This window comes from Eptesicus fuscus, chromosome 3, assembly GCF_027574615.1.
Source record: "Eptesicus fuscus isolate TK198812 chromosome 3, DD_ASM_mEF_20220401, whole genome shotgun sequence".
Classification (NCBI taxonomy): Eukaryota; Metazoa; Chordata; class Mammalia; order Chiroptera; family Vespertilionidae; genus Eptesicus; species Eptesicus fuscus.
Window position 1 is genome coordinate 65,816,678 of NC_072475.1, and position 112,526 is coordinate 65,929,203.

Genomic DNA, 112,526 nt, shown 5'->3' on the forward strand with positions numbered 1-112,526 from the left:
ATAATTTGGCTTGCAAAATTTGAATTACAAGCTTTAGTTCATTTACCAAAAACAGAAATAAGTACCACTATCTCCTTTAATTTATAAGTGTATTTTATAAACCATTTACTTCTTCAATTTAAAACAATATTCAGAATGGCATGGGATTTTGTGTACTACATTGACAAATCATAGTGTATATAATTATAGGACTTTTTGCAGTCTATAGTAAGAGCACCAATTCAATTTCATTATCTTAAGTAACAATCTATAAAAATAGGGAGAAATAAAAAATTTAAAAATTATACTGAAAACATCATCAAAATACAAGGTGGCATGTTTTCTAGCAGTTCTTGCCACACACACACACACAGAAAAAAAATGTTAATTTAATTTCACTTTTATTCATAGATTTTAACAATTATGCACAACTTTTCACATAAAGAGAGGGAAATCTCAAGGATGAGAAGGCAATATATATATATATGGTCTCTTCTATTCATTCTTTAGAATGGAAGGAAATTTCCAAAGGGTACAATGTGTGAGATTTAACACTGGAAAAATACGTAAGAAACTTGTTTAACTGGCTCCAGTTAGGACCAGGCACAGCACAATAAATACAGAACTGCATCATTTTTAAAAGATTGTTGCAATTTTAACACATTCTTACTAAAGAAATATGATCAGTGACCAATCTGAATTCTACAACTTATAGGTGAAGGGACACTTAAAGTGAATATCTGAGCGTAGTTTCTCTAGCATTTTCAAACCCACACATCAACATTCTTAAAAAGTAGTAAGAATGTACACTGCAAATTCAGAACTAAAAAAAAAAAAACAAAAAAAAAACCCCCACAAAACGAAAAACTAGGCCAAACTTTCTTCATTATATCATTCATTCCCATGACAATCCTAGTTTGCTGGTAAGTTTAAGGTAGAAAAGAAAGTTTTTGAAATTATTTTAATTTCCACTGGTCTTAGGGCTTCTGGGTAGGAGGCCACATTGGAAGCCAACTGATTAAGCAGCACCATTAGGTTCACACCTCAACAAACCATTGCAAAATTTTTATCTTCCAGTATTCTGAAAGGTTACAAAAAGTTGTACGGAAAAACACCTGTCCTGAACTGTAAAAACATGCAATTTGCAAGGATTTAAACAAACTACAGCTGAATTCTCTACTGCCTGCATCTTTCCTTACCAGACCAAAAGAACTACATTACCTAAAAATTTAAATAACAACATATTAAGGCATAAAATAAATACTTTATTTATGCTATTACATTGGGGTATTTGAGATTGTTAGACACGTTCACATGCCCTTTCCTCTCCTAAAGAGGAAGGAATGAGCCAGCACTGTTGGTCAGAGGAGTTACTGTTGCTCTCAGCTGTTCTGTGGTGTGCCTTATTGTACAAACACAGAAACCTTATTTTAGAACAAATACTTAAAAGACAGACAGAAATGACCTTTTTTCACTTGACTCAGATTCTGCTATCAGCAGATATGAGAAGCAATTTCATCCCTATTAAACCAAATGGAAACTGTTATGCTGCTAGCGCTACAGATATTCTGAGAACTCTTGTGAGCAAATGAATCAAACCCCATATGAAAGAAAGTATTAATTTCTATAATTAATAAACTGGTTGTTCAAAAATGCAATAAGCAAACAAACATGCAAACATGTGACACACACCATTATCTAGAAAAAACATAATGCCACTCTGGTCCCAAGGATGACGATAGCCCAGCTGGTCTTTAAATGTGCAAACAGCCTTTAACTACTACTAAATATCTTCTTTGTGACATTTTAGTGTCCTCACACTGTCACATGATTCTTAGAAGCTCAGGCTTCTAAGATGTTTGAGGAAAAGAAAAAGGGTGTAATGGGGATCACGTTCTTGGTGATCGTTCTAAATGTAATTTTAAAAAGACTTTGCCAGTAATGCAGAATAGTCCTTGATACTGAATTTTTCCTAGTGAAACAAAATAAGCTTTAACAAAATGATGTTAATCTAAATTTGACCATTTGGCTCCTTTTTCACTTTTTTAGAGGGTACTGATCCATACATTATGCTGAGCCCCCAAAATGCCCGTTTTAAAAACAACATAGTTCCTAACAGTTCTCCATAAATATTCCTGATTTATGCTGGGGAAGCAATGCAAAATTGAAACATTAATCATTTATTTAAAAAGCAAATATGCCCTGCAAAGCAGTTACTTAGCAAAATGCTAAGCTGCAAATAACCTTGCCATGTAGATAGATACCAAATCATTTCACAAAGTACCTGTCACAATGTAAAGAAATCTGACCTTTCATCCTCAATTCACTGCAGAGACAGTACATGCAGTAGTCTTGGTTAAATTTAGTGGCGATGAGGAAAGGGCAAACCTAGGATAAGGAGGGACGTCAGCCTACATACAAATTTACAGTAGTGTAGCCATTGTATATAATATTTTCTACATTCACCACTTCAGAGAAAGGAACACTGGAACAAAGGAATGTTTTGTATAAGACCTACAAAATAAACAGGAAAACAAATGATAACAGGCATAAAGCTGCACTAGTCTCAAAGTTGCACAATAAAGCAGCAAAAGGTTTGAGATGGGGAATTTAGGAAAATATACACATATGAGAGCTTGCTGAGGAAAAGGAGGGAAGAAATCACAGTTCTAATCTTCAAGGCTACGGAATGCATTCTGCATGTCTTCAAGAAGCTGTGCATAGTCGGCCTTGATCTTTGCCTCACCATCTTTCACTGGATCCTGAAAAAAAAAAAAATGAGAGAATTCAATTTACATTTGGGAAATAACTTTCAGAACATGTAGTAAGTTACTTATATTTAATATGTTGTGAGTACTAGGTTAATTGCGGTATCCTGGTAAACAACAGGCAGGAGTGAAAATTATCCTTATTTCCCTTTTTTCTTTTAAGGGTAGAAATGTATAAATGGTGTAATATACCAACCAAACAGAAATAGGACAAAATTTCAATACTGTATTTTGCCTACTAACTGTACTCAATGACCAATGAATTTATCCTCAACATGCAAAATATTGGAAAATTATGCATCACATATTAAATGCATTTTACTGCATATATGACAGTTGAAATTAATTTAGTCAAACTAGAAATGTACTATTCAACGTCTGATAGAATTACATTGAGACAGGAAAGTAAGATTTCTAAAATAATCTTAAAATGCACCACAGTTACAATCCTTATGGAAAGCAACTTAATTGAGTAACATGTATACAAAGACTTTAAAATGTTTAAGCTCTCTGACACAATCATTCCACTTCAATCATTCCACTTCTGGGAATCTATACTAGGAAAATTCACAAAGCTAACTGCATGAACAAAGTTGCTATACCAACAACTGGAAATTTCCTAAGTGCCTAAAAATAGGAGAATATTACTCTCCAGCAACAAAATAATGCTACAGAAGAAATTCAATGACATTAAAAAGCAACTGTGATGTTGCCCTGGCCAGTGTGGCTTAGTTGGTTGAGCATCATCCCATAAACCAAAAGGTCACCGGTTCAATTCCCGATCAGGGCACATGCCCAGGTTGCGGGTTTGGTCCTGATAGGGGTGTGTACAAGAGGCAACCGATCAATGTTTCTCTCCCTCTCCCTCCTCTCTTTCTAAAAATCAATAAAAAATATTTTAAAAAAGGCAACTGTGATGTTAATTTGATACAATGTGCATGTAAATTTAAAAAAGATATTATCTTTAATCACACTACCAGAAATCATTGCTATTATTATATACATATTTTTATCTTGTTCCTATAAATATTTAATTTTTGAAAAAAAAATTTGACTCAAATTATATATAGAATTTCTTTGCAACCTGATTTCCCCCTTCATTAACCCATAAGCATTTCCCCATGTCTTTGAATATTCTTTCAAAAGAAACATGTAATGACTTGAAAATATTCTTTTTTTTTTTTTTAATTTTTTTACAGAGAGGAAGGGAGAGGGATAGAGAGCTAGAAACATCGATGAGAGAGAAACATCGATCAGCTGCCTCCTGCACACCCCCTACTGGGGATGTGCCCGCAACCAAGGTACATGCCCTTGACCGGAATCGAACCTGGGACCTTTCAGTCCGCAGGCCGACGCTCTATCCGCTGAGCCAAACCAGCCAGGGCATGACTTGAAAATATTCTTATAATGCACATGCCGTGTTGACTTATCCACTCTTGGATGACACTTAAGAAGTTTAATAAACAACCTTGGACATAAATCCATATGAAAATCTGATTATTTCCTTTGGTTATATGCTTTGAAGTAGAATGACAGGACTCAAGGGTATGAATATTTTAAAATTCTTGGTACAGTGAGTATCTATTGTACACATTTACTTTCAACCTTTCGTGCAAACAACACTATATATATTCATATATATATATATATATACACATACATATATATATATATCACATCACATTCAGAGAGTCATTCTCAATTTCTCAATAGTGATTAGTAAATATACTTGGATATTGTAACTCAGAAATAAATATAATCCAATTGATAAAATAATTATAAACAATTTTATACATTTGAGTTTCTACTAATAATTTCATTTAATTATCTATTTATATCTGTATACTTCCAAAAAAATTATAGTCCACTTAAAAGTTAAAAATAGCCTTGACCATTTTGGCTCAGTGGATAGAGTGTCGGCCTGTAGACTGAAGGATCCCAGGTTCGATTCCAGTCAAGGGCATGTACCTTGGTTGAGGGCACATCCCCAGTGGGGGGTGTGCGGGAAGCAGCTGATCAATGTTTCTCTCTCATCGATGTTTCTAAACCTCTATTCCTCTCCCTTCCTCTCTGTAAAAATCAATAAAAAATATATATATTTTTTTAAAAAGTTAAAAATATTATGTAATTTTTAACTACATTACATTTAGTTATTTGAATGCACATAGGATTGGATGTGAATAGGCAGATAAGGTAATGTAATTGCTGCTCAGCAATGACTTTAGCACTAAATTGCCTGAAAGTTAAAACAAAAGATGTATCCGCATTTATTTTAGACATGACATACTTTAATTTTTAGCACTAGAATTCCTATTTGAAAATAACTTTGAGGTCTGTCCTGGTTTTCCATAACCCGAGCATGCGTGAAAATGATAAATGTAAGTTTTATACACCAGGTTCGGGACTCAAATAGTTTAAAAAATAAAAAGAAACATTTCCTACTAAAAAAAAGTTACAGCAGACACTAAATATACCTTAAATTTCATGGAGGAAAGTTTATAGAGGATCTCCCCCATATGCTCACGGATAATGGACCATGTGATTTTACTGTCACTCTGGGCAGTGGTTTCAACAGCTCTACGGGCCATATCATAAAATGCGATCATGTTGGACAGCATCCCGACTGTCTTGTAGAAGGGGCAGAACCTAAGGTGAAAACAGCCAAAATAATTAACAAAACAAAATTCAAAGCAGGTTTATTCTTTATGTAAAACTTTATAAAATATGAGAGCATTAGTTTCTTTACTTAAATATGCAGATTACTTATAATAATTGGATGATATATAATGAATGAAAAATAATAGTGGAAAAGACCAGTTTTTGAACAAAGATGTCTCAGAATAGGGAATGAATAGTAAATGGAGAAATACATTTTTTTTAATGTAAAAAGTGATGTTTATTTTTTAAGAACAGTAACAGTACTACTACAATCTAACCTCTTTGAGGATTTGTTTTTGTACAATGCCATTAAAGGAATACCCCAAATGGTAAAATAACTGAGTTTGTAAAGATTCCCTTGTGATAAGCAGGTTAAGGTATAATGAATAAGAAACAGGGAACGGCAATTTACTGAAGTTAATAGTAAGCCCTCTTCCACATTAAGGAGTTCATTTAACCATATCTTTTAATAATGAAGACATGCAAGCAAATATTCAACTGTATTCACACACACTCTTATCAACTTTCTAACGCATTTAAACACATTTGCATACATAATTTCATGAATACTTTCTATCACTCTCTTTCCAAAGAACTGTCCCCTTATTGAGTTATGTTTGTGTAGGTAGTTGCTAGAGCTTCTTAAGTTTCTGTGATAGATTTTTGAGCCTTACTGATTATATTGTCATATTTTCTGCTGGTCCTACATTTTGAAAACCCTATTTGTTAAGTTCCCTCTTCAGTCTTACATAAGGCCAAATATGATTTGAGGAGGGAAAAGCCAGCCTGTGGTGAATGGGTCAAATTACCAAAGTTTAAAGGAAATAAGAACTTAAATGAGCCATGTTATAGCAGACACAAAAGTAAAAAAAAAACAAAAAAAAAAAACAAGCACTGAGCAGGAGCTGGCAGGGCACCTATTTGGAACTTTGGTAGGAAAAAAAAGAATAGACACTTGTGAAATAAGGCAGGGAAGCAGAAATTATTTAGGGAAAGAGTAGAGGAGGCACGGGCAGTGGAAAGATATAGTGGGAAACGTTTCTGAAAGAGGTAATGCTCTGCACATTAAGTCACAATTTAATCTAATTAAAGGTGGTTTTGCTTATCTCTCTATATAAACCCTAATATGCAAATAGACCGAACAACTGTGCGCTGACCACCAAGGGGCGCATGCAGAACATGGTGGGCGTCAGCCGCAGCGGGACAGTGGAGCAGGTGAGCAGGGGCGCCAGACTAAGGCGGGGTGCCAGTCGCTGTCATCAGGGCGAGCCTCTGGAGGTTACTGAAAATTCTTTGCTCCCACAAGTTGGGGTCCTGGCTGGCGCTTGCACCTGCTACCGGCACCCGGCACTGGCCCCAATGACTCGGTGCCATCAGTGGTGTGAGTGGCGGCTGATGGCCCGATCGCCCCTCAGAGCTTCTCCACCTCCCCCTGATCCTGAGGGGTGATTGGGGCCGGCAGCCGCCTCTTGCACTCTCTGATGGTGCCAACCTCGCTCACACCCGCTGCTGGCACTGGCCCCAATAGCTCCACGCCGAAAGTGGGTGTGAGCAGAGCTGGCGCTGTCAGCATGTGGGAGCAGCGGCAGTGGGAGCGGAGCTACCAGCAGACAGGGGACCAGGGGCTGCGGCGGGAGGGGCTGGGCAGGGGTGCAGAGGATGGGCCGAGACAACCCCCCCCCCCCCCCCCCCCCCCCCCCCGGGCCCACCGCAGCCTTGCAGCCCACAGTTCCTTTCAAGGTGCACGAATTTGTGCACTGGGCCCCTAGTTTGTCATAATTGGACAAATGAGCAAAATCAAGACAAGGGGACTTATTAGGTTGTTAGATGTCTGCCATGAAAATAAAAGTGGATTTTAATGTAGGCAGCTTCTTCTTCAAAACTCAATAGAGCCCTGGCTCAGTTGGTTAGAGTGTTGTCCCAATATGCTAAGGTTGCAAGTCTGACCTCTGATCAAGAATCAACCAATGAATACATAAATAAGTGGAACAAATTGATATATATCTCTCTCAAATCAATCAATAAAATTTTTTTAAAAATCTAAAAAAAACAAAAAAACCTCGATAGAAAATCCTCAAATAAAAAAGGAATAGTGGTGCTTCCAATCAATTTGACAGTGTAGGTAAATGTGGCACACACATCCAACTACTTGAAATCTAGCTGAACAGAAGTCCTATATTCTTTATAAGGATATAAAGAAGCCATGTGGACTGGTGGGAGTGATGGAGACTCCAAACAACCTGGTCCCGCACCCATGTGTCAGATGAAAGTCAGAGTTATTTCTGTTGCTTAGGTCCTCCCAGAGGAGCAAGGGGTCCCATCCCCATACTAGGCCCTCCCAGCCCAGGGATCCAGTGCTGGGAAGAATAGTCCCCATAACTTTTGGCTATAAAAACCAGCAAGGATTGTGACTGAGTGAGACAGAGGATTCTGGAGTCCCAGGCAGTTCCTTACTCAGACTGACCCACACTGAGCTCCAGCACTGGGGCTGCATCATGAAAGGTGCCTAGGACATACAGGGAGGCACTGAATTCTCTGTATTCACAGTGAGAGTGGGAGGGGCAGCTTTCTCCCAGACATAAGTGCTGGCAAGAGGCCACTGTGCCTTTGCTGAGCCCTTTCTCCACACAGAGTGGGCAGGTGGGAGCCATATTTGAGTCTTCATCAACCTGGTTAACACTGTTCGGCCAACTTGATAATTCCCTGAGATGCTGCCCCACCCCAACTTGCCATTTCCAGTGACTTTTACATATAAATGGCCTGGCTGGGCTCATAAAGCAAACTTAGCAAAATGGCTCAAAGGTTCACAAATCCCAAAACAAGCAGTCTCTAGTTTCAGCATGCTTGTACCTTTAGCTAAGTGGGCCTAGGCCTGACACAAGCAGCAGTTCCTAGTTTAGCCTATCCCAAGCACCTTCAAGCTTAGCACAAATAGCAGCCATCTGCAAATCACTTTGTAGCTCCTGCCAGGTGGCCCCAGGCAGGGCACAGGCAATAGCTAACCTTAGTCTGCACCTCCTGGAAGGCCCTAGAGCCAACACACCCAGTGGACAGCTTCAGACCACACTGAGCACCACCAAACCACCTCCACGAGCTACACACTCAAGTGGCAAAGTCATTGAGGGCCAGATCCCCGCTGAAGCAATTCCTGCAACATGGGGTAGGCCCCTGCATAGCAGCTCCTCCACTATAATCATAGCCATTCCTTGCAGCCAACAGGCCTGGGCGTAAATCTCTCCCAGTGATGTGTCAACAGCAATCAAGGCTCAACTGCAACAGAAGGATGCCCATAGCCCACAAGTGGGCAGGGGGCACCGGAAGTGCACAGCTCGGGTTACTAAAGACGCTATGCCACTGGGCCCTACAAGTCACCTACTACATAGGGTCACTCTACCAGGACCAGGAGATGTAGCCGCTCTACCTAATACAGAAAAACAAATACAGGGAAAGAGCCAAAGTGAGACAAAGAAATATGTCCCAAGTAAAAGAACAGAACAAAACTCTAGTAAAAGAACTAAACAAAATGGAGACAAGCAATCTACCAGATACAGAGTTTAAAACACTGGTTATATGCATATGAGCATAACAATGAACACAGATGGGGGTAGGGTGGGGGGTGAGGGCATGTGCTGAGGGGTGGGGGCAGCTGGGGAGAGATCAATGGGGATAAAAGGAGACTTATGTAAAAATTAAATAATAAAGAATTTAAATTTAAAAAAAAGCAACACTGGTTATAAGGATGCTCAATGAACTTAGTGAGAACTTCAACAAAGAGATAGAAAACATAAAAATGAAGATAGGAAAAATAAAAAAGAACCAGTCAGAAATGAAGGCTACACTAACTGAAATGAAGAATACATTACAGGATACGTGATGCAGAAGATCAAATCAGAGATTTGGAAGATAAGGAAGCAGAAAACACTGAATTAGAACGCAAAAAGAAAAAATAATCCAGAAAAATGAGGATAGTTTAAGGAAACTGAGAGGCAACTTCAAGCATACTAACATTTGCATGCATCATGGGGGTACCAGAAGGAAGAGAGGAAGGAATTGAAAAGGTATTTGAAAAAATAATGACAAAAATATTTCCTCACTTGGTGAATAAATAGACATACAAGTCCAGGAAGCACAGAGAGTCCCACACCAAGATACATCATAATTAAAATGCCAAACGTTAAAGACAGAAAAAAATCTTAAAAGCAGCAGGAAAAAAGCAGTTAGTTTCTCCACTAGAAAGCTCCCATAAGACTGTCAACTGATTTCTCAACAGAAACTTTGCAGACTAGAAGGGATTGGCCTAAAATATTCAGTCATAAAAAGCAAAGACCTACAAGCAACATTACACTACTCAGCAAGTTATCATTAAGAAATGAAGGAGAGCCCTAACCAGTTTGGCTCAGTGGATAGAGCGCTGGCCTGCAGACTGAAGGTTCCGGGTTCGATTCCGGTCAAGGGCACATGCCTAGGTTGCAGGCTCAATCCCCAGTAGGGGGCGTGCAGGAGGCAGCCGATCAATGGTTCTCTTTCATCATTGATGTTTCTATATCTCTCTCCCTTCCTTTATGATATCAATAAAAATATATTTTAAAAAAAAGAACTAAAAGAGAAATAAAAAGTTTTCCAGACAAGAAAAAGCTAAAGGAGTTCATTACCACCAAATCAGTATTATGGCAATAAATATGTATCTATCAGCAAATACTTTAAATGCAAATTGATCAAATGTTCCAATCAAAAGGCATATGGAGGCTGAGTGGATAACAAAACGAGACCCCTATATATGCTGTCTATAAGATATTTATTTCAGATTGAAAGACACACACACACTGAAAGGAAATGGATGGAAAAAGGTATTTCATAAAAATAAGAAAAAAAAATCTGGGGCAGCAATATTTATATGAATCAAAATACTTAAAAACAAAGGCTATAATAAGAGACTACAAAGGACCCAGCAATTCCACTTCTACATATTTATTAGAAGACATCCAAAACACTAAATCAAAAAGATATATACATCCATATATTCACTGTAGCATTATTTACAATAGCCATGATAAGAAGCAACCTAAGTGTCCATCGAGAGATGAATGGATAAATTAGTGGTGTATACCAACAATGGAATATGACTCAGTTATAAAAAGAATGGAATCTTGCCATCTGGAAAAACATGGTTCAACACAGAGGGTATCGTGCTGAGTGAAATAAGTCAGAGAAAGACAAATGTTGTATAACTTCACTCAGATGGGGAATCTAAAATAATAAATAAGCCGACCAGAAAAAGACTCATAAATACAGAAAACATTTTGAAAGTTATCAGATGGGGCGGGGGGTTAAGGGTTGTGGGTTGGGGGAAAAAGGTGAAGGAATTAAGAAGTACAAATTGGTAGTTACAGAATAGTCATGGGGACGTAATATACGGCCTAAGAAATATAGTCAATAGTACTGTAATAACTATGTATGGTGTCAGATGGGTACTAGAATTACCAAGGTGATCACTTTGTAAGCCATATAAACATCTAATCACTAGTTGTACACTTGAAGCTAATATAATATTGTACATCAACTGTAATTAAAAAATAAAAATTATATATAAAAAAAGAAGAAATAGCAGGATAGGTTACCTGTCATAAGGAGTATATCCATTTTGTTGTAGGAAATCATCTTTGATAAGTTTGGCTACCTCCAGAGTGATTTTATCTGTTTCTGCTAGAGAAGCCTAGAAGAGGAAAATACTTCATTTTAGAAATTTACTTCCATAATGTGGGACCATGGTTGTAATCAATGAGCAAGCAGAAACTATCTGAGCACACACAATCACCTACCATTTATAAATTCACTTCATAACTATTTTTTATTGATGTTCTTTTTTATTGTGGTAAAAAACATAATGCAAAATTATCATCTTTACCATTTTTAAGTGTTGTTCGGTAGTGTACAATATATTTACACTATTGTGAAACAGATTTTCAAAACATTTTTTTAAATACGTTTTTTATTTATTTCAGAGAGGAAGGAGAGTGAGAGATAGAAACATCAATGATGAGAGAGAATCACTGATCAGCTGCCTCCTGCACGCCCCTTTCTAGGGGTTGAGCTCGCAACCTGGGCCTGTGCCCTTGACTGGAATTGAACCCGGGACCCTTTAGTCCACTGAGCCAAACTAGCTAGGGCAGATTTTCGTAACTTCATTTTGCAAATCTGAAACTATACCCATTAGAGTTTACATAACAACTCTCTTTTTCCTCTTACCCCCACCCCCTCCCCCTCAGTCTCTGGTAAACACCATTCTACTTTCTTTTTTCTACAAATTTCACTACTTTAGATACCTTATATAAGTGGAATCATATAGTATTTGTATTTTTGTGACAAATACGTGTGGATAAAAAAGGGGGTATATACATGTTCAGTGATCAAAAGTAACCTCACAGGGTGATCTGATAATAGATTTCTTTTTTTTTCTTTCTTTCTTTCTTTCTTTCTTTCTTTCTTTCTTTCTTTCTTTCTTTCTTTCTTTTTTAAATATATTTTATTGATTTTTTTACAGAGAGGAAGGGAGAGAGATAGAGAGTTAGAACCACTGATGAGAGAGAAACATCGATCAACTGCCTCCTGCACACCCCCTACTGGGGATGTGCCCGAAACCAAGGTACATGCCCTTGACTGGAATCGAACCTGGGACCCTTCAGTCCACAGGCCGACACTCTATCCACTAAGCCAAACCGGTCAGGGCTTTCTTTTTTTTATATAACCACACATCAGAGCCTTGAGCTTTTTTTTTTAATACAGAGAAGCCTGAATTTACTTTAAAAAATGTATACAAGGACAATGAAAGTTGAAAGATACTGAAACATTTTAAATGAGCTTAAAAATGCAAAAACAATTAAAAATTTACATTGAAGTAATAAAGAACAGTTCTGATATTGGTTAAATTCAACCAGTGATATGTAGGTAACTTTTTTTTTAATCCAACAACTTTCATTGTTTAAAGTATTACATATCTTCTTTTTTACCCCAATTAACACCCCACCTGAACTTTTTCTTTTTTAAAAAAAATGTATTTTTATAGATTTCAGAGAGAGAAAGAGAGAGAGAGAGAGAGAGAGAGAGAGAGAGAGAGAGAGAGAGAAACATCAATGATTAGAGAGAATCATTGATTGGCTGCTGCCTACACGCCTCTACAGGGATGGCACCTGCAACCTGGGCATGTGCCCTGACCAGAATCACACTGTGACCTCCTGGTTCATAGGTTGATGCTCAACCACCAAGCCACACTGTCCAGGCAAGATTTCTAACTGGGCAGGTCATGGTGGGTCAAATCCAATCTTTCTTAGTCATAGTGCTCCTGAAAAAATGTATTTTAATAGATCCTACTTCTACCCCCTCTAATTTGGTTGGTGATAGGTACAGGCTATTTCAAGAAATAAAAGTAAATCAAGCCCTGGTTGGGTAACTCTGATGCTTGGAGCATCATCCCATATACCAAAAGGTCAGGGCACATACCTAGGTTGCGGGTTCAGGTTGGGGCGCAACCAACCGATGTTTCTTCTTTCCCTCTCTCTCCTCCTCCTCTCTCTATATAATCAATAAACATCTCCTCGGATGAAGAATAAAAAATAAAAGTAAATCAAGAGTTTTTTCTCACCTACAATAAAACCAGGACCATGTTAAGTGCTATAAATGACTGAAAAGAATATAAAGGTTCTAACAATTTAGTTACTTCTCTGATCACTCTGAAGTGAGAGCCCCTCCCCTTGCATGTGGGCAAGCTCTATAAACTGCTTTGACCAAATTAATAAGACAGAAATCACATTATATTAGTTTTGGGGCCCTGGCTTAAGAGGCTGGTGGCTTCTACTTCCTTTCTTTTTTTATACTCACTTTGAGAGCCCTGAACATACTACATAGAGACAGAAATGCCCAGGCAACCCTTAATTATCCCAGCCATCCCAGCCCCAGCACAAGACATGTGAAGGAAGAAACTTTCAAATAACTCCAGCCTGAGCCATCATATGACCACAACTGTATGTGGATCCCAAGCAAGAACACCCAACTGAAGCCATCAAACCCAAAACCATGAGTAATAAAACACTTTTAAGTCACTAAGTGTGAGAGTGATTTGCTACTCATCAACAGAAAATCAAAGCAATAATCACTATTTTACCTTTCACAACACAAGTAGGTCTCTCAAATATCTGCCAAAATAAAGAAATAATCTATAAATGCTATTAGTTTAAAAATATTTCATAAGTACTCATTTTGCTAAGCAGAATCTGCATATCCAATGTTCTAGCTGCCTTACAACACTCCAGTGGGATTTTATAACTCACCTTTCCCACAAGCTGTACAATTTCTGCTAGATCTTCTTCTTCCTGCAGAATCTCCTTAGCTTTGGTCCTCAGAGGAACAAACTCTGTGAAGTGCTTGTCATAGTACTCATCCAAGGCACGCATATACTTGCTGTAGCTGATTAGCCAGTTGACAGAGGGGAAATGCTTACGTTGAGCTAGTTTCTTATCTAAGCCCCAGAACACCTGATTTAAAAACAAAACAAACTTTCAATCATTTTAAGAATGATTTTTCTTAAAAAATAAAAATTTAAAAAAATGTATTGAGGTATATTTTGCCTTAATATGTAATTACATATATTTTGGAGGAGCGGGGGCAAATAATGTATCTTTTTAGTATTAACAAGTATAATTGAAATAGAATGAAACTTGCAATTAAAAAATATATTCCTTTCAATTTCAGGATGGATAGTACATATAAATCAAAATTTATCTGAAGTTCCTTAACCTTTTGCACTCGGATGTCGAGTGTGACTTGACACGGTTAGCATTAGAATAAAGGAATCGAGAAAAAAGCAAGCGAGTGCAAAATCGAGAAAAAAGCAAGGTTAATAGTGTGTCAAATCAAGTAGAAAAAAGAATAATTTATTGTTTTGAAGATTATTATCGTGTAATATAAACAGATGAACCAGAAAATGCCCAAGAATACACACTCCTTTTGATTAAAAAAACCTCTAAATGTTCTGGTTAAATTTAGTTCCCTATCATGAAGGGCCAGTCCAGTAAGACCTAACAGTTATTTTTCTGAGGCCAAACATTCACGTGTATTTTATACATCCCTAACTTGTTCCCCCTTTCCCTACAATTTAAAACTCAAACTTTTAGCAAAAGTTAAGGTCCTTGAGAGTTGTAAATTTAGCCTCTGCCATTTCCTTTAATATAATGCTACAAAAAACATAAGCAAATATTTTATTTTTCCCACATGAATAATACATATACTTACGAGTACATCAACTTTTTTTTCCACCATAGCCCTATTTGTACACATCTTTCATTTAGGCTTCTTTTAATGGCTATGTTGGCTAGTTACCCACTAACATTTAAGCCTTGTCACTGGGAAGCATCTGCCTAGGCAGAAGCTACATTTTTCCAGCTTTGCTTTTGTCTGGTTTGGCTAACAGAATGAGTGGAGTACCAGGTCTAAGCCAAAGGTTCAGAAAATAGATGTGCCTTCTCTAGGTTCCCTTTGTGCCGGCCAGATGCAGACAATTATCAGGCTAGGACACTGGTCGGCAAACCGCGGCTCGCGAGCCACATGCGGCTTGAGAGCCGCGGTTTGCTGCTCTGTTGACTAATGAGTTTGCCGACCACTGGACTAGACTAAATGTTACCGTGAGGTTGGAAGCTGTGAGGATTAGGCAATTGTGGCATATTGTGTGCAAAGAGGTAAAGGGTAGTATATGACAGTGTTCGGCAAACTCATTAGTCAACAGAACGGCAAACCATGGCTCGCGAGGTGGCTCAAGAGCCGCGGTTTGCCGACCACTGGGCTAGGAGATAGTAGAGCCACAGGATGGAAGGAGCCCTGAATTACTACCAGTAGAAGAAAAAAACTGCCACAGAGTTTTTATCATTACACATTTTGGGGCTCATTTGTTTCCACATCTAAACTTATTCTAACTCGCCCTGGTCAGTGTGGCTCAGTTGGTTGGAGCATCCTCATGTACACCAAAAGGTGTCGGGTTTGATTCTCAATCAGGGCAACCGATTAATCCTTATCTCTCACATCAATGTTTCTCTCTCCCTTCCTCTCTCTAAAATCAACTAAAATATACTTTAAAATTGCTTTAAAATACTTTAAAATTACGCTAACTTAAAGGTTAGTATTACTCTAACACTAATAAAACTTTGCTACCTTGGAAATATTTCCCACTTATAGATATTATAAACCCTAGGTAAAGAGCTAAGAAGGAACAGACAGCATTAACCCTTTGCACTCGCTTGCTTTTTTCTCGATTCCTTTATTTTAATGCTAACCGTATCAAGTCACATTCGACATCTGAGTGCAAAAGGTTAAAGGCTTTCAGTGATAAGAATGTTCATAAAACACTAAAACAGACTTTACCATCACGTATTCTTTAGTGATTAAATTAAATACTTCATGATGATTTGGAAAACATTAGAACAGCCCATGGGGATAGGGGGGAGGGGGCTGTGCCCAGCTCGGAAGTTGACTACACTAGAAAAGATATACCTGAACAATACCAAGAGTAGCAGATGTAACTGGGTCAGAAAAATCACCACCAGGTGGAGAAACTCTAAATTTAAAAGAAAAAATATAGTCATTAGGAATGCTTATGAAAAATAACTTGTATATGCAAGTCAATTTTAACGTAAATGGCTTTTTAATATAAATAACTTTAGTAATGACCTTTGGAAAGAAAATTCTACATAAAAATCTTAAATAGAAACCAGAACAAATAAGAATAATTAAATACCTTTCTAGTATGAGAAATGAGACAGATATTACAAGCAGTTGCATTATTCTAATCACACAGATGAAGCAGGAAGAAAAGACAAGCTCTAAAAACAAAGTGTGCTTTAAATAGTGATCGTGAATCTGCCCTTTGTTTTTATCATAATACTAGTGGCCCAGTGTACAGATTCGTGCACACTGAAAGGAAATTAATTAGGAGAAAGATTCGTGTGGTGATTACGTTACTGAAAAAACTTACATGTCAAAATAATATATATAATATCCTATCTAATAAAATGGTAATATGCAAATTGACCATCACTCCAACACACAAGATGGCTGCCACCATGTGGTCAAAGATGGCTGTCCCCATGTGGACATAAGATGTCCACCACAAGATGGCCAGCAGGGAGGGCAGTTGTGGGTGATCAGGCCAGCAGGAGAGGGCAGTTAGGGGTGACCGGGCTGACATAGGAGGGCAGTTGGGTGTGACCAGGCTTCTGGGGAGGACAGTTGGGGGGAACCAGGCCTGCAGGGGAGGGCAGTTGGGGGCGAACCAGGCCTGCAGAGGAGGGCAGTTAGGGGTGACCAGGCCGGAAAGGGAGGGCAGTTGGGAGGCACAAGGCCTGCAGGGAAGGGCAGTTGGGGGGGACCAGGCCAGCAGGGGAGGGTAGTTAGGGGCAATTGGGCTGGCAGGGGAGCAGTTAGGTGTCAATCAGGCTGGCAGAGGAGTGGTAAGGGGGTGATCAGGCTGACAGGCAGAAGCAGTTAGGAGCAATCAGGCAGGAAGCCAGGACTGTTGGGAGCCAGCAGTCCTGGATTGTGAGAGGGATCCCAGATTGGAGAGGGTGCAGGCTGGCCTGAGGGACACACACCCCGCCCCGTGCACGAATTTTGTGCACCAGGCCTCTAGTAGTATCTATCATAAAACTAAAACACACACGTGATTGGTGCCAGTGAGAGCTTTATATGTAGTGCATATGCGCGAGCCAACGTTTATTTTTCAATTGCCAGTGCGCATCCTATGTACCGGTCAGCCAGTTGGTTGGATGGTCGATGACTAAATCGTGCTATGGTTCACATTGAATGTCAACAAAAACAACCAAATTCACAGTTGACAATGACAGATCGAAACACATGTGTGCGATTGGTGCCAGTTAGAGCTTTACATGTATTGTGCAAGTGCTAATCAACATTTATTTTTAAATTGCCAGTGCATGTCATATGTACCGGCCGGTTGGTCGGTTGGATGGGCAGTCGGTCACTTCGCCTTTTATATATATAATCTTACCTTAACATGTCTAAAATTTTCTAAGTTGTTCCTAGGATATTGTGACTTAAATGTAATAATCAGCCAAGTAACATTTGTGGAACCAGAACATAAAGAAATGACCTAGAGAGCTTGTTGGGTGACTTTGATGTGCAACCTGGGTAAGAATCACTGCTCCCCGAGTGGCTAAGTATTTTCTCTTCAAAATAAATGACCCTTTTTCTCCTTTGAAAAGTAAATAGTTTAGGTGCTTACGCTCCTACAATGCTGACACTCCCTTCTCTTTCAGGGTTTCCAAGACATTTCACCCTGCCTGCTCGCTCATAGAAAGAGGCCAGACGGGCACCAAGATATGCAGGATATCCACTATCTGAAAAATGAAAAAAAAATTTTTTTAAAGAGGTACTAGGGCAGTCCCCCGAAACCTATCTGTTTTGCTTACATAATAAGTGATACACAGACTTACCTGCAGGCATTTCAGCTAAGCGGCCAGAGATTTCTCTAAGGGCCTCAGCCCATCTAGAGGTGGAGTCAGCCATCATACTGACGTTATAGCCCATGTCACGGAAATATTCTGACAATGTAATTCCTAAATTGGGAAGAATACTGTAAGTTATAACGCTATAATGTATAATCCTGACTTTTTCACCCTTGAGAACACTTTAAAGCAAGAAGTACATGAGACAATCTTCTGTTTCACCAAAATTGATTCTTCTTCTTTTGGACACACAGACGAATTGTATTTCCTATAACCTCCTTTGCATTTAGATATGGCCGTGTAAACTGACTTCTAGCTAATCAAATTAATGTGTTTCACTGCCAGGCAAGCCACATCTTCCTTCTGGCTTACTCAGAGGAAGGGAGCTTCAGGAGCTCTGGAGGGCCTGGGTTGAAATGAGAGTTCTTTTCAGTCTGGGTCCCAACCCAGAATGCCAGAGTAAAGAGTCCCCTAACCACCTTAAATAAACATCTATTATATTGAGAAATTGTATTAAGGTATATTTGTTGCCACAGCCTAGTCTACCTTAATATGATATACACTAGAGGCCCAGTGCACGAAATTCGTGCACGGGGCGGGGGGGAGGGTGGTCCCTTAGGCCAGCCTGCACCCTCTCCAATCTGAGACCCCTCGAGGGATGTCCGACTGCCCGTTTAGGCCCGATGGGATCAGGCCTAAACGGGCAGTCGGACATCCCTCTCACAATCCAGGACTGCTGGCTCCCAACTGCTCGCCTGCCTGCCTTCCTAATTGCCCCTAACTGCTTCTGCCTGCCAGCCTGATCACACCCTAACCACTCCTCTGCCAGCCTGATTGATGCCTAACTGCTCCCCTACCAGCATGTTTGCCCCTAACTGCCCTCCCCTTTAGGCCTGGTCACCCCTAACTGCCCTCCCCTTTAGGCCTGGTCACCCCTAACTGCCCTCCCCTGCAGACCCGGTCACCCCCAACTTCCCTCCTCTGCTGGCCTGGTCACCCCTAACTGCCCTCCCCTGCAGGCTTGATTGCCCTCAACTGCCCTCCCTTACAGGCCTGGTCCCTCCCAACAGCCCTCCCCTGCTGGCCATCTTGTGCAGGCCATCTTGTGTCCACATGGGGGCAGGATCTTTGACCACATGGGGGCAGCCATCTTGTGTGTTGGAGTGATGGTCAATCTGCATATTACTCTTTTATTAGATAGGATAGAGGCCTGGTGCATGGGTGGGGGCCAGCTGGTTTGCCCTGAAGGGTGTCCCGGATCAGGGTGGAGGTTCCCTTGGGGTGTGGGGCGGCCTGGGTGAAGGGCCTGTGGTGGTTTGCAGGCTGGCCACGTCCCCTGGCGATCCAAGCAGATGCCCTGGTATCTGGGATTTATGTATCTTCTACAATTGAAACTTTGTAGCCTGGAGCGTAGCCAAGCCTCCTGCTCGCTCCATGGCCGGCAGCCATTTCTTTTGGGGTTTGTGTACCTTCTATAATTGAAATTTTGTAGCCTGGAGCAGAGGCCTAGGCCAGCCAGGACTGCAGAAGCTTTGCTTCCTCCATTGCCGGGGGCAACCCTCGCCTCCTGCTCTTTCCAGCTCAGTGGCTGCTGCCATTTCTGTTTGGATTTGTTTACCTTCTATAATTGAAACTTTGTAGCCTTGAGTGGAGGCTTAGGCCTGCAACAGCAGGCAGAAAGCTTGGCTTCCTTTGTTACCGGGGAAACCCAAGCCTTCCTCCTGCTCTCTGTGGCTGTAGCCATCTTGGTTGGGTTTATTTGCATATTTGCTCCTGATTGACTGGTGGGCGTGGCTTGTGGGTGTAGTGGAGCTAGGGTCAATTTGCATATTACTCTTTTATTAGGTAGGATTCTAACAGGTAGAAAAAGGCTTTTTCTCTATTCTTTTCCCTATTAATATAATTAAGTTTGAAATTAATTTCCAATATAGTTTTTGCCTATGTGTCACATATATACATACCAAAAAACCCTCAACCAATTAGCTTATTATTTTTCAAAAGTAGCATGTTATTAACATGAGTAATATCTTAATTATCCAGATCATTCTGCTATGCAGATCAAGTCCTGCCTGTAAAGTCATACATATAGTAAACCCATTTGAAGAAGCTAACCTATAGGAATTAGTGTTGGATTCTTGTTTCTGTTCTGTCATTGACCTTAGCTAAGTAACTACATTTCCCAGTATGGTTTCCTAATATGTTAAAATAATAAAGCTCTTGCCCTATCTACCTATATGCATCAGATTAAATGACACATATAAATGCCCTCTAAGAATTACAAAGAACTATGCAACTCTAAGCTATTAGAAATGTACAGTGTTTGCTACATTGTAAGAGTCTCAAAATCTATGGCTCCAGTTCCTTTATTTTACTAGTAGAGAAACAGAGGCTTATAGTAGGTAAAACAAAATAGTTGCTGGAAAATTCAGCACTTAACTATTTATCATAGTACTTATTTCAGAATAAAAAGTACTGATTTATGAGGCTTCTAAAAAATAGTTCCATGAACAAAGTCTTTAACAAATATTACTTATTATTATTAAGGCTTAAAAAACACAATAATTATTATATATTTCAATCTGATGATAGGACCAGATCCACTCTTATATAAGCACGGCTATGTTTTTTAGTTTCCCTGATGACATTCACTAATAATTATGTGTATATATTAGAAAGACTTGGTAGAAGAGACATATACACGAGTAAACCTCAAAGAAGTTTCACTGACCTAAAGACTGGTGCCTACAAGGGGGGAAAAAACAAAAACCTCAGACAAAACTAAAAGATGAACTGGGAAAACATTTGCAACTCATAACAGATAAGACTAATTTCAAAAAGCTTTTACAAATCAGTAGGAAAAACGACTACTATCCAAAACTGAGTTCCTTGGACCCGATTATGGCAGTTTTCAAATGATTAATATACACAGGAAAGACGATATATAGCTCAGTTAAGAAAAACAGACTAAATAGGCATCTAATAAAGCAGGAATTGTAATATGTTAATTGATAATTCTAGGTGCTGGATGTATGGGTGTTCACTATAACATTCTTTAAACTTTTCTTTATGTTTATTATCTACTAGAGGCCTGGTGCATGAAATTCGTACAGGGCTAGGGTCCCTAAGCCTGGCCAGCGATCAGAGCCGACCTGCGGGGCGACTGACGGGGCGATCGGGGGGACCCCGCTAGCACCCACCTTGGCTGACCTGGGGCCTGCAGGCTGGGGGCAGCTCCTGCATTGAGCGTCTGCCCCCTGGTGGTCAGTGCGTGTCATAGCAACCGGTCATTCTGCTGTTCAGTCAATTTGCATATTAGGCTTTTATTATATAGGATTATAAGAAAACATTGAAAAAACTAGCATTGGTGAGGATGTGGGGAAATACACTCTTGTTTGTTGTTACTCCTTTTGAAAGGTTACCATAATCTAAAATCTACACTAATAGTTGTATTTTTAGCAATTTTGCTCCTAAGAACTTACCTTACAAAAATGTACCAAAAATGTACACACAAAACATGCAAAGAAACAGTGTAAAAAATATACACAAGAATGTTTTAGTGAGAGCATTTAAAATCTTACTTCCCAGCATTGTCATCAATTTGGTTCAAATAAAGTCTTATAAAAATTCTGAAGAAAAAAAAAATTTTAGTGATGTGAACTATCAAACAAAAAAACAACAACAAAAAACAATAACTCAAGAGTCCACCAAAGGATGCTGGTTAGATAGATTCTGATATATCCATACAAAGGTATATACTATGTAGCCATTTATAGACTTACTGTCTTAAAATAATAGATGAATGGCATTTTCACCTTTTCCTCATAAAAATAATCACTAAACAAGGATAATAAGAAATATAATAACACAACTCCATCATCAAAAATTAGGGGACATATTTAGCTCCACAACAAAATAATGTGGAAAGCCATCTAAATGAGATTAAAAAAAAAACAAAAACAGTAAGAGTGTGGGAAGGCAAAAAGAATTTACTTGAGGTTGCACATCTCAGATCAAGCTTCTGCAAACTAGGAGACACCTCTTGAGAGACAAAACCAAGAACTGTTTGGGACACTGCAAAAGGGATTCAAGGGTAGTGGCAGGAGTTCCTTGGACCCAATTATGGCATCAAGGAGAAGGAAGATGGGTACAAAAATAAAACACCGCTAGGCACTCCTACTTTTCAGTAAGTAAAAGATGGGTATGAAGCAGGGTGGAAGAGAAAGAAATCTTGTGACATTGCTGCTACAAATTTTATTGGCAAGAGAGGAAAAGAGAAAAATGACTTACTTATACTATTCCAGGCTATAACCAAGTTCACAGATTACCATGAAGAATTCCTACTACTCTAGACCAGTGGTCGGCAAACTGCGGCTCGCGAGCCACATGCGGCTCTTTGGCCCCTTGAGTGTGGCTCTTCCACAAAATACCATGTGCGGGCGCGCACGTGCAGTGCGATTGAAACTTCGTGGCCCATGCACAGAAGTCGGTTTGGCTCTGTTGACTAATGAGTTTGCCGACCGCTGCTCTAGACCATAACAAAAGCCACACCCTCCTATCTCCTACAAAGATGAATAATAGTATTAATAAACATCAGTATAAGAACAAAAACAATAAAAATAGAAGAAAATAAAAGAATAAAATACAATGATGGCAAAGGAACAGGTAAAACTCTGACTACAATTAATTAATAAAAGAAAATCTTAATTCATCCTAATGCAAAGTAAAATCTCAAGGAATATACAGTAAGATCAGAAAAGATGTTTCATGAACCAGCAGAACTCAACAAAGAGCTGGAAGAAAATGAAGGTTTCATTAGGAGCAACATAAAAAATAAACATCATAGAACTTATAGACAAAAGGCTAAATAAAAAGGATCACAGGAAATTATGCATATGGAAATAGATAAAGGAGATTCAGTATGTCTACTTTGAAGAAGATAACCATAATGGAAGAGAAAAAGTTTCAGAAACAATCCTTGAAATTTTTCCAAAATAAGAAACATATTCATAGATGCTAGAATAAGAATTGTCAAGGAATGAAATATAATCCAAAAAATTTTATACTCAGTCAAACTATTGTTAAAATATAAAGGCAAGAGAAAAAAAAAAACAACTTATAAAGAAAGAATTCAGGAAATATAGTTTCCGTAGCCTTTCTTAAAGAAACTTCTTAAAATTTTAGCCAACCACAAAACAAATAGAGAAACTATAGCCAAAGGACTGCCAGTGAGCACTGACTCCATTTTACTATAGGTCTAAGTCTAATACAGATATTGGATTTATGGTCACAAAACAGAAGGTAAAAATTATAAATCCTGAAAATGTAGAAATAAAAGTACCTAAAGCCTGGCCAGTTTGGCTCAGTGGATAGAGCGTCGGCCTGCGGACTAAAAGGTCCCGGGTTCGATTCCAGTCAAGGGCATGTACCTTAGTTGCGAGCACATCCCCAGTAGAAGGTGTGCAGGAGGCAGCTGATCGATGTTTCTCTCTCATCAATGTTTCTAACTCTCTATCCCTCTCCCTTCCTCTCTGTAAAAAAAATCAATAAAATATATTAAAAAAAAAAAAAAGAAATAAATGTACCTAAAGCTGGGATGGATGTAGGAGCATAGATTGAAGGTACTATATAAACACAATGATATTCTTATCTTTCATATCCAGGAGTCAAAATATAATAATTCAAAGCTGATGATTCATGTTATAGAGATACAGGTTTATTCAGAGATAGATTAATGGTCAAAAGTGTATGGAAAAAAAAACAGTAATAGAAGATACATCATTTTATAGTCATTAAAAAGATTGGGGCAGCTTTATAAATGTCTTTTATTGTTATATTCTCAAGATATAAGTAAAATATTTTTTAAAAACTAGGGATACGGTTATATAAACAGAGGTACTTTAGAATGAAAGAAAAGTTCTTTGGAAAAGAAAAAGTTTGGTGTTAGCTCTAAACTTAAGAATGAATGATAACTGCTTTTATTCTAATTCATATACTCACCAGTATAAATAGAGGCTTCCCTGGCAGCCACAGGCATGTTGGAGGTATTGGCTACCAAAGCTGTCCTCTTCATAATTGACTCTACCTTACCATCAACTTCCATTGTGAGCTAGAGGCAAACAATCTATTAGTGATCTTCTCATTTCTAAATAGAACATTTTAGTCTCTTTTTTACAAACTGTCTATATTTAACCTCTCTTCTAATCAGTGTTGCCAAAATAATATTCTCCATCACTCCAACCTCATCTCCCTGTCCAACTGTGCTGTAAAAATGACAGCCATTATTTCCATTTCCTAAGTGAAATCCATTATTTTATAGAAAAAGGACTATTATTACTACAGTAACCTAGAAAATCATATAAAGCCTATTGTCTATTTTATATTCTCCCAATAACTGAAAACCACCAGACTACAAAAAGAAACTTTCAAGCGTCTGTCTGGCTGAAACAAATTCCTTTCCTTAAATATATAAATTGAATCACAAGTATAATTAGAAAATTCCTTAAAAGATCCTTGATAAATAAGAGTAATGCTCCAGATAAAACACAAAGCTTTATTAAATGCTAATGAAAGTTGATTAGTAGTATTTTCTCTAAAATATTCTTTGAAACTATAGATACAGACCTCTGGGAAGTCACGGAGGACTTCAGACATCTCATTTCCTCTTTCACCACATCCTACATAGATGATTACATCACTGTTGGAATACTTGGACAGAGACTGCGAAATCACTGTCTTTCCACAGCCAAAAGCCCCCGGAATTGCAGTAGTTCCTCCCTGCACACATCTAAACAAAGAAAACAAAGTGTAAATTACTTTACTTGCTAATAAATGCCAGTAAATAAAATAGGTATAAGTTAAAGAAAGAAAGAACTTTGAAATATTTTCATGTGTATCTATGTATACACTCACAAAAAGCAATTATAGGTATAATTGCTACCCTAGTTAGTACCTATAATAGTACTGTTTGTTAATCACTGATCATCTCTATCAACTTTAATAGCCGAAAAGTGAAAGTAGATTCCATAAGGTACCTTAGGAAAATGGATACACACAAAAAGAGACAAATAAAATAGTATTAATGATATTCTGAATGCTTATTGAAATTAGTTCATGAAAGGACAACCTATGAATTAGAGCTACAATCTAATCTAATAATAGACAAATATGCAAATTGACCGCACCTTCGCTACACCTAAGCCACGCCCACCAGCCAAGCCACGCCCACCAACCAATCAGGACGAGTATGCAAATTGCCCCAACAAAGATGGCGGCTGATTTGCATATCAAGACAGTGTCGAAAGAAGCCAAGAGCTGCAAAGGGGAGTAAAGCTTCGAAGAAGCAAGCAAGCCAGGGGGGGGCGGGGGGAGGAGAAGGGAGGAGCGAAGTCAGAGCCGTGGGCGAAGGGAAACGAAGGCGGGCTGGAGGAGAAGGCGGGGCCGGCGGCAAGGGCGGAGCGGAGGCGGGGCCGGGGGCGAAGGGAAACGCGGGCGGGCTGGAGGAGAAGGTGAGGCGGGTGATAAAGGCGGGGCGGAGGCGGGGCCGGGGGCGAAGGGAAACGCGGGCGGGCTGGAGGAGAAGGTGAGGCGGGTGATAAAGGCGGGGCGGAGGCGGGGCCGGGGGCGAAGGGAAACGCGGGCGGGCTGGAGGAGAAGGCGAGGGCGGGGCGGAGGCGGGGCCGGGGGCGAAGGGAAACACGGGCGGTCTGGAGGAGAAGGCGGGGCCGGTGACAAGGGCGGGGCGGAGGCGGGGCCGGGGACGAAGGGAAACACGGGCGGGCTGGAGAAGGCGAGGCGGGCGGCAAGGGCGGGGCGGAGGCGGGCGACAATGGCGGAGCAAAGGGAAATGCGGGCGGGCTGGAGGAGAAGGTGAGGCGGGTGATAAAGGCGGAGCGGAGGCGGGGCCGGGGGCGAAGGGAAATGCGGGAGGGCCGGAGGAGAAGGCGAGGCGGGCGGCAAGGGAGGAACGGAGGCGGGGTAGAGTGCAGCAGGAAATCCCATTGCAGGAATTTTCCTGCAACGGGAAAGCTAGTAAAAATATAAAAGACTATTGAAAGTTGTCTCCTGAGGTAAAAAGTAAGACCTTAAATTCACAACTTGCTGTGGGAATGAACAAAAACTTTTGATAAGGTATTCAGTCAACCCCTTTTATCCATCCAATAACTATTTACAAAGTACTTCCAGAACATTAAAAAATGTGCGCGGAGGGGTCCGGGTGAGACCATGTGTCCCTGGATCCGGGTGAGGCCTCGCGCACCTAGGCCCGGGTGAGGCCACGTGCCCCTGGGTCTGGGAGAGGCCAAGCGTCCCCGGGTCCGGGTGAGACCATGTGTCCCTGGATCCGGGTGAGGCCTCGTGCACCTAGGCCCGGGTGAGGCCACGTGCCCCTGGGTCTGGGAGAGGCCAAGCGTCCCCGGGTCCGGGTGAGACCATGTGTCCCTGGATCCGGGTGAGGCCTCGTGCACCTAGGCCCGGGTGAGGCCACGTGCCCCTGGGTCTGTGAGAGGCCAAGCGTCCCTGGGTCCGGGTGAGACCATGTGTCCCTGGATCCGGGTGAGGCCTCGTGCACCTAGGCCTGGGTGAGGCCACGTGCCCCTGGGTCTGGGAGAGGTCAAGCGTCCCTGGGTCCGGGTGAGACCATGTGTCCCTGGATCCGGGTGAGGCCTCGTGCACCTAGGCCCGGGTGAGGCCACGTGCCCCTGGGTCTGTGAGAGGCCAAGCGTCCCTGGGTCTGGGAGAGACCATGTGTCCCTGGATCCGGGTGAGGCCTTGTGCACCTAGGCCCGGGTGAGGCCACGTGCCCCTGGGTCTGGGAGAGGCCAAACGTCCCTGGGTACGGGTGAAGCCGGATCCTGGGTCCGGGTGAGGCCGTGTGCCCCTGGATCCATCCGGGTGAGGCTGGGTCTCAGGCCCGGGTGAGGCCACGCGCCCCTTGGGTATGGGTGTGGCCACGTGCCCCTTAATCCGGGTGACGCCGTGCCCCTGGGTCCGGCCGAGACCAAACCAGAGGGAGTCGGACCTCCGTTACCACCATTTGTCCACCATCCAGAACTGAGGGGTCAGTGCTGACATGTACACATAAGGAACTGCTGGACATTGAAATTGGGTCTCAAAAGAACTGTTGGTCCAGGGGGAAGCTCGCTACAGACTGATTCATTTGCCTGTCAGCATAACTATTATTGCTCGTCTCACATTCAGTTCTTATAAGTATATATCTAGTGACATATGATCTCGCTCATCTAGGGGAAATGATGAACAACATAGACTGAGGAACAAGAACAGAACCAGAAGAAAGGAGGCATTGATCGGACTATCGGGCCTCAGAGGGAGGATAGGGGAGGGTGGGAGGAGGGGGAGAGTTCAACCAAAGGACCTGTATGCAAGCATATGAGCCTATCCAACGGTTAAGTTCAACAGGGGGTTGGGGCATGTGTGGGGAGAGGGGTGGGATGGGAATGGGGGGATGAGGACAAATATGTGACACCTTAATCAATAAAGAAATTTAAAAAATAAATAAATTAAAAAAAATAAAACCTCAAAAAAAAAAAAAATGTGCGCGGAGATGCTAGAAAGACAACAGGTAATAAGATAGCCATGTTTGCCTTGGCCGGGTGGATCAATTGGATTCGATTTCCAAAAGTTGTGGGTTTGATTTCTGGTCAGGGCACATACCAAGGTTGCAAGTTCCATCCACGGTCAGGGCATGTATGGGAAGAAACAGATGTTTCTCTCTCACACTGATGTTTCTCTTTCTTTACCTCTCCTTCTCCCTCCCATTTTTCTCTGTCCTCCCTTCCCTCTAAAAATCAATAAAAAACATCCTCAAATGAGGATTTTTAAAAAAAAGATAGCCATGTTTCTGTATTCAGAGTGCTTACATGCCAGGGGGATAAACTGTAGTCAATTGGTGATTGCAGTACTACTTAGCAGCCACTTCCACACTTTCCCTAAAATGTGGCAGTGGAGAGCGAAATCTTAAGGGCAGAGGAAAGAGAATGTTGTGAGGGTGTGTGTGTGTGTGTGTGTGTGTGTGTGTGTGTGTTGGGAAGGTCTGGACTGGAGAAATGAGATGTGACAATAAGGAAAATTTCTTTATAATATTGTGTTTTATCATAAAAATTCACTAAAACACCGCATCCTTAATAATAATTGACTTTTTTCAATATAAAACTAACATGCATTAAAATCTTTTCTCCTCCAAATCTTTCAGTGACTGATAAATTCAGAAGGCATGCCCATTCATCCTATGGCTTTACATACCTCTTTCAAATCACTATTAACCTAGGGAGGGGAGGCACGGCTGGGTGTACCCCAGTTTGGAAGTTCAGCAATGCAACCCAATGTGAAAAGTGCTATCACAGAAAACAACCAAGGTGTTGTGGGAATACACAGGAACCGGTGCACAGTCTAACACTGGATTGGAGTGGGGTTAGGAAAGTCTCCCTGAAAGAAGGTAAGACCAGAAAGGAAAGAGAAATTAGTCAGATAAAGGGAAGTAACATTTTCAGCAGAAGGAACAGCATGGCCAAGACCCAAGAGGGAGCACTGCTTGAGAAATTAACAGTCCTCAATTTGCCTAGAAGATGGTATGTAAGGAAGTACCTAGGCAATTAAGTGCCTGAAACAAAATTGAAAGGTAAGCAATGCCCAGATCATGGGTAGCTTTGTAAAGAGTTAAGGAGTGTGTATTTGTATTTGTTTTAAAAACAATGAAGAGCACTGAAGGTTTTCAAGAAAACAGTGAGGAACAGACGTGTTTTAAATGGATCACTATGTAATAAGGACAACCACTTCGAAGGCAAGACTGGAGATAGCAAGTCTGATTAAATGTGATTACTGCAGGAATTAGGGTAAGAGCCTTAATTAGGGTCATGAAGCAGGGATGAAAGATACAGACAAGAAATATTTAGGGAAAAGAATAAAAGCACTTGTTCAATAATGAGATGTGGAAGGGTAAAAATGATCCTTGAGAGAAGTAACAGATTTTAAATTAGGCATTCACTGCAGGGATGGATGAATGATAATGACATTTGCTGAGAGAGGCAACAAAGAAAAATGAGCAAGTTGTAAGGAAGGAAGTGGTGATTAAGATAATTACTTTAGTTTTGAACATACTGACTTTGAGGCACCTGTAGGACATTGAAAAGAAGAGGTATAATCAGAAGTGTTTTATATATGAGTCTGGAATGCAGAAGAAATTTGGGATGAAGAAACAGATATTGGAGTCCACATATATATATACATACATATACATATATACATACATATACATATACATACACATACATACATATATAAATACATGAATATTTAAGGGATGAGAGTGGATGAAGTTATCCTCAGAGGGTAAGATATCTAATGATGAGAAAAAAGGCCCTAAAAGAGGAAAAACACTAAGAAATAACAAAATTAAGGAGAATAAACCTGCAATGAAGAATTAGAACTTGTGGACAAAAGCTAACAGGAAGAACAAAGAAAGAAGGTGTTTCAAAGAGGAAGGAGTAGAACGAAATAAAACGTACTTACTGAATAACTATGGGAGTGACTGACTATGTTAGTGAGAGTAGTTTCAGTTGAGTGGTGGAGCCAAGGGCAGAGTAGTATTGGTGAATTAGAGGGAAAGGTGAAAAGAACTATTTTCCAGGGGTGTGGCTGTGAAAATGAGAACAGTGGAAGGTAGAAAGGGAAAAGAAAACTGGGACACAACTCAAACTTACGGAAAGAGGGCATCAAGGATTCTCTGGCCAGTCAACAAAGGATGATTGGCAGGCAACTTCTCAGTGACAGGCCGAACTTGACGTACAGGCCATACCTGGACCATGCTGAACTTATCCTTTATACCTTCAAATTCCAGCTCCAAGACAACATCCTATAAAAATATATCAGGATTTGAAGCACAGTCAAATTTATAAACATCTATTCCTCTAAATCAAAGTAACCTCAGATTCTTTTTGGTGGTAGGAAGGTGTTTTGTAGGGAAGTGGGGAGGTAGATTTACACTTTTTATTGTAAATCTTTATATTCAGTTCTATTACTGTTCAGCATTTATTACTGTTTTTATGATTAAAAACAGCTTAGGAGTTTTTGAGAAAGAGATATCTCAAGTAATAGAGGAACAGTTAACTAAGTTATGAGGATATAAATAGGGAGAAGTCTGGAAGGATACAGGAGATACTCCTGGGACTGAGGGAGAGGAAAAATGAATGTTTTCATAAATTACTTTCCATTTGTTGTTTTATTTACTTTATTATAATGCTCCTATAACTGCTTTAATGAAAAACACATCTATTAAATAACCCTAAAATATTTAATAAGGTTAAATATTTTAAAATATTTGCTAAAGCCAAAAAATAATTAGTAAGATTTATGAACATTGACATGATTTCAACTATTCACAAACAATTCCAAAGTCCAAAGACCTATAAAATCTGTAATTCTGTTGATACATGAACCACTTTAGGGTGGTTTTCCACGTAAAAGTGAATGAGTCTCTAAGCTAGTGAGTTAAGGCTAGCTGTATGCCCAGAACTCCAATCTTAACTCTTGTTCTCTACATATTATATAGCACAGACTTATTCTTGTGAAATAACTAGAAAATTATCTTTTATTACATTAGGAAAAAATGATATGCTACACTTATCTTCACAATAGTTATCTTTATACCCACAAAGACTACTAGGGATTTGATATGATATGACTATCAATAACATTAAAGAACTAAGTTTTAAATGATTCACCCAAGAATTCATATAATCTATTATGTAACTAATTATGTGACTACAGATTGACAATTAAAACCAAAGTCTCTTATAGGTCTAAAGAATCAGGACTTTAAATAATGTAGCATAAATTCACAAGGTAGGAAAACATTATACTAGACTAGAGGCCCAGTGCACAGTTTCCTAAACTGGTGGGATCCCTCAGCGTGGCCTGCAGGGATTGGGCCGAAACCGGCAGCCCAATTCCGCCTACCGCTCCTGCCTGCCACTCCCGCTAATCCTGGCCCCGCTGCGCCTGCCCCAGGCTCCCGCCCAGTCAGTCTATATTGGGAAGCTCACGCCACTACAGCGATGCTTGCCAGCTATGAACCCTGCGCCTGGTGCCCGTCGGTCAGTTGAGCAGCACTCCTGCTGGGGGAGTGCACTGACTACCAGGGGACAGCTCCCATGTTGAGCATCTGCCCCCTGGTGGTCAGTGCGCATCATAGCAACTGGTCAGTTGGTTGTTTAGGCTTTTATATATATAGACTAGTGGTCTGGTGCACGAAATTCATGCATGGGGGGGGGTTCCCTCAGCCCAGCCTGCACCCTCTCCAATCAGGGACCTGTTGGGGATGTCCGACTGCCGGTTTAGGCCGGATCCCTGTAGGATAGGGCCTAAACTAGCAGTCGGACATCCCGCTTACAATCTGGGACCGCTGGCTCCTAAGCACTAACCTGCCTGCCTGCCTGATCGCCCCTAACTGCCTCTGCCTGCCTGCCTGATTGCCCCCAACCCCTCTGCCTGCCTGCCTGATCACCCCTAACCTCTATGCCTGCTTGCCTGATCGCCCGTAACTGCCCCTGCCTGCCTGATCACTCCTAACTGCCCTCCCCTGCCAGCCTAATCTCGCCCCCAACTGCCCTCCCCTGCCAGCCTGGTTGCCCCCAATTGCCCTGCCCTGCCAGCCTGATCTCACCCCCAATGGCCCTCCCCTGCCAGCCTGATCTTGCCCACAACTGCTCTCCCCTGCTGGCCTGATTTCGCCCCTAACTGCCTCTGCCTGCCTGATCGCTCCTAACTGCCCTCCCCTGCCGGCCTGATCTCACCCCCAACTGCCCTCCCCTGCTGGCCTGGTCGCCCCCAACTGCTTTCCCCTGCCAGCCTTACCGCCCCTAACCACCTCTGCATCGGCCCCCACCACCGTGGCTTTGTCTGGAAGGATGTCCAGAAGATGTCTAATCTAATTAGCATATTACCCTTTTATTAGTATAGACTAGAGGCCTGGTGCAGGAAATTCGTGCACGGGGGGGAGGGTGTTGTCCCTCAGCCCAGCCTGCACCCTCTCCAATCTGGGACCCCTCGAGGTATGTCCGACTGCCCGTTTAGGCCCGATCCTACAGGACTGTTAGCTCCCAACTGCTCGCCTGCCTGCCTTCCTGATTGCCCCTAACCACTTCTGCCTGCCAGCCTGATCACCCCTAACCACTCCCCTAACAGCCTGATTGATGCCTAACTGCTCCCCTGCCAGCCTGATCACTTCTAACTGCCCTCCCCTGAAGGCCTGGTCACCCCTAACTGCCTTCCCCTGCAGGCATGGTCACCCTTAACTGCCCTCCCCTGCAGGCTTGGCCCCCCCCCCCAACTGCTCTCCCCTGCAGGCCTGGGTCCCCGCCAACTGCCCTTCCCTGCAGGCCCTGTCGCCCCCAACTTCCCTCCTCTGCCAGCCTGGTCACCCCTAACTGCCCTCCCCTGCAGGCTTGATCGCCCCCAACTGCCCTCCCTTGCAGGCCTGGTCCCCCTCAACTGCTCTCCCCTCCTGGCCTGATCGCCCACAACTGCCCTCCCTTGCAGGCCTGGACCCTCTCAACTGCCCTCCCCTGCTGGCCATCTTGTGGCGGCTATCTTGGGTCCACATGGGGGCAGCCATCTTTGACCACATGGGGGCAGCCACCTTGTGTGTTGGAGTGATGGTCAATTTGCATATTACTCTTTTATTAGATAGGATAGAGGCCTGGTGCACAGGTGGGGGCTGGCTGGTTAGCCCTGAAGGGTGTCCTGGATCAGGGTGGGAGTTCCCTTGGTGTTTAGGGCGGCCTGGGCGAGGGGCCTGTGGTGGTTTGCAGGCTGGCCACGCTCCCCGGTGACCCAAGCAGAGGCCCTGGTATCTGGGATTTATTTATCTTCTTTAATTGAAACTTTGTAGCCTTGAGCGGAGGCCAAGGCAGGCCAGGGTGGGCGGAAAGCTTGGCTTCCTCCATCGCCAGGGAAACCCAAGCCTCCAGCTGGCTCCAGCTCCGTGGCTGCCACCATTTTTGTTGGGATTTATTTATCTTCTATAATTGAAACTTTGTAGCCTTGAGCGGAGGCCAGGGCAGGCCAGGGCGGGCGGAAAGCTTGGCTTCCTCCATCGCTGGGTACAACCCAAGCCTCCTGCTCTCTCCAGCTCTGTGGCCTCTGCCATATTTGTTGGGTTAATTTGCATACTCACTCCTAACTGGCTGGTGGGCATGGCTTGTGGGCGTAGCAGAGGTATGGTCAATTTGCATGTTTCTCTTTTATTAGATAGGACTAGAGGCCCAGTGCACGAAATTAATGCACGGGGGATGTGTCCCTCAGTCCGGCCTGTGCCCTCTCGCAATCCAGGACCCCTCAGTTAGGGTTCCTAGGCCTAGCCAGCAATCAGGGCCTATCGGGGCTTGCCTTCCCCTGGCGGCTGGCAGCTAGCCCCACCCCCGCCACTGCTTGCCACATCTGTGCAGCGCTGCCTCCCCTTCCCCACCACTGGTCACCTCCCTCTGTGGGTGACAGGTGTGGGGTGCGATCGATTGGCTGGCCTGGGCCTCCCTCTGTGGGGCGATCGCTGGCCAGCCCCGCATACCCACCACAGTGTTGCTGGCCAGTAGCCTGTGCCTCCCTCTGTGGGGCTCCACAATTGATCACCCAGCAGAGGGAGGCCCCGCCCACCCCGCCAGGGCTCCGTGATCTATCACTTCACAGAGGGAGGCCCTGCCCACTGGCCACAGCGCCACCAGCCCAGTAGCCTGGGCCTACCTCTGCAGGGCAATCATGGGGCGATGGTGGGCCCCCCACCGCCGACCAATCACATCGCACCCGCCTTGGCTGGCCTGGCACCAGTGCGTGTCATAGCGTGGTGGTCTGGGAGGTCGTCTGGATGGTCGTTCTGCTGTTCAGTCATTCAGTCAATTTGCATGATATGCTTTTATTATTATAGATAGTTCTCTCTCAAAAAAGAAACACTATGGCCTGGCCAGCATGGCTCAGTGGTTGAATGTCAACTATGTAACCAGGAAGTGATGGTTCGGATCCTGGTCAGTGCACATGCCTGGGCTGTGGTCTTGATCCCCTGTGGGGGGCGGGCAGGAGGCAGCCAATGATTCTTTCTCATCATTGATGTTTCTCTCTCTCTTTCCCTCTCCCTTCCTCTCTAAAGTCAATAAAAATATTAAGAAAAAAAAAAAAGAAGAAGAAGAAACACTGTGTTCTCTTATTCCCTTTACCTAATAAGCACCTGGATATAACATATAGCACAGGGAATATGTCAAGAATATATAGTAACTTTGCTTGATAACAGATAGTTACTAGGCTTACTATGGTGATCACATTATAGGTTACATAAATGTCAAATAACTATGTTGTTCACCTGAACCTAACATAATATTGTATGGCAACTAGACTTTAACAAAAAAAAATTTTTTTAAACTTGTTTTTGTATTCCCAAGCCCATGTTAAAAGAAAAAAGTTGAATAAAAAAATAATGATGGGAATTACTTAAAACCTACACATTAAATAACAACTCTATAACTATTTAGGGCACTAAAACTGGGCAACTAGCATATATAAGTAGGGCCACTCTGTGAGATAAAGTTTATGTGATACTTACAGAGGTATCGTAATTTCCAGGTGGAGCAATGTAAGTTACAGTTCCTCTGCTTCGTGGGGGTAACATGATTTTGTGTTTGATGAGCGAATTTTCATTGACAATTCCATAAATATCTCCACCAGTGATGTGACTACCAACCTACAGAACAAATGCATTTGTTGTTTAATGTTCAAATAAACATCAAGTAGACTGACCCCTGATATTCTTTAAATCATTTGCCTCACTTATCAATAAAACGTATTAGTTCTATAATCCTAGTGGATTTAAAGAAAAATTTATACTATTGCTTCTGTGGTCTATTTTTATTTGAATGAAGAGTACAAAATAATTCACTAAATATCCATTTCACATTCTTTCACCAACTTTAGAAATCTTGATTACAAAGACATACCCGTAGGTTTTTGCAAGGTGTAAAATCCCATTTGATATCTCTGCTAAGAGCAGACACATTTACTCCTCGAGGAATGTAGATACTTTGGGTCTGATTGCTGATGTCCGACAAAGGTCTTTGAATACCATCAAATATGGCTCCCATAATGCCAGGACCAAGTTCTACAGAGAGGGGTTTACCAGTGCGGAGTACAGGATCTCCAACAGACACACCAGCTAGAAACAGTAGTTGAGGAAAAATCCCTAAGAAAGTTTAGAGATACTATAAAAAGGAAATACCACAGTTTAGTGGGAAATGATACTTAAGGAGCTAAAACAGAGATTGTCAAACTTTCTCAGTTTACAACATTCTTAGTGTTTTAGTAACATTTTCACAGTGACCTATGACAAAACTCCTATCTAATAATTCAATTTATTAAATAGTCATCTCCAAACAACTTAATATATATATGTTCAAACAACCAAGCAGCACTTTGAAATATACATAAATAGAAAAATATATTTTAATTTCATTCTTAAATAAACTCAATTCTTACAAATGGAATATAGGTGACTGTTAGGCATTTTACAATTTTCAAACCTTGGAATCAGACTGAATACCTGATCCATATTCAGCTGCACAGAGTGCTTGCTTTTTAGTTTAGCAATCACCAAAAACACAGCTTTGTGAATATATGACATCATCGGCAAGAATATAGTGCAGCCAAGTAACGAAACTGCTTATTATCTCAAACTACTAGGTCACATGGTGTCTGACAAGATGTCTAATATTCTTGTGTTAACCTCAAAAATTTAAAACATCCTGGGAGCTGAAGTTGCCCAGAGTGTCTTGGTGCAGTTTGAGATACCATAGAACTAAAAATAGAAAGAAAAGTTTCTCTTTAATACACTGTTTCAACTATACAACTTAAGAACATCAGTCCCCTAAAAAGGATATTAGTTCCTAACAAAAAATTAAAATCTTAAGAATTACTAAGTTGTTTTAAAAAGGAAAATAATAAAGCCTGCAAATAAGCACATTGAGTCCTGCTTGCTCTCGTTTACTTGTTCATAGGCGTAAAAGCAGTACAACTTTTACTGACACTAATTTAGCAATATCAAAACTAAAATGCATAAAGTTTGACCCAAAAATCTAACTTCTGTGAATTCATACTATAGTTACATTATAAATGACTAGAAACAACTAAAATTTCTATCATTAAGATATTGATTAATATACCATATGAATTATGGTATATTCATATGATGAAAACTATGTAGCTGTAAAAAAGGAATAGGAGCTTCTATGAATTACTCTAGAAAGATCTCCAAGGTATCTTTTCATTTCTAATAATTAGTTATGAACATTTTTAAGCCTATTGCAAAGATGAATTTTACAGTGAACTCCATCTACTATTTCTACAGGCTAGATTCTACCATTAACATTTTACTATATTTATCACATATCTATCTATCTTACACAATACATTTCTTTTTAAGGGGAGAAAAGTACATATTGATATTGGTTCATAAATGCAATTAACAAACTAAAAAGAACTAATTAAAATGGCTGCATGCATGTGTGTGTATTCTAAAAACTGGCCAGATACAAGATGACAAAAGTGGGAAGAATTGTCACCATATACATGTCCATTTGTTTATTTTAAAACTGCAAACCATGTAAAACAATAAATAAAAGATAACAGTAACAACAGAAAAAATTCTTTGATTAGTCACGATTTCATAGCCATAAAGATTTCTCATTTTATTTCAAATTTTCAGATGACTTTTTTTTTAAATTAACACACAGAAGTTACTGGCACCATGTATTTTAGTATGACAAAAAAAAAGTTGCTCCAAATAAATCTTAAATAGCTAAAGAATTAATGCTGATCCTGAGAACCAATCTAAGTAAAATACACATGAAGTCCCTCACCCCAACCCCTGAAAAAATTTTTAAAAAACTGCTTTCTCTTCACAAGGCTTAACCCTTTATCTCTTTATTTCTTATAGAAAATTGAAAATAAATTCTATGTTTAAAAGCCAAAATTATAGTAGCCAAACTAGCCAAATAGTAAATATTTCCCAGTACTAAAGTTATCATGTAACACATCACCCAGCATTATTTATTAGAATAAAGATAGAATGGTGACTGGTTTACTATTATAAACAGAAATGATTGGAGACTTTTAACCATACAAATTGATGATGCCATTCTGTTTATGGTTTCTTCTACAATTTGTCTCCCTTTAATTGATTCCCCCTAAAGTTTGTGAACTACTGAAATATTAAGAGTAATTCAGAAGATAATACTCATTTATTAAGAAGAGCACTAATTCCTAGTACCTTTCTTCAATATACTCCTGTATAAATCAGATTTCTAATACCAACATTTCATGCTTCTGATACCACTGGTTGTTCTGCTTCTACCTTTGCCATAGATCCTTAAAATATGCCTTGTAGAAAGTGGCAAAAAATTTAACCAAAAGGCCCAACCAGCATGGCTCAGTGATTGAGCACTGACCCATGAACCAGGAGGTTAGGGCACATGCACGGGTTGCAGGCTTGATTCCCAGTGTGGGACGTGCAGGAGGCAGCCAATCAATGATTCTCTCTCATCATTGATGTTTCTATCTCTCTCTCTCTCTCCCTCTCGCTTCCTCTCTGAAATCAATAAAAAAATATTTTTTTTAAAAAGAAATTGAACCAAAAAGGATACAAGTTTCTTCATACACCTGGATAGTGGCCATGTCACCTTCCAATCGGATAATCTCTCCAACCAACTCGCTGTGGCCCACTCTCACCAGCTCATACATGGCTGCACCTGACATTTCAGAGGCTGTAACCACTGAAAAGAAAAAAATGCATATTTTGATGACTTAAGACTCTGTGAATAGTTATAGATAATTAAAATATCCAGTAAATCCAATGAAACAGCTCTCTCAGATATTCATAAGGAAAATAAAACACCCACTATGGAACATAGTTTCACAGAAAGATGCATTTTTAGCATATGATATATAGGGACACAAAATAAATTTGTTAGGCTAAAGATTACACATTTATAGAATACTAGAGGCCCCATGCACGAAATTTGTGCACAGGGGAGGTGTACCTAAGCCCAGCCTGCACCCTCCCCAATCTGGGACATCCTTCTCACAATCCAGGACTGCTGGCTCCCAACCGCTCGACTGCCTGCCTGCTTGATTGCCCCTAACCGCTTCTACCTGCCACACATATCACCCCTAACCACTCCCCTGCCAGCCTGATTGATGCCTAACTGCTCCCCTGCCGGCCCGACTGCCCTAATTGCCCTCTCCTGCCGGCCTGGTCACCCCTAACTGTCCTCCCCTGCAGTCCTGGTCGCCCTCAACTGTCCTCCCCTGCAGGCCTGGTCCCCCCACAAATACTCTGCCCTGCAGGACTGGTCCCCCCCAACTGGTCTCCCCTGCAGGCCTGGTACCCCCCAACTGCCCTCCCCTGCTGGCCTGGTCACCTCTAACTGCTCTCCCCTGCAGGCCTGGTCCCCCCGCAACTGCCCTCCCCTTCAGGCCTGGTACCCCCCAACTGCTCTCCGCTGTAGGCCTGGTCCCCCACAACTGCTCTCCCCTGCAGGCCTGTGTCCCGCCCAACTGTCCTCCCCTGCCGACCATCTTGTGGTGGCCATCTTGTGTCCTCATGGGGGGGAGCCATCTTTGACCACATGGGGGCAGCCATCTTGTGTGTTGGAGTGATGGTCAATTTGCATATTACAGCTTTATTATATATTATATTCATAATAATCCACAATAACTCATAATGTAAATAAGGATTTTGATCAACCTAGGTTGCTATAACACATGAAAGAGTGGGTTTGGTAAAATAAAAATAAAAACTGTAAAATTGGAACAGAAACGTTAGCTAGTAGCGTGGTAGAATGCCACACAATTATCAGTTTACTGGGTTCTCAACATTCCTTTGAAAGATAATATCGAGAGAAACCAAGATGGCAGCATAGGTAAACACCTGAAATTGCTGCCTCGCACAACCACTTCAAAACTACAACTAAAAGACAAAACGGACACCATCCAGAACCACAGGAAGGCTGGCTGAGTGGAAATTCTACAACTAGAAGGAAAGAGAAAAGCACACTGAAACTCATAGGAGGTGCAGAAGTAAAGTGCAGAGGTACGGAGGCGTGCAGAAAGGGATGGCAACTGAGGACGCGGCTGTCTTTTCCAATCGGGAGGGAGAAACAAGCTCCCAACTGCTCTGAATTCCAGTTCTGGGCGAGACTCTGGGGACCCAGACTCATACGGGGTCTAACCCTAACCCTAACCCTAACCCTAACCCTATTATATGAATCTCTATTTTTTATAAGTACTGTAACAGAATTTGTACTTACTATTTTGGACTATATATATTGTATAGTAAGAAAAGATTACTTTTCTGGCAGGAAGGGAAGGTTGCATATTTTCATAGGGATAGGAATAAATCTATTTTTAATATTTAGCCTTCTGATAAAATTGATTAGAACTATATATTAGGCAATATTCAAATAAAAACTATTAAAGTATTAAAATGTATTAACTTGTATTAGAACAATGTAGATTTTATTAATTTCATAAATATTTACCTCTATACCTACTATATAAGAATTAAGATGCATTGAAATATCAGAGATAACTAAAATTTTAAATCATATTTCATCAACCAAATGTATGCCATTTCTTTATCTTATTAAGTACTAAAGAATTAGAGATAGGTTCAGGAATTTACTACAAGCTTTAGAAGAATATTTTTACCTAAACTCTTTTGATGGTGTTCTTTTGTCCTTTCCCTAGAAGTTCTTGTGTGTACCCTTTCCTAAAAACTCTTTTGATCATCAAGGGGAAACTGTTTCTCTGAATGGCAATAGAGATTAGAAACAGTGAAATGCATTGTTTGCCAATGAATTAAAGCTCAAACAGAAAGTTCTAAGTGATAAAAGCTTCCAGGGGAGAAGTAAGAGGCACAGTGACTGACAGTTTTCATTTGCATAAAGACTGAGATATAAGAAAAAATGGATTTCCACTAAGGATTATAAATCAATGAACAGGTTTATTTCTGGAAACTGTGAATCAGGTTTTGCAGTAGGAGTGTGGAATAACAAAATTAATACTAGAATGAGATTAAAATACAGCAATACCCCAAGTTTTAGAAAAATGAACATAAACTTTAAAACTGCTCTCCAGCCCTAGCTGGTTTGGCTCAGGGGATAGAGCATCGGCCTGCAGACTGAAAGGTCCCAGGTTTGATTCTGGTCAAGGGCACATGCCTGGGTTGCGGGCTCTATCCCCAGTAGGGGGCGTGCAGGAGGCAGCCGATCAATGTTTCTCTTTGATCATTGATGTTTCTCTCTCTTCCTCTCTCTTCCTCTCTAAAACCAGTAAAAAAATATTAAATAAATAAATAAAACTGCTCTCCATTATCAGTGTCATGTCATGAGGCTTCTTTTCCACAGCTAGCTAGTTATGTGATTTTGAAATAGCCACTTAGAAGGATTTATGTATGTAAAGAGTTAAGGTTGACATGACTGAGAAATGCTCTGGAAACATTACTAAAGCTCAAACCAAATTAACATATTTATTGAATGCTTATAATTTGCAAGGTATCACATACTAAAATCTATAGCTTTTCCATCTCAGATTTAACACCAGTGGGGTCCCTCGGCCTGGCCTGTGCCCTCTCGCAATCTGGGACCCCTCAGGGGATATCGGAGAGCCGGTTTCAGCCTCTCTCTGACATCCCCTGAGGGGTTCCTGGTCCGCAGGCCAGGCCGAGGGACCCGACTGGTGCACAAATTCGTGCACCGGGCCTCTAGTAGCAGTTATAAAATCTTTTGAGGACAGAATTTATGTTGGTGAACAGAAACTTCTGCATTTCCATCTGAAACACCTTGAAAATTCATTAATTGAAATTAGGAATCTTTACCATTTAGATTGTTATGTATTACTTACCAGGTCCTGAGACCCCATGCACATAACCAAATGTGCTTTCTTTATCTTCATCACGTATTTTTGGTAGCTTGGAGAAATCCATTGTGTTAATTTACCTAAGGGAAAAAATTAAGTCATAATTACAAACCCTAAAGCAAAAGAACCAATATAGGTAGTCAACTCTAATTGATGGAGTATTTTGAGTTATTACCACTTCTTCAAAGTAAAATAAATTCTTAAAATGTGATTAAAAGTACCTCATTCCTGGATGCTCTATAATTATTAAAATTCAGAATTATATATTCCTATGAAAAGTATTCCATAAAAAATACTGAGTAAAACAATGTGAAGTCTTCTCAATGGTTTATCCAGCCCTACATCTTGCCCTCTCCCCATTATCTTTCTGACCATCTCTCCAATTACTTCTACCCTTAATAATTCTGCATATACAGGAGTGGGCAAAATTAAGTTTACAGTTATAATAATAAGTAATAAAATAATGTACTCACAACTGTAAATCTACTTTTGTCCACCCCTGTATACACTGAATTCCTTGCCATTTCTCAAAGACATTCCTTGCCATTTCTGCCTCAGGGTCTTAGTATATGTTGCGCCCTCTAACTAGAGTACTTTTCTTGCAGATATCTGCTTCTATATTTCCTTCAGGTCTTTACTCAACTGTCCCCTACTCCAAGAGGCTTCTCTGCCCATCTATTTAAATCACAACATAGCCCCCTCCTTCACTGCTTTATTTTTCACCATCTTATATCTTACATTTATTTTTATTTTTTTTAATCCTCTCTTGAGAATATTTCTCCATTGTTTTGCTTGTTTTTTAGAGAGAGTGAAAGGAAAGGGGAGAGACAGAGAGAGAGAAACATTGATGTGAGACACATCGATTGGTTGCCTCCCATGTGCACCCCAACCAGGATCAGGAATCAAACCTGCAACTGAGGTATGTGCCCTTGATCAGAATCAAACCCAGCACGCTTCAGTCCACAGGGTGATGCTCTATCCACTGAGCCAAACCAGCTAGAGCACATTTAATTTTTTAAATGTATTATCCATCTTTAAAATTTTTCTGAAAGCACTTTTCTTTTTTTAGCAGAACATGGAACAGTTTAAGTAATTCAGTTTAATCTCTGTTCTTTATGGATGTGCAAACTGAAAAATCTAAAGAATGAACTATTCAAGTCCAAATAGAAAATTGGTGGCAGATCCCAAAGCAGAAAGTTTATTTTTGACCACTGGTCTAAGTTAAAAATTACTGATGCTTAATAATGGAGATAAAATACATGTACATATAAAAAGCTAAATTATGCCCCCAAAACAACCATAAAGTAAAGGTCACAGATCAATTACTAATAAAGTGCCAAATCATATAACTTATCTACTAAAAGTTCAATGATTAGAATGTTTAGGGAACAGAGGTTGAAGGTCAGGTAAAATTTGGATAAAATAGAAAGGGAAAAAAAAAGGTAGCAAAGGCATTTCAGTTGGGGAAATAATAAAAACAAAAGAATAGAGAAATTTATAAGAAGTTAACAGACTACAAAAAAAAGGTTATATTAGGACAACAATGAGAAATAAAGATACAAAGGTAAAGACACTTCTTTGTGGGTCTTGAAATGAAATGCCACGTAGACTTGATTCTACAAACAATCTCTATAATAAAGAGCCAGGGTGTAAGGACCGATCACAACCAAAGGCTGACCCTTGGGTTGCCATGGCAACCCAGCACAGACTACTGCCTCTGCAGGCTGGTGACCCAGCAGTGCCTGTTGAGGGGCTTTGAATCAGGCCTGGAAAGAGACCTGAAGAGAGAAGCAGGGGCTGAGCTGTAGTGTCTGAGGCAGCTTTTGACCAGCACTTGCCTCTCTCTTTCCCTCAGATCCTGGCCAGCAGCCCTGCCTCCATTTCTCTTCTAGCCTCTACCTGGGCTGCTGATCAGTCCTGCCTTTCTGATCAGGCCCTGTTGATAGGCCCAGAGACGCTGACTGGCACAGAAACTGGCCAATCAGAACCAAATCTGGGTCAACTGTGAGGAGGCAGTGGCTGCCCAGGAGACAGAGCTTTTGACGCTGACTGGCATAGAAACTGACCAATCAGAACCAAATCTAGGTCAACTGTGAGGAGCCAATAGCTGCCTAGGAGGTGGAGCTTTTGACACTGACTGCCATAGAAACTGACCAATTAGAACCAAATTGGCCAGCAGGGGAGGGCAGTTGGGGGCAACCAGGCTAGCAGGTGAGTGCAGTTGGGGGTGAGATCAGATCGGCAAGGGAGGGCAGTTAGGGGTGATCAGGCAGGCAGAGGCAGTTAGGGATGATCAGGCAGGCAGGCAGGTGAGCGGTTAGGAGCCAGTGGTCCCAGATTGCAAGAAGGATGTCCAACTGGAGAGGGTGCAGGCTGGGCTGAGAGAACTGCCCACTGCCCCCTCCGTGCACAAATTTCGTGCACCAGGCCACTAGTCTATAATAATAAAAGTGTAATATACTAATTAGACCAGACGTCCTTCCGGACGACCTTCTGGATGAAGTGGGGCTGCAAGGAAAGCCTAGATCCCAGGTGTCAGAGGGAAGCCAGTGCCAGCAGCTGGGGGAAGAAAGACCTACTCTTACCCGAATTTTGTGTATCAGGACTCTAGTCCTATATAATAAAAAGATAGTATGCTAATTAGACCAGATGGCAGAATGACCCCCGCCCCCCTCCCAGGCCTCTAGTCCTAATATATAAAAGGAGAGGCAGCCAGGGCGGCTGAGAGGGCCAAGGCAGCTGGGGATGCAAGGGCCAAGCCCCTTGCACCAATTTCGTGCATCGGGCCTCTAGTAGGAAATAACCGAAGTTGGAGTGAGAACTTTAATGGGGGAAAGGATGTTTAGTTAATTTAACAGGTTAGATTGAAAAGCTCTAGAAATACTTACAACTTGAGTGTCAATGGAATTCAATTTATTAAATGTTTATTGAGCTCCTACCAAGGAATAGGAGAACTGTGTTAAAAGTAGTGAATAAGGATTGTGAATAAAAGGAGCTTTCACTGGCTTTAAACAACTATACATATAAAGCACAATGACTTACTAGCAAGTGTTCAAAACAACCACACAATGAAAGCCAGGGAGAAACCTTGAATGTGGAAGAAGTGTTAGCCAATGTGAATGAAGTAGAGGGAACAGGCAGCTGAAAAGTAAGTTTTGAGGCTGGCTGAGTCCAGATATAAAGAATACCCTAAGAGAGGAAAACCAAACCCTGAGCCTTGGGGGTTAATTCTGGTAGGATGGGAAAGTTTTTTTAGTCTTTCAAGAGCTATTGAAGGATCATCATGAGAAGCATATATTCCATAGAATACAACGTGTAACCCATTAATCAAGATATCAAGGATTGGGGAGGGGAGAATAACAATGAAGTCATTAACAGAGGAGTTCTTGTTTGAAATACTAGTGCCATCAGAAAGGAGATGGAGGACAGGGCTAGAATTGAGTGATTAAAGAAACGGGCAAGCCCTAACTGGTTTGGCTCAGTAGATAGAGCAGCAGCCTGCGGACTGAAAGGTCCCAGGTTCAATTCCAGTCAAGGGCATGTACCTTGGTACTGGGCATATCCCCAGTAGAGGTTGTGCAGGAGGCAGCTGATCGATATTTCTCTCTCATTGATGTTTCTAACTCTCTATCCCCTCCCTTCCTCTCTGTAAAAAAAAATCAATAAAATATATATTTTTAAAAAAGAAACAGGCAAGAGTGAAAACAAAGATTAAAACCATATGGAGATATGGGAGACATTAAAGTGAGTCAAATATGATATAAGGAGCAAGAAAAGTGCCAAGGACTTGAAGATGATATCAGTGATAAGAAAGAGACAGACAATCATGAAGTAGGTAGTTTACTGATAAAGGCAGGGTGAAAGTCATCAGAAATAATGGAACTGAATTAGAAAGAAAAAATAAACCAGACATTATAGTCACAAATACCACAATAAAAATCACAAGGATTTTGGGGTTCTCAGTAGGAAAATTAATTGGAAGAAGGGCATTTGAGGAAGGAAATAAGGAAAAGGGGAAACTGGTTTATCAGGATTCTCAGCTTTCTAAAGACAAGGCTATTGATTAAGCATGCATGGGACTGCAAATACTGGAATACAAAGAGATGGAACAAGTTTTTCTAGAAACTACTTAGGTAATAGGGGGGGAAACAAAGTTTAAAGACAAACACTTATTTGGGAAATGGGTTGGGCAAAGTTTTCAAAAAAGTAATGAATGAGCAAATGAGGTCAAATTTTAAAATCAAAGATTTTCAAAGTCAGAAGGAAACTTGATAATCATATAGTCTAACTTCCTCCCCAAATATGGGTATTTCCTCCAAGGCATTCATGATACAGAGTCATCTGTCTATTAAAGTGGAAATGGCACAAGATCTTGAGTCAGCAGACTCAGGACTCAGGAGGATTCTGTCAGTGACATGCTATAAGTCAAAATCTCTTAGTATGTTCATTTGTAAAACAGGAATAATGCTACCATCCACCCTAGAGCTGACAGCCCTTCAGGGTAGGCTTCAGAAACATAGTCTGCATTCACACCCTTCAGAGGCCAACCTGCGCCTGGTGACTGAGCAAAGTGAAGATATAAAAGCCCAGTCACATCAGCCCAAGGTGAGACACTGTCACAAGCAATACTTCATTCCAGATTTCCACACCAGTTTGGTTGAGGTTTTGTTGGACTTACATTGCATTTCAAGTTCTTCCTCTGCCCAACTCTGCTTCAGCCCCCTCCCTTTCACACAGGTTGATCCCTAACAAACATCTTATCCACCAAACAGTTTCTTGATATCTGCTTCCAGAGAACCCAAAATATTCAAGTAATAAAATACTGAACAATTACTCCCAGGACAACTAAAACTAAGACTCACATTTAAACCCCTATAATTTTTGGCCTGTTTTCCGTCTTAGTTATCTTGTAGTTATATTGTAAAATGGGAAAAGAAATACAAAAGTGGCGTTAGGAAGCAGGGCATTTAGAACAATACAAGCAACTGACATAGAGGTTAAGTCCCCATAAAACCAAAGCCTTAGTTTCTATAAGGAACTTGCTCCTCGTCCTTCAAATCTTAGATGAAGCCCCATCATCAGTAGTTACAGGAAAAGAAGTCCCAACTCATAAGAGTTTATTTAACTTCTAAAGTACTGTATTCTTATAGAATTGGAAACTAGGTTTGCCTAGGTCCAGGATTTCAGGCTCCAACCTCTTAACAGTTAAACAGTTAGAGAAACGCCCAAGGATCGGTCATAGGTAATAGGCTCTCTGAACATTAAAATCTGCAATTCCCACAGCACTCAAATAAGGGTTCCTATTGTACTTCTAAAGCTTTTCCACCAAAATACCTCAACCGCCGAAAAACAAGTAAACACTTAAGTGAATAAATAACCTCCCCCCACCCTTCTTCTACCCAGAATCTTCACTGAGAATAGCATAACAGTCATCTGTAAGCAGAGAAATTTCTTTGCATGCTCTTGTATATTTTTTCCAATAAAAAATGTAAATTTTATTAAGTACTAGCCATTACTCCTAATGCCAGTGTTTCAACAGCATTCCACTGAATATGGACAAGCAATGCTTTTGGTATGTTTCATGCTCTCTACTTCATCACATACAATATCTGTTTTACAGAAAAAAATATGAAAGTGCTTCCTCCCCTAGCCTTAACTGGTTTGGCTCAGTGGATAGAGCGTTGGCCTGTGGACTGAAAGGTCGCAGGATAGATTCCGGTCAGGGGCGTGTACCTTGGTTGCGGGCACATCCCCAGTAAGGGGTGTACAGGAGGCAGCTGATCGATGTTTCTAACTCTCTATTCTATCCCTCTCCCTTCCTCTCTGTAAAAAATCAATAAAAAATATATTTGGGAAAAAAAAAGAAAGTGCTTTCTCCCCACAAATAAAAATGATTTCTATTATGTTGACTTCACCACTGAATTGGGCTAAGCATATAGCACATAACAGTTAAAACAAAAATACCCCACTAAAATCTTCTTTTTTTTTTTAAATAAATCTTTATTGTTCAGATTATTACAATTGTTCCTCTTTTTTTCCCATCATAGCTCCCCTCCACCCGGTTCCCACCCCACCCTCTACCCTTAACCCCCCGCCACTGTCCTCATCCATAGGTGTACGATTTTTGTCCAGTCTCTTCTCGCACCCCCCACAGCCCTTTCCCCCAAAGAATTGTCAGTCCACTCCCTTTCTATGCCCCTGATTCTATTATATTCACGTTTATTCTGTTAATCAGATTTTTTTATTCACTTGATTTTTAGATTCACTTGTTGATAGATATGTATTTGTTGTTCATAATTTTTATCTTTACCTATTTCTTCTTCTTCCTCTTCTTAAAGAATACCTTTCAGCATTTCATATAATACTGGTTTGGCGGTGATGAACTCCTTTAGCTTTTTCTTATCTGTGAAGCTCTTTGTCTGCCCTTTAATTCTGAATGATAGCTTTGCTGGGTAGAGTAATCTTGGTTGTAGGTTCTTGCTATTCATCATTTAGAATATTTCTTGCCACTCCCTTCTGGCCTGCATAGTTTCTGTTGAGAAATCAACTGACAATCATATGGGTGCTCCTTTGTAGGTAACTAACTGTTTTTCTCTTGCTGCTTTTAATATTCTCTCTTTGTCTTTTGCTCTTGGCATTTTAATTATGATGTGTCTTGGTGTGGTCCTCTTTGGATTCCTTTTGTTTGGGGTTCTCTGCGCTTCCTGGACTTGTAAGCCTATATCTTTCACTAGGTGAGGGAAGTTTTCTGTCATTATTTCTTCAAATACGTTTTCAGTATCTTGCTCTCTCTCTTCTTCTGGCAACCCCATAATTCGGATGTTGGTACGCTTGAAGTTGTCCCAGAGGCTCCTTACACTATCTTCATATTTTTTATTCTTTTTTCTTTTTCTTTTCCAGTTGGGTGTTTTTTGCTTTTTCGTATTTCAGATCTTTAACTTGATTCTTGTGATCCTCTAGTCTGCTGTTGGATCTCTGTACATTATTCTTTATTTCAGTCAGTATATGCTTAATTTCTAGTTGGTCCTTTTTCATATCCTTGAGGGTCTCACTAAATTTATCGGCGGTTTCTAGAAAATTCTTGAAAAACCATATAACTGTGGTTATGAACTCTATATCCAGTAGTTTGCTTTCCTCCATTTCTTTCATTTGTGACCTGTTTCTTTGTCTCCGCATTTTGGCTGCTTCCCTGAGTTGACAGAGTGGCTTTGTGTGCTAGGTATCCTATAGGGCCCAATGGCTCAGCCTCCCCAATTACCTGAGGTGGACACTCTTGGTGCACCCCTCTGTGGGCTATGTGCACAGTCTTGTTGTAGTTAAGCCTTGATTGTTGTTGGTATCACCGGGAGGAATTGACCTTCAGGCCAATTGGCTGTGAGGATCAGCTGTGTCTACGATGGCAGAACTTCTGTGCTGGAGACACCCTTATGAGACAAGACTTGCTTCAGTAGGGCTTTGGTGCTCACTGAGCCTGCCCCCTGAGTGTGTCCCTTCTGGATCTGAGGAGTTGTAATCTGGATGGTCCTTCTCTGACCCCTGGGTACACTGGCTCTTGGATCTCCAAGAAGGTGCCAATTTAGCCTCTGCCTGAGGCCATCCAGCAGGAGCTACGGAGAGATCTGCAGATTCCTCTTCTTTGTTTGGGTTTTGGAGGTGCCCAGATGAGGCCCAGCTGTGAAGCAATGCAAGCTGCTGTGGGGCATTGGGCCTTCTTTTGGATGTTCTGGGTTTCTCTGACCCAGCTGCAGTTTGTTAGGTAAGTTTAGATTTCAAAGGACCAGGCCATTAATATGCAAAAGCCTCTGTGCTCAGCTTGGATGGGGTGGAGTCTCAGGGCGGAGCAAACAGCAATGGCTTCCCGTCAGCCCTGCCCTAAGAGGCCCCTGGGTCTCAGTGTCCCGCGGTAATCGCTGCAAGCACCTCTGAGAGAAAGCTGCCCTCGAGTTCCGCCCACTGCCAGACAGTCCAGGTTCTCCCCGTATGAGTCTGGGTCCGCAGAGTCTCGCCCGGAACTGGAGTTCAGAGCAGTCAGGAGCTTTTGTCTCCCTCCTGATTGAGAAAGCCAGACGCGTACTCAGCTGCCAGCCCTCTCTGCACATGCACCTCCGTACCTCTGCCTTCCATAGCTCCTGTGAGTCTCAGTGTGCTTTTCTCTTTTCTTCTAGTTGTAGAATTTCCACTCAGCCAGCCTTCCGGTGGTTCTGGATGATGTCCGTTTTGTCTTTTAGTTGTAGTTTTGAAGTGGTTGTGCAAGGCAGCAGTTCAGGTGTTTACCTATGTTGCCATCTTGGTTTCTCCTCCCCACTAAAATCTTCTGCTTCTCTTTTAAATGCTTATTTCCCTACTAGAGGCCCATTGCAGGAAGATTCCTGCAATAGGGCTTCCTGCGGCGGTCTCCACTGCCCCACCTGCTTCCCTCCCTTCTCCGCCACCCCGCTTGCTTGCTTCTCCGCAGCTTTGCTCCCTTCTGCAGAGTTTGGCTTCCTTCTACGCTGTCTTTAGTCTTCGCTCCACACCTGGATATGCAAATAAACCGCCATCTTGGTTGGGTTAATTTGCATACTTGCTCCTGATTGGCTGGTGGGCGTAGCGGAGGTGCAGTTTCTCTTTTATTAGATAAGGATGCCAGCAATTTTTAACCTTTTTCATCTCATGGCACACAAACACTAATTACTAAAATTCTGTGGCACACCAAAACATACATTATATTTTTATACTAGAAGCCCGTTGCACGAAGTTTCGTGCAATAGACCTTCCTTCACCTGGCTGCCAGCACCAGTTTTCTGCCAGCAGCAGTTTTCCTCTGGCCACCCGCCAATCAGAGCGCCTCCCGCCAGTGCGATCGGCCACCCCGAGAGGAACTCTGATCGGAGCGGGTGGCCAGAGGAAAACTGCTGCTGGCGGAAAACTGGTGTTGGCAGCCATGTAATCGGCCACCCCGAGTTCTACCACCAGCGCCTTCCGCCGGCTCCATTGGTCCTCCCGCAGTGCCGGCCGTTGGGGCCTGCGGGAGGAACGGGGGGCGGGGACTCGAGTCCCCACCCCCCGCTCATCCTGTCAGTCCAATTGGCCACCCCAAGTCCCGCCCCCAGCCTGCCGCTGGCCCAATCGTGGGCATAGCGGAGTGATGGTTATTTGCATACTTCCCTTTTATTAGGTAGGATATTGTCAATCTGACAAAAACTATAGGTACAATTTTGATTAATTCACACCAGACACATATGTGTTGGCTGTTGTCATTTTTATTATTTGACAATCTATGGGAAAAGAGGTCAGTGCCCCACACTAAATAGTTATTGTATGTTTTAAATATTCTTGTGGTACACCAGTATGTGAAAAAGCAAAGGCTATGAAAGATATTAAGGAAGCAACTCCCAAAACATTTTAACTTGCAAAGAGCAAATTATAGTGTAGGTTAGAAAATATTGAAAGTTAATCTTATCCTAAGTCTCCACAAGGTCCAAACCATCATGATTTAATGCTCAAGTCTTATATGCTATTTAATTATTCCTTCCCAATATAATACACAGCTATTCTCAATCATTTTAAAAATAAAAGCATAACACCTACTTCAAAAACAGTAGCTTTCATGAAAACAGTGTGGTATACACAACTGCTCTCATAGATTACAACTCAATAACTACAAAAAAATTTGCCTTACGCTGAAATCTTACTTTGATAAGAATTGTAATTTACAACTAAGATTCCTACAGTCACAAATTGAAGGGTTCCTGCCCCCATATTTGTGAAAGATTAAAAAAACAACCAAACCCTGCTTTAGAAGAGGAAAAATCCAGAAGTTTAGCACAGGCAACTATCTGATCTAATGAGTCATCAGTCTCTCCCATACACACTGCAGAACACCGCAGGGGCAAATCACACCACCAGAGGCCCACTTTTTTTCCCTTCCATCCTACAAGGTCCTCTCCAAATTGCTACTGGTTAATGTACTATACATGGTAATCTCATCCCAGAAATAATTATTTTAAATATAAGTCTTGGATGATATGGCTGTTGGGGGCAAGGGTGAGGTGTTATATGAAAGCTAAGTACCAAGGTTCTAAGATAATATTTATTTACATACAAATTCCTGGGACACTTCATTGACATTGAATATTATTTTAATGTAACACTTGAAAAAGTACATTCTATCCAACTGATTAAAAACGACCTTTGGAAGTAATAGTAAAAAATGAAGAAAAGTCTAGTTGATTATAATCAAATAATTATTTGCATATACAGTTTACCTTCTTAGAGAAAGGCATCATGAATCTGTTTAATATTCTTATGCTTGGTCAAAAAAGTTATAGGACAGGTAGAATTCCAGCTAACAACATTACCTTATATAGACAGAGTATAGTATTAAATCATTTTGTGAAGTATTTTTCTATTCATTTCATTTAACCTACCTACTCAGTAACCCCATTAAGGAAGGCTTATGTGGCAGATTACTGACTATGCATAACTAGTTCCCCAGTTTTCCTTGTCAACAAAACCCTAACTTGGTTCAATCCTGATTAGCCCATCAAAGTAATTCCAATTCCCTTGCCAGTGACTGGTTTGGAAATGAGAATAACTTTTAGACCAATAAGAGGTAAGGCAACGTTTGTTGGAGAGGTTCTGGAAATTTCTTTGCTTTTTTAAACAGTCTGCTACTCCAAGTTCATCGGGAAAAGGACTGTCCTTAGCATATTCTCTTCTGAGAGGATCCTTAACTTTCATGGCCTCTGAATCCTGCAATGGTGGTTAGGCTTTTGGATAGATTTTCTCAGTCAGCTATGAAGTGAATTTCCCAATTTCAAAAAATGTTAGCAGTCATGCATGATTATTATATCCCCTTCCAAAGTAGTCAACCTAGAAATTTTATGACTACCAAAAGAAAAAAAAAAAGGTCATTGCTCAAGATACTTAGAAACTTCTCTTGAAAACTGCTTACAAATACCATAACACTCTTTTGAATATTACTGAGAACTTTTCTTGATTGCTTTGCCAAGAAAACACTATGAGCAGTCAAACTGGCCAAATATAAGCAATGCATGTATTTAAGATGGATTACATACAAGAGTCAGCACTGACAGTGTTGCAGTAAAAATGCTATTATATTTGTATTATAAAATAATATTTATATATTCAAATAGATTGTTCTGTCATTTATTTCATGGATGGAATAGAAGAGAAAGAAGGTTCACAAACTGTGCAAAGGCATATTAACCCTATGTTAAAATGAAGCATCACCACAAATAAGTCCACCTCCAACTCAGGAATCCAAAAAATCTCTGCAATGAAAATATGCCTAATATCCTGTATAATAAAAGTGTAATATGCTAATTAGACTGGACGTCCTTCCAGACGACCTTCCAGACGAAGCCGGGAGGCAGAGGCAGCCACCGTGGCGGCTGGGGCAGAGCTCCTTGCATGAATTTCATGCTTCGGGCCTCTAGTAGGTGATAAAACACTTCACAATGTATATTTAAAAGTAGTACTTTAATCAAAAGTCTACCGATATTTTCAATTCAGAGGGCAAGAATTCTGCATTTCTAACAATTTGCCTCGTATTCTATGATTAATAATAGCCAGGGTTTATTTAACTAAATTGGCTGTGGGGAGAAGGATAATCACTGAAGAAGGTTTTCTTTTTAAAATATATATATTTTTAAATGATTTCAGAGAGGAAAGGAGAGGGAGAGAGATAGAAACATCAATGATGAGAGAGAATCATTGACGGGCTGCCTACTGCACATCCTACACTGGGGGGTCGAGCCCACAACCTGGGCATGTGCCCTGACCAGCAATTGAACCCTGACTTCCTGGTTCATAGGTTGGTGCTCAATCACTGAGCCACTCCGGTTGGGCTGAAGAAGGTTTTCAATAGCACGGTTTGTTAGGTACTAACTTCTAGTTCTTCTGGTATGTTCATAGTCTTCAATATTGCTCCTTTGTAGTACTTGCCACTATTGTAATGAAAAACCTGTCAATGGAGTTTTTCAAAGTCTGTCTCCATTGCTAAACTGTTTAAGTGCCAGGAAAAAGGGACTACGTCTCCTTTGTTTATGGAGTATCCCAATTATATGTAAAGCACTGATACACAGTAGGCAATTACTGAATAGTGCCCAATGACAGTAATGGCAAAGGTATGTGGGAAATAGGCAGGGTGATTCATTGAGTGAAAACACTGTAGATACAACCCCTTTGAAGTGCACACAATGAATATTTCTGTGGACCAGCCCATGTAACGGTACGTAAGAAATGTTTTAATAAAAATTTTGTAACTTAATTTTTACAATATCCTGTTATACATAATTAATAACGAACTACAACGTTTGCTAATGACTGATTACAATAATCATGATGCATCCATTTCCCTTATGTGCCTTACACGCAGGCGCAACATTTCTCTTCACTAATACTAGCAGTGAATATTTTAGCAGCCCATTGTCACATCATTAGTCTTGTACTGATTTATTTGGTGTGCGCAACAGGAAATATTTCACTTTCAGAGAACAAGAAAAGTAGGTTTATTTGCATTATGCTTATTAACTTGTGCAATTATTCATGTCTGGTAAGTTAATGTTCAAGAAAAAATATTAATTTTTATTAAAATGTCCTATTATTTTATATTAATGATTACTCATTTATTTCAGCCCTTTGTATTCAGCATGTCTCACTGAAATAAACCTACGTTTCTATGAAAATTGAAGCTTTTGTTTTTTTGCAGTCCACGTAAACTTAAACCTTGTTTATCTGGCCCATGTTAGCCTTTGAGTTTGACATGCTTGCAGTAGGGCCATAATGCTTATACAAAATACATCATATTCACTTTTGTTTTTACTTGTCAGCTAACAGTTACAAGACTACAGGCCTAAAAGAGGACCTTAACCCTAGAAGGACTGTAGGGGAAACAGCTGAAAACAACCAAACAGGTTTCTTTCTGTTCGGAATGAATTTATGTGGTTCTTGATAAGGCTTTGTGGGCACCCTCTTGTCCTGTCAAGTTCAGCAAATCCTGGGAATTTCCACTCCCTTAACAGCTCAGGAGTACATAAGTTAGATATGCAACTAAAGTACTTACTCATCTATGTTTGCAGAACAGGGCTTACTGGTAGTATTCTGGTTGAGGATTTAGGAAAATCTTAACCCTATCTTAAATAAATTTTTGAGCCATGAGGAATAGAAGAGTTTGTCTTCCAAGACTCAGGCTAATATTTTGGATATTAAAGTTGCTATAGAGTTCAATGATTCATTTGGAGGGTGGAGGTAGTGGAAGAGTTATTTACTGTTGTATACTGCTTTGATTTGAGGTAGAAATAATTCACAATAAAGAATCAATAGTCTGTTTATCTCTGTCTATTCATAGGTACTTTCCCCACCCTCCTTATCAAACAGTATCTTTGGATAAGGATGAGATCATATTTAAAACACACACATACACCTACCCCACTGAACAATAGCAGGTACTATTAATCTATATTCAAGCACTGTAGCTACACTAAGCTGGGTTCTGAACAAATTTCTGTAGTTTAAGTGTCTGCTTTGGATCACGTTAAAGAGGTTGGTATCAATCAGCCTGCTTTGTGTTTTAACAAGAAGAGATATTATTTTTCCTTCAAACAAATGAAATAGAAGACACAGAGTAGAAGAATGAAGAATTTGTGGATGTTGTAACACATCTGAATAAAGCCCCTTACAGCCTAATTCTGCATTACCTAAGACTAGTACCTATAGATCAGGCGTCCTCAAACTACGGCCCGCGGGCGGGTGTTTTTGCCGTTTTGTTTTTTTTACTTCAAAATAAGATATGTGCCGTGTGCATAGGAATTTGTTCATAGTTTTTTTTAAACTATAGTCCGGCCCTCCAACGGTCTGAGGGACAGTGAACTGGCCCCCTGTTTAAAAAGTTTGAGGACCCCTGCTATAGATTATTAAAAACCAATTTTTCATAAGAAAGGATACAGCTTTGCCTACATTCAGCTAGCTATTACACTCAGTGTTTATAATAATTGGCAATCTGACTCTGTTTTAACTGTATATCAACGCCCCACCACTGCGTGGTTCCCCACCTCCCCCCCCCCCCCCCCGTGCTCCTTCCCTCACCACCACACCCCACACCCCTGGGGAAGGGAGAGGATGGGAGCGAGACAAACCCTTGTGTTGAGAGCTAACTTTCAATAGATCACAGCGAGGGAGCTGCTCACTTAATCTTAATCACAATGGAAGTCCTTTTAGGATGTATTTGGAAATCTTTTTAACTCAACAGTACATATTTAACTTTTAATTGATCTAAAAACATCCTATAATATGCCTGTGTCATTACCTATGTATATAGATAGATATATAGGTATCTCAATACCCTTATTGACAAGCATTCCCTTTTTTTTTTAGGTTTTTGCTACTACAAACACTGCTGCAATCAACATTCATGTAAAAACTTGCTTACTAACTGTTGCTTTTATGTCTAACAAAAAAAAATTCTACAGAGTGGGATTGCTGGATGGTAGAATATGTATTTTCAATAACGGCTATTGCCTGATTGATTACTAAAACCGCTGTAACAATTTACATCTCCACCGGTATCAAATGAGAAAATCCTTTGCCACACATCCCTGTGAGCAGCAGGTTTACCACTTGATTTGTGTTAGTCAGAAAACAATATTATATTGTTACTATACTAATTACTAGTGAGGTTATACAACTTTTCATAAGTTTGTTGAATTTTGATTTCTCTTCTGGGAAGTTCTGGTCATATGTTTTATCCATGTTTCTATTGTGTGAACTTTTTCTTAACAGCAATAGTTCTTAAAAATGTTAATTTTTTAATCTGTTATATGTATTTCAAACATTTTTTTCAGTCTGTCTTGTCTTTTATTTTTGATATTAAAAAATTGTTCATTATATTATCTATGTTTGCTTTTATAACTTTTAAGTTTCCAATCTTGTATATATAAAAAAAAATCAGGGAGTTTAATATTTTAAGTATTTCACTATTTATATTTAAGCTTTTAATCATCTGAAATTTTATTTTGCAAATACTGCAAAGTCCTGGCTCAATTTTATTTTCTTCTAGACAGACAAGTTATGTCAGTTACATTTACTATATATGTGCCCTTATTTCCCATTCGATTGAAATATACTGTCTCATGTATTAAATTCCTTTATATGAGGACTTCTGGTCAACATTCCAGAGTGGGTAGTAAATGCCCACTCACATCCTCCCACAATCACATCAAAATTACAACTAAGTTACAGAACAACCATCATTCAGAACTGCCTGACATCTACCTGAACAGAAGTCGTATAACAAAGGATATAAAGAAGAAGCCACACTGATTACTATGTACAGAATATATATACTATATGTATTAGAGAATACACTTATTAAGCCAAAGTCACTTTCATTTCATAATATAAAAAAGAAAATAGTAAGACTCTTAAAGTTTTACTACTAATCTCTTAAAAAAATTTTTCCTCAGAACAAATGAGTAATAATTTTTTTCAAGAGTAAGGTGAAACATAAACTCATGATAGCTATACTTCAATTATTATTTAATTTACTGATATTTTCCAATGCAAACCCACTAATCCTTGTGAATCATCTCAATCTAGGAAGGGAAAAATTTTATTCTACTTCATTTCTCCATTATGTTTTTTACATGCCTATGTCTATTTCACATGAGGGTAAAAATAAGATATAAAAACACTTAAAATAAAAGGCAAAAATTTTAAACATAAGTATAAACTCATGTTTTCTATAGGTCTGTACAATTTTAATATATTTCTATAATCCATGATAGGGATAATAATTTAGAAATAGGAGAACTACCTCCTTAAATTGATTCCACATACTAATGATCATATGCTTTGGAAAATCTTAAGTCACTGTAGTTGCCAAAATAATGGTCTTTATGTTGATATTTTCCGATCCTATTAATAAATCTGCTTTATAATATTTGCTAAAAGTATATTTTTCTTTCTCCTCTATTTTTCTGAATGGCCTCATTACAATTCCTAGCTTTTCCTCAATACCACCAATCCTCATTTCAAATTCTACTCCTTTCTCCAAACCTGTTACTCAATTTTATAAAATGTCTTTAGTCTTCTTTATAGTGTACAGGATGGGGCAAAAATAGGTTTACAGTTATTAATAAGGAAATTAATACAATCATTAATAAATAATAATACAAGAATAAACTCTGTTTCGTGTACTCACAACTGTAAATCTACTTTCCCCCCACCCTAGGGGGACTAGGCCCTCTTCGTTTAAGATCTAACAGTACCTATGGACAGATTTAAACATGAGGGAATTGAAGCTTAGATTAAGTAAACTGTCCAAGGTCACAAAGCTTAGGAAATCTATTCTAGTAAAGTCTGTACTATTTTGCTTTACAGTTCAATACCACTTAGGTTAGCCCTGGGCAGTGTGGCTCAGTGGTTAGAGAGTCGGCCCACAGACCGAAAGGTGAGAGATTTGATTCCTGATCAAAGGCACATACCTGGGTTGCAGGTTTGATCCCTTGCCCCATTAGGGGTGTGTGCACTGATGTCTCTCTCTCAGGTTGATGTCTCTTTCTCTTCCTCCTCCTCCCTCCCTCCCTTTCACTCACTCTAAAAATCAATGGAAAAATATATCCTAGGGTGAGGATTTAAAAAAAAACAAAAAACCCACTTAGGTTTTAAATATTTTCACATAGGTTATCTATAGTTTAATCTCACTTAAACTCACAGTAACCTTGACAGGAAGGTTGCTAAGTATAAAAACCTTAATTCACACCCCCAACTTTACTTAAAAGAGCATGTAACTAAAATGGCAGAGTTGAATGATGATCTTGACTTTTAGTTGAGTGCTATATCACTTGTCTGTACAACCCACTTTTTCATTAAGTAGAACTCATTCTCATCCCCTTCCTTTCACTTTCATCCAAATGTGTTGTGAAAATAAACTGGTCACTGTATTAATAAAGTCCATCTGAGGTTTATATCTACTGTACTGACCATGACTTGGATGGTTATTAGCAATTTATATTTGAAAACTAATAGTGCACAACCTCAGAAGGAACTACGATCTGCAAGAGCTTTGAAAGTAGTTTAATTTCCTTGTCCAGTTGTCAAAAACTCATTCAATAAACAATTTACTGTGTACCTATCAGGTACATCAGCATCCTAGTGCTGAAGACACAACAGTAGAGACACTGTCCTGTCCTTGAACTGCTAGGAGCTTTATGGTTTACTAAGTAACAGCCCAGAAAACAGTACTTAAATGTGCTAAAAGGGAAAACTGAGGAATAGAAAACATTGTGTAGTAATATGTGGCCTACAGGCTCTCTGCCCATAGGGAAAGAAAGCATTGTTGATGGTGGCGATAATCTATAAAGGCAATGAAATATTAAACCTCAGAGTAAGCACGTAAGAGGTATTAGGAATCCTAACACAAAAATCCTTGTGTGCCATTTAATATTGGACTATAGCACAATTCCCTAATATATGGTAAGATTTTTTATATGTAATACTAATTAACTGATAAAGCTAGTCTAATGACTTCCAAGCTTCAAATTACCTGTTGGTGTGTGTAAACTGTGTATTATATCAGAGGTCTTTTTCAACTTAAACTTTAATAGCAATTTAGTATCAATTCCTGCTGCTAATCTTTCTGATTTCATTCGTGGTCTAAGTTATTACTTTAATAAGCTCCCTAAAATTGGGGGAATTGTGAAGTAAAACTGCAGAGTCATTCAGCCTCTTTCATACTGACATTCCCCCAACTAGTACTCATTGCTTTTTAGCTGGTTTTCTTCCCCATTTTGGTCTTATCCAGACAGGACTGGTTTGAACCTCTAGGAAACTTCAGGAATTTGTCTAATTTGGTGGACTGTCACTGAAGGAGGGGAAGTCTTGTTAAATCACTATTACTCTAGAATTTAACTTTTGTTTTCCTTGGCAAAATCAGACCAGTTAATTGTGGAGAAGTTGGAAGATGCAGAAAACCAAAAACAAGTCAGTCACACTCACCATTCAAAGATGACTCCATCTTTCTCATTTTCCAGCTCTTTTTAATGGGTTCTTCAATTATATTGGTTAAAAAATTAAAAGGTTTAACTGAGAATATTATTTTTCAGATTAAAAATTTACATTTTAAAATCAAAATTATAATTTCTGCTAGGCCTTTCAATTTAAAAGAACCAAGGGACTTTCTTTGTTTGCAGTATAAATAAAAGAGTTTAAACCCCAAACTGAAAAACACTCTTCCCTAAATCACAATGTTTGGGGTCAAAACATTGGTTACTACACTGCAAATGAAATGGGAGTACACTGGGTTGGGCAAAAACCTCAGCAAAACAAACTTCTATATTTTCACAAAATACTATTCATCAAAATCTGAAGAGGTCACCTGGAGTTTTACAAATGGGGAAAGCTAAGGAGGGGCGTAAGTGCTACTTAAAATGGATTTACTGCTGGTCAAGGAACTGCTTGGGAGTGGCAAGTAAGTGCGATATTAGGGAGACATGGCAGGAGAAAACGTCAAAGGCTTAACATACGAAGTCAGCAGACTTCACCGCCTTTCCTTTCAGTTTATGGTGAAACACACTTGATTCAACAATATTCCAGCCCAATTAGTGTTCTGAAGAACTAGTTCCCTTTTAGTGAAACCTAGTAACTTTCCCATAAACCAGCCAGTCTCGAATCGCGACACCCGAAATACCATCTTTCAACGCCTCCCCATTCAATCGAGACTGTCGTTACTTACACCTCCTGTTTATTCTTTCAACTACCCTCTCCCTTACTGCACCATAAAATCACAGAACAGAAAGCTAAAAGGCTTGCTTTTACCTTCCAAAGCATTGTGGACAAGGCCATCAGCTAAAAACTCAAAATTACTGAGAAAGCACGTTCGGAAGCAGGCTTTACAGTGACTCTGCAGTCAGGGCCACCTCAGTGTCCTCCCCTCCCAAGCCAGTCTCACCGGAGACGCCCCTGCCTCCAGGGCTTTTCATACTTGCCCGCTCCCCAGCCGCAGGATGAAGGGGAAGACGGTCAGGGCCCCTCCCAAAGCATGGGCTTTGGGGATTGGAAACGACAGGCTACTGCAGACCCCCAAGGATGGCTGAATCCATCCCACTACCCGAAGCCCCAAAGACTCCGAACAGGGAACCATAATGGCCGCACTCACCCCCAAAGCCGAGAAAAGTGGACGTCTCAACCCGCGGGGGCGAAAACAGTGGGGGAGCGGGGGTGAGGAGAACTGGCGAAATGAGCCCCTCGTCCGCGCAGGATGACAGCGGGAAGGAAGCCCCGAACAGCTGAGGCCGCCGTCCACACTCTCCCTTCTCCCACCCCTTCCCTGATCCCCACCTGCCGCCGGTTACAGGTCGCCGCTCACCCGACACTGCGCGAGAAGCAGGAACAGCACAGACCCCGGACCTCCAGGCTCGGCCACTGAGGGAGGGGAAGTCTTCAGCTGCAGAAGGCGGGGGGGCGGGTCTAGACAGTCACGTGACCCTGAGCTCCGCCCCGCCGTCACCAGGCTGGCGCCTTACATCTTAGGGGCCTGTATTTTTGCGGATTGTTTGAACGTTAATTTTGTTGCGATTAAAATTCTAAGAAAAAACAAAAGCTAAAAACTCCCATAAAGATTATGTTGTAAAGTGCAACCTGGAAGGCACGGGTGGAATGGGTTAAAGTATATACCGGACTGCTAAGGAAGTGACGCTACCCCACGATCTACAGACCGGAAATGGCGATAGAGTTCCCTCCCCGCGGCGCCGGACTGCAACACCTCAGGCTGGGAGGTTTGGAGCAATCACGTGATCTCAAAGCTTGCTGGGCTGAAGCCAAGTTACCCGGCCAATTACGTTTCCTGGTCTTTAAAACAAAACAACCACCTCATTTACGTTGAATATTCCACAGACTTCTTTACTTTTAGAGGAACCTACTTTATAAAATCGTATTACGAGAAAAGGGCATTTGAAAGTCATCAGGGAGACTATCAACTGGGAAGAGGCGGTTCGGGAAAGGCTGATCTTCCTGAAGTAGGGGAGGTGAGAGAGGGGCGGAAAAACCCGGATTTTACCGCCACGGCGTACCGGGCAAGCCTCACGAGTAGTGTCGTAAGGGATGGGAGGAGGAAGATGACGCAAAGAGCACAGCCCACTAGAAAGATGGAGGTCCCAGAGTGGGGGAGGGGAGAAGGGTACGCGGAGACCAGCAGTGCGGCTGCGCGGGAGGCGGCCTACGCGCCGGCGCGCAGAGGGGGCGGGGTGAAAGGTCACAACGCGGCGGCGGGTCGGGCTGGCGGCGGCGGCGGGCGGGAGCCGAGTGCCCCGTGTGCACGTGTGGAGAAGCGGCGGTAACAGCGCGGCGGCGGGAGGCACTCCGCCCCCTCCCGGGACGCAGGGCCGTGCTCCACTCTCGCGGCCTCCGTCACCCGCTCAGCTCCGTGCCTGAGGCGAGGAGGCCGGCTGGTGGAGTTGAGTGGCCCGAGCGGAGGGCGCCGAGAGCTGAGGTCGGCGGCGACGACGGCGTTGATATCGGTGGTAACTACGGCCTCAGCAGGCGGGGAAGATGAAAGGGTGAGGAAGGGCAGCCGGGCCGGGCTGGGTCGGCGGGGCAGGATTGCGAAGGAGGGGAGAGACTAGGTGAAGACCTGGCGGAGGGAGATTTCTGGGTTTCTCTGCTCACGGAGGGGGCGGAGGCTCGGCTCCGGCTGTTGGCGCGCTGAGGGGCCAACAGTGGCAAGACCCAGTCAACCCAGGATCTCGGCCTAGAGCACGAAGTGTGTTGACTGGAGAATAGCAACCGAGTGTGACCACAGGGTAATGCTCTTGTGAGGTGCCTGGGGTCTCCCACCCGGAAACGGAGGGCCGAGACACCTCCGGCCCGCCACTCCAAGTGGAGTGGTCTGGTTGTCCTCTTCAGTCCAGGCTCCACACTGGGAACCTTGGCGTTGGCCATCTTTCCGTTTTATTCGCACTTGAGAGCTGTGCAGGACCTTCTGGAAGAAGAAGGAATTGGAATAAAAAGCAGGGAGTATTAAGAGGTAGTGACTCAACTGGATTTGGGTTGGGTCTGACCGAGTGGAGGGGGGCGGAGAGAGCGTGAGCTCTGTAGTCTTGGGGTGCCAACATGTTTAAGGAAGAAGTATTGTTGATCAGTAGGTGGAGCTCTTGCTCCAGGAGTTTAGTATTGCCCCCGTACTGTGGGGGTCCTTAGTTACTATGAAGCTTTCTTCAGGTAATTGGCAAGAGTTAATATTCTTTCATAGTTTTCCTCTTGGATAAAATTAGGGATTATTTTGGTTCGAATATTTCCATTTGGATAAGCTGTCACCTTACTATTAAATTACATACTGTTAAAATATTAATTACATAACACGGTATTTTAAAATATTGGCTGTTTGAGAGCTTGCCTTTACCCTCCTTAGAGGACGAAGTGTAATCTTATCAGAGTTAAAAGCTTTCTGAGATGCCTGAGTTTTCTTGTGTTTTTTTTTTCATTAAAGATTCTTTGAAAGTATTTTTATTGATGTAATTTTCTAGTAATGCATATATCAGACTATTTTCAATTTATTTAATCATGCCTTTGTTATTTGATATGTGGATAATTTTAAGATATTCACTATACTCTTGTAAATGTATCTTTAAAAATAATTTTAATTAAAATTTTTTAATTAAAATTTTTTATTGTTGACACTGTTGCAGTGTGTCCCATCTCCCCCCTTTTGCCCTCCTCCATCCAGTCACCGCCCCCCCTTGCCCTTACTGCACTATTGTCTGTGTCCAAGGGCTGTGCATATATGTTCTTTGGCTAATCCTTCACCTTCCTTTATCCAGTCCTCTTCCCCTCCCCTCTGACAGCTGTCAGTCTGTTCCTTGTATCCATGCCTCTGGTTCTATTTTGTCAATTTATTTTGCTCATTAGAATCCACTTATTAGTGATATCATTTGGCATTTGTCTTTCTCTGATTGGCTTATTTCTGCTTAGCATAATGATCTCCAGGTCCATCTATTCTATTGCAAAGGGTGAGAGTTTCTTCTTTTTTACTGCCTGGGTTTTTTTTTATTATTGCAAGTCCGTTAAAGAATTGTAACTGTGTTTTGAGTTAATGAAGCCTTTCCAACTATTCAACAACCCTTTTGAGGGTGAAATAAAAGTCAGTCTTCTAAGTAATCTCATACTGCTGAAAATATTATCTTGGTGTGTTTATGTGTTTGAGGTCGCAGAAGTCCAAAAGTGTAATTTGGCTTTAGCTCTGTAATGTGATTCTTTACTCTGATTTTGTTTTATCTACTGTTGAATCATATGTCTTATAATTAAAATTTCAAAATCATGAAGAAATGTTTCCTTTATTTCACATCAGATTCTAAAGAGTTCCAAACAAGATTTCAATTGAGAAATATGAGAAGTGTTCACTACACTTGAATTATGGTCTAGGAAGTTTGGCTATTTTATATATGAACAGATGTAATTTGGTGAGTTTTTCTTGAGTATAGGTGCTGGTTTTTTACTCAATTTTGTAGTCTCTTGGACATTCAATATTTATTTGTCTTGTTCTGTCAATGTAATAAAAATGAGGCTGAAGAAGAGTTCCCATTGAGACCGTGTGCATGGGTTTATAAAGGAGGGCCTCCAATAAATTATTCTGTATGCTTGGTTCCAAAATCTTTGGTTTAACTCAATCTTGCTACGGTAATGTTCTGGTAACTATGTTGGCAATAGAAATGAGACAAACAGTGGTAGTAATCACAGTCTACCTTCATAAGGCAATTATCTTTTATTTAAAATAGTTATTCTTGTATATCAACCTAGTGGAGACAAATCCCCATAAATGAGTGAAATTTAGGGAAACTGACTAAATTTAGAGGAAATTTTTATTGAGTCTGTACCTTATACCATCAGCTATGCCTGAAATGAAGAGTCCTTAAATCTAGTTCCTATTATTGGGAGCTTAAAATTGTGTTATTAGAGGTAAACTTTTAAGATGATTTCATAGGAATAGTGCCTTTAACTTCACATATGAACTAACTCCCAGGTAAGATGGGACTTAAAATTTTTTTTTTTTTATTTCTGAGTCTTGTATTTAAAAGCCTGAACAAATGAAGACAGTAGACATTATTTAAAATATCTTACGATCCTTGAGTTCAAAGACTTCTATCAACATGCACAATGTGGTTAGTGTTAAAAGACCTGTGAAAATGATTATATGGTTTTCGTATGAAATTTTATTTGCTTAAGTGTCTTATTGTCTATTGAAGCTAGCTGAACTGTAAGTTGAATAGAAATATCTAAAAATTGGGAACAAATGCAGAACTTACAGTCTAAATCAGTCTGCTATTTAAATATTTTATATCATTGCCTATATTATCATTTAAAAACTTTAGTTACTATTTTACCTGCTTTTCTTCCTATATTACTTAGTTTTTATTATTAGCAGTAGGACATTTCATTATATTGGCATGTATTTGTCTTTTCTCCATTATAGATAAATTTGCAGTTAATTACTGCATGTATGTGTTTATTTTTTAAAGGGTTTTTATTTTTAGAGAGAAAGGGAGATGTATATATCAATGTGAGAGTGAAACATCCATCAGCTACCTCCTGCACACCCCCAATGGGGATTGAGCCCACAATCCTGGCATGTGTCCTGACCTAGCTGGTGTAGCTTAGTTGATTGGGCATCGTCCCAGGTACCAAAGGGGTTTATACTCTCGTTTCTCTTCAGATCATATAAATCTTTCATCTTTTACTGTGTGTATTTATATGCATGGTCTAGAAATCTGAGGTATGTTAGCTGTTACTTCCTTTTGTACTAAAGTTGCTTGTTTTGAACCAGGAACATTGTAGGTTGAATTTGTGGTTGGTAAGCTGATTTTTTTTTTAATCTATTGTTCCACTTAGGGAAAGTGATCTTCAAGTATGAAGTTATGCCATACATAGCCATGACTGAGATGGCAATGTAATTAATCAGTATAATAGAAAATAAAACTGAATTCATTTATTCTTTATCTGTAGTTGAGGTGTAGTAAAAATTAGTTCTAATAAAAATGTCTAACAAGATGTGAATGCATGTGCACAAAGATGGAAAAATAGCAAAAATCTATCTACACTAATAAAAGAGAAATATGCAAATTGACTGTACCTCCATGACGCCCATCAGCATGAGTATGCAAATTGACCCAACAAAGATGGCGGGTTAATTGGCATACGCAGGCGCGGAGCGGCCGGGCAGGACGCCTGCTAGGAGTGGGAGGGCGGGGAGGTGGAGGGAGCTACAGGAGCTGCGCTCCGGCTTGGAGGGAAGACTTGTAGGCTCCCGGGTGGCCCGGAGTGAGGACCTGCAGGCTCCCGGGCAGCCGGGAGCAAAGCCATGGGAAGGAAGGCCTATTCTTGAACGAATCTTCATGCAACGGGCCTGTAGTCTCTCTTTCTCTCTCTCTCTCCCCTCTCTCTCTCTCTCTCTATATATCTATCTATCTCTCTCTCTCTCTCTCTCTCTCTCTCTCTCTCTCTCTATATATATATATATATATATATATAGAAGCCTAAGCAACCAGGCAACTGGCTGGTCACTATGACGCACACTGATCACCAGGGAGCAGACACTCAATGCAAGGAGCTGCCCTCTGGTGGTCAGTGCATTCCCACAGCCAACCTCCCATGTTCCCTCCCCCTGGCTGGCTGGCCCCGATCAGCCCTGATTGCTGGCCAGGTCGAGGGACCCCACCCATGCACAAATTCGTGCACTGAGCCTCTAGTATAAACATAATATGTGGAATGGTGTAGTTTAGTAATTGAAATGTTAAAATATAAAATTCTGGAATCAGAAATCCTATATAATAAAGCCTATGTAGTGTTATGCTCTCGTGCAATGCCATCACAAGATGGCCACCACAAGATGGCTGGCAGGGGAGGGCAGTTGTGGGTGAACAGGCCGGCAGGAGAGGGCAGTTGGGTGGGACCAGGCCAGCGGGGGCGGGGGGCAGTTGGGGGTGACTGGGCCTGCAAGGGAGGACAGTTGGGGGTGATCGGGCCGGCAGGGGAGCAGTTAGGCATCAATCAGGCCAGCAGGGGAGCGGTTAGGGAGCGATCAGGCTGGCAGGCAGAAGCGATTAGGAGCCAGCAGTCCCGGATTGTGAGAGGGATGTCCAGATTGGAGAGGGTGCAGGCCAGGCTGAGGGACACCCCCCTCCCTCTTGTGCATGAATTTCATGCACCGGGCCTCTAGTAAATTTATATTGAAGAACTCAGTACAGTTGTTGCCTCTGACAGCTTATTGGCTAGGAAGGGGCACAAATGGAGTTTGTTGTTGTTGTTGTTGTTTTAATTTCAGAGAGGAAGGGAGGAGAGAGAGAGAAATATCAATGATGAGAGAGAATTATTGATCGGCTGCCTCCTGCACATCTCCTACTGGGGATCAAGCCCACAATCTGGGCATCTGACCTCCTAGTTCATAGGTCGATGCTGAACCACGGAGCCACACCGGCTGGGCACAAATGGAATTTCTGAAGTGCTATAAATATTCTGTATCTTTACCTTGGATGTTGATTACATAGGTGTGTACATATGTAAAAACAAATCAGTAAACAAGATATGCTTCAATAAAACAGTTTTTAAGGTCTTATTGCTAATTTTGTAAGAAAAAACACACACACAACAACGAACAGAAAAAGCCAGCCAGGCTGAAGTAGAATTCGGGAACTTTTGTAAACCTTCAATTTATACCTCTTGCTTCTATGAAGCCGATAACTTGTGGGCTGTTGATTGAGATACTGGATTTTAACAAATACTTTGTAATGTCCCCTTGCTATGTTAAGATAAATTCATATATAACCCACCTGTACCACATTTATTTTAAAAGTCAATATAATGTCCTAACTGATATAAAGGAGAAATAAAGGAAAGTAAACTATATTTCAGTCTAAATGATCAGGTACAGCTATACCATAAATCATAAGACCAGATGTTTGCATCTCTCTGTAAATAGAATCATTGTGTAATTTAGAAAGTATACCTGCTACCAGTATAGATAAGTACATTAGTGACTAATGCTGTGTTGCTATCAGTGTTATGATTTCTTTCCAAAATTGTGGACAACTGTTTGATAAAGTTCTGAACAAAACAAAGAATAATCAAAAGTTTTTGGGTTGTAAAATACTTATAGTGGCCATTCATATGAAACATTATTTTTCACAGCCAGTGCTTTTGCCAGACCAAACTAATATCTTTATTAAATTTCACTGTGCTACGTCCTCTATGTTTGTTGGCTTGTTGGAAATCCTTTTGACTCTTCATTTTATTTTGCAGTTGTTAGCTATTGCTTCCAGTTTTGTATACCACCTGAAAGATACACCTTCTAGATTAATTTTTTTTTTAAAGCACAGTCTACATCAGTGTTTCTCAACCTTCCTAATGCCGCGACCCTTTAATACAGTTCCTCATGTTGTGGTGACCCCCAACCATAAAATTATTTTCGTTGCTACTTCATAACTGTAATTTTGCTACTGTTATGAATCGTAATGTAAATATCTGTGTTTTCCGATGGTCTTAGGCCCTACAGCAGCGGTTCTCAACCTGTGTGTCACGAAGTTAGCCAGGTGGCCTAAGACCATCGGAAAACACAGATATTTACATTACCTGGCTAGCGGTTCTCACCTGGCTAGCGGTTTTCACCTGTGGGTCGTGACCCACAGGTTGAGAACCGCTAGCCAGGTGGCCTAAGACCATCGGAAAACACAGATATTTACATTACCTGGCTAGCGGTTCTCACCTGGCTAGCGGTTTTCACCTGTGGGTCGTGACCCACAGGGTGAGAACCGCTGCTGTAGGGCCTAAGACCATCGGAAAACACAGATATTTACATTACGATTCATAACAGTAGCAAAATTACAGTTATGAAGTAGCAACGAAAATAATTTTATGGTTGGGGGTCACCACAACATGAGGAACTGTATTAAAGAGTCGCGGCATTAGGAAGGTAGAGAACCACTGGTCTACATACTAGTACTCCATTAGAATACTAGTAGTGACCAATAGAAACTCCTTTCCATCATAGCAATGAAATTGTATGAATTGTAGTTTAATAATTATATAATTGTTCTATCACGGAACACTGCTTTCTCTTTACCTATTCTCTTCCATCATCTATTTACATTCACTCATTGGCACAATTTAGTCCTCTCCTGTCCAATATAGTAGTGACTAGTTATAATTGAGCAGTTGAAATGTGGCTTGAAGAAATTGGATTTTAAATTTTAACTTTAAAAACTGATACTCAAAGTTGGTTGTTGGACAATTTTTAAAAATATATATTTATTGATTTCAGAGAGGAAGGAAGAGGTAGAGAGAGATAAAAACGTCAATGATGAGAGAGAATCATTGATCGGCTGCCTCCTGCACGCCCCACACTGGGGATCGAGCCTGCAACCCAGGCATGTGCCCTTCGCTAGAATTGAACCTGGGACCCTTCAGTCCACAGGCTGACGCTCTATACACTGAGCCAAACTGGCTAGGGCAATATGTTTGGAACAACTTGGATATGTAGATCTGTAAATTTTATGAAATGTAAATATAGACCAGATCTTTCCAATGAAAATGTGTGAATTGAGATGTGCTAGAAATGTAATATTCACTGGATTTTAAGACTTGGTATGAAAAAAGATTTAAGAAAAAATAAAATAATAATTAATAGTTGTTATTTTGATTACATGTTGAAATGATTTCACCTGCGTCTTTTTGGTTTGTTAATGTAGATATTAGTAAGTTATAAATTACATGTGTGATTCATTATATTCCTACTAGAGGCCTGGCGGATGGGAAAGGGATAATGGAAGTATATATTTACCTTTGTGGATCTAGTACAACCTATGTTCTGCCTCTGTCATTGTTGAAGCTGATATTAGGTAGGTGGGGTGGAGGAACAGCCCTGTTTTCAAGTCCAAAGTCTTCTCAGTTGTTAGTCCTCGAAAGTGCTGGAGTGAATACTTTTTTTATAAAACTACTTGACTCACATCCTTAATTATTTCTTTTGGATAATTCCCTAGGAATGATTTTTTTGGATCAGAAGGTACTGGCATTTTAAAATTTCTGATATTTGTTGCCAAGTTAACTTCAGAAAGATAATGGCAAAACCATCAACAAAACAACAAGAAAGCCCACTGCATGGGAAAACATATTTGCAAATGCTATCACTGATAAAGGTTTAATCTCCAACATCTACAAGCAGCTTATGCAACTCAATAAGAGGAAGATAAATGATCCAATAAAAAAATGGGCAACAGACCTAAACAGAATATTTTCAAAAGAAGACAGAAGGAAGGCCAAGAGACACATGAAAACATGTTCAAAGTCACTTATTATCCGAGAGATGCAAATCAAAACAACAATGAGGTACCATCTCACACCTGTCAGAATGGCTATCATCAACAAATCAACAAACAACAAGTGTTGGCGAGGATGCGGAGAAAAAGGAACCCTCGTGCACTGCTGGTGGGTATGCAGACTGGTGCAGCCACTGTGGAGAACAGTATGGAGTTTCCTCAAAAAACTGAAAATGGAACTCCCATTTGACCCAGTAATCCCACTCCTGGGAATATATCCGAAGAAACTAGAAAAACCAATCAGAAAGGATATATGCACCCCTATGTTCATAGCAGCACAATTTACAATAGCTAAGATTTGGAAACAGCCTAGGTGCCCGTCAGCAGATGAGTGGATCGGAAAACTGTGGTACATCTACACAATGGAATACTATGCTGCCATAAAAAAGAAGGAATTCTCATCATTTGCAGCAACCTGGATGGAATTGGAGAACATTATGCTAAGTGAAATAAGCCAGTCAATGAAAGAAAAATACCACATGATCTCACTCATTTAGGGATAGTAAAGAACATTATAAAGTGGTGAACAAAAAGATAGATACAGAGACAGTAAAGCATCAAACAGACTTTCAAAGTACAGGGGGAAAGTTTGGGAAAGGTGGGGGAGTTATGAAATCAAACGAAGGACTTGTATGCATGCATATAAGCATAAACAATGGACGCAAAACTCTGGGGGGGGGAGGGCATGTGTGGGTGTGGGGTGAGGGGGGTAATAGTAAGATATGTACACATATAATACCTCAATAAAAATATTTAAAAAAAAAAAAAGAAAGATAATGGCAGTTTATACTGCCAGCAATGTATGAGCATTCCCTTCTGTTCTCCAAGAGCTGATGGAGAAGTTGAGGGGCTCTCGGAAAAACTTTAAAGAAATGGAGGAAGATGTTGTGGCTGCCATTTCAGCCATGGAGTGGTATAAAATACCCTTATCTGAGATGATAGAAATAACTAATAGTTTTTCTTTTTTTACTAATAGTTTCTAAAAGTTGATTTTGAGGGTATCCTATATAATAAAAGCCTAATATGCTAAGTGTCTGGTCCTCCGTTCAACCAATCAAAGCATAATATGTTAATGATATGCTAAAGCCGCTCAACTGCTCACTATGCTGTGCACTGACCACCAGGGGGCAGATGGTTGACCAGTCGCTATGACGTGCACTGACCACCAGGGGGCAGACACTCCACCTGGTAGGTTAGCTTGCTGCTGGGGTCCAGCCAATCGGGACTGAGCAAGACAGGCTGGACACACCCTGGAGCCCTCCCGAGATCCCTCCCTGGCTGGCCAACCTCCTGCTTCCCTCCCTGGCCCCAATCATGCACAGGTGGGGTCCCTCGGCCTGGCTTGTGCCCTCTTGCAATCCAGGATCCCTCGGGGTATGTCAGAGAGCTGGTTTCGGCCGATCCCACAGGCCAGAGCAAGGGGCCCCACTAGTGCACAAATTCATGTACTGGGTCTCTAGTATTCACATAAAAGCCTTAACTGTAGTTTTGCTTTGCTGATTAGGTGATAAATGGTATGTATGTTTTTCTAGTTAAGTTGAACATTTCCCACTTGTACTGACCATTTCTTACCTTTGTGACTTACCTGTTACTTACCAAGTTTTTAATTTGGATATTGATTACTTTTTTACATCAGATTACAAAACAGAGATAATGTTCTTTAGGAAATGGGTTGAAACATTCAAATTAGTAAATATTGTTTTGTAATCTGATGTTAAAAAGTATGCCAGTTTATGACACACATCATTAGAAAAATATTTTTTTGCAGTGTAACTTAAGTTTAAGCTATGATAAGCAAGGAAAATATTTTTTACTTAGGGACATTTTAAACATTTTTTATTTCTCTTTCCAGAAAACTAAAGTATATGTAAAGATATATTTGAAATCCTGGCCAATATGGATGGCTCAGTCGGTTGGAGCGTCATCCTGTGCACCAAGAGGTGCAGGTACACCAAGAAAGAGATTGCTGGTTGGATTCCTGATCAAAGCACAAGCCTGGGTTTCGGGTTCTGGGTTCCATCCCCAATAGGGGGCGTGCAGGAGGCAGCTGATTGATGTTCCTCATCCATATTTCTCTCTTCCTCTCCCTTTCTCTCTCTCAAAAAAAAAAAAATCAATATTAAACTTTTTTTTAAAATAGCTGAACAAAAATGATATATTTGGCCAAAACCGGTTTGGCTCAGTGGATGGAGCGTCGGCCTGCGGACTCAAGGGTCCCAGGTTCGATTCCGGTCAAGGGCATGTGCCTTGGTTGCGGGCACATCCCCAGTGAGGGGGTGTGCAGGAGGCAGCTGATCGATGATTCTCTCTCATCGATGTTTCTAACTCTCTATCCCGCTCTCTTCCTCTCTATAAAAAATCAATAGAATATATTTTTAAAAAATGATATATTTGGATTTTCCCCTCTCTAGTCTGGGTAGTTTATTACTTTTGTAGCTTCCATTATCTTCAAAAAGGAAACTTACTGTAATCCAAAAGCATCGAATATAAAGCAATCATGTTTTGTAGTTCAGTGTGGCGCTAATCACTAATGATAGTTCACATTGGGGTCACTAGTAAGTTTTTTGACCTGGGCCTTGGTTTCTTTATCTTTAAAGAGAGTAGCTTGAACCTGAACAAAAATGGCTAACTATTCTATTTCATATGATAGTTCTGATCTGTTGGTAGTATCTTAATCAATGTTTAATAAGTCAATAGCTTTTATAAGTGCTTAGATTACCAAAAAAAGGTGATGTCATTGGTTAATACCTACTATGACTGCTGTGGAATGTATGTCCCATGTTTGCCATTCCTGATCTCTATCATCTCTAACTTTCTAACAAGAAACAGAACTTTGGAATCATATTTGAATTGTTATCTTTCTTTATTTTGCTCTTGTGTCTTCTTGAGACTTGCTTTCTCATACTTCCCCCCCAATGGCACTTTTATTTTTATTTTTTATAGCTATTAACATGTCCTCCCCTGTTAAGCACAGAAACAGAGGTGAGCCAAGAAGGAAAGAGATGGACTCTGGGATTTTTGAATATTTTTTATGGCCAAAAATATAATGAGGGAGGGAGGGAAGACTAGGCCAGTAGCCACAATTAGGTGATGAAGAGTTTTATATGTAGTATTATTTTAATTTTATTTGCTAGGTTATTTTTAATTGATTTTTTAGAGATCAGACAGACAGACATTGATTTGTTGTTCCAGTAATCTATTCACCCATTGGTTGATTCTTGTATATGCCTTAACCAGATCCCCGCAACCTTGGTGTATTGGGACAATGCTCTAACCAATTGAGCTACTCTGCCAGGGCCATAGCTGTTGAAAATGTTTAAGCAGAGAAGTAAAATGATTGGATTTGTATTTTATATTATTCTGACTGCTTTTGATGGCTTTGTCTCCTTTCCTCTAGTCTTACTTCCTTTCATTAGGCTAGAGGTTTTGGATTCAAATGATGGCTGAACCACACTCCCAAAAAACTATAGGAAAAGATTATGAAGATATTTGGGAAGCAGAATTAACGGGGATTAAAATAGGACATAAGACTACATCTAAAACTACATTTCTGTATTTTATGAGTGGGTGGGCTATTGATAAAGATAGCAAATAAAGGTAGATCCTTTAATTTCCTATAGAGAATGATTCCTTCGGTTTTCAATGTGTTGAATTTGATATTCCTATAGAGATAACTAACTGGTAAGCAGTTAGAAATATATGTTTGTTCTGGTCAAGGGCATGTACCTTGGTTGTGGGCACATCCCCGGAAGGGGGTGTGCAAGAGGCAGCTGGTCGATGTTTCTCTCTCATTGATGTTTCTAGCTCTCTGTCCCTCTCCTTTCCTCTCTGTAAAAAATCAATAAAAATATATTTAAAATAGAAATATATGTTTGGATTCAGAGATTTCGCAGTATAACAATATCAACATTTAGGTAGTCGTAAGAAAAAAGCCAGAGCTGGGAAGGAGCTCTCCTAGTTGAACATAGGGATTCTTTTTAGATTATAGCCTTGAGTAGACTGTGTCCATGTGTGGTTAGCACTTCTAGTACCCAGCTAAATAATTACTGGTTTTATACACATGATACTTGCAGTCACACAGCTTGGAGAGCTGATCCACCCATCACCACTTTTTTGATACCTGCTAAACCTATCTAGAATAGTGACTCTCTACCAGGGTTACACCTCCTGCCCACCCCAGAAATCTGGGTAGTGTCTGGAGACATTTTTGGTTGTCACAATGGAGCAGGATGGAAGAGACTAGAGATGGTAGCTGATCTTGCACTGAAATGGGAATTTTTAGACAGATCAAAAACACTCTGCGCATGAAGTGACCAAGCAGTTAAAATTTTGTGCCAAGGTGCAGTTAATACCTATCTAAAATATAAACAGGCTTTAACAGCTTTCTCTGTACTTCATTTTCTCTTTTTGCTTTGTGACTTTAAAAGTCAGAATTTGTAGAAGAGGACCCACTATCGTGTAGTCATGTCTCCATCTTGTGGCCTTGCAGAATATTGCCACTGAGTTTTGTTCTTACAATTATAGACATAATTGAGATTACCTTTAATAAAAGCTAAACATTTGAGTGCTTATTATCTGATGTTGGTGTGCTACATACTTAAGCAATATCTCATTTTATCACACTGGTCTTTTATAAGCCAAGAGTAAAGGTTTCCTACTACCATTTTCTAAGTTCAAAGGTTATGTATTTGACTGAATAATAGAGTGATCTTGTGGTGCTGGCACAAAATAATATCTAATGGGTTCTAGAAAGTAAAAGGCAAGTAGCTATGTTTTCCCAGATCTAAGGACTTGGTACACTTTTTTTTTATCCTCACCTGAGGATATGTTTTTATTGCGTTTATAGAGAGAGAGAGAAACATTGATCAGTTGCCTGCCATATGCGCTCTGACCGAGGATTGAACCTAAAACCCAGGCATGTGCCCTGATGGAATCAAACCCGAGATCCTTTGATGCATGGGATGACACTCCACAACCAACTGAGCTACACTGGCCAGTGCTTAGTACACATTTCTGTGAGCACTTCTGTTCCATCAGTCTGTCTCCCCTTTTAGATCCTTAGTCTAAAAACTTTGGTATGAAGATGCATTGGGGTTTGTTATGAATTTGAAAAACAAGAAAAAAATAACATGTCACATGAATTTACTTGAGCTAAGAGAATCATTTTGTGTCTTTAATAACTACTGTCCTCAAATGGGTTTTTTAAAAATATATTTTATTGATTTTTTACAGAGAGGAAGGGGAGAGGGATAGAGAGTTAGAAACATCGATCAGCTGCCTCCTGCACACCTTCTGGGGAAGTGCCTGCAACCAAGGTACATGCCCTTGACTGGAATCAAACCTGGGACCCTTCAGTCCGCAGGCCGATGCTCTATCCACTGAGCCAAACCGGTTAGGGCTGTCCTCAGGTTTTTATAGTTACGGTTTTAAGCTCCAGTGGCAATAGGAACCTGGGACAGAACAGATAAAGTAAATGAGTAAAACAAAAGAAATGTAAGCTTTGTGCCCACCAGTGTGGTTTAGTGGCTGAGCATTGACCTATAAACCAGGAGGTCACGGTTTGATTCCTGGTCAGGGCACATGCCCAGTAGGGGGCCATTCAAGAGGCAGCCGATCAATAATTCTTTCCTCGTTGCTGTATCTCTTTCTCTCTCCTTCCCTTCCTTTCTGAAATCAATATTAAAACCAAAAAAATGTAAGCTTTGTGTAAAATAATTTAAATATTAGCAACCAGCTTAATTTTTTTTTAAACCACATGGCTGATTTAACTTTTAGGCCAAGAATTAAGGGGTTACCTACAGAGTAGAGGTCTTAAACTGGTAAATTAAGATAGTCTACATTATTAAATTATATTAAGATTTTTTTCTGAAGTAAGCAGTCAGTGCAGTGATTAACTCAGGTTTTGAGTTGGACCATTTTGAATTTGAGGCACAGCTCTTCAACACTAGCTAGGTCACACACATAGCTATAGTAAAACATTCTGTGTTATAGAGGAAATGATTAACATTTTATGTGAAATCCATTCTAATCAGAAAGCATATTTTTTCCACTGATGTATTCCACTTCTCTGCCCACTTTAATTTAGAAATTTACACATGCAGTGAGAAGTTTATTAATTTAGATGGATGCTAATTTTGTAGGGTTAACATAAGCTTAACTACAAAAATAAATATTTTAAGGTGAAATGTGGGAATCTGAATTTTTAACAGGCAAGGTGATTCTGGTGTATAGCTGCGTTTGAAATCCATTCCTGGATTTTGTGACACTGCTTCTCCAGATATTTTCCCTACTCATGTGAAAATTATTTCTCAAACATCTTTATGGGTTCTCATTCTTTTTACCCCTAAAATATAAGTGTTACTTTTGGTAATTCTGTGTTTAAATATTCTCACTATGGACATTCCTTGGTAATGTGATCTTTTCCCATAATCAGAGGATGTACATTATGCATTTTTTAAAAAATATATTTTTATTGATTTCAGAGAGGAAGGGAGAGAGAGAGAGAGACAGAAACATCAGTTATGAGAGAGAATAATTGATTGGCTGTCTCCTAGATGCCCCCTACTGGGGGTCGAGACTGCAACCCAGGCATGTGCCCTCGACCAGAACCAAACCCGGGACCCTTCAGTCCATGGGCTGATGCTCTATCCACTGAGCCAAACCAGCTAGGGCCATTATGCATTTTTCATATTCCAGGAAATAATTCTCAAAAGGGAATTCTTTTCTTATGAGTTAAATTAATGTAAAAAGTCTAGGTACATTGCTTCTATCTAATTTATTTATCTACTGAACACCCACATTGCTCCCAACATTAGGCATCGTTTAAAAGTCAGGACATGTAACTATTCACACTATGATAGGCTATCCTGAGACTGCTGAATGTAGAAGTGGGGGAGGTCTGTACCAGAATGGAAGACTCATTGTCATCCAGCTCTCATTCATCTCTTGTATAAACTGAGAATTTGGTATAGCTAGAAATTGAGGAGATGTGGTTTGTTAAAGGTTTGAAGTTGTTACCTCCTTTTACTTTTTCAAATAGTAAAGAATAAGTAAGGCTTCAAGTATTTCCTACCATGAGTTTTAATATCAAAAATAACATCTTTGTTCTTTCCTAGACAAAGTTGCTGTAAAAGTTAACAAAATACTCCAGCTTTATGTAATATTTGCCTGTTTTGTTTTTTGTTATGGAAATTTTCAAACACATACAAAAGTAAATTGTGCAGTAAGCCCTCATGCATCTAATTCTAGTAAGTAGAATTCCCTTGTTATTTGATCTTTGCCTGACCCATATGTTTCTGTTTCCCCTTTTTGCTGGAGTACTTCAAAGGAAATCCTTGTTATGCAGGCATATCCGGTTTTATTGTGCTTCACAGATACTGCATTTTTACAAATTGAAAGTTTGTGACAACCCTGGTTGAACAAGTCCATTGACACCATCTTTCCAATACACTTGCTCACTTTGTGTCTCTGTGTTACCTTTTGATAATTCTTGCAATATTTCAAAGTTTTTCATTATTGTTTTATTTGTTATGGTGATCTGTGATTTTTTTATGTTACTATTATAATTATTTGGGGGTGCCCTGAACCACACCACTATAAGATGGCGTACTTAATAAATGTTATGCATACTCTGACTGCTCCACTGATTGGCCAACCCCTTCCCTGCCTCTCTCCCTCTTCTCCAGCCTCCCTATTCCTTGAGACACAACGATATTGAAATTAGGCCAGTTAATCAACCTACAAGCGCCTCTAAGTGTTTGAGTGAAAGGAAGATTACATGTCTCTCACTCTAAATCAAAAGCTAGAAATGATTAAGCTTAGTAAGAAGACATGTCAAAAGCTGAGAAAGGACCAAAGTTAGGCCTCTTGCACCATTTAGGTTGTTGAATGCAAAGGAAAACTTTTAGAAAATTTAAAATTGCTAATCTACTAAACACATGAATGGTAAGAATGTGAAACAGCCTTATTGCTGATAAGGAAAATTTTTAGTTGTCTGGATTAAAAATCAAACTGGCTACAACATTTTCTTAGGCCAAAGCCTAATCCAGAGCAAGGCACTAACTCTCTTCAATTGTTTGAAGGCTAAGAGAGGTGAGGAAGCTGCAGAAGGAAAGATTGAAGCTAGCAGATGTTGGTTCATGCAGTTCAAGAAAAGAAGCCGTCTCTATAACATAAAAGTGCAAAGTGAAACAGCAAATTATCCAGATCTAGCTAAAATAATTAATGAAGGTGGCTACACTATAAACAACAGATTTTCATTATTAATGAAACAGTCATATTGGAAGAAGATACCATCCACCACTTTAATAGCTAGAGAGAAGTCAATGCCTGGATTCAAATGACTCTCTTGTTAGGTGACTTTTAAGTTGATGCCAGTGCTTATTTACTATTCTGAAAATCTTAGGACCCTTAAGAATTATACTAAATCTAGTCTCTTTATGCTCTAGAAATAGAACAATAAAACCTGAATGACAGCACATCTGTTTGCAACATGGCTTACTGAGTATATTTTAAGCCCACTGTTGAGATCTGCTCAGACAAAGATTTTTAAAATATTACTCGTTGACAGTGCACCTGGTCACCCAAGAACTCTGCTGGAGATGTACAAGATTAATTTTTTTTTGCCCGCTAACAATATCCATTCTGCAGGGCATGGATCAAGGAGTAATTTGGACATTGAGTCTTATTATTTAAGAAATACAGTTTGTAAGGCTTATAGCTGCCATAGATAGTGATGACTGATAAATTTGGGCAAAGTAAATTGAAAATCTCCTGGAAAGGATTCACCATTCTAGATACCATTAAGAACATTTGTGATTCGTGGGAAGAGGTAAAATAAATCAGCATTAACAGGAGTTTGGGAGAAGTTGATTCCAACCTCATGAACGACTTTGAAGACGTTAGTAGAGGAAGTAACTGCAGATGTGGAAATAGCAAGAGAACTAGAATTAGAAGAGGAATTGCTTCTTATGATTGAGCAAAGAAAGTGGTTTCTTGAGATGGAATCTTCTTCTGATTAAGATGCTGTGAAGATTGTTGAAATGACAAAATAGGATTTAGAATATTATATAAACTCAATTGAGAAAGCAGCTGCAGGGTTTGAGAGGATTGACTCCAATTTTGAAAGAAGTACTACTATGTGTCAAATGCTATCATACAGCATTGCATTTTACAAAGAAATAGTGAAAGGAAAAGTCATTCAATGCGGCAGACTTCATTGTCTTATTTTAAGATATTGCCACAGCAACCCCAGCCTTTAGCAACCACAATTCTGATCAGTGAGCAGCCATCAACATCAAGGCCAGACCCTCTACCAGCAAAAATCATGTCTCAACTCGCTGAAGGCTATAATGATGGTTTGCATTTTTAGTAGTACTTTTAAATTAAGGTATGTACTTTTTTAAAGACATAATGCTATTGCACTCTTACTAAACTACTTACAGTGGAAACATAGCTTTTAAATGCACTAGGAAACCAAAAATGCATGTGACTCACTTTATTGCAGTATTTGCTTTCTTGTGGTGATCTGGAACCAAACACAATATCTCCAAGCTATCCCACTTTATATCTGTAAATCTTCAGTATGAGTCTTTAACATACAAGGACTTTAAAAAAAACAACAACAACAATACTTTTATACCTAATATCATATGATCTAATACCCAGTCTATATTTGTTTTTTCTCATAAGTCCTGTAAAAGTCTTTTAAAGATAGGTTTGTTCAAAGCAGAATCCAAAAAGGTCCACACATTGCAGTTGGCTATAATGTCTCATGATCTCTCTTTTAAAAAAAAATGTTTTTATTGATTTTCAGAGAGAGAGGAAGGGAGAAGGATAGAGAGAGAGAAACATCATTGAACAGTTGCCTCCTGCACATTGCCTACCAGGGTTCAAGCCCTAAACCCCAGGCATGGTGCCCTGACTGGTAATCAAACTGGTGACCTCTTGATTCATGGGTCAGTGCTCAACCACTGACCACATTGACTGTCTCATGTTCTCTTTTATTTCATTTTAATTCTTTATTGTTTAAAGTATTATATAAGTCTCCTTTTCCCCCCATTGACCTCTCCCCGGCCACCCCCACCCCCCAGCACATACCCTCAACCCCCTACTGTCTGTGTCCATTGGTTATGCTCATATGCATGCATACAAGTCCTTTGGTTGATCTCTCACCCCCTTACCCCCTGCCTTTCCTCATAGGTTGGACAGTCTGTTCAATGCTTCTATGACTCTGGTTCTGTTTTTGTATATTCCACAAATGAGTGAGATCACGTGATACTTACCTTTCTCTGACTGGCTTATTTCGCTTAGCATAATGCTCTCCAGGTCCATCCATGCTGTAGCAAATGGTAAGGATTCCTTTTTTACAGCAGTGTAGTATTCCATTGTGTAGATATACCAGTTTTCTAATCCACTCATCTGCTGATGGGTACTTAGGCTATTTCCAAATCTTAGCCATTGTAAATTATGCTGTTATGAACATAGGGGAGCATATATCCTTTCTGGTTGGTGTTTTGGTTTCTTGGAATATATTCCTGTAAGTGGGATTACTGGGTCAAATGGCAGTTCCATTTTTAAATTTTTGAGGAAACACCATACTGTTTTCCACAATGGTTGCACCCGTCTGCATTCCCACCAGCAGTGCAAGAGGGTTCCTTTTTCTCTGCATCCTCGCCAGCAGTTTTCATTTGTTGATTTGTTGATGATAGCCATTCTGACAGTTGTGAGATGGTACCTCATTGTTGTTTTGATTTGCATCTCTCAGGTGATTAGTGACTTGGAGCATGTTTTCATATGTCCTCTTTGGAAAAGTGTCTATTTAGATCCTTTGCCCATTTTTTGATTGGATTGTTTATCTTCCTTTTGTTAAGTTGTATGAGTTCCCTATAAATTTTGAAAATTAACCCTTTGCACTCGCTTGCTTTTTTCTCGATTCCTTTATTCTAATGCTAACCATGTCGAGTCACACTCGACATCCGAGTGCAAAAGGTTAAACCCTTATCAGAAATAACATTGGCAAATTGTCTCATGTTCTCTTAATCTGACAGTTCCTTCTCCTTTTAAAACAAAACACACAAAAAGCTTACTTTAGAATAGTTTGAGTTATAGTTTTAGATGTACATTTGTGAAGATGGTAGAGAGTGGTTCCAAGTTTTCCTATATGTAAAGAACTCTTACAATGCAATAAGATAAGCAGTCTAATATAAAAATGGGAATTCTTAGAATTAATGTAAAAATTACAAGTTTATTTACAGGCCTAGACCATGGACAAGAGATTTAAATAGACATTTCACCAGGTAAAATGTACAAATGGCGAATAACCATACAGAAAAATACTCAGCATCATTAGTCACTAGAGAAATACAAATCTAGTAAGATATGACTTCACATCACTTAGAATGGCTATAAACAGAAAGGCAGTAAAAAATGTTGGCAAAGATGTGCAGAAACAGGAATTATAGGTGGAAAATTAAATGATGCAGGTGCTTTGGAAAACAGTTTAGTAACTTATTAATTTTCCATTACTGCTGTAACAAATTACTACAAACTTAATGGCTTAAAAAACACATATCTGTTACCTTAGTTCTTAAGACAAAACTCTGAAATGGGCTTCACTGGACTAAAATCAAGGTATTGGGAGGTATAGTGATGTTTGAGTAGTATCCTTCCCAGACTCCTGGAATCTCAGTGTGTGATCTTTAGAAATAGGGTCTTTACAGGTGTAATTAAGATGAGTTCATATTCGCTCTGAGTAACTCAGTTGCTTAGAGCATTGTCCTGATATGCCAACATTGTCAGTCAATCCCCAGTTAGTGCAGACACAGGAATCAACCAATGAATGCTTAAGTAAGTGGGACAGCAAGTCAATGTTTCTGTCCCCCACCCCCTTCCTCCTTTCTTTTCTCAAACCAATAAATAAAAAAAATTTTTAAAAATAGTGAACTTGCCCTAACCAGTTTGGCTTAGTGGATAGAGCTTCAGCCTGCGGACTGAAGTGTCCCAGGTTCAATTCCAATCAAGGGCATATAACTTGGTTGAGGGCACATCCCCAATAGGGAGTGTGCAGGAGGCAGCTGAATTGATGTTTTTCTCTCATCGATGTTTCTAACTCTCTATCCCTCTTCCTCTCCCTCTCCCTTCTTCTCTGTAAAAAATCAATAAAATATATATATTTTAAAAATAGTGAACTTGTTTTTTTTTAAAAAAAAAAAAAAAGAGGCATACTCAATCAGGGTGGACCCTAAATCTAATGACTAGTGTCCTTATAAAAAGAGGACACACACCCACAGAAGACTATGAAGATGGAGGCAGACAGTAGAGTTGTGCTGCCATAAGCCAAGAAATACCTGAGACAACTACAAGCTGGCAAAGGCAAGGAAGGATTCTACTCCGGAGCCTAAGAGCCTTGACTGAGATAGCATGAGAGTATGGTTCTGCTGACATCCTGATTTTGAACTTCTAGTCTCCAGAACTTAGAATAAAATTTGTTTTTCAAGCCACTTTTGTGCTAAATTTTTTAAGGCAGCTCTAGGAAATTAATACAATAGGATTATGTTTCTTCTAGAGGCTTTAGATGAGATTGTGTTTTCTTGCCTTTTTAGCTTCAACAGGCCACCTACATCCCTTCATCTTCCAAAATAATAGCATAGCATCTTCAATTCTCCTATCTGCTTTTGTTATTACATCTACTCTAACTCTTAAGGACCTCTGTGGTTAATCTTCCCATCTCAGATTCTTAATTACATCTGTAAAGTTCATTTTCCTTGTGAAATATTAAAGATTTCTGGGATTAGAACATGGACATTCCTAGGGTGCCATTATTCTCCCTATTTGGGGCAGTTTCTTTTAAAAGGTAAGCATATTTGCCATAACCCAACATAGCCTATTATAGGTATCTACCAAAAAAAATTAAAACATGTTCACACACAAGACTTGTATGTAATACTAATAGCATTATTTATACATGGAGGCCCGATGCACGAAATTGTGCAAGAGTAGGCCTTCCTTCCCCCGGCTGCCAGCTCCGGCTTCCCTCTGGCACCCGGGACCTGGCTTTTCTCCGGGACCCGGGCTTCCTTCGCAGCCCCAGCTTCATCCGGAAGGACATCCGGCCTCATTAGCATATTATGCTTTTATTATATAGATAGCCACATCAGGTGGTAAATGGGTTTTAAAAATGTGCCATAGTAATACAATGGAATACTATTCAACTGCTGACATAGTATAACATGGATGAAACTCAAAAAATTATGCTGTATGAGAGACGTTGCAAAAAAAAAATCACATCATTCTATTTGTATGAAATGTTCAGAAAAGACAAATCTATAGAAAATAAATTTAGAGGTTGGCTTTGGTTTTACATCAGATAATGCATATGGGAATTTTGGGGTGTAATGTGAATGTTCTAAAGCTGAAGTGAGATGATGGTTGCACGACTTTGTAAAGTCTAAAAATCATTAAATCGTGTACTTAAAACAGGTGTATTTTCTGGTATAATAAATTAAACCTCAAGAAGGCTGTTTAGAAAGAAAAGTGAGTGAGGATGTAAAGGAGTGGGAATGGACTTCATGCACCTAGAAATCTTTGTGACATTGACTTAGGCAAAGATTTCTTCTGACACTAAAAAGCATGACTCACAAAGGAAATTCATCAAAATGTAAAATTTCTGATATGTGAAAAACTATTAAGAAAATTTAGAAAGCCATAGACTGGGAGAAATCATTTACAATATACATAGCTTACAAAGGACATCCTATATAATAAAAGACTAATATGCAAATCGACCAAACGGCAGAATGACTGGCGGAACAACCGGTCTCTGTTTTGCACACTGACCACCAGGGGGCAGTTGCTCAATGTAGGAGCTGCCCCCAGCCTGCTGGTCCTGACCAGCTGTGGCAGTGGATGGCGGGTCGGGCCCAGGCCAGGCCAGCTAAGGTGGGTGCCATTGGGCCGCCCCCCCCCCCCCCCATTCTCCTTGCTGGTCGCCCCACAGATTGGCCCTGATCGCTGGCCAGACCTAGAGACCCTACCCATGCACGAATGTCATGCACTGGGCCTCTAGTGCAGTGGTCGGCAAGCTCATCAGTCAACAGAACCAAATATCAACAGTACGATTGAAATTTCTTTTGAGAGCCAAATTTTTTAAACTTAAACTTCTTCTAATGCCACTTCTTCAAAATAGACTCGCCCAGGCCGTGGTATTTTGTGGAAGAGCCACACTCAAGAGGCCAAAGAGCCGCATGTGGCTCGCGAGCCGCAGTTTGCCGACCACGGTTCTAGTGTGTTCTCTTACATCTTTTGTCAAATATTATTTGACCATAATGGTGTGGGTCAATTTCTGGGATCTTTGTTCTGTCCCATTGCTCTCTATGCTTGTTCTTGTGTCAGTACCAGGCTGTTTTGATTATAATGGCTTTGTTAGTATAGTTTGATATCTGGTATTGTAATCCCTCCAACTTTGCTCTTTTTCAAGATTTCTGAGGCTATTTGGGGTCTTTTTTTTGGTTCCATATAAATTTTTTGAATAGTTATTCTAGATCTGTGAAATATGCCATTGGTATTTTAATAGGGATTGCATTGCATTTATAGATTGCTTTGGGTGGTATGGACATTTTAATGATGTTAATTCTTCCAATCCATGAACACAGTATATACTTCCACTTGTTTGTATCTTCCTTTATTACCTCTTATTAGTGTCCTATAGTTTTCTGAGTACAGTTCTCTTACCTTCTTGGTTAAATTTATTTAAGTATCTTATTCTTTGTTCATTTTTGCAGTGGTAAATGGGATTTTTTTGTTTGTTTCTCTTTCTCAGAGTTCATTATTATTGTATAAAAATGCCATCTATTTCTGGATGTTAAATTTGTATCCTGCTACTTTGCCGAATTCATTGATTAAATATAGCAGTTTTTTGGTGGAATCTTTAGGGTTTTTTCATGTATAATATCATGTCATCTGTGAATAATAATAGCTTTCTTTCCTCCTTTCCAATTTGGATACACTAACTGAAATGAAGAATAATTTACATGGAATTAATAGTGGAGTAGATGAAGCTGAGAAACCAAGCAGCAATTTAGAATGTAAGGATGCAAAAAATACCCAATTGGAACAGCAAAAATTAAAAAGAACCCCCCAAAATGAGGATTGTAATTGGAGCCTCTAAGACAACTTTAAGCATACCAACATTCACATCATGGGGGTGCCAGGGAGAAGAGAGAGTGCAAGAAATTTGAAAACCCATTTTAAAAAATAATGACAGAAAACTTCCCTAACCTGATGAAGGAAATATACATATTTATCCAGGAAGTGCAGAGAGTCCCAAACAAGGTGAACCCACACAGGCTCACACCAAGACACAGCATAATTAAAATGCCAAAGGTTAAAGACAAAGAGAGAATGTTAAAAGCAGCAAAAGAAAAGCAGTTCGTTACCTACAAGGGATCTCCCATAAGACTGTCAGCTGACTTATCAACAGAAAATTTGCAGGCCAGTAGTGTTTGGCAAGAAATATTCAAAGTGATGAAAATCAAGGACCTACAACCAAGATCACCCAGCAAAGCTGTTATTTAGAATGGAAGGCCATATATAGTGCTTCCCAGACAAGAAAAAGCTAAAGGATTCAATCACCACCAAACCCTTATTATATGAAATGTTAAAAGGTCTTTAAGAAGAGGAAAAAAAGATTAAAAATCTGAACAGTAAAATGACAATAAATACATATCTGTCAACAATTGAGTCTAAAAGAAACCAAAACAAAATGAAGGAACAATCAGAACCAAAACAGACTCGTAGATACAGAGAACATATTTTTGTTGCCAGGTGGGAGGGGAGTTGGGGGTTGGATGAAAAAAGTAAAGGGATTAAAATGTAAAAATTGGTAGTAACAGAATAGTCATGGTGATGTAAAGTACAGCATAGGGAATCTGTATATATAAAAGCCTAAGTGACCACACGACCGTTCACTATGACACACACTGACCACCAGGGGGCAGACGCTCAACGCAGGAGCTGTCCCCTAGTGGTCAGTGTGCTCCAACAGCAGGAGCGCCACTCAGCTGACTGATAGGCGCCAGATGCTGGGCTCATGGCTGGCAAGCGCAGCGGCAGCAGGCATAGGGGCCAGGATGAGTAGGAGCGGCGTGGCGCCCGACCCCGGCTCCTCCCTGGTCGCCTGCTGCTTTGTGCACTACTACATCTCTCGGGGGATGCCTGATGGCTGGTTTCGGCCTGAAACTGCCAGTCCAACATCCCCCGAGGGGTCCTGGATTGTGAGAGGGCACAGGCAAGACTGAGGGACCCACCGGTGCACAAATCCATGCACTGGGCCTCTAGTATAGTCAATAATAATCTAATAACTATGTATGGTGTCAGATTGATACAAGATTTATCAGGATGATCACTTAGTTATATAATGTTTACTCACTGAGGTGTACACCTGAAACTGATGATGTCAACTGTAATTGGAAAATATAACATGATTTTAAAAATAAATAAAAGCTAAGAAAATTGATCCCCTAAAGGCTGAAAAATCGAGGGACAGCTAATAGTTGATAGAAATAGAAAATTGCTGATGGATTTGAATAGACCTCATTAACAATTACCTTAAATCTAAACAGAGTAAATGCTCCAATTGTCAGATTAAAGGAATAAGACTCTTAAGTATATACTGTTTACAAAAGACATTTTCAATATAAGCACACAAAATAAGTTAAAAGGATGCTAAAAGATACACTATGGACATTGATTAAAAGAAAATCGTACCGAAACCGGTTTGGCTCAGTGGATAGAGCGTCAGCCTGTGGACTGAAGGGTCCCAGGTTCGATTCCGGTCAAGGGCATGTACCTTGGTTGCGGGCACACCCCCAGTGGGGGGTGTGCAGGAGGCAGCTGGTCAATGTTTCTCTCTCATCGATGTTTCTCTCTCCCTCTCCCTTCCTCTCTGTAAAAAAATCAATAAAATATATATATATTTTTTTAAAAATAATAAAAAAATAAAATAAAATAAATAAAAAATAAAAGAAAATCCTATGTTGGAGAGGGAGAGAGAGTTAGAAAAGAAACATCAGTGATGACAGAGAATCATTGATTAGCTGCCTCCCACACTCCCCACACTGAAGATCGAGCATGTAACCCAGCATGTGCCCTGACTGGGAATTGAACTGTGATCTGGTTCATAGGTCGGTGCTTAACCACTAAGGCATGCTAGCCAGGCCAAAGTAGGTTTTAAGACAAGGACTAGTACAGCAAAAATAGATAAGAGGATCAATTCATAACAGTCCTGAATGTTTATGCTCTTTAATAACATAACTTGAAAATACACGAAGCATACTATCTTGATGTGCAAGTCCTCATAAAATTTGTTCTCCTTCCTCTCCCACCCCAGCTTCCACATTTACACAAAGCACACTTTGTCTTACCGTATTACATTGCCTATAGTTTTGGGAATTCATAATTGCTGCTTTGTTCATGTTCTACCCTTTCCTTAGGATGCATTTTTGCCCTCCCACAAAACAAACTTCTAGTCATCCTTCACAACCTTTCTCAGGATCACTTCTAGTATTATTTTTATACTTTGTGTGCCTATGCTATTACTAGCATTGTATTATATATACTTAAGTGTAAAGTCCTTTGCATTCCAGGTGTTAGCACATAGGTGTTCATATATTGATTTATGCTTTGAGTAAGCAACTTTGATGTTTGTGAGAACTCTAGAAAATTTTAGATCTAGTACCGTTAGAACTCTTTAAAGCTCTATTCAAGTGATGTTCTTGTTTTCTTAACATTTCTACATAGCCCTCTATGTTTATGCCTTTGATACTACACATTCTTTGCTAAATTATGTAAGTTGATAATATTACTCTGCTATATTTAGAATAGCCACTTCTTAAAATAATTCAGAGCTAAGTGATCAAGATTACAGAAGTATTCCATTTCAATCAAAGTTAAACTGTATTTGAAGGTGAGTTTGCTGACAGTTACATTTAATAACCACTTTAAAATTCTGTTCATAGCATATTCTTACAGTCTATTAATAATCAAACTTGCTTAATTCCTTTCTTAAATAACTACCAGACAATTCTATTATAGTTTTAAAATTCTGTTTTAAAATATGTAGGTATCTGCCTGTTTGTCCATAGAAAATACTGAAAGACTCTATATGTCAGTTATTTATGGTCTTAGTCTTATAGGATATTTTCATTTCCTAAGTAATTTATATGGTAATGGCCTGTTTTTTTCTGTTTTGTTTAGTAAATCAGCACATGTGTATTTTAAAATTATGCAAGGAAAGATCAAACTGCCTCTTCCCTAATGATTCAATATTGTGTTCTATATTTAGGCTTGATTTGTCTACCCCAGTGGAAACTTTTTTTAGTAGTTAACTTTTATTAGATTCAGCCTAGCACACTGCACTTTAACCACCTTTTCCTTCTGTATAAAGACAAGAAAGACCTGATTTTGATCCTTTTAAAAATTATAAATATACGTGAATCCTGGTAATTACCCAGAAATCATTCTTAATTTTTTTTTTAATTAAAGTTCTTTCACTTATAATTTAGAAGCTTGACTTCTGTGTTGTGTTTGTTTGTTTTGTTTTGTTTTTCTTTATTATTGTTTAGTATTGGGCTTCATAATGTATTTTTCAATTGCTTGTTGTTGTTAATCATCACCCAATGATAATTTTTCCATTAATTTTTGGAGAAAGTGGAAAAGAAGGAGGGGTGAGGAGAGAGAGGAACATCAGTGTGAGAGAGACACATTGATTGGGGCCCCTTCACCTTGCAGGCTGACACTCGAAACACAGCATACCGGCCAGGGCTTAAAAACTTTTTAAAAAATATATATTTTTTAAATTGATTTCAGAGAGGAAGGGAGAAAGAGAGACAGAAACATCAAAGATGAGAGAGAATCACCGATAGGCTGCCTCCTACATGCCCCCCAACTGGGAATGGAACCACAACCTCCTGGTTCATAAGTCGATGCTCAGTCACTAAGCCGCTGGCCAAGCTCAGTCACTTTTAAAATACAGAAGCTAAGTTTTTTTTGTGTGTTGTTGTTAATCGTCACCTGAGAATATGTTTATTGATTTGAGAGAGAGAGTAAGGGGGAGACAGAGAGAAACATCAATTAAGTAGTTGCCTCCTGTATGTGCCCTGACTGGGGATCGAACCCACAACCTTTCGGTAATGCTCCAACCAACTGAGCCACCCAGCCAGGGCCAGAAACTAAAATTTTTTAAGTGCAATGGGGTGATTTTTAGGTAGTGTGCTGTAAATCTAACTGATAAAACTATAATATACTAGGTGTACCAGTTAATAATGCGGATTTTTTCAATAGATGGAGTTACATATATGTTGATATATATGCGATTTGATATGTATGCTATTTTGTTGTATTGACAGCAAGCTTCAAAACTTCATATGTCAAATTTTCAGATTACCACTTGTTCCGATCGATGGCACACGCACTTTCTGAGCAGCACTTCAAAACATACAAAGAAGTGGAAAATTGGGTCTCTGAATGGTCTGCCTCAAAACAAGAAAAGTTCGATTGGGACGGTATCGACAAATTACCTGAAAGATGGGAGGAATGTGTAGCTAGTGATGGACATTACTTTGAATAAAGAAAGCACTTTTGATGTTTCTCTTGAAGTTATGTTTTCTTTGATTACAAAATCCGCATTATTAACCGGTACACTTGGTAGTTAAAAGAAATTACTGCACCCAGTTTGTGGTGCTATATACTAAGTTGAAGAGTAGCATTATGTTGCCTGGTATCACTTGTATGTGGAATCTTATAAAAAGACAGAAAGGCAAGTATTGCATGGTATCACTTACATATGGAATCTAAGAAAAACCTCAGAAACAGTACAAAAGTGGTTGCCAGAGTAGGGAAGAAGGGAGAGATTGGTACAAGGGTACAAACTTTTAGCTACAAAATGCATAATGTTTGAGGATCTAATGTAAAATATGGTGACTATAGTTAACATTGTATTGTATAATTGAAATTTGCTAAGAGAGTAGAACTTAAATGTTCCCACACACCAAAAATGGTAACAATGTGAGGTGATGGATGTGTTAATTAAATGGGAGAAATTCTTTTAAAAAATAATCGATCTATATATATATAAAAGCCTAAGAGACCGTTCAACCAGTAGCTGTGATGCACAATGACCACCAGGGGGCAGACGCTCAGACCGGTAAGTCAGGTTGCTGCTGGGGCCCTAGCCCCAAATCTGGTTCACCTGCACCAGATTCCCTTTCAGTGTGCATGAATCCATGCACCGTGCCACTAGTATTTATGTAAGATGTGATCCTGTATTTTAAGGAATCCTGTATTTTATAACATATCAGTATCTGCCAATACAAAAAGCTGTGGGCGGTAAATGATAGGTATGTGAGCCCACTACATTTTAATAATGAAAAGGTTTGGGGTACAATGTTCAGATTTTAAGAAGACATACAAGATGTTCAAGGGTAGTTGCTCGCAATTAAATGAAAAACGAAATAAAAATGAAGGAGAATTGAGGCAGGAAGGCTAAAGTTCCAAATGAACATAATGGTCTGTAATCGGGGAGGAGGGGAGAGTTGTTTGGTTTTTTTTAAGAACTGTAATACATTTTACTGTTTTCTAATTATCTAAATTTTAATATTTCAGAGATGTTGTGTTAAAAATTACCTACAATTTTGACCACGTTTTTTGGAATATGCTTTTAAATTTTTTTATTCATTGACTGATATTAGGAAGTGAGAAACCTCTATTTGTTGTTCCCACTTGTTTATGTATTCAATGGTTGCTTCTTGTATGTGCCCTGATTGGAGATCTAACCTGTAACCTTGATGCTTGCTAACCTACTGAACTACCCGGCCAGGGTCTTTTGAAATACGCTTTAAATATTTTTTGTATATATTAACATTTTTTTGTATATATTAACAATTTTTGTATCTATTATATCTATAATAATAAAAGCGTAATATGCTAATTATACCGGACAACCTTTTGAATAAAGCCGGGGCTGCGAGGGAAGCCCAGGTGCCAGAGGGAGCAGCCAGGGGAAGGAAGGCCTACTCTTGCACGAATTTCGTGCATCGAGCTTCTAGTATACATATATATATGTATATGTAGTTGGAATATGCTTTTCACCCTATAAAACAATATATCAACACTGTCTTTCTGTGCTAATAATATATATTAATGTTCATGCTTTATTTAGCCAGTTCCCTTTTGATGGACACTCTGTTTTGTTTTGTTTAGTTTAGTTTTGTTTGCTGTTATAAAAGTGTAATGAGCAACATTTTTGTTTAGCCATTTCTCCAACAGTTTTAAAAACCTATGTGCCTGTATTGCAAATGATTATTTAGGGCAGCGGTCGCCAACTGGTGATCCGCGGACCACTGGTGTCCCTGAATTCCGAAAGGTTGGTGACCGCTGAATTAGGATGTATTGTTTGTATTTCCTGCTGTTGACCAATGCCATTGTGATATGGAATTAGCACTGAAAGAGTAGGTAGGACCTACAAGGTTTTCTAGCTGCTTGTTTGGTATCAGATTGTTTTATTTTTTAACTCATTTTTATTTGATGTTTTCTTTGAATGTTTTTATCACCTGTTAAAAATTTTAAGAAGACAATGTATATAAGCAGCTCTACTAATGATATTGCTAGTGATAGCAGGAAGAAAAATTATGTAGATGCTGTTCAGGTTTGTCTTGTCACATTTGATCAACCTTTATGGTAGTAAAATTGACTTGATCTATTAAAAAAATTTTTTTGTTGGCAGCTCTGTTACTATAATTTGGATTATATTCTTAGAATAAATTTCTAGAGTGGAATTACTTGGAGAAAGGAGATGCCTTTTTAGGCTTTTTGCTATACGTGCTAGATTGTCTTCCAAAGATATAGCCACTGACAGTCCCACCGGCCAAGTATAAGAATCCCATTTGCTACCACCTTGCCAATATTAGGTATCATCATTCTTTTTAATCAGTAAGAGATGTTTTATATTTTCTGAACCAGAGACAACAAGGAAAACTTTGACATTTATATAGCATATTATTCTGAACTTTTTAATATTTGTTGTTTACTGTATTTGTCTCTAAATGTATACAAGTGTGTAAAAACTAGGAATTGAATCTTAATGTAATGACTGGCAAAATCTGCTTATAAATAGTATTAATCTTAATAGGAATAAAAAGTTACTATAAAAAGATTAAAATTTTTAATCATGTAAAAAAGATTTGGTACCTTTTTAATATGTTCATTTTAACAAATGTAGCTAATTATATTTTATTGAGTACATTTTGGTTTGTTCCAGTAGCCGGATCGAGCTGGGAGATGTGACACCACACAATATTAAGCAGCTGAAGAGATTAAACCAGGTCATCTTTCCAGTCAGCTACAATGACAAGTTCTACAAGGATGTGCTGGAGGTTGGCGAGCTAGCAAAACTTGGTATAATGTTTTTTTTCTTCATTTGTTTATGCATGTTCTTGACCCTTAGTTTTTAATAGTAGAGCAGGAAGGTTTAATCTCCTATTTTACAAGTGAAGAAATGGGAGTGCTCCAGATTCTGAGAAAAATCTCAGAGAAATCAAGGCAGAATATTTGAAATTTAAAAGGAAATGCTACATCTTTTATTTAGTGTGTGCCTGTGTGATTTCCCATATTTTGCTTTAATCTAGATGAGAATTAAATTTCTAAGACGGTATAAGAGGTTTTTGAAGCTGTTGAAATTCAAAGTAGCTGATAAAACTTAAAGCTGATAGCAACAGTTTAGTCCTTATAAATTGTGTTGTTTTTAAATTGTTGCTGAATTTATTAAAGTAAATGACTGCCAAATGCTGTACTTCATTCCTGACATTTAACTATGCAACTTGCCCTGGAGTGAAGTCCAGGTGGGAAGGGAATGTCCCTTGTCTCTGTGGGCAGGGTTCCAAGGGCCTCATGCACCTTCCCTGGGCACCAGACCAGTTAGTTAACATGGGGCTCTGGGCATTCCAGTCACAGCCACCTGTGGACATTTGGGGCTGCGGGGAGCGGGGGAGCAGAGCCACTATGGCAGACGTTGGCCACTGTCATCAGCAGAGGAAATGGCCTTTCTGATCCATCCTGTTCCTTCTACCTGCATGGAGCTATACCTACTACTCCTTTCAAGAATCCACAGCAAACTTTATGCAGGACTCATGTACTTAAAACAAAAATGCCCAACAGGAAAAAGCATGTCCATTGAGTTTTAAAATAACAAAAATCACCAACTCTTAAGTCCTCTGGGACAATTTTCTCAGCTTTTGGGGAAATGGAAACATGTATTCCTACTTGTAGAAACACATGCAAGGCAAGCCGTTGTGGAATGGACACACGGAAAATTTCCCAGTGCTTAATTTTCAAGGTACTTCATTGTTAAAACAGGTCACAACACTAATCCTCTGGCCTGTGTGCCAGTGTATAAGCTACAAATGCTTGCCTGGCAGCTGAGGGCCATTCTGTAGTAGCATGTTTGAAAATTGAATAAAAATCCATTAAAAAAATATTTAAATAGTTTCCATAGGAACACAGATAACTGTGACCCCGTCGCCTAGGCCTTCCACATTATTCCATCTGTGCCAACTCCACTTACAAAGACATTTCAAAACTAACAATAATTAAGTTAATGGTCCCCCCAAATCCCTTAATTCAAGCTACACCCCCATAACAGCTACAAGAATGATTGAAGTATAGGCTGCTGAGAGGCGTTTCATCCCACTCTCCCAGGTACAAGACACAGGCAGAGCACTGGCGTCCTGCTCTTCCACTTCGAGTGAGAAGTCGTGGTTCTGGACTTTCTGCATCAGTTGCCATGTCGGCCCTAACAGCACATAGTAAATAGTCGTCCTCTGGAATTCATTGAAAGTAGAAGCAGCAGCAAGGGTGTAAGCACCCATGTTTTCAAAGAGCATTCAGTCTCCAACATGCATCTTAGGCAAGCCACAGCGCTCTACTATGTGATGGAGGCTGTCACATGCTGGCCCCCAGATGCTGGATGGATAATACTTCTCATCTGGTTGGGCCTCTTCTGCAGAAGGGACTTCACGTGCACATGATCATAGAGGATGCAATTAAATGATCCATATACTCCATTATTCACATAATATATAAAGGTTTTTTCACCTGACTCCTCTTCATCATCAGAGCCTGTTTGTTCCTTTAATACCAGTTTTTTGGCAGTGATGTTAACTGCAAGTGTGAAAGCTGATGCAACATAGTATCTGCCTGGCTCAGCTATGAGTATCACTCCCAAGTCTGATGGAAAATACTTGTCCAGGGCTGGGTTGATTACACTGACGATCTCAAATTTAAGCTTTGCATCCTCAGGTCCAGGAAAGCCACCACCAATATCCAGCAGATATACCAACCTTAGCTCCCATGTCAAAGACAACAGCGGGCATCAGAGATGGCCAGCATGAAGGTCTCAGGGTCAATACAGCCACTTCCATGTGGAAGCTGACACTGATGGCATCAATGTTTAGCTCCTTTGTTCTAAAAGAAGCCTGCTGCTGGTTTTGAGTAGGGCATCAAATTTAACACTGAGGTGACAGACAGCTTTGGAATCATTAGTAGCAATCCACAAAACCAACTTTGCCTTTGGATGTGCTCTAGCAACTTCCATCAACTTGACCTTACTATGGAAAGTGATCATCTGGACTCCTTTATTGGCAGCATATTTAATCTGAGATACTTGTTTACAAGGATTTGCATAGATAATCCTCTGGAGGCACCGCAAAACTCTGCATCAATTGTATTTCAGTTTTGCTGGCACAGTCAAATCCTGTCCCAATGGCAGCAAAGGGTCTTCACTATCGTTCTATTGTCATTGCAGTTCTACTGTCGGTGACCCCGAGGAAGAGCTTTTAACCATTTCAGAAGTTTCTTTAGAATGTCTCCCAGGTCCACAACATACAAGGCATCCTTATCATCGGAAGAAGAGACTTCATTAATTTTTTGGTCCAGAATGTCCATGGCAGTAAAGCCTTCATCAAGGAAATGGCAATCAAACTCTTCATTTACTAATGTTGTTTATGTTCATGGTTTCTGGATGTTCTGAAATGCAACACAAAGGAAAACGAAGATATGGGAGTTAGAAACTATTGCCAGCTGTTCACAAATGCAGCTCTCCAGGAATTCCAAGTCCAGCGGAAGATGGGTGTCCTCTTAGTGTAGCAGTGGGAATGCCCTTAGGCAGAGAGCCTCAAGCCACCGCCTGAGCACACAGAATGGCCATTCCCAGTCAGCCACCCAGCCGCCCACCACCTGGCTCCCTCCCTCTGAGGACTGCTGGAGCTTGGGAATCTAAGGGACTGACTTTTTTAATGTTTATTTTTGAAAGTATTACATATGTCCCCTTTTTCCCCAATTGACTTCTTCTAGCCCCTCCGGCTCCCCAGGCTTTCACCACCCTATTGTCTGTGTCCATGGGTTATGCATATATGCATACAAGTTCTTTGGCTGATCTCTTCCCATCCACCTCCTCTCCCCCACCTCCCCTCTGAGGTTCTACAGTCGGTTCCACATGTCTGTGTCTCTGGATCTATTTGTTCAGCAGTTTATTTTGTTTATTGGATTCCACATATGAGTGAGATCATGTAATATTTAACCTTTCTCTGACTGCCTTATTTCGTTTAACATAATAAAATGTGTTATTCTGTCTGTTGAAAGTTATATCTTTATGTTTTCCATGGCAGCCTATTTCAATGATATTGCCGTCGGTGCGGTATGCTGTAGGGTGGATCATTCACAGAATCAGAAGAGACTTTACATCATGACACTAGGATGTCTGGCACCATACCGAAGGCTAGGAATAGGTAAAATTACTGTTTTTTATTATTATTTCTTCAAAGAAACATAAACACATTGTTAATTCTTCCTGACCCAGTAAGTCAAAGCATTTTTTTAGGAATACTGGGAAGTGGTTACAGAATTATATAAGGTGAAGAATATTTAGCCCTAGCCGGGTTTGGCTCAGTGGATAGAGTGTCGGCCTGCGGACTAAAGGGTTCCGGGTTTGATTCCGATCAAGGGCACATATCCGGGTTGTGGTCTCAATCCCCAGTGTGGGGCATGCAGGAGGAATGATTCTCTCTCATCAATGATGTTTCTATCTCTCTCCCTCTCCCTTCTCTGAAATCAATAAAAATATTTTTTTTAAAAAGAATATTTATTTATTAACATAATTCAATTGAAAGTCCTATATAGATTTATTGTCAATGTCCCTTTTGTTTTTTCTTTTTTCCTTGTACCTGGGATGTCTTGTATATAAAGGTTGCTTTTCTGCTAGCAGTTTTAAACATACATAGTATAGAAAGAGAACAGATATTTGGAAAATCAGGATGTCTAGTGTTTGCTTCAAATTCTATAAGGACTCAGTAAGTGTTATAGTCATATGTAATTTAAAGATTGATCTTTATGAGATTACTTATTTGTTTGTCTTGTTAATAGGAACTAAAATGTTAAATCATGTCTTAAACATCTGTGAAAAAGATGGCACTTTTGACAACATCTATCTGTAAGTACAATGATATTTAATATAATTATCTAAAGAGTTTAATAAATTGGCAATAGAAATCTTTACAGAAATTTTAAATTCTGGTCACTTATTTCATTGTCTTTTTGGAAACACCATGGACGTAGTGGTTAATAATAGATTAAGAAATCTGAGGTAGCCCTGACCGGTTTGGCTCAGTGGATAGAGCGTCAGCCTGCGGACTGAAGGGTTCCAGGTTCGATTCCGGTCAAGGACATATACCTTGGTTGCGGGTGCATCCCCAGTAGGAGGTGTGCGGGAGGCAGCTGATCGATGTTTCTCTCTCATCGATGTTTCTAACTCTCTGTCCCTCTCCCTTCCTCTCTGTTAAAAAAAAAAAAAAAATCAGTGAAATATATTTAAAAAAAAAAAAAGAAAGAAAGAAACCTGAGGTAAAACATTCTTGTTTTGCTTTAGTATATTGGGGTGGGAGCTTCAAAGTCACAAGGACAAAATAATTTAAAATTTAAATTGTTAAATTTAAGAATCCATTAATATTTTCTTTAACCCTCAATTTGCACTCTGTTTTGGTTAAAGTCTCTTAGTTATGTGCTCATTAGCAGCAGAGTTTAATTATAAAAATCAGAGAGTACCTGGCTGATACTATGCTTAGATCTTAAGAGACCTCTGATTAAGAGCCAGGGATAGGTCATAATAATGGATTATTTCTGAAGATTCTCATTTTTACTTTGACAGTGGGAGAGATTAAGTTATAATGCTATTTGAGGAGTAATTGAGAAAGCTCAAATTATTTTCAAAAAATAGCATGTTTTTATATCAGTCACAAAGGATATATTCAGGCATTCGAGACCTAATATTTTACTTTTTTTTAATCTTTTTTTTCTGTGTATGTTAATATGGTCTTTGAATCTTCTCTCATTGTAATAGAAAATGTTATCATAGCTAGCCCTTTGTTGATTTTAAGAATAATCACTATTCCTTGAGTCACTAATCTCAGCCAACTGTCTTATAAATGTAAAAACTAGCCGAAACCAGTTTGGCTCAGTGGATAGAGCGTCAGCCTTCGGACTGAAAGGTCCCAGGTTCGATTCTGGTCAAGGGCATGTACCTTGGTTTCGGGCACATCCCCAGTGGGGGGTGTGCAGGAGGTGGCTGATCGATGTTTCTCTCTGGTCGATGTTTCTAGCTCTATCTCTCTCCCTTCCTCTCTGTAAAAAATCAATAAAATATATATATTTTTAAAAAAACTAGGTTAAAAGTGTAAGTCTGTTATCAGAAGGTTTTCTGAAATGAATACCTAATCTTTGTTGATTACTAGTAATTTCAAAGAAAGTCTAACAAATGTCAGCAGTATTCCACCTCCAACCAATTTGAAGCTATCTGTGGGGAACAGGTAAAAGCTTATGAAATCATAATATTTTTTTTCTGATACCTTCTTATATCTCAGGCATGTCCAGATCAGCAACGAATCAGCAATTGACTTCTACAGGAAGTTTGGCTTTGAGATTATTGAGACCAAGAAGAACTACTATAAGAGAATAGAGCCCGCAGATGCTCATGTGCTGCAAAAAAACCTCAAAGTTCCTTCTGGCCAGAATGCAGACGCGCAAAAGACCGACAACTGAACAAATTACAAATGAACTTTCTTGCACTTGCTTGTCGCCAAATAAAAGAGAGGCCCATTGATTCTCCCCCCCACCCCCCTTTGTTTTGAAGCTTTTCCCACTTGTTCTTGTTTTTCCTCATTTCTTTCCTTCACTTTCCTCTAAAAGTTTTAATACTTTCCAAGGACTTTCAAAATTAATCATGTTTAGGTTGTTTTTGTTTTCTTGTTTTTGTGAGCTGGGTTGATTGTAGGAAGGAGAGGTATAGATCTGTTTATTTCACAGTTTAAGATATATGGTCCCGAGAATTTGGGTATCAATTTAAATTTATTTTTAACTTTTTTTAATGTCCTGCTTTCACATTGAAGGGCAGAGCCTACAAAATATTATATATTTCAAAAGACAAAAAGAAGCAGTAGCAATATCTTGTTCTCTAATTATAGACAAGTTTAGTGTGTTTGTGGTACTTTGGGTTTTTCAAGACTGTTTGTGGGATACTAATCCCTAGACATTGCCTTCAACTCCACCTTTTGTCCTTCTAAGTACTATCTCAGGAGTTGGACTATTGTTATCCTTGTAAGAAATACTAAGCTTATTTTGTGTGTGTGTGTGTGTGGTTTTTTTTAAGCAATTATTTCTTCCTTCCTCATTGGTGGCTGAGGGTGGGTGGGATAGTTTGGGTAGGTAGTGTTAGACTTTGGTCTCAGTATTTGAGTTAAACTGCTTTTTGCTAATGAGTTGGTTGGTTGTTAGCAGGTTTATTTTCCTGCTGTTGATTGTTATTAGTGGCGTTAACTTTTTAGAGTGTGAGCTGAGCTGGTGAAATTAATTTTTTTTCTAATATCCCAGCTAAAAATATGGCCTTTAACACTGACCTAAAGAGGTTTGTTGTGACTTTTTTTTTCCTCCTGTCCCCTTTCTTCAGTAAACCCATAGTAGTTAGTATAACCTTAAAAATGGAGTTGGTGTCCTTATAGGTCAATACCCCTAAAGAATCCTGAAGTAGGTGTTGTCTGTTGGACATATTAAAACATACTTAAAGGTAAGCTTAGATGGACTTGTGGCACAATAAGTGCATTTAATGTCAGCTAATGCAGGCTGTTAAAAGTATGGCCACTGAGCATTTGGTTATGTAGGAAAGAATATCTAGACAGTATTTTTGAGAATGACATAGCTGTCCTACTATCTGTTGGAGAACATCCCAGATTTGCTTACATTCTGTGCCTATGATATTGAGTTTAAGGATTTGGGGGAGGAAGAATTGTTAAACATATTACTTCTATTCTTGGAAAAGTAAAAGTTCAGAAGTGTTACCAATGCAAATGTCACTGTGACCTCTACTGACAGAAACTGGTTTATGCCAGATCATTTTCTGGTGCATAAGGAGTGGTTTTGACAGATTGATAATTTTGTAAGACAAGAGACATCTGAAATTTTCTTGTTTTCCTCCATAGTCCCATCTCCAATATTTAAATTTTTATGATTGCCAATATTGGTGGCCCAACAAATTATCTCATTAGACTTTAAAATAGTGCATAGAGTTTGAAGTTTCTGTCATTTGACTTTAAAAGGAAGGTTGTTTCATAATATTTATCCTCTTATGTAAATTCTGCTGTGAAAGTCTCATCTCTCCAAATACGTTAAATGACAAAATTATTTTACACAGTGTTTATACACACTTTATAATCTTCAGTTCTTATTTGAGAATGTGAAAGTACAATAGACTTCAGCAGTCTTAATTGAGTGCCAACAATAATACAGAAAAGGAAGATAGTTGATGAATGAGTTTATAGGGTTCTAATCTTAAGATAGTAAAAATGTAGAAAGACCATGCTGGTTTCTTGGGTATCAGTTACTTCAGCAGTATAAATCTAAGCTTAGAATAAAAGTTTAGCATTAAGCACCTTTACCTTATGGATAAGCTTCCGCTTGCTCTTGCCAAGAAAAGAGTGCTTGAGTTACAGAAGGCATAATTAGTTTGAAGAATTCAGCCTTTTTGTAAACTTCCAGATATCAAAATAGATTTTGATATATAAATGAGTTTTCTGAGATGACACTGCCTCTATTTCTATAACCATTTCACCTGGACTATCAGTCCTATGAATGTATCCCTAAATGTTGTTATTGAAAACCGAATAGCTGCCTCATGACAATTCAGTACATGTTATTTAAGGAGGAAAAAATATAAATTTTGAATTGAGTGTGTAGGCTCCCTATCATTATAGTGTTTCTTTTTCCTCACTAGTCAGTATCTTAAACCTAAATTGTAAATGTTTGTAAAGGGTTAATTATCCTACATCAGACTTGTATTAAATATTTCCATCCACTTATGGAGGAGGAGGATATAGAAGAGGTAGAAGCTGGGCACTAGTTCATATGCTTATGAGTCAGTAAAGCCTGAAATAAGGCCCCATGTTGAGTTGGTTATTTTGAAATACGATAAAAATTATTGAGGTAAAACAATTCTATCAACTGGATGATTGGATTACAGGATATAACCACCATATTTTTCAGGACAGACAGTTTTTACCGTGGGATGAATAGATAAAAGTTATACTGGGTGGCAATTGTATTTGAGTTCTAAAGAAAAAAATCTGCAGTGAAATCTATGCAATATATAATTTGTCCAGATTAGTTTTATATGGGAAAGAAGTTCTGAAATATCCCCAAAGCAGTTTACTCATCAATTGAAAGTCCTCCAAAAACAGAACTATTGGGAAACCATGGTATGTAGGGTGGAAAAGAAAGCTCCCTCAGTTTTTTGGAGGGAATAACTTTAAAAGTACTTAAATGGCTAAGTTTACTTGGTGCAGTTAAGAATTAAATTTGTTGATTTTAACATTGCTGTTACATCTGAAATAAACTTAATGTGATGTTCTGGTAGTAATCTGTGATGTTTGTATATGTCCAAAAAAACCCCACACATCCTACTTTGTGTTGAATTTTGAGATCAGTTATAGGTAGTCATTGTTTACTATTTCCCAATTTGATTTTTGAAATACTTTTACATTTCTTTGAAAACTAACTAAAATAGCCAAAGTCTAATTAAAGCCTCCTGATTCAGACCTTTTAGAACTTGCTAGAAACACTGCCCGGTATCTGCAGTTTAGTCTCAATCAGAGAAAAAGTCTCAAGGAGTTGTCTTCTTTCTGCTGCTATATTTTGAATGTAATTGTTAAAGACACCTGACACTTTAGGCTGTGATCTCATTAGTGATATGCATTCACTACAGATGATATATAATGTATTCAAAATTTTTTCTTTTTGTTAGTAGTGAGGAAGGAATTTTAGTAGTTAAATGAGTTAGGAGTTGCTTTTTAAGTTTTTTTTACTGAATATCAAAGATGGATTTAAAATTTTGTCTTTAACAAAATTAACTCAGTGTTTACTATCTTAGTCAAAAGTGTTACAATTTGAATTTTATTTATTCCATTCAAGGAACAGTGGGTGATCTTTGCCTGATGTCTTAGTTATCCCTGTGTAGCACATTATCCCAAAATTTAGCGGCTTAAAACTTATATTACCACCCACAATTTCTGAGTCAGGAATCCAGGAACAATTCAGCTGGGTTCTGGCTTGAGGTTGCAATGAAACTGTCAGCCAGGGTTACATCATCTTGAAAGCTTGACTAGGGCTGCAGGAGCCATTTCAAAGATGGCTCATTCATTCACTTGGCTATTGGAGGAATTTAGTACCTTCCTGTCACCTGGCTTTCTCCAGAACGAGTGATTCAAGAAAGTGAGCAGAAGCCATGCTTTTGTATGAGCTATCTTAAGAAGTGACATGCTAATAACTTCGGCCAAGTTCTGCTGGTCACAGAGACCAACCGTTGTACTAACTAGGTACAATGGGGAGTACCCAAGGACATTAATACTAGGAAGTGGAGATCAATGGATGTGACGCCACATTATACTTGGAGAAAATTTTAGGCTCTGTTGACAATAACGGCAGGTTTAATGGAAAGATTCTATTACCTTACTCTCTAGAGGGCTTAGTTTCCTACATAAGGGTTAGAAAGCTCTGCACTTTATTGTTATTCAGAATGTAAAAGAAATAGGGAGTGGGTCTAAAAGTTTTGCTGTTGAGTTTTATGCCTGGGTATATACTGTAATAATCTGTCTCCCAGATTAGTGCATTTCTAGCTGTGTGAATTGAATATTCCTGGGAATTGGGTACAGTAGTGAGTAGAAGTGATGAGCCTAAGAATTTTTCAGGGAATAAAAGTGTCCCAAATTGGACTTCCCTTATAAAGCTGTACCACAGGAATTTAGTCCTAGTTAACAGCCATATGGGAAAAAGAGCTTGAGTAAGATTTTTAAATGTAGGTATAGTTATCTTGATAGAACACAAATGTAAAGTCAGAATAATCTTACTGGGGCAGAAATTCTCAACCTTTCCAATTATAAATTTAGAACATTCTGTTTCTTAGGTAAAAGTGTTTATCTTGAATCAAAGTCTGCTCCAGAAATAGTTGGGAGCATCTCTATACTAATAAAAGGGTAATATGCTAATTAGACTGGGTCGACCAGACATCTGGTTGTCCAGTTCTTCCGGACAAAGCCATGGTGGTGGGTGCTGAGGCAGAGGTGGTTAGGGGCAATCAGGCAAGCGGGCAGGTGAGTGGTTAGGAGCCAGCGGTCCCAGGTTATGAGAGGATGTCCGAATGCCAGTTTTTCCCTGCGGGATCAGGCCTAAACCAGCAGTTGGACATCCCTTGAGGGGTCCTGGATTGGAGAGAGTGCAGGCCGGGCTGAGGGCCCCCCTACACACGAATTTTGTGCACCGGGCCTCTAATAAAGTTAATATGCGGCAATCATTACTTAGCCTCAAATTTAAATCTTGAATTATGGCTTCCTTTATAATAGTGATGAAAGCTTAAATCTAACATTTGGGAAGATATACTAATTGGGAGAGAATATTCTAAAATTTTTGAACTTTGAATTAGGTATTTCTGATTTGTTAAATTTAATCCGTTTTATTCTATTTACTGTCCTGAAAAAATCAAGGCATCTTGCCTGGCTGGTTTGGCTCAGTGGATTAAGTGTCGGCCTGCGGACTGAAGGGTCCCGGGTTTGATTCCTGTCAGGGGCACATGCCTGGGTTGCAGTCTCGATCCCCACTAGGGGGTGTGCAGGAGGCAGCCGATCCATGATTCTCATCAATGATGTTTCTAGCTCTCTCCCTCTCCCTTCCTCCCTGAAATCAATAAAAATACATTTTTTAAAAGATCAAAGACATATGTGTTTATAAAGGAACTAAGTAGTATAAGTGAAGTCCACATGTTAAATGGTTGAAGTTTCAACAGGATATCTGACTATAAGGTTTTTCTTTGTTTTCTTGACCAAACTTCTGGAACTCATCTACTTAGTTCATCTTTTAGAAATTGTATTGGCAGTATCAAAAGTTCTCCATAAAAAGATTTGGACAATCTTAAATCCTATTTGTCACTAGCAATCCTACACCAGTGATTTTTCAACTGGAGTGCCACAGCACACTGTTGTGCCACAAGCATTTTTAAAACATGCAATACCTGACTAGTCCAGGGCAGTGACCTCTTTTCCCTTAGAATGTCAAATTTAAAAATGACAACAGCCCAGCCAGTTTTGCTCAGTGGTTGAGCATTGACCTATGAACCAGGAGGTCATGGTTCGGTTCCAGGTCCAGGGGTGTGGGAGGCAGCTGATTAATTATTTTCTCTTCATTGATGTTGCTGTCTCCATCTTCCTCTCTAAAATCAATAAAAATATATATTTTTAAAAATTTTAATGACAGCCAACACAATAGCCATCCAGTGTGACTGAATCAAAATTATACCCTTGTTTTCAGATTATCAAAAATTTTTTGGTGTGCTGCAGAAATTTAGTAATTAGTTTATGTATGCCATGAGATGAAATTAGTTGAAAATTGCTTTCCTACACTAAAGTATAATAAAACTGTCAGGTACCACATCCTCTCTAATAAAAGAGTAATATGCAAATTAACCAGCATTCCACTACATAAGCCACACCCACCATCCAATCAGGGCGAGTATGCAAATTAACCCCAACCAAGATGGCTACCAGAAGGGAGGCTTGGATTTCCCTGGCAACAGGAAGCCAAGCTTTCCACACACTGGCGCCCAGGCCTCCACTAAAGGATACAAAGTTTCAATTATAGAAGGTAAACAAATCCAAACAGAAATGGCAGCAGCCATGGATTAAGCAGGAGGCTTGGCTCTGCTCCAGGCTACAAAGTTTCAATTGTAGAAGGTAAATAAATTCCAGATACCAGGGCCTCTGCTTGGGTCACCAGGGGCGTGGCTGGCCTGCAAACCACCATAGGCCCCTCGCCCAGGCCTCTCCATGCCCCAAGGGAACCCCACCCTGATCCAGGACACCCTTCAGGGCAAACCAGCTGGTCTCCACCCATGCACCAGGCCTCTATCCTATCTAATAAAAGAGTAATATGCAGATTGATCATCACTCCAACACACAAGATCAAGATAGCTGCCCCTATGTGGTCAAAGATCCTGCCCCCATTTGGACACGAGATGGCCACCACAAGATGGCCAGCAGGGGAGGGCAGTTGGGAGGGACCAGGCCTGCAAGGGAAGGCAGTTGAGAGGGACCAGGCCTGCAAGGGAGGGCAGTTGGAGGCGATCAACCCTGCAGAGGAGGGCAGTTAGGGGTGACCCGGCCGGCAGAGGAGGGAAGTTGGGGGCAAACAGGCTGGCATGGGAGTGGTTAGGGGGTGATCAGGCTGGCAGGCAGAAGCGGTTAGGGGCAATCAGGAAGGCAGGCAGGCGAGCAGTTGGGAGCCAGCAGTCCTGGATTGTCAGAGGGATGTCCGGTGGAATCGGGCCTAAACGGGCAGTCGGACATCCCTCGAGAGGTCCCAGATTGGAGAGGGTGCAAGCTGGGCTGAGGGACACCCCTCCCGCCCCCGTGCACAAATTTCGTGCACCGTGCCTCTAGTATATAATATAGCTTAAGCAAGTAAAATCTGAATATGAAACTTGAAATGATTAGTATAACAGTGAAAATTGGGTAAGATGGGGCCTTTATTATAATATCCTCAAAGCAGTTTCATGACTTTGTTTTTACCATCTTCCTATATGAGAATGTTATCTGCCTTTTGCTGATGTAGAAGTTAAAAATTGTTTCTACAGATTTATCAAGCACCTACTGTTTATAAGTTCTATGGCTATGTTAGCTACGTAAATGAATCGTGGCCTCCCTCTTTAAAAAATTTTTTTAATTGATTTTTAGAGAGAGAAACATCCATGTAAGAGCGGAGCATCGATTGCCTGCCTCTTGCATGCCCCCTACTGGGGATCAAGCCCACAACCCAGACATGTGCTCTGACCAGGAATCCAGCTGGCAACCTTTCGGTGCACCCAACTGAGCCACATCAGCCAGGGCACATGCAGGCCTCTTAAAGGGAAATAAAATTCTACTTTAAGTAGAATTCATGTCTAAGTAGAGGCCTGCTTCTTTATTAAAACTAGAGCCCCAGCCCTAACCGGTTTTGCTCAGTGGATAGAGCATTGGCCTGCAGACTGAAGGGTCCCAGGTTCAATTCCAGTCAAGGGCATGTACCTTGGTTGCGGGCACATCCCCAGGTGGGGGGTGTGCAGGAGGCAGCTAATCGATGTTTCTCTCTCATTGATGTTTCTAACTCTCTATCCCTCTCCCTTCCTCTCTGTAAAAAATCAATAAAATATATTTTTAAAAAAAACAAAAAAAACAACTAGAGCCTCAGTGCTCAAAATTCGTGCACAGGGGTGGGGGTGTCCCTCAGCCCGGCCTGCACCTTCTCCAATCTGGGACCCCTCGGGAGATGTCCAACTGCCACTTTAGGCCCAATCCTGACAATTGGACATCCCTCTCGCAATCCAGGATCACTGGCTCCTAACCATTCAACTGCCTGCCTGCCTAATGCCCCCAACTGCCCTCCCCTGCCGGTTTGGTCGCCCCCAACTGCCCTTCCTTGCAGGTCTGGTCGCCCCCAACTGCCCTCCCCTGCAGGCCAGTTTACCCCCAACTGCCCTCCCTTGCCAGCCTGATCATCCCCAACCCCCTGCCAGCCTGATCACTCCTAACTGTCTCTGCCTCGGCCCCCACCACCATGGCTTTGTCCAGAAGGAAGTTGGACATCTGGGAGATGGCCAGTTGACCCGGTCTAATTAGCATATTACCCTTTTATTAGTATAGAAGATAACAGCCTCCAAGAATCTTTCCATATTTTTATTGATTTTTTTTTTTTTTTTTTTTTTTTAGAAAGGGTGGAGGGAGAGAGAGAAACATCAATATGAGAGTGGGACATCATCAGCTGCTTCCTGCACGCTTCCTACTGGGAATGAAGCCCGAAACCAGGGCATGTGCCCTGACTGGGAATCGAACCAGAAACCTTTCAATGCATGGGAAGACACCCAACTAACTGAGCCACACCAGGCAGGGTGATCCTCTAAGAATCTTGACTTTACCTTTACTTTGTAAGAAACTTGGTGGAGAGGAATAACAAAATTAAGAGTGACCTTCCATACAATTTGACCTTTTGCATGAGAATCCAAAGAGTAAGCTGGTCTATCTCCCTAGGTATCTGAAATCCTTTGTTTACGCTTACCTGTGCAGGTTTCCTCATACCTTCTTATTTACTTGGTTGTGGTTAAAACACTGATAACTCCTGCAATCATAACTACCATACTACTCCATATTAGCTTCCCCTTCTCTTGCCACACCCTCTCCCTACATAAAATTGTCTAGGGCAGTGATGGCGAACCTATGACATGCATGTCAGCACTGACACGCGTAGCCATTTCTGATGACACGCGGCCGCATGCCAAGGATGAAACATTTGCTGCTCCTGAGGATGAAACATTTGTGACTAGAGTCTTGGAGTTAGTTTTTTCCTCAAAGTGACACACTACCCGAGTTATGCTCAGTTTTTTGGCGAAGTTTGACACACCAAGCTCAAAAGGTTGCCCATTGCCCTGGCTGGTTTGGCTCAATGGATAGAGCGTCGGGCTGTGGACTGAAGGGTCCCAGGTTCAATTCCAGTCAAGGGCACATGCCTGGGTTGCGGGCTAGATCCCCAATTGGGGGTGTGTGGGAGGCAGCCAATCAAAGATTCTCTCTCATCATTGATGTTTCTATCTCTCCCTCCCTCTCCCTTCCTCTCTGAAATCAATAAAAATATATTTAAAAACAAAAAAAAAAAGGTTGCCCATCACTGGTCTAGGGTCTCTTCGCTTCAAAGGTCAGCCAATAATAGGAAAAATTTAGAGCATGATTCCTGTATCATTGCCAGTCCTTAAAGTTAAAAAAAAAAAAAGTGTTTCTTGTAACCTCTAGGTACCCTCCCTTATATGAGATCTGGTCAAGGAGTGTACAATGGGTCAGGCACTGACAATACAGTAGTGAAAAAGATGGGCATGGCTCTGCCCCTGATGATCCTTAGCAGTCTGGTAGGGAGCAAATACACTATTTCAATTGCCATGAGGTACTATGTTGGAGTGGGAGGCATAATAAATTTTACAGGATTGTTGAGAAAATGTTTAAATCCATTTTGATTTTGGTTGTTGGGGAGCACAAGAGACTTGGTTGGAAAATTTGTAAGGAGGACATTCTGATAAAAGGGAAGTATGTGGAAGGCCGCCTGTCCTATTTATCGGAATTCTGACTTAGGGAGACATAGGGGAGTGCTGAAGGTGGCGCCCATGATTATTCCTTGACCTCCAAACAAGTCTGTGCATATGCAGACCCTTGGGTGTTTACTGGAATCCTTATGCTTAATCCCTGGATGTCCTTGAGAACAATGTAAACACATGTGTCCTCCCAAGATTACTCACCCTATTGATTGTACCAGTATCCTATATAATAAAAGCGTAGGTGGTGTTACATGATGTCATCACAAGATGGCCACCACAAGCTGGCCTGCAGGGGAGGGCAGTTGGGGGCCATCAGGCCAGCAGGGGAGGGCAGTTGGGGTGATCAGGCCGGCAGGATAACGGTTAGGGGGCGATCAGGCAGGAAGGCAGGCAAGCGGCTAGGAGCCAGCAGTCCTGGATTGTGAGAGGGATGTCCCAGATTGGAGAAGGTGTAGGTCATGGGCAACCTTTTGTTCACACCCCCCTCCTGTGGACAAATTTCGTGCTCTGGGCCTCTAGTCTAAGATAAAAATTCCAATAAAAGCCTAACGAGGCAGGCAATCAAGGCTGCTTGGCAGCTATCGGCCAGGCCGTCCCTTTGCCCTCTCCCCCACAGTGAAACTGTGTTGGAGTAATCTGTTCATCCGTCATTCAGGGGCTGCTGGTCAGCCCCGGCATTTGGTTATGAATACAAAATGAATAATTGAATGTTAATATTGTGGGGGTTTTTTGAAATATATTTTTATTGATTTTTAGAGAGGGAGGAAGGGAGAGCAAGAGAACATCAATCATTGTTTCCTGCATGCACCCCAACCAGGGATCGAACCAGCAGCCTTTCAGTGCACAGAATGACATTCAAACAAATGAGCCATACCAGCCAGGACAATATTGTTCTGGTTAAACCTAATTGTGAAAAAGTGGGAGATAATTACTATAAGACTTTAAAATTGAAAAACCCAAGATATATTAACAACATTTCAGTACAGAACCAACTAAGTTTAATAAAAGCTAGATACAAGTTTTCAGGAGCCTTCTGATAACACTCACCAGCTAGAAAGTGGAAAACTAACCCATTCACACGTTGCAAAGGAGAGAGTAATTTAGTAAAAATATGAGTTTATACAATAGTAGAGGTCTGGTGCATGAAATTCGTCCAAGAGTAGGCCTTCCTTCCGCCAGCTGCCAGCACCGGCTTCCCTCCGGCACCCAGGACCCGGGCTTCCCTCGAAGAGGTAGGCCCCAGGGAGGCCCCACCCACCGCAGCCCGCTGGCTGGTGGCCTGGGCCTCCCTCTGCGGAGCGATCATGGGGCGATGTCCGGGCCCCCAACCAATCTCATCACACCCACCTTGGCTGGCCTGGCGCCAGTGGGTGTCATAGCGTGGTCCTGGATGGTCGTCCGGATGGTTATCCCGCTGTTTGGCTGTTCAGTCGATTTGCATATTACACTTTTATTGTATAGGATTGTAAGTTCTTTTGAAACTTAGTGAATTCACAGAAGAGATAGTGATATACCACATTCATGGATGTAAAGAATATTAAATGCCTTAAAAATGTTTGCAAAACAGAAGTTTAACAATTCTAACAAGTATATTCTCCAGGAAAGTTGTAAAAATCAAAAAGTTTTGTAAAACAGGTCAGATTTAACAGAAGTACAATCATGTGTCTTATAATGGGGACTGCAAAATTTTGCATTAAGACAACTTAAAACTCTGTTTTAAAGAGCTCATATCTAAGGGAAACATTGTTTCTTTTAATAATGAAAGGACAAATCACAAAAAATACAAATAATTTAAAAAATTAAGTAGGCAATTTATAAAACTATGGCTTTATTTTTGCCTCATGATGAGAATTTGAAAATATTTGCATCCTGCCAAGCCTAACCCTGCTGCCTTGTACCAGATTCATTTTTTACTAGGTTACAGGTATTGAAAGTTTACCCCTGTATCAGGTACTATGGTAGATACTCTATACAAAGTTATCTCATTTAATTCGCACAACAATCTTGTGGTAGGAACTTTGATTAGCTCCATTTTAGATTCAGCAATAGGCTTAAAAGGATATAACTTTCAAGGTCACAACTAGTTAATGGGCTGAGCTGGGATGGTGTACATATTCTGTGACTCCAGTGCCCAAACTATAATCATTCCCTACTTTGTCTTGGAAAAACAAATCCTACTAATATAATCCAAGTTGAGGAAGCCACTTGTACAATAATGTTCACAATAAATAACTGGAGCCCTAGCTGGTTTGGCTCAGTGGATAGAGCATCAGCCTGCGGACCCAAAGGTTCCAGGTTCAATTCCGGTCAAGGGCACATGCCTGGGTTTCGGGCTCGGTCCAACGTGCAGGAGGCAACCAATCAGTGATTCCCACTCATCATTGATGTTTCTCTCTCTCTCTTCCTCTCCTTTCCTCTCTGAAATTAATAAAAATATATTTAAAAATAAATAAATAACTGGAAACAACCAAATGCTGAATAATAGGGGAAAGCTTAAAATATAGTGTCAATATTATCCAACTTTTGTTTTTGTTAATCCTCACTTGAGGACATTTTTTTCCCATTGATTCTTAGAAAGAATGGAAGGAAGGGAGAGAGAAACATCCATGTGTCTCAATGCCATCTGCACGCAGCCCCAGTAGGGTGCCTGGGATCAAACCTCCAACCCAGGTACATGCCCTTGAATGGGAATCGAACCCTGGACCCTTTGGTGCATAGGGCCAACACTAACCACTTAGGCTCACCAGCCAGGGCAATATTACCCAACTTTACAAAACTAAAATTAAAGTGGAAAAAGGCAATCTTCCACTCTCTTAAAAAAAAAATTTTTTAAAGTCAATGAAAAAATATCCTTGGGTGAGGATTAATAAAGTGGAAGAAGGCAAGATATAAAATTGTACACAACAAAGGATAGATAGGACCAATAGAAAACAAATAGCAAGATAGAAACTTTATATCTAACATACTGATCATGAAATTGAATGCAAATAGTCTGAACAATTAAAAGGAAGATTTTTCATACTGGTATTAAAGCATGCTACCTCTAAGAAACCCACTTTACATATAAGTGAATTAGTAGTTAAAAGAAAAAGGATGGAAAAGAAGCCATGTAACTGATCAAAGGAAAGCTGGAGTGGCTAACTTAATACCAAAGTAGATTTTGGAACAAAATACATTTCCAGGGACAAATAGTGATATTTATGATCAAAGAGTAAGTTCACCAAGAGAATAATCTTGAATGTGTATGAATCTAATAACAGCTTTAAAATATATGAAGCAAAAACTTACAGTAGAAACACAATTCCACAACTGGATATTTTAAATTCTTGGTAAATGATAAGTAGATAGAAAATAAGGCTATAGAAGATGTAATATTTTCAACCAGCTTGACCTAATAAACATATGTAGAATATATCACCCACCAACATAAGAATGTTGATGGGTGATAATATTATTTTCAAGTGCACAAAGATTATTCTCCAAAGTAAACTATATCCTGGTCCATTAGTAAGTCACAATACCATGTAAGAGAATTGATACAATGCAAATCATGTTCTTTAACCACACCAGAGCTAAATAAAAAATCAGTAACTACCTGGAAAGTCCCCCCAAATATTTGGAAACACATCGTGTTTCTAAATCACACGTCTAAGATAAGGTGACCAGACGTCCCGCTTTTGGCGGGACAGTCCCGATTTTTAACAATCTGTCCCGCATCCCGCGGCGTTTTTAAAAAGTCCCAATTTTTGGAAAGAATGCACGACAAGCTAGGGAACGGCGGGAGAACGGGAAGGGAATATACGGTTTTCAGCGGCCATGTGGCTATTTAGCCAGGATATGAGTTTTATATTATTTTTGTTAATTTTAAAATGTTAAACTTTTTTTTTAATATATCTTATTGATTTTTTACAGAGAGGAAGGGAGAGGGGATAGAGAGTTAGAAACATCAACGAGAGAGAAACATCGATCCGCTGCCTCCTGCACACCCCCTACTGGGTTTGTGCCCGCAACCAGGGTACATGCCCTTGACCGGAATCGAACCTGGGACCCTTCAGTCTGCAGGCCAACGCTCTATCCACTGAGCCAAACCGGTTAGGGCATATAATGTTAAACATTAATAATAACTAATAATTGTTGAGAACTGATTATTGAGAACTGCTTATCAAAGTTCGCATTGTTGATCAGTTGTTAGAATTAGACCACCATTGTTTGGACTTAATGAACAATGGCATTTTTTGGGATTGGCAATGATGAAAACATTTTGTAACTGTCTCTCAGACGATACACATCGTACTGCGTGCTAGTAAGCTAGTTAAACAAGTGATGTCATTACAAATCAGCTACTCAGATAATTTAGGTAAGTAATTTATTTATTTATTTCATAAATACATAAATTTTCTTGAATTTAGCAGACAGTACTCGTATTATTTACATTTTATAGTGGTGGCAAAAAGTCTAGCGCCGGCCTTGAAAGTGACACTTACGACTTACGTTACAGCAAATTCAGAGGAAAAATAATACAAGTTAGTATTCCTAGAAAGAAATATAGGATTAAAATAATTTTTAAAATAGTTACTTTATAACAATCAAATTAATTTAATTTATAAACTAACAATAAAATATGTTTATGTAGTTATGTGCCTACTTACTGTGTTTTTAAGCAATATGTATATAATAATTTATAATATAATTTTAAATTATTTTTTAAAGATTTTTAACATAATGAGTAAGAAAAGAGGATGCAAATTCAACAATGATCTAAGAAGTGAATTTCCTTTTATTAAAAAAACCAAAAGCGATTACAATATAGACCAAATTTTTAATCAAGAACCCTCCCCTCCTCCCCCGCCCCATCCCGAGCCGAAACCAGTTTGGCTCAGTGGATAGAGCGTCGGCCTGCGGAATCAAGGGTCCAGGTTTGATTCCGGTCAAGGGCATGTACCCTGGTTGCGGGCACAAACCCAGTAGGGGGTGTGCAGGAGGCAGCGGATCGATGTTTCTCTCTCGTTGATGTTTCTAACTCTCTATCCCTTCCTCTCTGTAAAAAATCAATAAAATATATTTTTAAAAATTTAAAAAAAATGAAATCAATAAAAATATATTTTAAAAAGGCACACTTACCATGTGAATCAGCCATTCCACTGGATATTTACCCAAGTACTAACCAAGGAAAATGAAAACAAACAAATGTCCATATAGGGGAGACTGGGGTGGGGGTGGGGTGAAGAGACAAAAGTAGGTTTACAGTTGTATGTGAAACAATTTATTCTTGTATTATTATTTATTAATTATTGTGTTATTTTCCATACAAACAACTGTAAACCTATTTATGCCCCACCATGTACAAGATTTGTACACAGATGTTCTAGCATTTCTATTTGTAATAGTCCAAAACTGCAAACAATCCACATGTCCACCAGTGTTGAATATATAATATATCCATACAATGGATACTAGTTAGCAACAAAAACTAATTATTGATACACACAAAAAAGTGAATTTTCCCCAAAAATGTATGCTAGATGAAAGAAGACAGACAAAAAAA

The 112,526-nt window shown here is 40.0% G+C and overlaps 2 protein-coding genes and 1 pseudogene across 6 annotated transcripts; 1 reads left to right on the plus strand and 2 right to left on the minus strand.

The window, feature by feature from the left end:
* Positions 1-348: 348 nt before the first annotated feature.
* ATP6V1A (ATPase H+ transporting V1 subunit A) lies at positions 349-60,312 on the minus strand. Of its 4 annotated transcripts, none has more exons than XM_008146608.3 (15): positions 60,243-60,312; positions 40,859-40,953; positions 37,600-37,728; positions 34,903-35,117; positions 34,512-34,649; positions 29,626-29,777; positions 24,533-24,695; positions 23,909-24,017; positions 17,900-18,022; positions 17,689-17,803; positions 15,942-16,005; positions 13,730-13,933; positions 11,024-11,118; positions 5,222-5,393; positions 349-2,741 (listed from the first exon to the last, which is right to left on the minus strand). In XM_008146608.3, the coding sequence occupies exons 2-15, from the start codon at positions 40,938-40,940 to the stop codon at positions 2,649-2,651; spliced, it is 1,854 nt and encodes a 617-aa protein (XP_008144830.1). In that variant the 5' UTR covers positions 40,941-40,953; positions 60,243-60,312; the 3' UTR covers positions 349-2,648. The 4 variants fall into 4 exon arrangements, with proteins under 4 accessions (XP_008144830.1, XP_028009109.1, XP_028009108.1 ...); XM_028153308.2 differs by having other exon boundaries at positions 60,215-60,312; XM_028153307.2 differs by lacking the exon at positions 60,243-60,312 and adding an exon at positions 60,033-60,052.
* Positions 60,313-61,108: 796 nt separating this feature from the next.
* On the plus strand, positions 61,109-100,236 carry NAA50 (N-alpha-acetyltransferase 50, NatE catalytic subunit). Of its 2 annotated transcripts, none has more exons than XM_028153310.2 (5): positions 61,109-61,431; positions 91,547-91,683; positions 94,950-95,069; positions 95,704-95,770; positions 97,197-100,236. In XM_028153310.2, the coding sequence occupies exons 1-5, from the start codon at positions 61,424-61,426 to the stop codon at positions 97,372-97,374; spliced, it is 510 nt and encodes a 169-aa protein (XP_028009111.1). In that variant the 5' UTR covers positions 61,109-61,423; the 3' UTR covers positions 97,375-100,236. The 2 variants fall into 2 exon arrangements, with proteins under 2 accessions (XP_028009111.1, XP_028009112.1); XM_028153311.2 differs by having other exon boundaries at positions 91,550-91,683.
* Positions 92,910-94,337, minus strand: LOC103290788 (ornithine decarboxylase-like; annotated as a pseudogene).
* Positions 100,237-112,526: the final 12,290 nt, after the last annotated feature.

Bases quoted from the DNA above. Each gene is read 5' to 3' on its own strand.
- ATP6V1A (XM_008146608.3), bottom strand. From the start codon at position 40,940: ATGGATTTCTCCAAGCTACCAAAAATACGTGATGAAGATAAAGAAAGC. The intron at 37,729-40,858 runs GTAAGTAATACA...TTTTCTTTTCAG, and splicing joins GCATGGGGTCTCAGGACCTG to TGGTTACAGCCTCTGAAATG. The intron at 29,778-34,511 runs GTAAGTATCACA...ATATTTTTATAG, and splicing joins CTGGAAATTACGATACCTCT to GATGTTGTCTTGGAGCTGGA.
- NAA50 (XM_028153310.2), top strand. The intron at 95,070-95,703 runs GTAAAATTACTG...TCTTGTTAATAG, and splicing joins ATACCGAAGGCTAGGAATAG to GAACTAAAATGTTAAATCAT. The intron at 95,771-97,196 runs GTAAGTACAATG...CTTATATCTCAG, and splicing joins ACTTTTGACAACATCTATCT to GCATGTCCAGATCAGCAACG.